At 42.1% G+C, this 144,179-nt stretch overlaps 4 protein-coding genes and 1 long non-coding RNA gene across 7 annotated transcripts in view; 3 read left to right on the forward strand and 2 right to left on the reverse strand.

The window, feature by feature from the left end:
• The first annotated feature begins 14,618 nt into the window (after positions 1-14,618).
• LOC148119519 (uncharacterized) lies at positions 14,619-16,429 on the forward strand. Its single transcript, XR_015735072.1, has 2 exons — positions 14,619-15,516; positions 15,980-16,429. It is a non-coding gene; the product is annotated as an uncharacterized LOC148119519 (long non-coding RNA).
• Positions 16,430-30,268: 13,839 nt separating this feature from the next.
• Osgin2 (oxidative stress induced growth inhibitor family member 2) lies at positions 30,269-47,220 on the forward strand. Of its 3 annotated transcripts, none has more exons than XM_048420151.3 (6): positions 30,269-30,375; positions 36,291-36,445; positions 38,387-38,523; positions 39,330-39,521; positions 42,704-42,795; positions 45,441-47,220. In XM_048420151.3, the coding sequence occupies exons 1-6, from the start codon at positions 30,356-30,358 to the stop codon at positions 46,471-46,473; spliced, it is 1,629 nt and encodes a 542-aa protein (XP_048276108.2). In that variant the 5' UTR covers positions 30,269-30,355; the 3' UTR covers positions 46,474-47,220. The 3 variants fall into 3 exon arrangements, with proteins under 3 accessions (XP_048276108.2, XP_048276109.2, XP_085533106.1); XM_048420152.2 differs by lacking the exon at positions 30,269-30,375 and adding an exon at positions 30,625-30,777; XM_085676980.1 differs by lacking the exons at positions 30,269-30,375; positions 36,291-36,445; positions 38,387-38,523 and adding an exon at positions 41,924-41,996 and having other exon boundaries at positions 39,383-39,521.
• A 3,057-nt stretch (positions 47,221-50,277) lies between these two features.
• Nbn (nibrin) lies at positions 50,278-79,284 on the reverse strand. The gene is made up of 16 exons (XM_048420085.3): positions 79,127-79,284; positions 75,550-75,683; positions 74,226-74,374; positions 73,743-73,902; positions 72,950-73,053; positions 69,627-69,744; positions 68,711-68,904; positions 66,899-66,996; positions 63,985-64,114; positions 60,853-61,125; positions 59,352-59,793; positions 57,557-57,631; positions 55,156-55,308; positions 54,429-54,542; positions 51,259-51,308; positions 50,278-50,445 (listed from the first exon to the last, which is right to left on the reverse strand). The coding sequence occupies exons 1-16, from the start codon at positions 79,161-79,163 to the stop codon at positions 50,418-50,420; spliced, it is 2,259 nt and encodes a 752-aa protein (XP_048276042.2). The 5' UTR covers positions 79,164-79,284; the 3' UTR covers positions 50,278-50,417.
• Positions 79,285-86,205: 6,921 nt separating this feature from the next.
• On the forward strand, positions 86,206-112,725 carry Decr1 (2,4-dienoyl-CoA reductase 1). Its single transcript, XM_048420080.3, has 10 exons — positions 86,206-86,364; positions 98,953-99,155; positions 100,983-101,040; positions 101,166-101,252; positions 102,595-102,742; positions 108,103-108,202; positions 109,797-109,869; positions 111,619-111,765; positions 112,188-112,250; positions 112,345-112,725. The coding sequence occupies exons 1-10, from the start codon at positions 86,296-86,298 to the stop codon at positions 112,402-112,404; spliced, it is 1,008 nt and encodes a 335-aa protein (XP_048276037.2). The 5' UTR covers positions 86,206-86,295; the 3' UTR covers positions 112,405-112,725.
• Positions 112,726-125,378: 12,653 nt separating this feature from the next.
• Calb1 (calbindin 1) overlaps positions 125,379-144,179 on the reverse strand; it is a 23,761-nt gene continuing 4,960 nt past the window's right edge. The window contains exons 4-11 of the mRNA XM_048420451.3: positions 135,626-135,709; positions 135,465-135,521; positions 132,145-132,222; positions 130,075-130,130; positions 129,945-129,984; positions 129,766-129,819; positions 126,654-126,725; positions 125,379-126,314 (exon numbers count right to left, since the gene is read on the reverse strand). Coding sequence (XP_048276408.1) covers positions 126,201-126,314; positions 126,654-126,725; positions 129,766-129,819; positions 129,945-129,984; positions 130,075-130,130; positions 132,145-132,222; positions 135,465-135,521; positions 135,626-135,709 — 555 coding nt within the window. The 3' untranslated portion in view covers positions 125,379-126,200. The remainder of the gene's footprint in view (positions 126,315-126,653; positions 126,726-129,765; positions 129,820-129,944; positions 129,985-130,074; positions 130,131-132,144; positions 132,223-135,464; positions 135,522-135,625; positions 135,710-144,179) is intronic.

Here is a 144,179-nt window from a genome sequence, read left to right on the forward strand (position 1 = left end):
TCTTTAAATAATACTATGTCCTGTGAGCCTTTTATCTGCCGTAACCGCCCGCCTGACTCCCCCGGCCGCATGGCACTACCACCCTGGAGATCTTGCAGGGACCCACAGCCACTAGCAGCTGCTCTGCAAGCTGCCAGGGGCATCCCATCATCATATTCTTTTTAAAAGAACAATACATACCTAGCAACATCCTGATCCTGAGCCAGAATTTACTAATAATAAATATTCTTTAATTTGAGGTATATGTAGGAATATTTCAATCAAAACATACTTTAAAATATTTTTAGTCTTTTTTTTTGTCTCACTCAACAAGAATCCTGCTCAAAGAGAAAAATCTCTGTCAAACTACAGTTTTCGCAAAACACTAAGCTTCGTTTGCTTTCTGCGAACTGAACTCAATGCAGCTTTCTCACAGTCCGAAAGGGTCTGTGCCGCGGTCACTCAGTTCCGCCCTGGAATGGAATGCCCACTTGCTGCTTGTTCAACTGATGATGCCAACAATTCTTTGTTGCTGGCCTAAAACCAGACTCTAAAGCTTGCCCGGCCTCTCAGATCTGACTGCCAACATTGGCAGCACCGTTTTCCAGATAATTGACCTTGGTTCTGCTGACTGTGAAAGTCAACCCCCAGAGTCAAACAGGACTCCTATTTAGATAGGATTTATGTTGTTTAACCTCTGGGGAGTGGTGTGGGGAAAGGTAGTCACAACGCTGAAACGAAGGAATTCATGTGAATCCTGAAGCCAATGTCCGGAAACTTAAAACAAGATTCAAAGATTAAAACAATTTGCAAGCCCATTTACTTTCCCTTGGTCTCTTCTAAAATACTTTCTCCTGGGAATAAACTAAGGTGGTACAGCTGCGTCTGATGGGAATAGCATTAAGTCATAAAGCCAACACAGCTGCTTGACAGAGATCCCACAAAGCTGAGCCACGTGATGGCCACCTTTGGTTTTCACCTCCGCCTGCTGCATACTTGGGAGACTTTTAATATTTGTGCAATTTTGGAATATTGGAGTGTTGGAAAATTTCTTATGAATCATTTATGCCTTCTCCCAGGAACGCTATTCCTAAGCTTTTCCAAGACAGTCCTGAACATACTATCCCCCTTCCCCTTTAGGGAGATAGCCTTATCTATTTGAAGGTTTTCCTTACGCCTTGGAGGTTGTGACACACGTAAAGAAGTCAGAGGTCTCTTTCTTTATGGAGGTTACAAGACATTTTTGAAACATCTGTCCCTGTACTTACTCAGAAACAAGATAATCAAAACAAAGGGAACTTAAAAAGGTCAACAAGATTCGGTGGACTGGAGGAGTTGGCCACAGTTCAGATCACAAGCCTCCTTCCACTACACACCCAGACAATTACGTGGCATAGACAACAAGGTTAGATGAGCTGAAGTCACCTCTGCCCTACCCAGAGATTTACGTTGATGGGCAAAGAATAATGTAGAAAGATGACAAAAGTATTCTATAAAGAGATGAAATATAAACATTGTGTTATGCCAGTATTTGAATAATAACTGCTTTGGTCTGAGGGTATTTCTTGGGCACTCTGAACATTAAGAGTTAATAATACACAGGTTGGGACATGGCAGCATGCCTGGAATGTCTTGAAGATTGTTTGGATCAAATGTCCTTGTAGCCAAAGAAGCAGCCGGCCCAAGAACAACTTGTCACTGGCCCCTGGATTCTTAAAAATTGGGTTATGGTGGTAATGAGTAAAAATGATAACTTTGTTTATCAATGATGTCAAAACTTGAGGGAAAATGATTGGAAATGATAACTCTGTTCTGTCGTAGTTTACTAAGGATGACTATAAGATGAACAAAAGGAAATGAAACATGTTGAAAACCAAAACTGATGTGATCTATGTTTTGGAGCAAGAGGAATGTACCTCTATTTACTAAAGTCTGTGTAAATAAAGAAGAACTCTGGCTATCAGTCAACCAGGCTGCAAGAGTCTCCCTACCATCATGGCCTGGCTCCCTCCCTCGCTAACTCTTTGCATCTGCTGGGATCTATCCATTGTCAAGGGTGGCTTCGGGTACTAAGGTTAGGCTTTCAATGGAGTGTTGATGGTCCTTATAACAAACACATTGATCACCACTAGCTTCTTCAAAACATTAGTCCATTTGGGAGAAGTTTGTATTCCCACCAAAAGCAAGCTCAAGAAGAGATGAAAAGCATTGAATTGGGAACTTTGTACAATAGCAAGATCCATTGCAAAAATCCCATGATAATACAGCTTTATTCCCATGAGCCAACCTTGAAAGCTGCCATGAATTTGATGCAGTTCAATTAAAATGTAAACTGTTGAGGAGTTACGCCCTCTTCTCAGGCGTGACAGTCAGGCAGCGTGCTGTGAATTACAGAACTGCTCTGGTAAAGACAGTGCGCTGCTCACCCACTCCCTAACGTTTCTGAGTTTGCCTTGCCTGCAACTCTGCACAGCACACACAAGTGTGCTTCCTTTGAAAAACTAGTTTAGGAGCCTTTTTCTTCCCCATAAGCCTCCCTGTCCCCTTTTGTAACAAAGCACTCTGAAAAGAGCTGCAAGTCTAAGGAGAGCACCCAGAAGACTGTGCTGCTAGAAAGACAGGGAATTTTAACAAGCTTGTGTTCGCTGTTGACAACTGAGAAAACCAAGTTTTAGAGAATTCCAGCAACTTCTGTCACATCACCTAGCGGAGACAGAAAACAAACGCAGCCATATGACTCCACACTCTAGTGAGCTGTGAGCTACATACTTAAGATAACAGGAGTATGTGCACCGCAGATTTTATCATTTTCCCTATCAGTGACTGCTAAATTTAAAGTCCTTAGAGCTAAGCAGAGTTCCGAAATCGGGACTGTGGGAACTACGTGGATACTGCTTTTGTAAAACATAATTTGGCGATGTTCACAAGAAAGGTAGTACTGTTGAGAGAGAAACTATTACAATGATGTAATTGAAAATTCCAGGGGGAAATTCAATGCAAATTGCTTTTGGATACGTCTGTACTCATGCATTCCCAGGACTAGACAAGAAGCACTTTAGTTACAACGTGTCCTGCTAATTCTAGACCGTTGAAGGAATGGAAAAAGTGCTTGGAACGACAGAGGCAGCTGAACTAATCTGCAGGGTGCTTTCAGGCTGGAATGTTGTATCTTCACAGTCCAAAAGCTATCCGGGAAAAGATAGACATATTAAACACCGACAAATATTTTCTGTCCACAGTATTTTTGAATCATAAAAATGCCTGTAGCGTGTGATAATGGAAACCCAAATAATTAAAACATTTACACAACACAAAGTTGCTGCTTTTATTAAATATCATAAAACATTGAAATACTAAGATATGCTCACAGGAAATCTTTAAAAGTTAATATACTGAAAAGTAAACAGAAAAAAATTCCCTGTAATAATATTTTAATGCATTTTCTTCCTACCTTTTTTCTAAGTAAAACATAAAGCAGTTTTATCTATATAAAATTAAAGTACTATGTATCTGTTTTGTTTCCTGTTTGGATTTATTCTTTGATTTAACAATTCCCATATAGCCAGAAATAGAGAGCATTTCAACTCTTGTGAATATAAATAACCTTGTTGTGAACATTTTCACACACAAATTTCTGTGTTTATTCTGTGCCAGGAAAGAGTCCTAGCAACTAGATTGCCATTTAAATTTCATCTAGAATGCAGGTCATCAAACACCCCTAAAACAATACAGGACATTGTCATTGCTCTTAGTTGCTTACCAGAACTTAATGATGTCTGCTGCTGACCTTACCACACGCTCTTGTCACAGGGCATGAAGAAATCAATTTAATACTGACCAAGGAGATTCCTCCTTGGTGGCCAGTGCTCTTCATACCAGACAGTGTCACGCAGACTACTGGGGGCAGGGGTGGAGGGGTGGGGGATCATCAACAGTCTTAGCCAGCAGTGAACTCCTGTGAGTTACAATAATGACAGCTTAAGGAGATACATCCATGGGCCCAGCAGGGGCACAGAGGTCAGGACAACAATGAGCTACTTTCTGATCGGAATCAAAGCCCATTCCACAAAAAGAAATACTTGCCTGGTATTGTAAACCTGTCTAAAAACTCATGGTTGGGGAGCTCATAGCTCAGGGATGAACCTACTTCCACTATTTTGATAAATGGACACAGTATCAAATTGCCTTCTAAATGTGTATTTCTCTACCCACGGATTACTGCCGTTCCTCAAATCGCCTTGCGTTTCTTTGTGCAGTGGATGGCAGTTAATGAAGAAACTCACAACTCATCAAAGCACAGAGAATAAGTTACTATGGGATGCTCAACCACAAACCAGACATCACATTATGCTCCTTCCCCCATAATGTTCCTGGACATTACAGAGTAGGAAGTGTATAGATTGTAGGAGTCAGAGGTTTCTGAGGACCAGAGTGAAAACAGAGCCTTCTGGACAGAGAGGATTGCCGCACTCATCATCTCTAGCAGCTGTGGTTGCCCGGACAAGACTTGAAGAAAACCAGTCTAATAAACAACCCAGCTTGGAGGTCAGAGAGACTAGAGAGTTCTCACTCCTAGCTGAGGAGCTATTGACAGTTGATGGCTACTTGGGGAGAGAGAATCCGTTTTCTTTAAGGGTAGGGCGTCTGGTAGGTCAACCACGCTCCAGTGTGCCACACTCATGAAATGGGGCAGCACATTGGACTCAGTGGGTTATTAAAAGAAAAAAAAGGAGCAAGTAAAGCAGGGAGTTGGGGAGTGGGAAGTGGGTCTGGGAGGAGTTAGGGGAGGAGGAGGAATGGATCTGATCAAAATATGTGTGTGTTGCCGGGAGGGGATGGCACACGTCCTTAATCTCAGCACTCAGGAGGCAGAGGCAGGCAGATCTCTGTGAGATTGAGGCCAGCTTGATCTATAAGAGCTAGTTCCAGGACAGACTCTAAAACTACAGTGAAACCCTGTCTCGAAAAACTAAAAAAAAAAAAAAAAAAAAAAAAGAAAAGAAAAAAGTATGTGCGTGTGAATCCTCAAAGGCCCACTTGTTCTTAGGGCACATTTTCACTCTGACACAAATCTACTCATATGATCTACACCTAAAGAACAGAACCCTTTTCTTTCTTCTTTTTTTTATTTTTTGTTGTGTTCTGTTGTTTGTTTTTTGAGGCAGGGTCTTTTTATTCAGTAGCTCTGGCTGTCTAAGACCTTGCTATACAGACCACACCGGCCTCCAATTCACAGAAACCCACCATGCCTGGCCTTCCTTTTTACTTCGTAACACTTTTTTACTTAGAAAAATTATAGAATATAGTTTGATTGTAGTATTCCCCTCCCCCAAGGTCTCTCAGATCCTCCCACCTCTACTCACCCAACTTCATGTTCTTTCTCTCAAAAGAACAGACAGACATAAGATAAGAAAATAAAACAGAACCTAAAAAGACAAGAAACATCATACCATAACAAAAGAAAGTAGACAAAAAACTACAGAGTTCATTTTGTGTTGGCCTGCCCTGGAGCGTGGTTCATGATCCCAGTGACACTCCACTGGAGAAAACTGGTTTTCCTCTCCCAGCAAACAGCTGCAAACAGCTTCTTGGTCAGGGTGGGACTTGGTGCCTAATTCCCCTTCTCTGAGCTGGGATACTTTTGTCTTCAATTCGAGCAGGTCATGTACGTGGGGTACGACTCTAAGTTACGTGTTAGAACTACTTTGGTAACAACATTTTATACCAGGACAAACCCCCATTAGTACTCTTGAGAGCAAGATAAAAATAAACACAAGTCACTCGAGTCCCCATAAACCGCCAGGTTCTAGAAAAGTCAGCAACTCCCTGGAGCACCATCTCCTGCCTGTTTATTCCACCCTTGTTGGGCACGCCAGTTCTCTGCGCTCCAGAACCACAGCTAGAGGAGCCAGTTTCAGGCTGCTCTGGGGTCCCTTTAATTCTTACCAACCTCTGACCTCTGCTGTCGTGGTGCTTTCCTGGTGCCTTCCACAGTGCTTGCTTTGTCCTCTTCACTGGCACCTGCAATGGTCTGTCCTGGTTCTTAAAGAGACAAGCCCTGCCCACTCCCTCTCCTGTCCACTGTCTACTGCCGAGGCAGGCAGATCTTCCTTCCAACCTGTAGCCAGAGTCTTTCCCTTTCCCCCTTTCTCTCTCCCAAAGAGGCAGCTTCTGCCTCCTTCCCTTCTCCCCACTTCTCCCCTTACCACCCTCCTCCCTCTGCCTCTCAGCTCTTTTCCCTTCTCCCTTGCCCCTTTCCCTTCCATCACCCAGTAAATAAATATCCAACCTCACTCTTCATGGTGTGCCTATCCGTCTAGGTCTCTCACCCTCCACAGGCTCCCTGCCTGGGAACAGCTTCTTTCAGAGACCTGTAGTGTGATCTCGCGGCATGCCTATCCATCTGTCTCTCACTAGCTGTGGCTGCAGCTTCTTGTGGAACTTGCTGCTCTCAGTCTCACACCTGGGACTCACTGGGCCTCATGGCCCGTGGGCTACTCTAGGGCCCTCTGCCTGGGACGGCTGACTCTGTGGCCTGCCGTGGTCTAGGGACCTGCTGCCCACTGCAGCCACTCTGGAACAGTACTGTTTTATTTTTACCATAACAGCACTTACATCTCTGAGTTTGAGGTTAGCCTGGTCTACAAGAGTTAGTTCCACGACAGACTCCAAAGCTACAGAGAAACCCTGTCTCAGAAAAAAAAAATGTAGATTATCCTAATGAATGAGTAGCAATTGATTTTCCAGCTGTCTACTTTCATCAGAACTGAAGACTTAACTTGTCAACTCACATATACTTAAACACAATCTTCAATAAAAATTATAAAGAGGTTAGTGTAAAACTAGGAAAGACCTCAGAATGACATTGATACAAACTTTATATTTGTATCTCTTTATCTAAGCAGTTTCTCATCACTGAAAAGAAAATGGCATGGGAGTGGGGCTGGAGAAACTGCTCGGAAGTTAAGAGCAATGGCAGCTCCTCTTGACCTGGGTACAATTCCCAGCACCCACATGGTAGCTAATAACCAGCTGTGATCCAGTTTCCAGGGAACCTCATGTCTTCTTCTGACCATTTGCTAGCTTCCATGGGTATGACATGCATGTGACTCACAGATATACACAGATATAGACACCCATACAATAAAGTGAATCTCAAAAATATATAAAAAACAGGGTCTGGGGGAATTGACACAGTGATCAAGAGCACTTGTTGCTCTTGCAGGGGACCCAGGTTTATCCCAGGACTCACATGATTGCTCTCAACCCTCTGTAACCTTAGTACCGAAGGATCTGATGCCCTCTGCACCAGCATCGAACATACTCACTTGAAAGGTAAGATAAATCGGATCTACCCATCCCCTCATACAAAATCTAGCCTTTGTGTTGTTGACATGTACTTCTTTCAAAAAACATTTATATACTATGTATTATGCATGTGTGTGTCTGTGTGTATGTGTGTGTGTGTGTATGGTGTGGACTTGTGCACTTGTGGATGTCAGAGGTCAATTTGGGTCTAGGGATTGAATTCAGGTTGTCTGGCTTTTCAGGCAAACACTTTTCCTCTTGGCCAGCCATCCTGTTTCATCCCCACTGCTTTTCTTTTTATGTACCAAACACAATTGTGCTAAAATATCTTCACAAAAAGTCTGTCAGAGCTTTATGGTAACAGAAAATAGTCTTTTGCTTAAATAATATTAAAGTTGGTTTGATAGCATGATCAAACCTAAAGATAAGACTTCCAAGCATTGAGGGGCTCAGGTGATTAGCTCAGTGGCTGAATTCCCAGCATTCTCCGCGGTATAAAGCACATTTTAAAAAACATAGAAGAACTATTAAATGTAAATCTGGATTTTTTAAAAAATGAAATTATATTTTGAATAAAAATGGAACCTGTAACATGAAGGCCAGCTTGTTGGGGTATCTGTCCCGCCCAGTACCCCACAGTCCGCAAGCCCCCAAAAAAATTACACACAGGACTCCATAAGATTATAAACTGATTGGCCCATTAGTTCAGGCTACTTATTAGCTCTTATAACTTATGTTACCCCATTATCTTTGTCTATATTAGCCACATGACTCAGTACCTTTCTCAGCTGGGCAAGTTACATGCTGCCTCTTCGGTGGTCTGCACAGGAGTGGCAGAGGGAGCTTCTGCTTCCAGAATACTCCCAGTCTCTTTGCTCCACCCCTACTTCCTGTCTGGCTTTCCCACCTATACTGCCTGCCTGGCCAATCAGCGTTTTATTAAAATATGATTGACAGAATACAGACAATTCTCCCACACCATTTCCCTCTTTTTTTAAAAAAACAAAGGAAAATACCTATAGTCCATTTGTTGGGAATGTGGGCGTAGTATTTTAGGCTACTTCCTGCTGGTTGGGGGCGCTGATAATCTTATAGGGACCTAAAGAAAATTTAGAGTTATAATCAAGTCCTGACTGGAGTATCCTGTGAGTCTTGATCATCTCAGGCAGCAGTCTTGAATCAGTTCTGGATCTAGAACTCAGCCATCTGGGCTGTCTGTTTCTACCGGAAATTTCTCGGGTGGTCTTCCTTTATGGAACCTGATTTTTCTTAACTCAGAATGAATCCACAGCCTCTCATTTTCTGTGGAAACAAAAGCAAAATCTCTTCTCCAAAGTAACATACCTTTTGACTTCAGTTTTGAAGCCAAGGTATTTTCAAAATACCTATCTTGGGTTAGTTCAGCAGCATTTATAAACAAAAGTCTTTTAGCAGCTGTTGCTCCTTCCTCAGCATTCAAACAATTCAAAGAGAGCATAATAGCATACAGTATTGAGATTCTCTGTGTATTTTCCATCTTTATGCGGCTTTACTTTAACCTCTATTTCTTTTATTTTTACTTTTACTTTTTGAAACAGGTTCTCCAAATATCTTTGTCCTGGAATAACTCTGTAGACCAGGCTGTCCTTGAACTCACAGAGATTCCTCTGTCTCTGCCTCCCCAGTGCTGGGCTCAAAGGTATATGCTACCACACCTTGAACTCAGAGATCTGTCTGTCTCTGCCTCCCAGGCATTGGGATTAAAGGTGTGTGCTACCACACCTTGAAGTCACAGAGGTCAACTACCTCTGCCCCTTAAAGTCTCAGAGTTCAATTTACCTCTGCCTCTGTAGTGTTGGGATTAAAGATGTGTACCACCACATCCAACTACTCTCTTTCTTTTTACTTTAAGAACTTTAACTTTTATCCTGCATATATTTTTAACACACTGTAAACCATTTAGAGGTTTTCTTCCTCTTTGAATCTCTCTTTACTGTATATCTCTCTTTTTCTGACCACATGAGTCTTTAATGGGTAGGACTAAAGCCCTGGCTTTGACAGTTAGATCCAGCCTATTCCTTAGCTTTCCAGCCTCATGGCTGAGATACTAGCCAGAGCTGTGTTCACTGCCACAACTCTATGGCGTTTTAAGGTCCTTGCCAGCAAGCAAGCTGCAGCATTCTGCTCACAGACCACACTCAGTCGGACTGCCTGCCTGAAAGAGTCAGAGATTGCTCTGGCAGGACAGCCCAGAAAGTTGGCATTTTAAAACAGCGCAGCTTTTTTCCTGTTACGGCTAAAACCCCGAAAAGCATGCATTCAGCTTTTCACCAACACCGTTTAAGTGTTTTGTGGCAGGACCTCCTAAAAGAGCTGCAAGGTTTTGCAGCTAAAGCTGAGTCAGGAAGCCTCTCTTAGATGAGAGCCTTGCTTGCCTCTAGCAAGCAGAGCAGACCCAAGAAATTGCTGCTGCCAAGAAGCCATGCTTTACTCTATTCTTTCCCAAGATTTCTCAAGCTTTTTGTGGATTCAGTTACCCACGTTGGGAGCCATATGTAACATGAGGGGCTGGCTTGTTGGGGTATCTGTCCTGCCCAGTACCCCACAGCTAGCAAGTCCCAGAGAAAATCAATCACACAGAGATCCCTGTAAGTTATAAAGCTGATTGGCCCATTAGCTCAGGCTTCTTGTTAACTCTTATAGCTTATATTAACCCATTATTCTCATCTATGTTAGCCATATGGCTTGGTACCTTTTCCAGTGGGGCAGCTTACATCTTTCCTCTCCAGTGGTCTGGGCAGAACTGGCAGAGGGAGCTTCCTAGAATACTCCCAGTCTCTTTGCTCCACCTCTTCCTGTTTGGCTTTCCCGCCTATACTGCCTGCCTGGCCAATCAGCATTTTATTAAAATATGATTGACAGAATACAGATAATTCTCCCGCACCAGGAAACTTGTACATTTCTATTAAAAAATCTTTATTTTGGAAAGTTTAAAACATGCAGAAATAGAGGACCAAGTACCATCATTTAATTTAGATAATTACTAATATATGCAATCTTATTTTCACTCCCCCCATCATCCTTTTGGCCCTATAGCTTTAAAAGCAATTCACAGCTACCATTTCATAAGACACAAATTTGGGAAGTGGATAGTGATCAGTATTAATATTTTGCTAAGAGTTGATTGGAAATAATGAAAAGTGGGCACATTATGTCAGATTCTTAAATGTCAACATTTATAATGAATAGGAAATCATTGTAATTTATTGATTCTAGGATACAGATTTCTGAAAAATATGGTGTTATTTCTTTCCCTTTTGTGGTGATTTGAATAAGAATGCCCCCCAATATACTTAAATGCTTGGTCATGAGGGAGTGGCATCACTTGCAAAGGATTAGGAGATGTGGCCTTGTTGGAGTAGGTGTAGTTTTGTTGGAGGAAGTGTGTCACAGGGAGTGGGGCTTTGGAGGTTCAAAAGCTCAAGCCAGGCCCAGTGTCTCTCTCTTCCTGCAGCCTGCAGATTGGAATGCAGAATTCTCAGCTGCATCTCTTATACCATGTGTGCCTGCACACTCCCACTCTTCCTGCCAAGAGGACAATGGACTAAACCTCTGTAGCTGTAAACAAGTCCCCATTAAATGCTCTTCTTTATAAGAGTTGCTGTGGTTGTGGTGTCTCTTTGCAGCAATAGGACACCAAAACAGCACCCTTTTAAATAGTTTGGATTGTTAACATTAGGTCTTTCAATTGCATTTTGTTTTATGTGAGTGAGTGTGGGTGTAGAGGGAAGTTTCTGTCCCATCTGGCCCCACAACCATTCATTCCCAAATAAATACACAGAGGCTTATATTAATTATGAATTTGTTGGTCTATAGCTCAGGCTTATTACTAACTACCTCTTACAACTTAAATTAACCCATACTTCTTGTCTATGTTTAGCCAAGTGGCTTGGTACCTTTTCTCTGTAAGCCATGCTCATCTTGCTTCCTCTGCTTCTGGATGACAACTGCATCTCTGCCTTTTCTCTTCCCAGAATTCTCCTGGTCTGGTCACCCCACCTATGCTTCCTGTCTGGCTCCTGAACAATCAGCATTTTATTAAACCAATGCAGGCCAGAAGACAACTTTCAGGAGTTGCTTCTCTCCTTCAAACATATGAGTCCCGGGGACGGAATGCAGTTTAACTGGATGCACTTTTACCCTCTGAGCCATTTTTTTTAAGACAGGTCTTACTTAATATGCAGCCCTTACTGGTTTAGAACCCACACAGTAGAGTTCTGGAACTCATTGTGATCTACTTGTCTCATTTTCCCAACTGCTGGGATGAAAGGTGGGTGCCGCCACACCCTAGATGATTTGGCTTTGGAAAACACTACCTTTTTAAAAACAGTTTTATTTTCTGGAGAAAAAATATGAATAATATTGAAAGAAAATGCACTCTACAGTTCTTATAGCATGATAGTCAGCCAGCTGCATTGTATTTTTATGAGTGAATAAAATTCAGTTATGAGTTAGACCATATTTTTATTATCCATTTATCAGATTATTGCTCTAGACAGCTTCGCTGCCAACTTGGCAGAGTTTGAAGTTCTCTGAGAAGAGATTCTCAGTTGAGATAGTGTGGATATATCTGTGGTGGCCTGTCTTGATGTTTCACGTAGGAGGGCCCAGTTTACTGTGGGTTGCAGCATTTGCTGGCAGTGGTCTGGGGCTGGTTAAGAAACCCTGTGAAGAAGCCAGCTCAAAGTCCTGACTTTGCTCAATGATAAACTGCAACCTCGAGCCGGAATTAAGCCTCCCGTGAGTTGCTTTTAGGTCATGATGTTTGTCTCGGCAGTAGTGAGAAAGCTAGACCCTGACAGACACGGGCACCTTTCGCATCTTCACGACAGCACTCGTAGGGATGCGGGCGTCCTTCCGCAGGCTTGCTGCCTTACTTTGGATATGTGTCCAGAGACAAGATGGCTGCACATTTCTACAAAACAAAAAGATTCCCTTTCCTTATTATTGTCAATCTTGCTATCTTCTATCTGGGTAATAAGCCTTCTAATGTAAGCTTGATGTCTCTCACAGTTTTGATTGACATTTTCATGGTGATTTGTGATATTGAACATTTTTCCATACACCTATTGGGTGTTTGTATGCCTTTCACTGGGAAATGTCTTCTTGATGTTATTGCCCACTTGTAAAATAGGCAATTTGGTTTTGCCAGTGAATTCTTTGAGCATTTCACAAAATTATGTGGTTATTAATCTTTCCTAAGATGTATAGTTCACAGTTACAGTTACATGTTGTTTCTTTTTTTGCTGTAAAGATTTTTCATTTTGTTGAAAACATCTCATTTGTCTATTTTTTGTTTTGTTTCCTGTGCTTGACTATTCTAATGTTGTAACACATTTCTTTTATGTGTTTTAGTAATTTTTATAATTTTATGCTTTACATTTAACTTGAAACTATTGAGATACTGGTGTCTAATTTCACTCTTATGTATGTGTATATCCGATTTTCCAGACATTTTATGTTTTTAATTTCCTTGTTGTATCACTCACTTTGCAGTTGAGGGTCTGCTCTCTGTCAACAGAATATGCTATAAAGCAACTGGGGGCAACATTCATGTCCTACGCACCATGGCAAGTAAAGTTACAAGTGTAACTTTATCTTGAAAAGGACAGAGCTTTTAAATAGAACTCAGCTAACACATGGCAACCTCCCCCTCCTTGGGAATTATACTTGTTTTCTCCAAAATAGAACCAAATGCTAAGAGCTTTCACTTATTATTAGACACATTTATATCTGGAAACAACACTGCTTGGTGAAATAACTAAACTAACTCCACAGAGGATGCTGTAATCATTTTGCTTGCTTTGCACTCTCTCCATGACTTCATCTCCCATAATACTTCCCCAAGTCCTATAACCCTCATCCCTTACATATAAATGGGGATATTTATCATTAAAGTCTTTTAGAAAAAGACAACACACTCTATGGAATTTTCTGAAGTATAAACAGGTGTTCCTTACATTTTAACTTTTACGTTCTATGTATACAATCCTAAACACTTATCTAAGGCTAGATAGATGGTTTCAGAAAATCAAAGTTCAGTTCCCACCTTTAACTCTAGCTCTGGGGTGATGTAATGCTTCTGGCCTCTGTGAAAGCCTGCACACACACATACACACACACACACACACACACAGAGAGAGAGAGAGAGAGAGAGAGAGAGAGAGAGAGAGAGAGAGAGAGAGACAGAAAGACAGAGACAGAGACAGAGAGAAAGAGAAATAATTTTAAAAGTCTCAGTAGTCTAAACTACTGTTTAACAGTTGACAATAGGCAGAGCCATATGGCACATCAAAAATACAGATCCTGTTGGCCATGGTTGTGCACACCTGAATATCTCAACATCCAAGAGGCTGAGGCAGGGGATCTTAAATTCAATGCCAGATTGAACTATGTAACATGAAAGACCCAATGTCCAAAGAAAGGGCATCAAAATAACTCAGCAGGTAAAGACAGTTGTCCCCAAGCATGGCAACTTGAGTTTGATCCCTGAGACCTATATGGTAGAAGAGGGAGCCAATTCGCCAGATTGTCCTCTTAGCTCTAAATACGTGCGGTGGCTCATCTATGCCCATATACACATGCACACAAAATAAGTATACGAAAGTGCATTTTAAAACCACAGAAATAAGCCTATGAAGCTGGGCAGAGTTGGCGCACGCCATGAATCCCAGCATTTGGGAGACAGAGGCAGGTGAATCTCTGAGTTTGAGGCCAGCCTGGTCTGCAGAGCGAGTTCCAGGAGAGTCAGGGCTACACAGAGAAACCCTCTCTCAAGAAACCAAAAGGCAAAACAAAACAAGAAACAAATAAAACAAAAAAACAAGAGAGAGAGAGAGAACAAAGGAAAGAAAGAAGTATATGAATACTATTCTCATCAAAATATTTAAAATTTCAGTAATCTCATCTTCAGAAAAATATGTTAGATCGTAGTAACAAGGAAAACCATGGATTCGAGCTGACGTGTAGCTCAGCTGGTGGAGTTCCTGCAAAGCACACACAGGTCTGCCCTTGTGACCTCTCTTTTCACTCATGTTTGCCTTGAGGTTCAAGTCTAATGTCAGGCAGCACCACTGCTTGGGCTTTGGGGGGAGGCAGTTGGGGTGGTTTGAATGTAATTGGCCCCCATAAGCTCACAGGGTGTGGACTTGTTGGAGGAAGCACGTCACTGTGGGGGTGGTGTAATGATCGGTGTGTCTCTTTAAGAGACAAGCCACACTCACTCCCTCCCCCATCCGCTAAGGCAGGCTGATCTTCATCTTCCGGCCTGAGCTCACTCCCTTTCCTGTCTTTCTCTTGGAGAGGCAGCTTCGCTTCTGCCTCTTTCCCCACTTCTGCGCTTCCCCGCTTCTTTGTCTCTCTCTTCTCTTCTCTCTCTCTCTCTCCCTCTCTCTTTCTTTCCCTTCTCCCTTCCCCCTCCATAACCCCCTGAATAAATATTCAACTTCACTCTGCATGTTGTGTCTATCCATGTCTCTGTCTCCTGCCCACCCGCCTCGTGTCTCCCTGCCCAGGACCACTGGCTGCTCCCAGGGCCCACTTCGACCATTCGGGGACCTACAGCATTTCTGCTGCCTACTGCTGTGGGGGGATCCTGCAGCATTTTTAATTTTTCCATTACAGGCGGACTTTGAGATCTCTTTTGCTTAAGCTTTGCACAGTGCCCCCGTCCACTGCCTGTTGCCTTCGAATCAAGACATAGCCTGTGCCAGGTCTGACTGCAGCCTCCTTGCTTCCTGCAGTGATGATTGTTATTCTTTGCTGTCACTTTAAGAGCTAGCCACGCCCACTCCAGCCACTTCTGACCTCATCGCCATCTTGGCTCTTTCTTTCCTGTCCATCTCTTACTGTCTGCACATGTGTTTTCCCTCTCTCTCTGTGTTTGTCTATATCTCCCCTTCTTTAAGTAATAAATGTTTAGCTTTATGTATAGCCTTATGTTCATTTACTCTGCCATCCACCGCATCCAGCCGCGTGACTTTGCCGCTCGCCCGGGGACCCTGATTCCCCCAGTCGCATGGCACTGCCACCCTGGAGATCTTGCCGGGACCCACAGCCACTAGCAGCTGCTCCGCGAGCTGCCCAGGACATCCCATCATCATAATAGTTTTAAAAGAACAATATTTGGTGCTGTGACTCGGATTCGAATCGAGGTTGTTGGAATCAACAGTCTAGCTGCCCAGGGTCAAGGTAGGCCTGTCTTCCTAAAGATTTCTTAGTCCACAGGGTCTTCTAAAGCTTGGCAGGCTCTACATTAAACAACAAAGGTCAAATACAACCTTCAACAACCAGGGAGAACCCAAAAAGAGTATCTCTGGGTGCCAACCAAGTAAGTTCTCTATCATTGTTTAATCAATAACTCAAGTAAAATCTTATCCTTCTCAAAGATCTCTGACAGTCTGATAGCTAAGAGGTTTTGCCAGGTTATCTCACCAAATAAAAATACTTTTCATTATAATTTCTGTTTTTACAAACCCAAGGAGTTCTTAATACAATGTATATATCTAAAACTTCTGTTTTTCTTATAAGTTCCAGGGAGCCAAATTAAAAAACCCATCATAAACAGGTCAGATACAAACCCCTCAATTCTCTGGTCCTAAATTTTTTTTTCTCAATTTAACTTTGTCCTCTGTTCTGCCAACACCTTAACCAGGTACAAGGGACACCAGACATTTCCATGCCACAGACACCTGTCCTGTCGGGAGCAGAGACCAACTATGCCAGGATGTGACCAGCACCCAGCTTCTCTCGGATCCCCCACACCTCCCCCCCAAAGACGACGCCCACAAATCAGCTGGAAGCAGTCTTGGGAATTCGCTGCCCCAATTCCTTCAACCTGTAATGTCTAACCTTCTACTTTTTATTATAAAAAGGATCCGGGAATGTTAGTCTTCTGCTGCCACTTTAAGAACTAACCACACCCACCCCAGCCACTTCTGACCTCCCACTTCGCCATCTTTCTCTCTCTTGTGTGGTTGTCTCCTGTCGTGTGCACACGTTTCTCTCTGTCTCTGTGTCTTTATGTCTTTATATTTGTCTATCTCTGTCTTTCTGTTTTTCTATTTCTTTTTAAGTAATAAATGTTTATCCTTATGTTTATTTACTATGTCTTGTGAGCCTTTTATCCGCCGTAACTGCCCGCCTGACTCCCCCGGCCGCATGGCGCTGCCACCCTGGAGACTAGAAGCTGCTCCACGAGCCGCCCGGGGCCATCCCACCATCATTATTTTTAAAAAGAACAATAATGATGACGGACTGAACCTCTGAACTGTGAGCGGTCACATCAGTGACATGTTTTCCTTTGTAAGAGTTGCTGTGGCCATGGTGTCTCTCAGAGCAATAGAAACCCTAACTAGGACAGCAGCACATAGGAAAGGAATACATGTCTGACCAGGATGTCACATATTAATTCAGAAAAGAGAGAAGGGGAGAAGACGGTGAGTGGAGGGGCGGGGCAGGAAGGGCAGGTCTGCTCTTGAGGGGTACACGCCCAATGACCTAACGTCCTTCCCATAGATACTAACTCCTGAGGTCCCATAGCTCCTCTTGGTGCTCCACTTGCTGAGGTTTGGGAAGGTTTGGGATATTCTTCTAAATCTTCCTTTCATCCCATGCAATTCTTCAGAATTTTCATTTACTTGTAACCTAACTTGTGTGGCCAAGCCCTGTCTTATCACAGTTACAATACAGCTTTATTCAAAGAGATAAAGAAGATACAGTTGTTAAATATTTAATTTCTTCAGTTCGTGCTTCTGTATCTACACTGTCATTTCATGCTTTCTTAACATATCCCCTACAGAAAATAGAATGACATCTTCTTTCCAAGTTCTCGGTTCATTTCACAATCATGTGATTACAGATAAAGAATTTGGTGTTCTGGGAAGGAAGCCATGCACCTACCATGAACCCCATATTTAGGCAGCAACCAGCTGATGTGGCATAGGATTTGTGCAAGTGGCACCTGTAAGAACATAACATGATTTTCTGTCCAAAAGCATGCATGTATGTGCATATGTGGTCATATAATTACATGGATACATATGTTTACCATAAAACAAAGTAGAAAACCCATTTAAAATGGCTGTATCCCACCATATGCCCATCACACCTTTCCTTTAAGCACTGGTCTCACAGCCTCACAGAATATGACACTGTTTTTATTGCTCCAAGGAATACTGAATTTATTATTGGAATTATTGATTATGAATTATGATTGGAACTGTTGAATGAACATTTATGTAGGGGATCTCTTTCTGATAAAGAATTTACATTGCAATATAAAAGAGCTCTTACAACTCAGAAGAAAACAGGTAAGGGCTAGAGAGATGGTTCAGTCGTTGGGAGTTCTGGCTGCTCTTCCAGAGAACCCAAGTTCTATTCTCAGCACCCACATGGCAGCGCACAACAACCTGTAACTCTAGTTCCAGAGGATCCAGTGCCCTCTTCTGGACTCAGCGGGCACCAGGCATGCACATGGTGCACAAACATACTTGTGGATGAAGCAGTCATACACATAACATTTAAATTAATTTTTAAACAAACAAACAAAAAACCAAGAAAATAATGGGCCAAAGGTACCAACCGGTACTTTACTAAAGGAGGCAGATCAGGGCTGGTAAGATTACTCAGTGGGTACAGGTGTTTGCTGCCAAGTCTCACCCACTGCATTGGACCCACATTGTAGAAGGCAGTAAAAGACCTCTGACTTCCACACACGTCACAGTGAAAAAAGATAACATGCTCTCAAAATTTACCCTCTGACAACCTGTGTATGTGGCAGTGTACATTAAAATTTTCTAAGATATTACTTAATGCTACATGCAATTGAATCATAAATATGTTTTTATGGAACTCTGTGTGCTTGCATGAAATGGAGTTTCTCTTTCATTGTTCTGAAGACCATGTTAATCGAAGCGTTATGTCCTTAAAATGGTGTGTTTGTGGACTGTTGTGGACTATTAGCTGAAGATGTCGCATCTGTTTATGCCTTGGAACATTTGTTTAATGATGCAAGGGTGTGTTGCATTCTTTTTTGTTGTATTTGTGAAGCTGTGTTACTTTGCCTGTCTAAAACACCTGATGGGGCTGGTAAAGAGCTGAGTGGCCAATAGCAAGGCAGGAGAAAGGATAGGCGGGGCTGCCAGACAGAGAGAATAAATAGAAGGAGAAATCTGGGAGAAGATCATGGAGCGAGAAAAGGAGGAGAGAGGATCTCAGGGGCCAGCCACCCAGCTACATGACAAGCCACAGAGCAAGAAGTAAGAGAAACAGAAAATAATTTAAGCCCAGAGGCAAAAGGTAGATGGAATAATTTGAATTAAGAAAAGCTGGCTAGCGACAAGCTAAGCTAAGGCTGGGCATTCATAAGAAAGATTAAGCCTCTGTGTATTTATGTGGGAGCTGGGTGAACCCCCAAAAAGTAATCAGTAAAAATACAACAGGGGACAGATGTGCAAGAGATAGGATTGTTGTTTACCATTACTACCAAGTCAATGAGTATCCCTGTGAGCATGTTTCTAGAGAGGTTTCATTGAGGAGGGATGATCCCCCAACTGGGGTAGCACCATCCCATGGTGATGAAAAAGATATTTGAATGGTACTGGAGACAAGGCTCAGAGGTCAAGAGCACTGGCTGCTCTTCCAGAGGACCTCAGTTCAGTTCCCAGCAACCACATGGTGGCTCACAATCATCTGTAATGAGATCTGGTTCCCTCTTCTGGCGTACAGGTAGACCATCATATATACATATACATAATAAATAAAATCTTTTTAAAAATATTTGAGTAATGTAAAAAAATTAAAATTTTGACTATAAAGAATATTTTCATAAGCAGCTAAGAAATTTGATGCCTAAACTAATTACAGAGTTTACAGGCCATCCATTACTTTCAAGGTGAGAACCTGATTGTTTTTTCCTCATAGAAACACAAGCAGGGAGAAGCTGGATCATTGTCCTAATTCCCAGGCACCTAAGTTACCACAATCGTGGCTAGTTGCCAACTGGATGCTTTTTCCACCAAGTCTTCCCATGGTGGTCCTTGGTGTGCTCTGGGCCTGAGGCCTGAGGAAACTGAAGGACCTATTGGAAGAAAAGGTACACAGATAAAGGTATCAACAACAAACAGAGAGGAAGGAATATGTGCTAGCAAAGACGTTGGTCCCAGGAAGATAACTTCTTCTCTATAAGCTTATAACCCACTTGGACCCATTCAGCCTGTGGCTGTGCCCAGTGTCTAAACTCAGCACATCTGAACATGTTTTCTGATTCGCTCAGCCTGCCCATTTTTTTATCCCAACTCTGGCTTTAGGATTCTGTTGCAAGACAAAACTCTAGGGCCCAACTGGACTCGATTCCGATTTTTTAAGAGCCTACTTTGGACCGTGTGTTAATGTCATTTCCTAGTAGTCTTCTTGGCCCTAAGTCGATGGGAACATTGGGAACAAGCTCAGCGTTGTTCTTGTCTCATGGCTTATGGACTCCTGACTTTAAGTAATAAAAATTACATGTAAATTATGCCAAAGTAGTTTTACTGGGTATAATTACATGCCAAATAACAACAGCAACAACAATAATAATGTACTAAGTACTGTGTATTTCAGTAGGAAATCCAAAGAATTGTATTATACCTCAGGAATGATGAACACTCAGAAACTACATAACATCGATCAGATCTGTCAGTTTTTTCAAGGTGAAAAGTGGGGGAAAACCCTACTTACTGTCTTTGAATCTGATAAAAGTAAATATAATGTCTACAAAGAAACCCATTCCTTTGTATAGTAACTTAAAGTTAACAGAAAGCTAAATGTTTGCTTTTTCAAAAAACAGTCATTAGTAGATCTAATTAGAATTCACAAGAATCAACAGGATAGTAAAGGTTTATGACAACTTTTATGCATTAAAGGAACCCACACATGTTTAGGTTAACACATCAAATATCAGCTGATACTAGAAATACCCACCCTGTGATACAAATATGTAAATCAATCTAAATCACAATGGAAAGTCTGATAGACAGTTAAGTTAAAAATGGCTAGAAAATTTTCTAGATGTTAGGAATAAAGGTTGAGTAGAAAATGGGAGGCAGAGACTGGTGAGGGTGAACAAGTTTAAAAACCATGATGGTAACCTCAGCATTGAGAAGACAAGAGGCAGATATCTGTGTTCTAGGCAAGCTTGCTGATCTATGCATTGAGTTCAAGGTCAGGCAGGTCTACATAGTGTGTCACTGTGGCAAAAAGCAAACCAAAACAAAATTTGTAACCCTACAGTGACCATACACATGATGGTTTACCAGGGCTAAGACTTTTTCCTACCAGCTTCTCCAGAGCAATTAATACTAATATAAAATTCAATTTCCAAAGCACTGACTTTAATAATTTGCTATCAGCTCTTGCTAGCTCAAGAGATAGTTTGAAATCTGATACTATGCTCATGAATGTGATGTTGGGACACATACAAGCAAACTCTAAGAGCACCCTGACCAAAGTGTGACTAAGTTGGTTGCATAGACGCAGGAGTTTCAAGGGGATGACTAGTCTGTGATATGGAATATGGGATACGGATATGAGATATGGGAAAATCTCTGTCCTTGACCACGCTTATGAATCAGCAAGAGTTTATTCTCCATTGAGGCTCTAAAACGGAACAAAGTCATAGCAAGCCAGCACTTCAGCCTATGGTTAGCTGTGGAGTACAAATTCGTTCTGTGTGCTTGCCTCAAATGATCATAAGCAGATGTCTGAATGGTAATCAATCAGGATATAACAAAATCCACTCAATCTAAGCAAATGTAAAACTGCTTAGATTGAGTGGATAAGATTGTATGTCCTAAGCACACACCAGCCAACTGCGCTTTGTTGGAGATGAATTTACAGTTTGAAGAAATGAGCCACTCCAAGGAAGCATCGGTAGAGATGACAAATAGAATTTGTACAGCAAGGACTAGAGAAGGGACACAGTCTTCTCATGAAGACACCGTGAAGTCACGAAGGAATATAACCGCAGTGAAAGATGAAGAGAGGATTGTTAGTAAGAGCAGGAAGATCTGTAGGAAAGCCAAGCAGAACTGCCTTGCAAATAAAATACATACTCAAAAAAATAATAAAACATGAAAACAGCAGACGGAAAGTTCTAATCGTTTTTCTTTCATGAGTTTATCGAAAGCATTGGTAGTTTGAGATGCTGTGGTCTGGAAATTAACTCTTGAATACAGAGGAATTCTAGATTAGTTTTTCCTCATTGGAAACGCATGTAGAAGGTAAATGTGTTTTACATTTTAGTTGTTGTTTGTTTCAATTTACTTCAAACTCTAATTTTAAGTTCAGGATACCACACTACACTTATTGCACACTTGGCAGCTTTTATTGAATTTCCCATGGTAGTAAATTGACATTAAAGTTTGGTGCCTTGACAGTCCTGTAAAGGAATCCCTTGGCTAAACCATGCAGTGTAATAGGCCATTGGTTAATCTAATGATCATGTTAACTATGTTGGACCAGTACATAACCCAAAGCAAAATAACTACTTATGATGGAAAGTTTTATTTATTGGACTTACAAAGATCTGTTATTAGACTGAGAACCAAGATGAGAATATAGTTATTTCAGTAATACTAAACATCTCATAATATCACCATTACATAAACAAAGTGATCTTATTATAAAAGTTCAATATTTCAAGTTAGACTTTAAGGCACTTAATATATTAATAATTTCTACCTTAAGACAAAATGTGTTAAGCATAAATTATATAATAATGGAACTAAATGCCTTAAAGTGTTAACAACTTTACCAAAAAAAAAAATACTAAAAACAAATAAATAGTGGTGGGCATTAATTTGTTCCCTGGTATTTGACAGTGTACTGCTTAGGTGCAGTTTTTTGTTTTGTTTTGTTTTGTTTTTAGGAAATAACTAGAAAGCAGTAGTGAACAAAGTGGGCCTAGAGGAATTTGCCAATACTCACAGCTCTTGGGAGGCTGATGTAGTAAGACCGCAAGCTTAAGGCAGGTCAGAGAAACTCAGCCCTGCTCTCTCTCCCTTGCTTCCGGCTCCGCTTCCGGCTACTAGACTCCTTTCCTGGTCATGCAGAGGGCTGATGTCTAGGACGGTTGTAAGATTTTTCCTTTGAATAAATAACCCCTTTATTAATCATAATTCCAAACTGGTGTGGGATTGTTTTGTGACTGATGCCTCCATAGTTAGACCTGACGTAACGCGAAAAGCTAAACAGTTTTGGGGGCCTCAAGAGATAACTTAGTCAATACGGTGTCTGCTGGATAAGCATGAGGACCAGGACCCACATTTGAGCTGGGCATGGTGGTCCATATGTATAACCCAGAACTACAGAGGTGGAGATGCTGGATCTCGACCTCCTCAGACAGCTAGCCTTGGCCAACAGGTTAGCTGCAGGTTTAGCAAGAGACTGTCTCAAAACTTGAAAAGAGGGGTGACAGAAGACACCTGACAACATACATCCTCTGGCCTCCAAACACACGTACAAACATGTAAATACATAGCCACATGCCCACACTCACACAAGAACACACAGACTCAAGCACACATGCATTCACACACAGGCATGAACACACACGAACACACACACACATCCTTTGATTTCTCTCTGGACGAGGGTAGTATGCCCACCCACGCACTCTCTGTAGCTGAGGTAGGTTTTGAGTTCCAGATCCTTCTGTTTCAACTTCTGGAGTTCTGAGATTACACACAGGTCCAACTAGAGCTGTTAGAAAGGGTTGAGATGTAAATCCGTTGTAGAGTGCTTGCCTAGCAGACAGGAAACCCTGAGTTTAATCACAGTAAAACACTCTCTCCCTGCTCCTCACTCTTTCTCCAAAGCAGTGGATGTTCAAAAGTAGTGTCCTTGTTAGGTGTCCCATATGGAGCTGAAATCAAAAATCATTGCACTGCTGAGCTGGAGAGTCCTGTCAGGGACTGGGGTGCTTGACCTTTTAAACCTAAACGGGAAGAGCAGAATAGAAAAATACACTTGGAAGGGGAAAAATAGCATCAGCGTCCTCTTAAATGACCCTATTTGGTGGCATCTATTTGAATTCTGAAGCTTATAGATTGAAAGATAGGATAGGGATCCCTTTCCAAATATACCTTGCTCTACAATGCTGAGTTTGTGTTCAACCTGAACAACATAGTGAGATCCTGTATCAAAACCAAAAGCAATCAATAAAAGGAAAATTCAATATTAACAGTTTTTTTCAAGCTCACAACTGATAAGAAAATACTATGTAATAGAAAAGCAAGTTAAATTAGAATTTGTTTATGTTAATCTTGTTCTTTTATATATTATGTAACTGAAGTTCACAGTGGTAAAATAACTTGACTAAACTTTTGTAGAGACTTAACAGACAAAAGGAGATCAAAGGCCAGATCTCCTGACTGCCATCCAGGCTTCACTGGGATACAGAACACTTGCCTGGGGAGATTTGAAACTCACAAAGATTTTATGTAACCATGTAATGTTAGTACATTCTAAACACATATTATATAACATGACTAAACACATTTTTTTTTAGGAAGAAAATGAGCCAAATGCTATTTAAGAGGTCACTGAAGTTCAACAAATACTTACTGAGGGTTCATTAGTGTTGAGTGTTTCAGACATTTAAGGTTTATTAATGAACAAAATGAAGAAGACCCATCATTTTACTGGTTTATATTCTAAGGGGCTTAAACATATTGAGCATAATAGATCTAAGTATGGAAATTATATTACAAATGGTACAATAAAAATGGGCAGAATGGCTGAGACGAGGGTGCAATGGGGGGTGTTTTTGAGGCAGGGTCTCTGTGCAGCTCTGGTTAACCTGAAACTCAGTGTATAGACCATTAGGCTGTCCTGGAACTTGTAGAGACCCTCCTGCCTCTGCCTCCTGAGTTCTAGGATTACAGGTGAGCACTACCATGCCCGACATGGTGGGTGCCATTTTTAACAAAGAGGGAAGGATTTCTTTTTAAGCAGGGTGATGGGATCAGCCTCATTGAGATGATAGGAGATTTAGGTATGTGTAAAACGGGTGAGTGTTGAAGTGGGATTCCCCTCTGTATGCTATGAATATATTTCATTACCATTGGTTATTAAAGAGGCTGTTTCGGTCAATGGCTTAGTAGAGTAAAGCGAGGCAGGAAATCTGAACAGGGATACAGAGAGAAAATAGGCAGAGTCAGGGAAAGACCATGTAGCTGGCAGAGGAGGAAGCTGCCAGCCGCCAGCCAGAACCTTCCCAGTAGGCCACAGCCTCGTGGTGATTCATAGATTGGTAGAAATGGGTTACTTTTTACTTTAAGTTAGTCAGAAACAGGCAGCACAGAACTTTTGGTTTTTTTTTGATTTTTTTGAGACAGGGTTTCTCTGTAGCTTTGAAGCCTGTCCTGGAACTAGCTCAGGTTGGCCTATAAGTCACAAAGATCTACCTTCTCTGCCTCCCTAGTGCTGGGATTAAAGGCGTGCACCACCACCGCCCGGCTGCTGCAGCACAGAATTCTAGGAGCTTGCTTGGTGAGAACTGAGGGAGGCGTGAGAGGAATGAGAGACTATGGAAAACAGCTGATGTCTGCTATCCTAAATCAGGGAAAGGCACATTGGGAGGAGAGATCTTAAACAGAAGTAACTTTGTCAATAAAACAAAAGCTACACATTTTCTATTTAGGCCATAACTATGAAAAGCTAAAAAAAATGTGCATAGAGACTGGGCATACAGCTCATTTGTTAGAATGCTTGGATGTGCATACATCTAGCACGTAGAATGCTCTGGGTGGGATCACTAACCCATGTCAATCAGGAGTGTCAATCAGGAGTGGTGGCATATGTGTATAATCCCAGCACTGGGGAAGCGAAGGCAGAGGACCAGAAGTTTAACATCTTTAGCTATGTAGTAAGTTTAGTGAGTTGAGTGCCAACCTAAAATACACAAAAACCCTGCCTCAAAAAGCAACAAAACAAAACAACAACAAGAAGATAAGTCTGGGGGGGGGGGAGGAAAGAGTAAAGTTCTTTTTCAGATTTTTTACTCAATTCAAATATTAGAATGAAAATGTTTGAACAAAGGGAAGTTGAGGTAGGAATGACGGCTTGGTCCTGTCATCCCAGGACTCGGGACACAGAGGAATGGGGAGTGCTGTAAATTTGAGGCCAACCCCATTAACAAAGTGACTCTCAGTCTAGTCAGGATGATTTAGAGGTACTCCCCCTCCCCTCAAAGAGAGAGGGCCAGTTTGACAGTTTTTTCAACTCATTGCTGACGGTTCCGTAATTGTGTGGTTTGAATGATGGGCCTGAGGTTGCACCCATGGAAACTTTTAAACTTCATTGGCAGTGGAGGAGGCAGAGTAGGGGAAGAGCTCCAGCCCAACCATAAGAGCGTGTTAGCAACGCTCTGGTGTTCTAATGTGCAGCCGTGGTTAAGAAACACTGCTCTGCTCCAAGAGCAAACCTGGTTCCTCCCATTCCTGCCCCCAACAACTGCTCACTTCTAATCAGAACTACTCCTTTCCCTGCTACCCAGAGCTCCAGAATCACAAATCCTACCCGCAGAAGTCCTGGGAACTCTATTCCACTAGACGTCGTGAGGGGCTTTCTGCCCCTCTGTGAGGTCCTGCCAGCAACACACAGCACCACGTGTACAGAGGCATTGTGATAATGGAAGAGGAAGGGAGGAGGGTACCAGCACAGCTGGCAGCAGGTGCTCACCAAACCTGGAGAACAGAGCTGTCCAGTACCCACTCATACGGTTTGGTATTGTTATGATAGAAAAGTATTCTGTCTCAATCCTCAAAAAAGCCCATTTCCTACACGTGCCTGGATAAATGTGTGACATGGATGAAGTGAGCTGACTGGAATAAAACAAAACAAGAGGCTCCCCAACCCAACCTTCTCCAACCTTCCAATCTTGCTACCTAGGGACAACCACTGTTTAAAACCCTCATACCTGTAAACATATGCTCATGATGCTAATTCTTGATTATTGTTAGTGCCTAAACCTCACGACACAGATTTAACACATTAAACTATCAAAATTTCTCCACCCACAACACCTAATTCTATCACTGTTGTTAGTTTTCCCACTGATTACATTTGTGACTTTAAAACCTGTTTCAATTCATATTTATTTCAACTATAGGCAGTTTATCCTCACCTCACAAGACAGCTTTGTACCACAAACTCCTAATTTTCCATGCTTTTTTTATATTACAGTGTTTATCACTTGCAACCAGCTCGGTGAGGATAAGGAAGAGCTCCTTATTTAAAGAATTGTAAATCTGAAAATGGGCGGGTGTTTACTTTGTCTCTATGCAAACATCATTCCCTGTCCGTTTCTGTCACAAAGCCACCTCAGCTGGTTTTAAATGCAGTTTTACTTCTGTCTTTAAAGGCTACTTTTATGGCAGCATTATCAGGGCAGATTCTTCAAATATTTCCAGGGCGCTAACATACCGAGGAACTCCTCTTTATTATAGACAATCACCCTTACATCCTTGTAGTCTTTTGATCTAGATAGAAGGCCTCCAAGCTCAAGCCATTACCTGGAACTTTGAAAGAGTTCCCTTCTAAGACTCTGTCCTATTGATTACAAGTTGTCTGCTAGTCTGGTTTTCACTCCCTTGTAGAGCTTGTCGATGCTTGCTTATTCTGCTCTTCCTGAATCCCACAATATACCTTAATGCATGGATTTGTCTGCTCAGTGCACAATAATAGGCTACCTGCTTCTTCAGACTGTATCCCCTTTTTCTTTTCTTTTGTTGTTGCTTTTTTGAGACAGGGTCTCTCTATATGAAACCCTGACATACTGGAACTGTCTATGGACCAGCTGGCATCAAACTCTCAGAGATCCACCGGCCTCTGCCTCCCAAGTGCTGGGATCAAAAGCATATGCCACTACCTGCTTTTTACTTTTTATACATTTTCTTACCATGCATTTCATCCAAAATCTTCTACTCTCATTTTCTGAAAAAATTACATAAAACCTGTTATCTTTTGCTGCATGAGGTGTCTCAGTTTTTGTTTTCTCTTATCTTATAGTAATGCATACAGCACCCATATAGAGTTCACAAGCTATAAAATACGTATCTCTCCTAACTTCTGTTCATCCCTTCCATTCAGTTCAAAAGACATCCAACCTCAGCCCTTCTGAGGTCACTTGGCTGCTATCTGTGTGTTCTACCACAAGTCAGATTCTGCTGCACAACAGTGAACAAAGAAATGAAGGTCTGACCTACAACACTAACTTTGTATCAGAGAAAGGAATAAAACATATTAAAATAACACATGTCAGGCATAGCTGTAGACTGTCTGCAACTGCAGCTTTCTGATTGGGCACACAGCTTTTCATTCAGACGGCGATGGGATCTTCCAGTGTAACTTGGGGATTTTTCTGAATCCAACCCACATTAGGGTCTCTGCTCTCTTATGATTCTCTAGAGAAACCTGTATGAAACATAATGCATCAAATTATTTTTCTTCTGTAAATTCTCTGCAGCTGAACTGGACTGTTGCAAAATTAACAAAATATCTTAAAGGGAAGCCTCTGTGAGATTTCTGTCCCCCAAAATCAAACTGCAGGGCCAAACCTCACCTGGTCTTCAGCACAGCTTCTATCCTTGTTTTGTATGGAATCATGGATGTTCTCTCAATGCTTGCTACCTAGGGTGGAAGGCCGAGAAGATGACAATTCCTGCATCATCAGATGCTGACCAAGGTTTCCTGTCCCGCCCTGTCCGGCAGTCGTTAAGTCCCAAAGAATCACACAGAAGTCTACATTAATTATAAACGGCTTGGCCCCTTAGCTCAGGCTTCTTATTAACTGATTCTTATATCTTACATTAGCCCACAATTCTTGTCTGAGTTAGCCACGTGGCTTGGTACCTTTTTTTGGCGGGGCAGTCACATCTTGCTTCCTCTGAGATTGGGTCACGACTGGAGACTGAAACATCCTCTTCCCAGAATTCTTGTTGCCATGCCTCTACTTCCTGCCTGGCTACTGGCCAATCAGTACTTTATTAAAAATAATACAAGTGACAGGATGAAAGACCATTGTCCCACAGCAATCAGAGGTAGGCACAGCTGCTTCTGGTACCAAGAAGAATCAATGCCCTAGATGACAGCAAATTTGAAAGCCATCTCCGGCTTTAAGTTAATAAAAGAATACCCTTTCTAGAATCTTCCCTGGAACTCTCTGAGTATTCTGTGGTCAAATTACTGGCTTTTCTGAAATGGTCCACTGCCAGTTGTCCAGAGTCTACAGAACACAACTGTGTGTTTTGAATGATTAAAATACTTGTTTGTAGAAAGTGCAAAAACGTACTATCTTGGCTCCCACTGGCATTCTATAATACCACACATTAAAAGGCATAAACAATAGGAATTTGTTTTCTCACAATTCTGACACATTCAGAACGATAGGGGCTGGAGAGATGGCTCAGTCATTAAGAACTTTAGGGCAGGAGTTGGGCTCTCAGCATGGACTGGACTGGCCAGCTCCCAAATGCCAATCACTTCGACTTTAGTGGAGTTCCACACTCTTTTATGGCTTCTGTATGCTCCTGAACTCATGAACTCATTCCTTACCCACATATCCTGTACAGCCATGATTAAAAATATTCGTTAAAAATACATTAAATACAAACCAAAGTAAACTTGAAATCTGATGTATCCACTTTATTTTTTCTGCAACTATTGAAAAACAAAAAATGCTACAATTTAAAAACGAAGCCATAAAGGAAAAATGTATAAAAAGACAATGGCATGAATATTAGAAGTGTAATCTTATGTGTCACACTTTTGATGCAAAAAACACAGCTGTCCTCTTAAAGGGCACACGAGGAATTATTCTGGAGCTACTATGAGTGACCATGGCCTGGGAACACAGATTTAAACGCCCTCAAGTTTCATGGTTCAACATGAAACAGTTTCATGATGTTTTACAGAACAAAGAAATCAAGGCACGTTTAAAATACATTGGCATATTTTACTAAAGTACATCAGACCGACAGGCAGGCTGGCCAAGATGCAGGAAGCTTTACTGTAGTCTCAGGATGCTATCTAACCGCATTCTTAGCTTTGGACTGGTGAAAGTCAGTGGTCTGCTATGTTTATAGGTTCCGAAAGGTACTTTATCTCCTAGTTACAAGGTTTTTAGTACACACCCAAAGGCGTCAAGTCAATGGCTATTCTGCTACGCTAGAACTAGCCCAAGATCAGGTGATGAGCCTCTGGCCCTGCAGCACTCCCAGCTTTCCACTCTATAGCAGTTATAGTCAGTCTCTGCAGACACAGCTAGCTTCCTTCCAGAAATCCTCCTTCACCACTGGCAATACATTAAAAATAAAATGAACTGCCATATTGCTATTATTTCAAAGAGAAGAACATAGTTCAAAAAAACTGGTGAATACACTGCAGGCTGAGTTCTTTCTTTTTCTTTTATGAGGCAGGGTCTCTCATAAAGCCCTGGCTGCCCTGTGTAGACCACGCTAGACTTGAACTCACGGAGATTCACCTGCCTCTGCCTCCCCAGTGCTGGGATTAAAGGTGTGGGTCACTGCATCCTGCCAGGTTGATTTGCTTAAAAAAAACCAGACTCCAACATTTTGAAAAACTTAAAAGAGTGCTTCTTTCAAAGACAGAAACACGGGCGTGTTTTATTTGTCCCAAACAATCAGGACTTCCTGGGAGGAGGACCGGCCTCTGTGTGTAGAATAGCAGGTAGTCAATTGCTTCTACGGTGTCCACCCCCACCTCTCAACTTTGGAGAAATACCAAACAGAATGCAAGCCCGATCCAGAATTTTCCTGCCTGCCAATAGAATCGCAGACACCTGGGAGAACTCAAAACACTTCCTGGCCCTGCCCCTTTCCCCAAACATCTCTGCAGGGCCGAGGCCTTCCCCACCCTGATCGTGGGGGCCGCGCTCTTTAAGGAGGGAGGCTGAACGCGGCCAGGAGTAGCGCCGGGCGAGCGGCCGGCTGGAGCACCCGTGGTTGGCTCGGCTTTCGGGGTGCCCGCGATGCGAGGCCGTGGGCTCAGGTGGGTGTTCGTGGCGGGGCTTTCGCCGGCTGCAGCCGGAGGGAGAAGCCCCCAGGGCGCGGATACCCAGCGCCCGCTCTAGTCCAGGTGCGAGCATAGGCCTCGCGCTGACCCGGACCGCAGCGCCACGGCCCTGCGCGTCTCCCTCCGTGGGCCCGCCCCTCGCCGCGGCTCCACCAATCGGCGTTCTCGCCCTGTTGGGCGGACCCGCGCGTCGCCGACGCGCGCCCGGCCCCGCCCCTCCCCGCTGCGCCGCCCCTGCCGCCGGCCGGGAGGAGCGGAAGCGGCCGTGCGGGGACGGACTTCCCGCGCCGCTGAGCCGCGGTGCAGGACGCCCGGAGGACCGCCGCCGCTCTCCATGCCCGTGTGGTGCTGCCGCTGCTCCCTGGCTGGGCATCTCAGGTGACTTCCTTTCCCCAGCCCCGGACGCCCCGGGACGGGTCGGAGCCCGCTCCGTCGCCCGCGTGTGCTTCTCGGCCGCCGCCCGCTGGGCCGGCGCTGCTCGGAGCTCCGGGGACCCCACTCTTTTCTTGTCCCCTCTCTTCTTGTCCCCGGACCGCGGGAGTGGCTAGGCCCGTGACGAGTCGGTTACATGAAGATGGTAAATGTGAAAATCCGTGGGGAGCCTCTTTTACGTTTTTATCTTTTAAAAATTGAGGAACCATAAAAGTTACTGGCTCGAAGGGAAGTGGAGAAGGATGTGTCATGTAGTGACAAGGGATTGTGGCTAAGATGTAACCGTGTTAGGGTGGAGACAACTAGAAAGTGACAGTTTTATATTCAAATTATGATGAAAGTTTCTCAAGGTGAGAAGAATAGTTTTAAATATGAATGAACGTGTGTGTGTGTGTGTGTGTGTGTGTGTGTGTGTGTGTGTGTGTGTGTTCTAGATCCGGTACAATTGAACAACACGTCAGAGAATTACAAAAAAGATCAAAAGTACTAGAAACTCTGTATTAACAGTGGGGGGAAAATGTTATGTTTAGTAAGGACTTTAAGACCCGGTTTTACATGTATGGATGGATGTAACAGAATAAGGACGTGTAACACTTGGGTTTTGTTTGTTTTGCAAAAAAACTGATTAAGAGTTCTTTAATAATACTGGGTGGTGGTAGCACATGCCTTTAATCCCAGCACTCGGAACATAGAGTCAGGCGGATCTCTGTGAGTTTGAGGCCAGCCAGGTTTACAAGAGCTAGTTCCAGGACAGGCTCTAAACCCTGTCTCGAAAAACCAAAAAAAAAAAAAAAAAAAAAAAAAAGAGTTGTTTAATAGAAGCTCATAGAATTTAGGTGAACCATTAACTTGGGTGGAAAGGATATTAATATCAGTAACCTCTAAGAATACTAACTTTTCCTTCTTTACAAATATGAGCCACAAGTCACAGTATTTGTGTCTGTCATCAACACAAATCACAGAGATTATTATTTAATATAGATACATGCAGTGTGTATTTAATAGCATTCATAGACGAGGTTGCAAAAGGGCAGTGAGGGGCAGAGAAAGCACAGACACCTGCTATAAATGCAGCAAGCTAGGCCTGCCCAACTTAGTTTGTGTTGAGACTTTAAATTCTGGATCCTAGAAGTCTCTTGTCACAGGCTGCTGGATGGATAACGTCTAGACAGATTGTAACAACGGATTCACTCTGAGTGTTGTAGAAAGAGGCTGGAGTGAAGATTTGAAACCCCTTGGGAAACTGCATTCTTTTTAGAACATACCCCTCTGAAAGCCTGCTGGCACCTTTGGCATACTGTTGAACTGTAGGGAGAAAGCTTGGAATTCACACTCTTGTTGCTATGTGGTAAATACCATATGCTTTTCTCTGTGAAAAGAAACTTAGGTGAGGGAGTGAAAAGTCTTTGCTACATTTTGGTGTTGAGAGAGAAGAAAGCATGCCCAGTACATTATCACTGATAAATGTATCCTTTTAAAAATACTTCAGCTAGGGCCAGGATTGTTTTTTTTTGTTTTTGTTTTTGTTTTTGTTTTTTTGTTTTTGTTTTTTTTATTGGTTGCCAGGTCCTTCAGGAAGGTTTCTAGTCTTGTGTATTTCATTCATTTATTTTTGTGTTGATAGGGATGAAATGCAGGGCCTTACTAGTGAAGTAAGGGTTGGGTTAACATCTGCAGCACAGATGCTGTCTTTGATGCAGCTTTTTGAACCATTTTTTGATTACAATTACATTTGGGGTTTCTCCAGAGTCTGCATTAATAGGCCTTGTGATAGAATGTCATGTGAATTTTTCAAGGGGAAAAGCTTCACATTTCTATTCTGGAAAATAAAATGTGAGATTACTTTTATTTGGCACGTGAGAACCTTTTTTTAGTCTGGTAGTGTCAGTTTGATAAAACTTAAGACGAGTGATTCCAATTCCCTTAGAATTGAGGCGCAAAGGCGTTTCATTTGTATTTGGTTGTTTAGAAAAGCATTGCTGTGATTGAGTAAAAGTCTTTTTATTACCAAATATTATACCTATACTATCTCGTTTAGAAACTTTGGACCGAAGTGTTTCAAAAGCTAAAAGTAGAAGGCTTCCAAAGTTATAGCAAATGATCTTTAATGTCCGACAGTGTGGTAACATTTTTGCATGCATGCAAGATGCTGTTCTTTACTGGTTCCTAAATGTAATTTTACAAAATTTGCAATTTTATTGGTGTCCTGAATAAAGGAACAGTGAATTAAAAAAACAGAACAAAACAAAAAAACCTCAAAATAGTTTGCCTTCAATAGACTATTCATCAAGTTGGAAATCCAAGTACAGATGAACAGTGTTCATAGTCCTGAACTTGAGCACACATGTCCTGTAAAACAAGCAGCAACAGCCTCCACTAACCTAGAGAACTTAGTAGGTTACACATTGTCTTCCATCACTTGCCTCAGACTTGATAGGGCCCTCAATGTTGACGTGACAGAATTCTGTAACAACCTGGTTACTTACCCTCCAATCCACATCCCTCTGGCCACCTATTCTGTCATCTGCCTGCTGTGCCGTGGTGCTGTCTCAAAGATGCCAGTGCTGTCATGGCCCTCATCAGAACCAAGCGTACCGTTTAGTGTGTGGACTGGTACCCCTCTGGCTTCAGGGTGGGCATTAACTACCACCCTCCCTCTGCGGTGCCCGGTGGAGACCTTTTAAGTCCAGAGAGCTGTGTGCATGCTGAGCAACACCACAGCCATCACTGAGGCATGCCTGAATCACAGGTTTACTCTGATGTGTGCCAAGCATGTCTCTGTGCACTGGTATGTACGTGAGGGCATGGAGGATGTGGAGTTCTCTGAGGCCTGTGAAGACGTGGCTGCCTTAGAGAAAGATTATGAGGAAGTTGGTGTGGATTCTGCTGAAGGAGAGGTTGAAGAAGAGAATAATGCTAAATTAAATGTCACAAAGGTGCAGCTTTACAGGGACATTTGTTCTGATCCGACATAGAAAGCTGTGGTCTGGTTAGTTAATTTTGTTTGTGGCAATGTGCGCTTTCGTATAGTTACTGATTTATGCTTTAGACATGAGTAACAGTTTGTCATAGACCCAAGCCGTCTGTTTCACTGATGGGTTTTCAGTAAAATATTCTCAGTCTTTAAAAAAGAGGACTATAAGTGTTTAGGGGCAGCCTTTTCTTTTTAGAACTCAGGGAAGCTTATTATATTTAATAATTTGTACTAACCTGGGCAAATTCTGAAGGGACAGAACTGGTGGAATGGGAATATTAAAGGGTACTTAGTAGATTGACTTACATGGTCCAGGAAGTCAACCGTGGCTGTTTCAGACTGGTTGGGATCAGTGGAGAATCTGGTAGCTGCTGAGGCCATGAGGCTGGATGACTCAGCAGTCTCATTGTGGCACTTCAGTCCTGGAGGACTCCTGAGAGCTACTGTATTGGACCCCCAAAGAGCTGGTTCTAACATCAGTGGAGGAATGCTGTGGCACCCAGATAGTAGGTGAACTTGCCAAGCAGGCTGAAAAGCAGGTTTCCTTCCCGTCCATTTATCTGGACTCCAACTAGAAGGTGTGGCCCACATTTACGTGGGTCTTCATGCTTCAAATAATCTGATCAAGAAAAATTGCTGAGATCCAGTCAGAGTCACAATAGAGATTAGGTACCACAGTTAGGGTGTAGTCCCTGAAGGTCATAGGGGAGGTGAAAAGTCCTGCCTGGAATCCTCTCCGTTTATCAGCCTTCTAGTTCTCAGGGAGGGGAAAGGCTTCCCCAGTGCCAGTGTTCCAGCTCTGAAGGAAAAGGAATCCTGGCTGTCAGGAGCCAAGGAATACCCACAGAGTCACATGACACAACAAACCTCACACAGGACATTTATTGGGAGGGAAAACACAGAAGTGTGCCTGAGTTTATACAGGGTTGGTGGGCAACACACCAACTTCCAGGATGGCCTGGGATTAGAGGAGTTTTTTGATTTGTTCTTGCTTCTCCCTCCCCCCAGCTGTGCCTGACCACTGTCCTGCCATGAGGGGCTGGGAACACAGCTAGTTGAGAGGTGGGATTGACCTTTGGAGCTCCTCAGACAGAGGCCTGACCACTCTAGTTGGTAGGCCCCTCAAGGGATGAGGCAGGGAGGCCAGAGTAGTGTTAGGATGGAGCCTGAGCTTATTGGCTGGAAGACTCCAGGGGCAGGGCTTACAAGGAGTCTCTAAGTGGGCAAGTAGAACCATCCTGCTGCCTAAGTTGGTGTGTAGCCAGGCTAGGGTCTAGGATGAACAATTTCACCTTAGTCCTGCGAAATAACATCCATCATTTAGAAAGTCATAATGACACAGATAGTGTGTATTAACCCTTCCAGACATAATTGTTGCTAAGTATGGAAAGTAATTTGATGATTCTACTGTGAAGTAACCTAAAAAACTGAGTTTATTTATTGAATGAACATGTCAGAATATTAAAACTAGTTTCTAGAGAGGCAGTTGGAAAATAGGGATTAGAAGACAACGTTAAGGTCTTTCCTACTTGAAAATGTGTAGACCTCACTTCTTTTGCCAAAAGGCCCACTTTTGTGTAATAATCTTTCCTTAAAGCATCCGTGACTAGGGCTGGAGTGGTAACTCAGCTGCTAAGAGAACTGGCTGCTCTTCCAGAGGACCCGGGTTCAGTTCTCAGCACCACATTGCAGCCCACAACTGTCTGTACCTCCAGTTCAGGGGATCTGACACCCTCACACAGACACAAATGCAGGCAAAACACCAATGCACACGAAATAAAAATAATTTTTAAAAAAATCTATGACTAGTTCTGCCTTACAGGTTTATCTGTGTAACCTTGGCTGTCCTGGAACTTGCTCAGTAGACCAGTCTGGCCTTAAATTCAGAAATTTTCTTGCCTCTGCCTCCCAAGGTTTGAATTAAAGTTGTGTGCCTGGCTGAGGAAAAAAAAGTAGAGGGCAAGCTAGCCCCTCCTCGGCATCCCCCAAAATGGCAAAATCTCAGATATAATTCTGTGTGGTTGGTAGAAGCTCTCGCTCCCCCTCCCTCTCCCTCTCTGTGTGTCTGTGTCTGTCTATCTGTCTGTCTGTCTGTCTGAAACAATTAATTTTTTTCTCAATGGGCTCATCCACTGGCCTGGCGCTGTCCAACCGGACTAGACTGGCTGGCCAGTGAGCCCCAGGCACTGGACACAGTGGTTAGCCTTTTTATGTGGTTTCTGGTGACTGAACTCAGGGCCTGGTGCAGCCAGGTGCTTTAAACTAAGCTATTTCCCTAGCGTGGAGAAAAGCTTACTCAGTAGTTAACTTGCTTCAAGATATTAATATGAGCTAAATGGCTACTTCAGACTCGTGAACCTGAAATGTTGTACTATGGAAAGCATTATGTAACTGATGGATATTTTATTGTCTAAGTAAACTATGAGAAAAAATTGGATTTTATAAAACTTAAATTAACTATAATTTTACTTTTTTTTTTTTAAAGAGACTATAGTGATACTGAAACTGAAGGAGAGATTTACAATTCCTTAGTGCAATATTTTGGTGATAATTTGGGGCCAAAAGCTAAAGGGATGCCATTGGTTGAAGAAACTTCTTTACTCGAAGATTCATCAGTGACTTTACCTGTGGTTATAGTTGGTAAGTTACTGTATTTCATTTCTTAAAGCTAGTTACTACTTTTATGGCTTGTAGAATTCTAAGGTGTGTATGTTCTAACATTGTAGTGAAGAAGCTCCCCGCCTTGACATAGTAGAGGTTTGCATATTCCTGCCATAAACAGTGGTGTACGTCTGAAGTGATGTGTTAGTCTGATCTACATTGTAGACATGCATTAAAACGCTACACTGTGCCTCACAAATACGTACAACCAACATGTGGCAATTAATAAATATCTTAAAAGAACAAAAATATAAGGAGATGCTTCTGTGAAATGGAGACAGATAATTGAGTACAGGATTATAAAGTATTAAACTGCCTGATTTGTTAAAATAACCATCACCAAGTCTTTGGAGAAGCATTGACTTATATGATAGAATCCATGCTGGAACGCAGTAGCTTTCTGTTGAGTTACCGGTAGTAGCAGTTAATGGTGACCAGTGTTACTAGAGTTCCGTGGAGGGGTTCAGCCGTGTAGCTCTGTGGTACGGGTCAGACACCTGTGGACGTGAACTGAACGGCAGCTGTTAGTCCGGAAGTCGTGCTGTTTGCAGTGACTGTCGTGCTCTGCGGCGACATTTATGATTACCTAAAGTATTCACTCCTGACCTCAACGGATAGGACCTACGACTATTACAGTTAAGGTGTTCAATAATTCAGACTTTTGAAACTTTGATTATTATATTCATTTAATTACCTGCTATTTATATTTTCATCTAGTGCTCAAACTTGAGGAAGTCAGACAAGACTTACCTCAAGATAGCATTGTGGTGGCTATTCTGAACCATTGCCTTTCTAAAGTGTTTTAGAATACATATTTAAGTAAGTTTATCGTTAATGAGTTGTTTATTGAAATTGCATTGAGTCTACAGATCAGGTTAACAATATACAGTAATTTTGAGGCTTCCTTTCTATGAACATAGAATAACTTATCATCTATTTAGGCCCTTTTAAAATTATTATTTCTTTAGTCAAAATTTTGTGGCGTTCTTTATGTAGCTCTTACGCATATTTTGTTACAATTATGCTAAAATGGTTCTCTTTTGATGTAGTTGTAAGCGATAGTTTTTTTTTTTATTTCAAATTCCGTTCTTCATTGGTGTAAGAGTGTTTGACTTTTGTGTATTGACTTGTGTTCTTCAGTCATGGCTGTAACTTGTTCTGGGGTCTTGAGAGGTCAGTTCCTGGGATTTTCTATATAGATAATCATGTCATTTGCAAACAGTATTTTCAGTATTTTGTTTTTACTTCTTTTCCCCAGTCTTTGTATCTTTTATTTCATCCCTTCAACACCATCAATTATGGTGATGAGTATCTGGTTTTTTTAAGTTTTGTTTTAACAAGATCTGTGTCACGTTGAAGTTTGCCTCTTTCAAATTTACTATATTTTTTCAACTCCCAAATGCAATGCTATGTTTAGTCAAATGGCTTTTCTTGTATTTGTGGGTATTACCTGATGAATTTTCCTGATTTTTTTTAAATGTCTTCCATCTCTCTTTTTAAATGTATGTGTGCCTGCATATCCTGCATGTATGCCCACAGTACAACTTACAAGAATTGATTTTTCCTTCCACTGTGTGAGTTCCAGAGATTTAATTAAGATTGTTAAGGGTGGCAAGAGCCTTACCCTGCTGAGCCGTCTCTCCTGCCCATAGACCAATTCCACATCAGTTGTAATAAAGAAGTAGCCTATAAAATGTATATTTCTCAAGAACAGGTCATCCAAGAGAACTAATTTTGGAAGTCAGTAACACAGAGTTGAAGCCTTAAGTAGACGAGATACTGAAAGACAGACAGACAGAAGACAGAGGTCAGAAGTGTGTGAGTGCCTGGTTTTAGTTGATTGGAGAAGGAGGAACAGGTGAGGGGAGACGCCAGGCAATAAGAGGATCAACTTATGTCATTTTCCTTTTTTTAAAACAGGAAATGGACCTTCAGGAATATGCCTGTCATATATGTTGTCAGGGTACAGACCGTATTTATCACCGGAAGCGATGCATCCAAACTCAATCTTACACAGTAAGCTAGAGGAAGCAAGGCATCTCTCCATTGTTGACCAGGTATTGTTTGCTGCATCAGTTCTAAAAGATGTTTAATGCTGAAAGATTAGCTTTATTTATGTATATTTCTTTGTTGTAAATCCTTCATTCTAAATAATGCTATTTATTTTAGCTTTATAAATATATTCTGATGTCATATCTAAATTATATTGAATATTTGAGCAAAAATTTCCAAATTATTTCCTAGTGGAATTTTTAAAAATTTTATGTGACTTGTGGCTGCAGGTTTATGTGAGAGAGTGAGCGCGTGCCCTCATGTAGGCCACAAATTAACTTTGCGTGTTAATTCTCCGACTGCCCACCATATTTTTCGAAGTGAGGTCTCTCGTAGGCCTTAATCTCACCTAGTAGGCCTTAATCTCACCTAGTAGGCTAGGCTGCATAGCCAGTGAGTGAGAGAAGTCTTCCATGGCCCCTCCACTGTGCTGTAATTAGGAGCATGGTCCACCATGCCTGACTTTCAAATGTGGGTTCTAGTGAAAGGACTCAGGCCCGAAGAAGTGCTTTCCTGACTGAGCCATCTTTGTAGCCTGCTGGTGAGGGTCTGACACGTTCTCCGCGCTGAAATCAGTCGGGGAAGCGCTGCCTTTCTCATCCTACCGACAATTCCTACGCCATGGTGTCCTCAGCTCTTACAAGGCTTTTTTTAAAGTTTCGTTTTAAATCTAAATGTTGCCTACATTTATTTTGCCAAGCAATCTATTATGAATGCGCTCTCTCTCTGGAAACTGTTGAGTTGAAGTCCTTATTAACATAACGGTCCTGGCTTTCTCGGCTCCCCTTTCTCTCTTCCCATTCCCATTTAGGACTTAGAGTACCTATCTGAGGGTCTGGAGGGCCGGTCGTCCAATCCCGTGGCAGTGCTTTTTGACACACTTCTTCACCCAGATGCTGACTTTGGGTATGATTACCCATCTGTTCTACACTGGAAACTGGAGCAGCATCAGTATATCCCTCACTTAGTTCTTGGGAAGGGCCCGCCTGGTGGGGCGTGGCATGTAAGTATGACATTCACCTGTTAGTGTAGGGTGAAGTATTTGTTATATTTTGCCTTAATAAAACCAACTTGGTTTTTGTTTGTTTTGGTTTTTTTCCAAGACAGGGTTTCTGTGAATATCCCAGACTGTCCTAGAACTCACTCTGTAGATTAGGCTAGTCTCAAATTTAGAGTCTACCTGCCTCTGCCTCCCAATTGCTGGAATTAAAGGTGCGCACCATCATATCAGGCATCCAACTTGAGTCTTTAGCATATACTAATTATAGGTAGTTAAGCCAGGTTTTTCTTAATGATATAGTCTTAGAGTGTATCTATATACTACCTTGTATAAATCGTATAGAAAAAAATTAGCCAGTTGGTGGTGGTGTTCGCCTTTAATCCCTACACTTGGGAGGCAGAGGCTACTGATCTCTGTGAGTTTTGAGGATAGCCTGGTCTATAGAACTAGTTAGAGGACAGCTAGGGCTGTTATACAGAGAATCCCTGTCTTGAATAACCACCCTCCCACACCAAAACATAAGAGGACACTTTTCATAATAAAGTAAATTTCTTTTAATTTAGAGCTTAGAAAAACTTCGCAGGGTTTTTGAAAACCAGTGTCTATTACTTCCATGTATTTTTTTTTTCTTAAAAAGATACAATTTATTTTATTAGTGTGAGTGTTTTGTCTGCATGTATGTCCTTGTACAACCATGAAGGTGCTGGATGCCCACGGAAGTTAGAAGAGGATGTCTGAGCCTCTGGAACTGGAGTTACAGATGGTTGGGAGCTGCCTTGTGGGTGCTGGGAATCACACCTTGGTCCTCTGGAAGAACAACCTGTGTTTTTAACCACTGAGCTGTGTCCCCAGCAACTATTTCCATGTATTTTCAAGATTTAAATGAAAAATACTGTAAATGAAGGTTTAATTAGAACAAGACATTTCTCACAGGTCCATAACCTGTAAAGCCTGGCTTGAAGCCCATTTCGTGATTTAGTGTTCCACTGCTGTGAAGAGACGAATGACCAAGGCAACTCTTATAGAAGAAAACACTTAACTGAGGACTTGCTTACAGTTTCAGTACTTTGGTACATTATGATCACGGGGAGCGTGGCAGCATTCGGGGTGGCATAATGCTGGAGAAATAGCTGAGAGCTTCATCGGTATCCACAGGTAGCAGGCAGCGAGAGTAACATTGGGCCCAGCAGGTGCTTGTGAAGCCTCCTCCAACAGGGCCACACCCAATCCTTCCAAATGATTAAGCCAGCGGGCTAGTAAGCATGCACACGTATGAGCCAGTAGAGGCCATTTTCATTCAGACCCCCACAGGGACACCAGTTCTCCTTCACCTTCACCATTCGTCCTGTGCTGCTGCTCTGGCTCCTGAAATGTTGCTGTTTGCTGAAGATGTGTTGAAATCTCCAAGTCAGTCATGTGTGAAAATCTGCCCGCAAGCTGCCAGGCAGGGAAACTTGTTCATGCTTGGTATCCGCAGATAAATAGATATGTCAGGCGAGGCTGGCCTTAAACTCCCAGGGACGCAAAGACGACTTTGAACGTCTTCTTTTTCTACCTTAACTCCCAAGTGTTGGAATTCCAGGTGTGTCCCAGCATGCCCAGTTCATGAGGGGCCGGGACAGCACAGCTGTGTGTATGCTGAGCAAGGACTGTCAGCTGGGCTGAAGCCTCAGTCCGTATGTACATTTGTGTTGACCCCTGTGTCAGGGCACTAGTGATCGCCATAAGTCACAGTCAGGATAGACTAACATGGTTAGAGGCACAGCATTACCCGGGGCGGCTATGCAGGTACACATGCACTAAGTAGAAGATACCACAAGCATCGAGCTCATCTAAGAGGCTGTGCAGGGACCGACTTTTTTTAGAAATGTAAAACTGTGACTCAGCCTGGCAGAGTCCAACGCTTCTCACACAGGGCTCAGTTTCTTGAAGGAATTGGTGGTCCTTTTCATTATTAGGCTTCATCTCCTTTTCTCACGTACACTCCCCAGAATGCATTGCATCTTTGAAGAAGAACCAGTGCTTCTGTCACTTCTGCCTCATGAGAACACTGTCATCCCGGTGGCAGCAGGTGTATACATTACATAGGATTCAAGGCCAGACGGGTGTATATGAGACCATGCATAGATAGGGGCTGGAGAAGTAGCTCAGTGGCTGAGAAGAGCACTGGCTGCTCTCTTAGAGGTCCTATCACCCACATGGTGGCTCACTACCATCTGTAGTGGGATCTGGTGCCCTCTTCTGGTGTGTGTGGACAGGTCACTCATCACATAAATACAAACCATTATATGTATTATTGTCTTTCTAAAAAATACATAAATAAACCAGATACGTGAGACCCTGTGTCAAAAATTATACATGTGACTGAATAAAATGTATTATAATGTGCCCATTCTCCATGTTAGACTGTGTAGAAATGGGAAGTTGTGAGAACGGAGCCTCTGTCCCCAAGAGCTGAAGGGGCCTAATGGTGACTGGGTAGGTATCTTGGCCCTTGGCTTTTCTGCTTTGTTTCGAGCAAAGCAGAAGTAGGTGGAGGAAGCTTGAGAGGTTTACTTCTTGATGATGACTAACCCAGTGCTGAGTTGAGGCTGTTTCTTAGGCAACCACTGATTATTTTTCTATTTTTAGAGTGATTATATTATATCCAGCTTAGTTCAGATTTCAAAATTATAATTGATAGAGAAAAGCGGTCTAATTAAAAAGAAAAAAAATCTATAAAAAATTCCAAAATGAAAAAATAAAATTTTGGAAATTAGTGAACATTTTTTTTGTTTAAAAAATAAAAACGCTGATTTATTCTTTAACACATATATCTTAATTATTCTGATCATAGACCAAAGCTAGTGCTGTTATTTCATAAATATATGCTACAAGTAGTACCAAATGGTGAGAATATATGAAGGTCTTATTAGAGTGAAAGTTTAGAGGAAGTATAAATGTGAAAACATAAGGTGCTTTTATTTCTGAAAATGATTAATTCCGTTAATAGGATTAACTCGAGGTGTGCCTGCTTTTCTATCATTGACTGTTATTGTTTATGTCTGGAAGCAATAGTGCTTGTTTGCCACTCTTCCTTTGGACTCTTGGGAACACACTTTACATGGCCTGAATTTGTGTATAAATAAGATATATTTGTTTTCAGAAGGTAATATTGCTTTTCTTTATCTGTACTTTCAAACTAGAATATGGAAGGGTCTATGCTGACAATCAGCTTTGGAAGTTGGATGGAGCTACCTGGACTTAAATTTAAAGATTGGATGTCAAGCAAACGAAGGTAAAGATCGAGCTATACTAGAGTTCCTTGATGTGTGAGGAAAAGGGGACGCACTATCTGCATCCTGTGTTAGATAAGTCAGAATATCCTTGTTCAGTAAAAGTCCTTTTGTGATGCTGAGCTAGGAGGATGCTATAAGCCATGTGTACGTAAAGAACTGTTTACAAGGGCTTTCCTGTCACCTTGCTCATCAGAATTTATCTTTCTTATTTAATCACTGTTATTTTCTACCTACAGACTATTTCTGCCTATGCATCTACTTATGTATTATTTCCCAAACTTGTGTCAGGTTTTTAATGAATATCTGTTTATTTATATTTAATGTGTACATAAGGTAAAGTGCTTTTGTTTTGTTTTGGTTTAGTGTTTTGAGACAGAGACTCTCTATATAGCCTTGACTGTCTTGGAACTCACCATGTAGACCAGACTAGCCTAGAACTCACAGAGAGAGATCTGTCTGCCTCTGCCAGGATGAAATCCTCAGCAGGGTGTTTGTTTCTGAAGAGTAAAGAGTAGTGTATGACTGATCATTTAGAATGATAAACTAAAACATGGTGTGGTTGGCTACTAGAACATGAAGGTAAATATTTAATTATAAATACTTTTAAGGAGGACTGAGAAATTTCTTCATAAAAGAATACAAGTCTTATTCATTTGGGGGGAAAGAACATAAAATTCAAAAGAAGAAAGTAGAAAGCTCTATCATTTCCAGGTACATGGATAAACCAGATATGAACTACGAATGCAGAGAATCTAATTTTACTAATTGAAGTATGTTAAAGTGGGAATTTACTTGATGTTTGTTAGAATAGAGATGTAAAGTTTGAGGACCTGACTTCCTGTTAGGTACCCAACATGTTTAACTTGTAGAAATTTTCCTTAATTTTAAAAGATTTAAGATCTAGATAATGATGAATTTAATGAAGACTAAATCATCAGGGACTGGAGAGGTGGCTCAGTGATTGAGAGCATTTGCTGTTTTTACGGAGGACCCAGGTCCAGTTCCCAACGCATGGTGGCTCACAGCCATCTGTTACTCCAGTTACTGGGAATCTGAGGCCCTCCTGACACTCATGTGCACCAGGCATATATTTGGTGCACATAGATACACGAAGGAGAAACACAGAGAAGATCAATAAATGGAGCAAAAGTTAAATCTTTAAACATTCACTTTAGGCTGTTTAAAGTGGAAGTATGTAAAGGGTGAAAACTTAAAGTCAGTCAAGTTTGAATTCATTTGATAAGCAAGTGAAATTGATCAATGTACTCTTAGATTGGTTAAAATGAGTAGCAAAAGGGAAAGGTATTTGCTTTTTTTCTAACCAGAAGCACTTATCAATCTGAATTACACAGAGGACTGAAGTGTGTGCACTGTACCCAGCTTTGTGCTGGTTCCTAACCAGGCACTGTTAGCTGCTACGTCATCTGTCTGGCTCCCTGCACAGTGATTTGTTAATAATGCAGTTGTAAGATAAAATAGGCTAGCTTTTCAAATATCTACATGTTAATCCGTTTATTACCTGAAAGTTTGTCAAGCAGCCCGCTCCTCACTTGCTTCCTTTGATCTCTAGACAGTTGGCTTATTTCCTCGTCATAGACACATGCGTGTATGGTCTATGTACTATGTAGAATCTAGGAACCACAAATGAGAGAACACACTTGCACTTCTGAGATTAGCCTAATCCACCTATCTCTATTGTGTCTATCTATTTTCCTGTTGTCTGACTACCCTTTTATGTCGGGGGCAGGGGTAAGCCATTGGTCTTATGTGCTGTTTCCTTTACCTGGTTTCTGTGCTGGACTCTTAGGTTGGTTCCAAAGCTTTGGGCTGTGACTAGTGATGCAATCAGTGCTGATGGGAAAATACCTCTGTGCTGTGTTGACGTGAAGCCCTGTGGGTACATACATACCCAGGGGTGGTGTAACAGTGTCATGAACAATCTCCATACAGATTTCCCTAGACTAGTGACTAGACTGGTCTGTGTCCTTCCCCAGCAGTGATCCCTTTACCCATCTCCTTATTCGCATTTGTTATGTGTTTTGTTGATGACTGTAGTGTGTCATTTTATTCTTTTGACTTTTTGGGGGTCCGCCACCCAGCTCCCAAATAAATCACACATGGAGGCTTATTCTTAGCTATAAACTCACTGGCTCAGTTCGGCTTGTTTCTGGCCAGCTTTTCTTAACTTAAATGATGCCGTCTACCTTTTCCCTCCGGGCTGTTGTCTTTCTTTGTGGCTTGTTGTATGGAGCTGGGTGGCCGCCCTGATGCTCTCCTTTCAGATTTCTCCTTCAGTTTATTCTCTCTGTCTGCCAGCCCCGCCCATCCTTTTCCTGCCTTCCTATTGGCCGTTCAGCTCTTTATCAGACCATCAGGTGTTTTAGACAGGCAGAGAACCACAGCTTCACAGAGTTAAACAAATGCAGCATAAACAAAAGTCACACACCTGAAAATAATATTCCCGAACAAATGACTGCCCTTCTGACTAGGGTAAGAAAATGAGAGCAGTGTTCTATAAAGCATGAGGGAAATTATCAGCTAGTGCAAGGTTGGAAGAACGAAGATGTAGAAGCTTCCTAGCTCAGACGGTAACCTGAAGCAGAAAGTGCTCTCCTCATAGGTCATTTCTCCTTTTCTTCTACAGGAACTTAAAGGGGGACCGTGTTATGCCAGAGGAAATAGCTCGCTACTATAAACACTATGTGAACGTCATGGGTCTTCAGAAGAATTTCAGAGAGAATACTTACATAACCTCTGTATCGAGACTCTACAGAGACCAAGGAGATAATGGTAGTCAAGACAGAGATATTTCAACAAAGCGTTTACAGAACCAGAAGTCAAAATTTATCAAGAGAAACTGGGAAATCAGAGGCTATCAGCGAATAGCAGGTGGTTCTCATGTTCCCTTTTGCCTCTTCGCTGAGAATGTAGCTCTTGCAACTGGAACCTTGGATTCTCCTGCCCACCTGGAAGTCGAGGGGGAAGAGCTTCCCTTTGTGTTCCACTCACTGCCCGAGTTCGGAGCTGCTGTGAACAGAGGGGAGCTGTGCGGCAGAGTGGACCCGGTGCTGATTGTGGGCTCCGGCCTCACCGCGGCTGACGCGGTGCTGTGTGCCTACAACAACAACATCCCTGTGATCCACGTCTTCCGCAGACGAGTAACTGACCCAAGCTTAATTTTCAAACAGCTTCCCCAGAAGCTGTATCCTGAGTACCACAAAGTCTACGACATGATGTGCACTCAGACACACTCCGCAGACTCGGATGCCGTGTCTGAGTACACCAGCTTTCCTGAGCACCGTGTGCTCTCCTTTAAGTCAGACATGAAGTGCGTTCTTCAGAGCGACTCGGGACTGAAGAGAATATTTAAGCTGTCCGCAGCTGTAGTCTTGATCGGTTCCCATCCTAACCTGTCCTTTCTGAAGGAACAAGGGTGTTACCTAGGCCGCCACTCCAGCCGGCCAATAACGTGCAAGGGGAACCCTGTGGAGGTCGACGCATACACCTATGAATGTGTGAAAGAGGCCAACCTTTTTGCTTTGGGCCCTTTGGTTGGAGACAATTTTGTTCGATTTTTAAAGGGAGGGGCACTGGCTGTTACACGCTGTTTGGCTACGAGACAGAAGAAAAAGCAGCATCTGTTTGTTGAAAGAGGAGGAGGAGATGGGATAGCTTAAAGAACGTTCACAGTACTTTATATGGACACTTAACCATTAAAGATTTTTAACAGTGGTTTGCAGTGTATTGGCTTGAATTAACCGGGAGAGCCTCCAGCTGCTAGTCTCTAAAGTTAACAAAGCTGGGTGTCCCAAGTTGTACTGAAGTGTATCAAGGCGTCACTCAGGCAGATCCAAACACTGCCAGCTGGTATCCTGCACGCTTTCATTGAACTAGGATGCTCTTTTCTAACTTGGCATTTAGAAAGCCAGTCATTAAGACAGAAATCATATTTAGTTCATATTGGGTCACCTTACTCCTCAAGGGATGATCCAAGGGCCAGCAGCATCAGCTTCCTCTGTATCTCATTAGGAATTTAGGCTGACTGCATTCTGCAAGATCCCCAAGGGTTATCTCTGTAGTCACTGGATGAAGTGTGAAGTACACCGGCCTAGGTGAAAATGGCTATAGAGTGTGTGCTGGGGCAGGATACGAGGAAGCATTTCCAACTCAGGTTTTATTTATTTTGAAATTAGCAGCTATATAAACCTAATTTATTACCAAATATGATGGTCTTTAAAAATATTTTTACTGTTAAAACTTAGGTAGGTATTTGATATCCTTACTTTCTCATAATTTAACACTTCAATAATGCTGACATCCAAGAATCCACCAAGATCCTTTTTACAGACTTATTCTCTGTTTAGTCACCATAACATCTAATGAATCTGATTTTCAATTCAATAAATTGTGGACGGAACTACTTACCCTTGTGTGAACACTGAGTTAATTTCTATTAATGAAATGAAGGTTTGGGGGCATGGTAAGTGCTGGAATTAGAATACTGTGGGTTTGCTAGAATTATTAGGTTAATGTGGGAAATAAGATTGTGTCTTTTCCATTCTCAGAGATCTCTAACAATGTTCACTTCGAAGAAATGACAGCAGCTCACACTGGTTATTAGATTTATTGCCTCTAATAGTCTCAATTACATTTTCATACAAACAGTGAAATGTGTTAGTGCTAACAAAAGATCTTCCAGAGTTCTTAGGAAACTGAAGTTTTCAAAGTCGCCCCCCCCCACGTTGGGGGGATATAGTTCTATCTGTGATGCCCACTGAATTTGTTTTCAGCTTCTTAAAATAGGGAATCCCCTACCATTGTGCTTTCTGCTGACTGCAGCGTTGAGTGCTCAGCTTGCTGACGTAACTCGCTCTCAGTGTGGTCCATATTAGTTTGTTTCTAACAACTAATTGCTTCAGATGAGGTTTTGAGTCCTGAGAACCTAACTGTTTTATAATTGTAAAGTCTACTTCTAGCCCCTTATTGAGATATAACTATTTTCAGAGCAACTTCACACCTTTTTAAAATGATACATCTGACTGTACTTCAGCAGACTCTTCCTTGCCGGTGTTTGAGCTCTGCTTTGGATTGGATATTTTTCTTTAATGTTTATTGCAAATTGAAAATGACAGTATTATAAATGTAATTTCTGGGGAAACGTAAGACCAATTGGCATTCCCTTCCATCTCTGGAGACTGTTTTAAACTGACCAGTAGCAATTGTTTATGTGTGTGTGTGAACTTACACATTTTAAGAATAAGATGCCAGAGGAATTTAGTAAACAAACTTGGTATATGAACTTCACTTAGAAGCAAACCCCAGCTTCCCACATGCCGTCAGTACTAGCCGTCCTGAACAGAGTACCACATTCAAGCATTAACTCCAGTGTACTATCCTCCTGTGCTCTTAACAGTTAATTTCTTTGCTAGAATCCCATTTACCTTTTAGTATTAGTTTACTAGTATTTTAGTTCATCCTTTATAATGAACTAAGTAAGGACCTGACCATTCTAGCATGTGAGCAACTTCTTATTTTATGTGCGAAATAGACCATACTTAAACTTGTTCAAAGAATCCTCAAAAAGTAATCTGGTGGGGACACGGGGGTGGCACAGCCAGGGGAAATGCCTCGGAACCCCTAAGATGCACACTGGTAGTACTTTTTTTTTTCTAGTACGTTTCTATGAATAAACATGAGAACAGTAGTATTGTGAAAAAGATTTTAAAATCTGGATGTCTTAGTTATATTACCACTCTTGCTGTGCTTACACACGGCAGAAGCAGGACTGGGACTTGGGGTTACAGTCCAGAGGGACGAGCCCCTCATCATCTCGGTGGGGAACGTGGCAGCAGACACCAGAGCAACAACTGAGCCACACACGGAAAGCAGAGAGAGCTAAGTGAGAACACTAGTCATACTACAGAGCCACACTTACTAATTTCCCCAGACAGCCACCAGCTGGGGATCAGGCATTCAAATACCCACAACTTATATGGGGTGGGAAGAATCTCATCAAACCACCATGATGGAACAGTCTCTAGGAAGTGATGGAACTTTCTAATTCACTTTTAAAAGGTAAGTTCTGGTAACTCGTTTGTGAGATAGGAGTGACTCAGACTGAAGAGAAAATTAGACTGGTTTTAAACCTCTTCCCATTGACGGAGCATGAACCCCATGCCAGATGCCAGAGTTACAGAGTCAGTGAGGTTCCCTAAAAGTGTTTAAAATCCGATTGTTGGGAGGCAAATGTTTGAAATCAAAACTTGACATTCAAGATGTAAGAAAGAAGTAAAATACAAGTGAGAGCACAAAGCCTAGGAAGATGGGTGGGGTGTACGTCATAAGGTACACACAGGTTTTTACAGCAACTAAGAACTGAAAAAGCTTCAAAACCAACTCTGGAGATAAAATGAATTCTAAGAGGCTGACAAGCAGGTAGAAAGTGGGGGGAGCAGGAGGGGAGGGAGAGGGAACTGGGGTTGGAATGTAAAATGAGAAAAGATTGGTTTGTTTTTAAAAAAGAGAATTGCTGTGGTCATGGCATCTCTTCAGAGCAACAGAAACCCTAACGCACGCACGCACGCACGCACGCACGCACGCACGCACGCACGCACCTTAATTGCTTCTATGTTATAATCTAACTAAAAAAGGTAAGATTGCTAGAGAGGCAGAATTTCCATGGACCAGAAAGCTTTCAGTTTGTAGAAAGATTGGTTATACTTTCTAGAATATAATGTACAATATACAGAGTTGAGATCCACTTCTCTATATTAAAATATTTGAAAAACAATCCATTTCCTGTTATCATTTTATGTTTTAGGTAAAAGACAACCTCACTGCCTCTACTTTACAGACTTGAGTCTTTAAGAAGAAAAGACAATCACTATGCTCAGGAAACCCACCAAAACCAGGTCCGTCCCTCTCTGGTGGGACCTAACCACAGAATGAAGTTTGCACATCACCTCAGTGATATGGGAGATGTTCTCACCACTGAAGTATTTCATTTTGGTCCCATCAGTTTAGTAAAGCTTACAGGATAACAGAAAAAAGGTTCCACTGACATGTCTACCATCTTCTAATGTAACATGAAAATCAACACGGCAGAGTAATTACACATGTTAATTTCTGAAAATGTTATGCAAGGAATTTGAATTAGAATGTTTCAAAAGAAGTAAGTACCACATATAGACATAGATACAGATATGTCCCCACCCTGGGGAACCAAGTAGCTAGTAAAACAGAACTCTGTTCATCCTTGATGCAGTTTCAGAACCTTAGAAACTATGACTGTTGTAATAACTTATTAAGTAAGAAACACATTTAAATTGTAATACATATGTATGTATATGTGTATTTGTCTGTCCTATCTATCTATCTATCTATCTATCTATCTATCTATCTATCTATCTATCTATCTATCTATCTATAATGAAAGACAAGATCACAAAGACCCCAGAGACAATATTACCACACAAAAGGAATGGAGTTTGTTTGCTTTATTTAGTAAGCTGAAACCTTAAAACATCTGTAATTTCTGTGTATTACATTCATGTATCCCAGCTGGCCTGAAATAAATGTTTGCTAAGAAATGTGTTTCTACAGCTTCCTTTACAAAGTTCAATTATCTTCTTTTTACATTAGGATTATATCTGCAAAGAAAAAAAATGGGTTAAAGGTCATTTCACCTAGGAATTCCATTAAAGGGTTTCAATTTAACAATCACATGAGATTACCAATGTTGTCCTTCAAGTTGGACGATAAACAGTTTTCTTTTTGTTTATCTCTTGGTGTTGCTTAAATGAATATATGGTAAAACATCAACAAAAATCTTATGATGCATTAAAATTGGAACAATAGCATACATACAAGGAGTAAATGTGTAAAAAACAAACAAACAAAACCCAAGAGATTAAAACATCCTTTGCTTAAGCTGGAAAAAATATTACTCTGTGTCTACCTGTTATGGGACTTCATTTGTATTGGAAAGGTTTAGAATGTTTATTGGGTTTCCAGAAATGTTCAAAATATATAAATTATAATCACTCTTAACAATTCTTCTAAAATCTGCCACAAAGCAAACAAAAAACAAACAAATCCAGTTGAGGATCTCATCCACCCTTTCATTTTTATCCATTTGTCAAATTAAAACTCGAAAAATGGTCTGGATCCTTATTGGTCTGATTCAAAATCTGTTCATTTAATTCTATTGTAACAAAACCTCACATATACTTTAGGCACCTTCCTTTGCCTGGACGATACCATGCACAAGTAAAACCTGACAGGAGGAAATTCAGTGAAAATATGTTCAAATAATAAAACTGCATGAGTTCAAAACCAAACTTCTTCATACGAGGAGATTGGGCATCTCTTGAAGAACAGACGAAACAAGTATCTGACTGGCAGGAACATAACTGCAGTGTGTGTGCACTTCTCAACAGCGCGGAGAGAAAGTCAAATCTTACCTGAACAGATCGTCGGCGAGAGCCTCTTCTTTCGCTTGTTGCCTCTGCACCTGTCAGAGTTAACATGACGTGAATCATTTGCTCCAGATTTCCATAGCCAAGATGTCACTGGGCAGTTTTCCTTCTGCAGTTTCTCCCATTAGCTGACTCCTGACCCCTCTATTTCAGCTTTGTACTAAGATGACCACAGAACTGCGGCAATGGCAGAACTGTCTAGGTGATTTCTAAGACAACCAAGACAACATCGCTAGCTTACTGAGTTTGTAAACATTCCTTTTGGCAGAGAGTTCAGTGCTCAGGGGTCAAAAATGACGACGGCACACAGGTTTCATTAGAACTGGGGATTTGGGAAGCATGATGGCCCGGGAGTGAGGGTGTGTGCCAACCAGCCAGATGGCCACCCAGGATTCGTACGACAGAGAGAGAGAAGAGGCTCCAAAAACCTGTTTTCTGGCCTCCACGTGCATGCAATAGTATGGAAGCACATGCGTGTGCACGCACATGTGTACACACTCTCCACAAATAAGATCTGAGTTGAAGATTTAAAGAGAGGCCTAGTCACATGTGTTTAAATCTATCCTGTCTAACTTGCTGAGTCATAGCCACTGTCTACCCGAGAGTGCAGTAAACATGTCACCTTCAAACAAGGCAGCAGTATCAGCAAAAGGTCTCGCCCTGCTCTTCTAAATCAGGACAGATTTTTTTTTTTTTTTTTTTTTTTTTTGCCACAACCATTTTCAAGAGACTTCAGCAAACTCCTAAAGCACCTTATAGAGTTAGAATCAGGGAAAAGCTCCCAATGCAAGCTCCTTTCTCAAGTCCTGTGTGATCCTGGCACATGGTATTCAATATGCCTCCATGACTTCTGTCTACCAAAGGCAAAACAACTCTTGAGTCTGACCCTTAAAATATGCAAATCTTAAACCTGGCTTCTCCCAATCACTTTATGCCTCTTCACGGATAGTGTGCTTGTTTTGTTAATATGAACAGAGCCACAAGAAGAATCATCCCCAACATATATAATTCCTTCTGCTTTTATTCTCTCTCTGCCCAGAAAGACACCCCGATTTCTTTTCCTACATCTAGTGTTTTCAGTTTATTCAATATTTATTTAGTGCCTTCTTCACAACGAGAACCCAGCCTTAACTTCACTGATGACAGCTTGGATCTCCTTTACTGAAATAGAACACCTGTAACAAATCAGCCCATTACCTGAGGCAGAACTTCTATAATACACACCAACTTCTGGTCTTATAATTACCTATGTATGCATTCTGTGAGTGACCCTGGGCCACACGGAAGAAGAACTAATTCCTATGAGTTATCCTCTGACCTGTATTTGAGCTGAAGCACAGCACATGTGTGAGAACACAAATGCACATGCGCGCGCGCACACACACACAGGCAAAATACATGTAATAAAAATACCCCAAACAAATGTAGAATAGTGACCTGCTGGGATTTAATCTTACACAGATTTGTTTGATCCATATTGTAAAATGATAAAATGAAATTCCATCTTTTCTTTTTACATTTTCTACTACAGCAGCAGAGCATAAATAGGAAGACACAAAGCATGCATAACAAATTGTTAAAAAAAAAAAGCTTCTTATGTCATTTTCTGCAAAAAAAAAAAAAAATCTCAAAGCCTCAGGACAAAAAACACTAAATTTTTGTTTGTTTGTTTTTTCAAGACAGGGTTTCTCTGTATAATAGCTCTGGCTGTCCTGAAACTCACAGAGATCCGCCTGCCTCTGCCTTCTGAGTGCTGGGATTAAAGGTGTGCACTGCCATGACCAGCTAAAGATTATGTTTCATCTACAACATTCAAAATTCACAGAAACTTTAAGAACTGGCCTACTATAAGAATTATGATGGGTTCGCTGAATGTTGAAAAAAGAACAACAAAAAAAAATACTGATTGCAGAAGGAAAGTAGTGGGGGTAAACCCAGGGCAAGATGCCAACACGTGGTACCTTTAGGTGTGTAGTTTACCGAGTGCTCACATCGCTCTGGAGTGGCCATGGTGTGAACCTAGCATACATAAAGCCCCTCTCTTTATCTCCTACTAAAATACACGGAAGACGGAGAGAGCTGGTAGCTGCACCACCATGTTAAACTCTCCCAAGCAAGTGCAAACAATGAAGGTGGTGCGTGGGCGCGGCTCCCTTCGGCCCTCGCCTCTCACCCTCCTCAACAAAGAGCATATGGACCATGATCCACTTATGTTCCAACAGGTAATTTTCGGGCTTTGGGTTTATTATTATTTTATGTACTGTCATAAAAAGTTGTATTCATGAAACATTTTGCAGTGGGATGTCCTTCTGTACACTGTGAGTAAGTGTTGCTCTCATTGGTTGATAAATAAAGCTGCTTTGGCCTATGGCAGAGCAGGATAGAGCCAGATGTAAACAATCAGTGTTGAAGAGAGAAACAAAGAAATAACCAAAATTATTCCAAAGAAAAATTTAACTTGATAAAACGTTACTGGACATCCCAGAAGTCAAGTCCAGAGAAAGAGGACAATGACAGCGTTCAGAGAAGGGTCCGAACTGCTGGAGGGTAGCCAACCCTGCGACCAGACCACAGCCGTCCTGTTCTGGGCACGCTTTCTCACCTGCATTTCGGTGGCTTCAGGATTCCTTTCTCTTTACATTAGGATTTAGCTTATTCTATTTTGGTTCGGCTTGCTTTATTTTAATCTGTAATTCTCTTAAAATAAGTAAGGAAAAGTACAGACCAATCTTAATGTTCTGGAATGGAATAATTTCCTAAATGAATGAGCTCAAGTCACTTAAGTTTGCTGTTAAGAATTTAGTCGGCGCTAGGGAGACGGTGCTGTGGATAAAGGGATGTTGTGCACGTATGTCCACCTGAACTCAGGGCTCTAGAACCCTATACAAGCTAGGCACACACAAGCTACCTCTGCAGGAGGGGGCAGAAGACAGGCAGAGTGAGAGCTCACCAGCCAGCATGGTCAGCGAGAGACCCTATTTCTCAAATGAATAAATAGAAATAAAGACTTCTGAAACCAGTCTCTGACCTCCACACGTGCAGGCACAGGCAGGCACACCCACGCACACTCTTACACATGCATACACACCACCCACACTAAAAACAGTCGGCAGAGCTAAAGAACAAGTCGAAGGTGAGCCCTGCCCGCCACTGACCTCCATCTCGTGTCTCAGCCACTCCTCTAACTCCGTATTCTTGCGAGTGTGGTGAGCGACCAGATCTGATCCTCCAATGATGTGTGGAAGCCTCCCTGCTCCAGGAAACAAGACCTGGAAGACAAGAAGTAGTGAGGTTAGGCATATTAAAATGCCGATGTAACTATTATTTAAAAGCCTTAAAATGCAAACAGTGTCAGTCATGCACAAATATCAACAGAGCGTATATTGTAATAGTACAAACGAGACGCAGAGCTGCACCAGACCCATCTGATTCCAGCCTTTTCTAGCTATGACTGCGTGTGGATTCAGATATGCAACCAGGACTTACACACTAAGAAAAACTTCGGAGTTTTAGTTTGTAGGTTTCATTTAAAAATCGATGTAGTGTGTTATCTAGCAATCAAAGTTAACTCCTGGGAAGCAAACTATAGTTTAAACTACTATTTCTTATTCTAAGATTTTCAAACATAACCCATAATCCCAGCACTTGAGAGGCCACGCAGGAAGATTACAGAATTCAAAGCAATCCCTTTATTGAAATAGAACATCTGTAACAAATCAGCCCAAACCACCTGCGAAAGAACTTCTATAATACACACCAACTTCTGGTCTTATGTAAAACAAAACCTAGACGTTAAATACTCCTTTTATTAAATTTAGTGCCAGTGCTGTGTTTCTGACCTGAACCCTGCCCTCTGGAAACACAGTTCATGAAGACACTTACCTTCTTGAATTTCTTAAAATTCTTCAGCTGGCCACAATCACTGAGCACGGACAGATTTCGGGAAGTGGAGTTATTAACCACCAGCGACCTAAATTCCGTCAGCAGCACGTTTTTCGGAAGCAGCTCACTGCTGTCTGGAAGTTTATCACTGTTCTTAAGTGGGGAGTAAATGGTTAGAGAGGGAGAAGGAAAGGGAAAGAACTTGACATTTAGATCTACAGGAAAGGTCCAAGTACCCAAGGAAAACAGAGTTGTTCCTGGCATCTGAACTCTGCATTTGGGATCAAAACCAGAAAATGACTCGGAGCGCTCCAGCACGCACAGCGTTTCCACACAGCGGCTTGGGCAGCACTCCACAGCAAGCTTCCTCCTTTAGAGTCTCCGACATACCTCATCACTATCTGCTAGCTTCCCATGGGCACCATGAATCATGATTATGAACTATTCCACTCTACCAGTCCCCACCTACTGTATTTATATTTTCATGACATCTAGAAACCAATTCTGAACGAGCACCTGTGGTCATTAACTAATAACCTGTTCACTGATACTCTCTGCTTATGTCATTTGCTATTACTACATTGGTAATAAGTGCAGTTTGCCCTGTTAAAACCTGCCGCTTGACACTGGAATACATTCTCAACAAATGTAACGCACATTTCCAGCTTTACGTTTTTTCTTACTACTTCCTGCTTACTTTATATTTACTTTACACTATAAAAATGATGCTGAGTGAGTTCAAAATGGCTCACAAGGCAGCAGACACAACATACAACACACTCGACCAGGAACTGCTCACGAACACATGATGGCCAGTGATGGTTCAGGAGGCTTAGCAAGAGGCCAGAGCCTTGAAAATGAGGAGCGTGGTGGGCAGCCATCAGGGAGCATGGCCAACTCAGAGCAGTCAGTGAAGAAGCTCTTACAACTACAAGGAAAACTGTTGAAGAATCATTAGGGGCCATTCAATAATTGCTCAGCGTCTGCAGCAAACTGGAAAGGTGAAAAAGCCGCACACGTGGGTGCCCAGAAACTGAGCAGTATAATAATGTGTCAGCTCAAATAGCATCCTCTTCATCTACAGAGCAAGCCACTTCTCAACCAACACTGTGATATGCAACACAAAGTGTGCTGTATACAACAACAGTGATGGCTACCTCACTGGATGGACTGACAGTCTCCAAACGTGCATCTGAAAACGGTCGCAGTCACTGGTTGCTGGCTGCTGGCCTGACCCAGGACAGCTTTTTAATTCCTAGTGAGACCACTGCGTCCGAGAGGCGTGTACGGCAAACTGATGGGATGCACCCAACGCTGCAACGGCCACAGTTACCAGACAGACAGAAAGGTCTCAATTTTCCACCACCCCATCTACCTGCACATCTGTCAACACCCCAGAGCGGAGGATGCTGAGCTGTGAGGTTCTGCCTTATCCACCATGTCCTACCTACCAACTGACTACTACGTCATCAGGAATCTCACTGACTTTTTACAGGGCAACAGTACCATGAGCAGAAAATGCTTTCAAGAGCTCCTTAAATCTGGAAACATGGGCTTTTATGGTATAGAAATAAACTTATTTCTCACTGGCAAAAATGTACTGACTCTCATAGTTCCTATTAATAGTTTTGACTATAATGACTTAAAATGCACAGCCTGGATCTGCAATTCCTTTTACTTCTAATCCAATCCAATCGAACATCAAGGCACATCGAGGTTTTTTTTTTTTTTTTTCCCTCGAGAAAGGGTCTCACTAACCTGGCTAATCTGAAACTTGCTATACAGACCAGGCTTGCTTAGAATTCAGAGTTCATCTCTGCCTTAGTAGTGCTCGGATTAAAAGCAAAGGCCACACCTAGCTATTTTCCAATTATGAACTACATAATGTATATGTAAGGTATGTGCACTCAAAAAGAACAAAAAGGTTCACCTGATAACAACAGAATGCAATCTGAACCTTAAGTAAACCTGGCCTGATTCTTTTGTAATTTACAGGTATCATAGATCCATTACCGTATTTGATATAAACAGTTCTGCTAGAAAAGCTTCATCTTATGCACAAATGACTTTCTTAAAAAATGATTTAAAAAATCCTTAAAAAAATGATTAATCTAAAAGACTGCGGATCTGTGTGGTTCAGAGAAAAGAGTTAGACCTAAGGTTCTCTACACTAATCTAAAAGACTGCGGATCTGTGTGGTCCAGAGAAAAGAGTTAGACCTAAGGTTCTCTACACTCCTGTCTCATGACCATAACATAATCTATTTCCAGAAAGGGGAAAATCACAAAATGAACCAGAATTATACAAGGAAATATTAAACAAGGATGCATCTGACAGAAATTTGCATGAGAATAATCTTTTATGTCTAACGTTTCTAAGAAAAAAATAAGAATCTCCTTACGGCTGTTTCGTCTTTTGTCGACCACAGTAATTCCTTCTTGACTTCAACTTTCTTTTCTGGTTCATCATCTTCTTGCTAAAAGTAAAAAATACTGTTTATAGATCATGTTTTTAAAAACCTTAAAAACAATTATTCTGTGCCCTTGGAAGCACATAAATTACACACTTAGAGACCAGCCAACACAGTATGGACACAACGAAAGCTATAAAATCATGGCCAGAAAACTGCATGAACAGTTGATCTGTATCGCAAAAAGAAAAGGTTTTATCAAGAAGATACTATTTCTGAGATGGCAGATTATCAATAAATTGTTGGTCCACCTTCCTCTATAAGCATTTACAAAGATAAACTCTCAAAATCGTGTAAGAAAATCAAATGAAAACTAATCTCATACTGAGTCAGGTTGGTTAGCGACACCGTGATTCCTAAGTGTGATGCTGTATCTTATCTTATCAAGCTGTCCAAGCACAGGAAAATCAGCTGAGGGCACACGCATGCTCTCTATACTACTTCTCTCACATAAAGAGAATCAGCAATTATCGTAAAATAAAAAGGGTTGGTTTGTTTGTTTTGAGTCAGGATCTTATTGTATAGGCCTGGCTGGCTAGGAACCTGGTCTCAAACTCACAGATATCTGTCTACCTCTGACTCCTGAGTGCTAGAAAAATAAAATGTTCCTTAATGATGTACAAACAAAAACTTCTCTGCAAGGATTCTTACTAAAAACAAGTTAGCACCTGAATATAGTGGCTGCCTACTCTCTTAACTCCCACACTTGTTTTTCCATTGATAATGTCATTCTTAGGTCGAAGGGAACCAATACCATCCTCCACCCTGCCTGAGGCAGAGACATCTCAAGATGGAACTGTTGGCTCAGGCTGGACTGTATCACAGGCAGCATTCCTCAGGGGCCTGAGAAGCGGATTTCTCTCTGCCAGGAAAAGCCATTTACTTCTCATATCTCTTCCTACTGGAGTAGGACAAACGGGCAGCTGGCTACACATCAAAGCCCCGTGCTCACCTTCAGGCTGCTCTGGTCCCTACTAAATTGTACCTTTTATGCGTACCAAAGCCCCCACACTAGTGTCCTGGCTTTTCACAACCCCCCTTCTTCCCTAAACTCCCAGACTATTACAGTTTTCAGACTTATCTCCCCCCAATTTCTCTCTGTTTCAGAGAGCTAGTCCCGTGTGCTAGGCTCCTCTCTGTCCCAGGGAGAGACTCATGGCTGCTTTGGACTCCCACAAACGCCTTTGGCTATTCTCTCTCTCAAAGATACAAGGATCTTTTCCCATCTACAGAGTAGTCAGGCCGTCGATGATCTCACTGCACCCTTGCTTATTTCGGCCTGTCCTAAGATTTAAAACAGTAGAGTAAGAACAAAAGAACTATGCTATAGAACCATGTAGTACAGGAAAATAATATTGTCTAATACTGTTATCATAAACCCTTAAATATTAAATGAAAGGCTTTGGCTGTTTTACAAAATACTAGTGGTGTCCACGGGTATACGGTGCTCAATTCTTGTCTGCTCCTGTCTGGATTCCAAAGACGTGAGTGACAGGAGCCATGAACGAGTGTGTAACAACAGTAGATATTGAGGATGTGCAGGAAAGGCAGAGAGCACAGACTTCTGTGACTCAAACTAGAACTACTTTTCTGTAGCTCTGCACACACTGTGGGCAGTGGATCAATGAGGAACAGAATTGAAGGGAAAGAAGCAAAGGCTATGCATCAAATCTGAGACCAGCCTGGGTACAACAGATCCTGACTCATAAAACAAACTGTTACTTACACTCACTCTGCTGCTTCCTGGCACCGTGTCACCACTAAGGTGACTACCCCTTCCTACATCCATCCTTGGCTTTTTTCTGACACCGATGTCTGCCTCTTGTTTCTCAACTTTCACTTGAACTTCCAGCCCCAGCTCCGCAGGCTTGAGTAGCTCTTCCAATACTTCCTCTTCTATGGCCGAATCAACTTCTTTCCTTTTGTTTGGTCTAAGATACTCTGTGGAAAATGATTTAGTGGCAGGACTCGTCCCATTGGGTTTCACGTCTCTGTCACCCACAAGTGAGCTCCCTGCTTCCTTGTCCACAAGCTCACTCTGAGAAGGATGCTCCTTGCTTTTCCACAGTGAGGGTGCAGCAGGTTGCGTTTGTTCTAAAAGAGAACAAGACAGTTCCATTCTTGACGATTTGGATGAAGACATTTCTGGATTTTCTTCATCCCTTTCCCTTAGGTTTGAAAAGAAAGCAAAATCAGAGACAAGAATTTTGTTTAATTTCTCAGTCCTTGCTACTCACTCCTGACTACCAACAGTATTACTGGAAATCAAATCTTTAGAACGCTATGTGCGTCATGATTTCTACTCTGCTGAAAGGACTGATGCAGCCTATGGTTAGAGCGTATGGAGAGCCCTGTCCTCTGCTAATGTATCATCAGAGATAAATCAGTGTGAAGGAAAAGAGAACTACACAGACACACCCAGGACCCACTGGGCAGAAGGCAGCAGCTTATTTAGCAGTGTAGGAAATTCATAGGCAATTAAAATTATACCTGGGACTGTAATCTGATGGGCTAATGAGAGCTGGTATCAAAAAATTAAGCCAAACAGGCTAAATCTAGAAGCTACCACCAACTGAATACTGTAAACACGTGTGCCAGGTCAGAAGCACTAAATGCTTCTGTTTATGCGATTGTACCACAGCCCAGAGGACTCGCATTGGGTCCTTGGCTGACTAGGTTGCCAAAGACCTGAGTGCAGAGCTGGCTGCAAATGGATGGTAGGGGAGATACAGATCTGAGGAGGCACGGAGGGAGTAACTGACGATTATAATCCACTCTTTTTACCTTGCAAGATAGGTTATTAAAGAGAGAGAGAGAGAGAGATCTAAAGATGCAAGCACCCAGAAACAAAAGCTAAAGTAGGAGGACATGAAGAAAAACGAAGTGCAGTCTGTATAATGGGCCTAGTGGCTCAGAAATAAAACCACGGGGCCAGCGAGGGAGCTCAGCCTAGGGCCCCAACCCTGACAGTCTGCAGCTGGTTCAAGGGATCCACACGGTGCAAAGAAAACTGATTCCTACATGTTATCTTCTGAACTTTCTCTTCCTCTCTCTCTCTCTCTTCCTCTCTCTCTCTCCCTCTCTCTCTCACACACACACACACAGAATATAATCTTTAATACAGAAAGACGAGCTTTCCACAGAAACAGCTAAAGAAAACACCACTGTACATTATCTATCTGAACACTTCTTTCACAGACACAGTTGGGGAATTATTGACAACATACCTTTTTTTGGTGCATGGCTGGAAGTAGTTTTTGATGGAGTTCTGCTGCAGCTGAGAAGTCCAATCTTTGCTTTTATTAGCAGCAGGGACTTTCACTGGTGAAAGCTGATAGTTTGGGTTCTTTTCCCTAACCAGGGAATTTGGTGCCACATGATTAGTGCTGGAGCTGGATTGGGGGGCCTCCTTCATACTACAAGTTCCCTGTGAAAGTGGTCTAACATTCTGTTCCACTCCACGGATCTTTACTTCTTTTGGTTTTTCACTCAAAGACATGCTACGGGAAAAGGAAGGAAAGAGAACAATTAGCAGCATTTTCTGAGAAACACAACTTCAGAAGATTAGACACTAATTCAACTGTGTCTTCCCAGTCCAAGAATGGGAAGACCGACCTAAGGTCTCAAGGACAACATTGCATTCTCCCTGCGGTAGCATACTTCTTCAGACACACTCCTAGAAATAACTGCCAAGCACACTCACAGCCTTAACCAAGTATCCTACTGGAGACTAAACTAGGCGCTAGCCTATTGCATTTAAACACTATAAAATTGTTTTCATGTAAGACTGTTATAATGAAATACAGAAAGTCAGGAAAACTCCTATTATTCCAGTATCACACATACCGGTACATTTAAATTGCTGTACAGACTGCAGAGTCTCTCTAACCAGATGGTGGTCTCTGCTATACAACTCCAGACTACTACTAGGAAAATATTTTAAAGACATGCATTGTCTTGTAAAATATGATTGAACAGACTGAAAAACAAATAAAGCTGTCTTTCAAGCAACTACTAAAAATTAACTGTTTCTTTTACAAGTTCTGCCCAATTAATATAATAGTAAAGTTAAAAAAAACTAACATAGTGTTATTAAATATCTCAATAGGGAACATGCTTTTGTGTAATATTGGAAACAAGACTTTGAAAACTTTCACAGAATACAAATTGGTAGCCTTTTCTGGGAAACAACAAAATAAAAAGAAACAGAGTTCTTCTAACAAGAGAAACCACTGAAAAACTACACGTAGGGATGAACACGAACTACTTGGATATCCAGGCCAACCTAATATAGCACCTCCCAAATTATCTAACAGGGCAACCCATCTTGTGTTCCTGCTGAAGCCATTCAGGTTGAACTAGAATTTGATCTTCCTGATAAAGAAATGTGGCAAATTCCTCAACTCCTCAATTCTAGGATCCAAGGCCAAGATGTCCTAGCTTTCTTATCTTAGTTTGTTAAACTGCTTAATGGTGCAAACCTCCTCCTGTAGCTGCTGAGTGAGACACCAGAATGTGGTTTTTGCCTTTAAAAGCCCCTTGGTGTAAATGCTCAGGGCCACACTTGGGTGGGAATACTTAATACTTTACAGCTGCCTGGAAAAACGGCTTTCAATTGGCTCTAAGTTTGGTCTGACTGGTGATCTCTGGTGGGCTCCCTGTAACAGTTATACAGACTATATGCATATTTATAATACTGTCCCCATATTCATAAGGGTGCATTCTAAGACCATCGAGACCCGAGGCCTGAAACTAAAGACAGTGCTGAATCCTATAAATACGTTTTGTATGTATTTATACCATTACTCTAGGCATTAGGCACAAATTAGAGACTAACAGTAGGAACTAACGAAGCAGAGTAATTATGGAGGCTGGAGAGATGGCTCAGTACTTAAGAAAGCACTGGCTGCTCTTCCAGAGGACCCAGGTTCAATTGCCAGCAACCATATGGGAGCTCACAACTGTCTACAATTACAATTCCAGTGATCTGACACACTCTCAGACATAATGTAGGCAAAACTGTCAATGCACATAAAAATAAACTTTAAAAAAGAAAAAATATAAAGAATTAAAAAAGATAGAACACTACATACTACAATAAAGTTCCATGAATGTGGTGTCTCCAAAGAGTCTGACTGCACTGTACCCACCCTTCTTATGAGACAACACAAAATAACCACCACGTGGATACGATGAGGAGTGTGATATGGTTTGGGCACTGTGATACAGCATCAGACTGCAATGTGAGAATTCCATGAACGTACGCACTGAAACACTAAGACACTTAATCCAGTAACTACGGCAGCTAGTACGGGCAAACCGTGTGTAGCACACACAGTGCGGACCCGCTGCACAAACGAATAATGTGTATCTAAGTAAGATAACTTGGTACCAGTTCTCGACCTGGGTGTCAGGTGACCCTTTCACATGGGTCACCTAAGACCATCAGAACACAAGTATTTACACTACAATTCACAACAGTAGAAAATTACAGTTATGAAGTAGCAGGAAAATAATTTTCTGGTTGGCGGTCACCACACGTGAGGAACTGTATCAAAGAGTCACAGGGTTAGGAAGGCTGAGAGCAACTAATTTAAGAGACTTCATCACGCTATTCAGAAGCATGAGCTAAACTTAGGAATTTCTAATTCCAGTGATTTTTCAGTCGATGGTTTACTATGGGTAATTAGAAGTACATGTAAGGAGGGGCTACTATAGTTCAAATTAATTTCAAAGTCACAAATTCGTTCTCTTTTTCAAACACATTTGAAGGAATAATAAAAATTACCCTAAGGAAAGAAAAGTACAGTCAGCAGATTCAATTGGATCGGCCTCAGCACGCCACTCAGTCACAGGCCGTCTACAGCGACTGCGATTCTGCATCAGTGGAGTTACGTAATTACAACAGACCGACAGCTCACAGCTCCGTAAGATTTCCTTGCTGAAAGAACTACAGACAACCAAGTGCTAACGATCGGATGTCTCAGGGTGTTAAAGCGATTGAGCATTGAGTTATCCTTTGGATCATGTTAATAAAAATCTTTTGTTACTTTTTCTCCTCATCTGTAATGGGTATAAAGCTATGGAAAAATAAACTGGAACGCCCTCCCACACTCCTCTGTGGTTTCTGTCTTATTATTTTTCACGAGTCTTCATAGTCTTTATTAATGTTTCTAAATTCTCACACCCCTACTCTGGCAAGAGGTATTTTTGTTAAGGCTGGTCAACTAGTTTTCTCTCGCATTCCCTTTTCCCAAGCTTTATCTCTAAAATGATGACTTGAGAGGGAGCAACTTCTTCTTGGATACGCTATTAATTGGTACAAAAACGACAGTAACATGATGAGAAGGGTACTTTACCATGTATCTGCTTGCTCTGACTCTGTGTCAGTTACATATGCGGTCATATTCACCGGAGCACTCGGCGTTATTTTTCCATTGACTGACAAGCCTTGGGAAAGGCTTGGTCCCGGAGCAGTTGTTTTCAATTCTGTACATCATGCAAGTGGAAAGAAAAAAAACAGTCACAATCATTCCATGTAACATGGAAACAATTATAAAACCCCAAGCTGTCTTAGGGGCAAAATAAACTGCTCACTGGACAACAAGAGTGGAAGAGAGAAGTCAGCCGGACTATGACTGCTGCCGTCACCTTGACCGGCTCACACACTCACTTCCTCACGCCTCGTGGGTAACACGATGGCAGGTATGTATACAACTACTGATAAATGCTTAGTAATTGCAAATCAATTCATGAACATGAAGAGAAAAAGACAACGGGAAGGAAGAGACTCTCCAGCTCTACTGGCACGAATCCATTTACACCAGAGCCAAGGCTACCCTGAGACTGTGCAGACTGTCACTACCGTCCATGGCCTGGTTTCTGTATGAAATCACACCCTAGAGAAGGTCCTGCTCTGCCCGTCAAAAGCCAAATGCAGGACCAGTTTGGCCCCGACTGTTGTAAAATCTCCAGTTTTCTCAGCTTTGCCATCTGCTCCTCTCCCTTGGAGACAGGGTCTCATAAGGCCCATGCTCCTCTCATAAGGCCCTGAACTCCTCCTGCCTCTGCCTGGGAAAGCTGCAATTTCAGACTTGAACACCTTACTTGGTGGCTTCTTAAACCTTACGATGAGCATTAATTTTAGTAATTTCAGAGTTATAAAAGAGCTGGGCCATCAGTTCAGGTTCCTCACACGCCCAGGATCGCTTACTGTCAGCCTCTTCTATTCACGTAACACAGGGACTCAACCCGTGGGTCATGACCCCTCTGGGAGTAGAGTGGCCCTTTCACGGGGACCACATATCAGATGTTTACATTATGATTCATAACAGCAGTAAAATCACAGCTATGAGGTAGCAATGAAAATAATTTTATGGTTGGGGTCACCATACATGGACAGCTGCTGAAATGAATGAACCAACACTAATAATACTTAACACCATTCCTAATAAAGCTTCTGGATTATGTCTAATGTTTATTTACTCTCCCTTTTCTACTACAGGACACCTGCTCTGTTTACCTGCCGGCTTTAACAGTGTCTGTATTTACTCACTGTTGAGGGCGGAGCCCGGTACCTTATACCTGCTAGGAAGCACCCGACCTCTGAGCTACAGTACCAGCTCTACCTTCTGCCTTTCAATACAAAGAGTCAATGACCGCTAAGGCCTTTTCACACATAAACTGCAGACGAAAAGTCTTGTTGGCTCACACTGCCAAGATAACCTTGTAAACTAGTAACCTAAGCTTTTTAAAACAGGCGTTAGGTGTTTTGTAGAGGCGTCAGGAAGTGGGAAGAGCTGAAGGAGAGCGGCTGCGGCTAGATTGTCCAGGAGTCAGACTGAGTTTAGATGAGGCTTCTGTTCACAGTGAGAGGTAGGTGAGGATTCAGAAAAACCAGAGTGGTGATGGATGCTATTCGGGCAGTGAGGCAGGAGCCACCAGGAACCACCACAGACCCCCAGAGGTCTGTGCAGATGTAAACAGGGCTGTGGCTGCAGACAGGAAGGAGGAGGGTGAGTTTCTGATCTGAGAAGTGAGACGTGGGATGAAAATGAGGTTGACGGAAGCTTGCAGGCCAAGCGTCTCCTCATACACAGTTCTAGACCAGCTCTTCTCCAGACACTCACACCCAGTGGCTCGAGGTCTGTATAGAAATGCAAGTTTACAACCAAACAAAGCACCCAGCTGCCTCGGCCACTTCCCAGAACACTGTGAGCTAAGGAAGTTGACTTTACAGAAGAAACTACTTCTATAGTGTATATATAGTTGAGAATCTGTGCTCTGAAAAGAAACAAAAGACTAGGAGCTAGGATAGGAGAGGCTACTGACTTAGATGCAGCTCTGTTTCCATGTTTATTGTTCAGGGCTTCGATTATTGACAAGTTTGGTCCCCGCCCTCATAACAGCAACAAAACAAACAGCATGTGCTATTTCTAAAATGTTGGACAGAGTTTTTTAAATCTTATTTTTTATTTTATGGGCATTGGTGTTTGACTTGTATGTGTGTGTATATGAGGGTGCTGGATCCCTGGAACTGGAGTTATAGACAGTTGTGAGCTGCCATGTGGGTGCTAGGAATTGAACCTGGGTCCTCTGGAAGAGCAGCCAGTGTTCTTTACAGCTGAGCATCATTCCAGCTCCCACCATTCTAAGCGTGAGGAAGGGACAGCCTCTCCATAAACGTAGTGATATTTAGCATCTACGCTAGTTTTCTTGTTAACAGGATGAAGAGTAGTCTCTAGGTTCTAATCTAAGGATAAACTCCAGGAATTTTAGTCACAAACTTTGGGAAAATATTATTCATAACACAACTTCAGCAGCAGAAATCATGTGACATATTTAAAACTTCCCAAGCACTTCAAACTCTGTGTTTTGGAAGCAAACCTACTTCCCTGACACGTCAGAAACAAGCAGTGCAGGAGAAAACCACCCAGCAGCGACCTAAGAGTCGGTCGGCGCGGACTGGACTGTGTGGTGCGAACTCGTACATCAGCGCCTGTTCAGTTTCTGAACTGTGTGTGCACTGTGCGTGTTCACTGTTCAAATCCAGATCGTGCTCACGTTACTCACTAATGAATCAGCAACTGTAGCAGCACCCAGTATTATGGCAGAACTATGTATTAACTGAGTAAATGAACGAATGCATAAATAGGTGAGTTTTGAAAGAAGGAATGGTTACACCTCACAAGTATAATAGTAAAGTACATATATAAACAAATAAATACATACATTCATAGATTTTCTAAACAATCAATAAAATGCCTTATTTACCTGTACAAGGCTGGCCCTGAGGATTACAGTAATTTTCTGTAGTCATAAAAATAACAGCCAATCCAATTTCTGCTTCAGGAATAGGCCTAAGACCATGTCTATGAGAAGAAAATAGTTTAAATATAGTAATATACTAAAACTAACAACTTTCATTAATAGAATATCAAGCTTGACAAATCTATTTTTCTCCCCAAAGAGATGCTAAAATTCTACAATATGGAGAGACTTGAAAAGTAGAAAGTATTTTTAAATTCCTCACTAGGGCAGTACTGTGGACAATCCCTCACCCTCCAGCAACTCAGCCATCTCTGCAGGAACTGTGAGGACAGAGTCTGGCTGTGCTGCACTGACCAGCCTCACTCAGCGACTCCAGTCATCCTCCCTCCCACTGAGAGTCCTGGGCTGGCACAGACTACTTCACGCAGGAGTCTTATGGGGACTCTATCTGCTACATTCTGCAGTATGAATGATTTTATGAAACAGAATACTTAGTATAATTTTAAAAAATGTTATATAGACACTGTAGCTTAAGTCTTAAGCTACAAAGCACCTTTTAAAACTCAATGGACAGTTGTTTCAAATTTGTGGTAGTTTGAATTATGTGACATGTTTTATGTTTTCTGAATTTAGAGTTCTACTGCATGTATGATTATAACAATATTGCAGTAAAAATAAGATTTTAGGGCCCCAAGAGATGTATCAGCAATTAAGACTGTCCTTCCCTCTGCTCTCTCCATGCAATTAGTGCAGGATTAGCTACGACTGCTGGAGGAAGCTACTCAGTCAGAGGCCAGCCTGCTCTACACAGTGAGTTCTGGGGCAGCCAGAGCCACACCACGAGACCTCATTTCCCTCACCCACCCCCACTCCCCCTAAGAGAAAGGAAAAAAAAGTCAGCTATGATGGTATTTTTGACTGGCTCAATCAGGCTCTTGAATTTGGCAGCAGTTTGGCTCTGAGGAGAGTCCTGCTCATGGGGATGGAGAGGAGCCCATCCGGCAGAGTGTCTAGTGATAACAAACAAAACCCTATGTATGCCTGATCCTTAGCATGAGGTCAGCATGCTGGGTTAGATTTATAATATAATTCCGGGGGTAGAGACAAGAAGATCAGAAATACAAAGTCCTCCTTGATTACACATCAAGTTTGAGTCAAGCTCTGTCTCCAAACATCAACAAGCAAACAAATCCAAAACAAAATAAAACAACAACAACAACAAAATCAGCTGACATTTCCCCTACTAGTCCATATAAGTATATGTATACTTTCCCATAAACACACATATATATGGAATTACATATATGTGATATGCAAAGTACAAGTAATTATGAAGGAAAGCTTCTAAATTCTATGTACTTTTAGAAAGTATTTTACCTTTCGGGTTTTAATCAGCTTCTATACACTGTGCATAAAAACTACTCATTCATTAAGTTTAAGAAATTGCTGAACATGGTAGCATACACCTTTAATCCCAGCACTCGGGAGGCTGAGGCAGATGGATCTCTGTGAGTTCAAAACCAGCTTGGTCTACATAGTGAGTTCTAAGATAGCCAGAGCTACATAGTGAGAACCTGTCTCAAAATAAAACAAAATGCAAGAAAAATAAAAGAAGAAAGAAAGAAAAAAGGAAAAAAAAGAAGTAAATTCTATAAATTTTATTCAAGGAGTAAACGGCAGAAAATACCTACATAAGATTATAAAGATATTCCACCCTCTAGGCCCCCAAATGATACACCTTGTAGACACAGTTACATTAGCTGGACTGCACATAAATGTACCTGCATTCCTAACCAGTGAGGAATGATGACGTACCTTTGAAGCACATCCATTACCGAATGAACCCATTTTTTCTGGGAGTCAGGAATTATGATCTGTGTATTTGTTATTCCGATGTCGACAACACAAGTCCCAGGAGCCGAAAAGAAACTATCTTCCTCTTTATTTTCTTCTGCCATCAGCCTGGCTTCCCCGCCTCCAAAAACAACTGCTGAGCTTAATTTCTTATGCTGGAAAAAGAAGCATTGAACCAAGCCAAGCATCAGCTGCAGTGAGGCTTCGGACAACACGCTCACTAGGTACAAACTGGACTTGGGAATTCAAAGACAGGAATTCATCCTACTTCCCAGAGGCAATCTGAGCTTCCACCCTGGAAAGCCCGGCTCAGCAGCCCGTCTGTAGCCCACACCTCACGCAGCTCACCGAGGGCTGGCTCACCTGCATCATAAACTCCTGAAATCCACTTTTTGGAACACAAAAGACATTGCACACATGTTCTCTTAGCTAAACCAGCAAGGACTTACACGTTTTCTGTCCTTCCCACTATGGCACTCACGCAAACTACACGGGCCAATTAGGCAGTGTTTGGAGACACCCAAATCAGATACACGCACAAGCAGGTCACGGTACACACGCAGCTCTTTGTCTTACTCACACATCTACATAAAACCACCAAAAAAAGCCCTAATAGCTGCCAATAAAAACACTAATGTGGCGGCTGGACCGACGCCAGAGTGACTCACTGGATGCTCTTGCGGAGGACCTGGGTTCAGTTTACAGTACCCATACGATGGTAACTATAACTGTCTAACTCTAGTCTCAGGGCATGACAGCCTCGTCTGACCTCCAAGGGTACAAGGCATGCACGAGATACACATGCAGACAAAATACACATACACAAAAAATGAATACACTTAAAAAAAAAACTAATGTATCCAAGCTTTAAAATTACCTGTTTGGCATTTAAAAATACAAATGTCTTCCCTTTGAAGATTTGTTTTCTTTCCTGTCGTCCTGACAGATCAACACTTTTACTTCCGATAGCTGGTTCATCAATGGGTGGGTAAAAACTGTAAGGATAATTAAAATATACTCTAATTATATGCTTTTCTATGTTTACTATTAAATTTGTGAATCAGGTGACGACCTGGTACCAAAAAGGTTTAATTTCACTATGACTTGAGCCAGGCACAACGATCGGTGTCTGTATCCCCAGGAGGCAGAAGGAGAGGATCTGTGCACACTCAGGGCTAGCCTGGTCTACATGATGGGCTAGAGTAACTGAGAGAACACAGTACAACATGAGTGACCTGCCAGGGCAACACAGTGAGATCCTGTCATTTAAAAAAAAGCAAAAAAAAACCAAGAAGAAGCAAACAAAAACCACTATTTTGAGGGTTTTTGTTTTATTTTGTATTTTCTCGGTAAAGCTTTATCTGAAACAAAAGTAGCAAAGGTATCTAAATGCCTTTTCCTAAAATCAGATATGGTTGCATGCATTCTAGCAAAATGCCTCTGTATTTTCTTAACTACACCGAGGGCAATGACCGCAACAAGACACATGTTAAGCAAGAATGAAGCTACAGGTTGTTTGTGGCCGATCTGTTCTCATCCACGGCCTGGAGACTGTCGAGTAGGCACAAGGCCTTGTGTGCTCAGGGTAAGGAGGGGTGCATGTGTGAACCCATAGCTAGCTGTCAGCAAGCACGCTCCACCTCACCTCCCACGCTCTCACTGCAAACACACACAGAAAAGGCTGTGTAAAGGGCTGGCGAAGCTTTACAGTCTCTGCACAGCCAGCAAATTACATGTGAATGTCAGAGAGCTGTGGAGACTCTCCCCACAGTGAGAGGCTTGTTTGAAATAAAATAATCGAGACAACATGTTACAACATGAGAGCTCTGTACACACGGAACGGAAACTCCCTCCTCTTTTTCTTATGTTCAGACACACAATGTAGACTCTCCTGTTTGAATATGCACGATACAGTTCAACAGTCTTTACAGCACCAAGTCTTCTAGAAATGACTTCATCTGTCCCAGCACATCAGGTACACGTGGTGGTGACTGTCCTACCCTGTTTCGGGATGACCTACACCCGGGGTGTAACTGCACCAAACAGGACAGCACTTTAGGCGTAATAACACCACAGCATGCCCTGATGTAAATTCAGAGCGAGTCACACTTTTCCAGAACTAAAAGAAGCATTTATGACATAAAGAGTCACTACAGTTTATTATCTCTTTTATATTCATTTCTATTAATAGCGAGTTTTTAAAAAATTTATGTTTATGAGAGTTTGCTTGCATATGTATACGTTGGTATACTATGTGTAGACCTCAACTAGAGTTACAGACAGTTGTGAATTCACTATCTAGGTGCTGGAACGAAACCCAGGGTCTTCAGAAAGAGTAGCCAGGACTATAGAATAAGACCCTGCCTCAAGAAAAAAAAAAGGAGTATTTGGTCTTACGTAGGTGCAGACAGGTATGAGAATCGACCACTTGGTGAATAACTACATACTTTTTAATTCTGTTTGCTGTTTTTCTAAGCCAGGTGTAGTGAGGGCTGCGGGCAGGCCTGCTTTTCGCCTCACCCGGCTCCCGCACGGCTAGCTTAGTCCCAGAAATAACAACACACAAGTTGTATTCATTTAAGCACTGCCTGGCCCATTATCTCTAGAGAGTTAGTTACTGACTAACTCTCATATCTTGATATTAACCCATTTCTAATAATCTGTATCATACCATGAGGTGTGGCTTACCGGGAAAGATTCAGCATGTCTGACCTGGTGGCTGACTCCATGGCTTCTGCCTCACTTCCCTTCTTCCCAGCATTCTATTTTGTTTACTCCGCCTACCTAATTTTCTGTCCTATCAAAGGGCCAAGGCAGTCTCTTTATTGACCAATGAAAATAACACAATAGACAGATAACCCTCCTCCATCATTTCCCTTTTTTCTGTTTAAACAAAAAAGAAAGGCTTTCATTTTAACATAGTAAAATTACATATAACAAAACAGTTATCAAGGAAGAATTACAGTCACAATATTTATAACTATATCTTTATCATAATAATGGAAAACTATAACTATGACTATCCATTCTTTAACTCCATCAAAGACTCCAGAAGGATATAATATTACCTAAGTAAACAAGAAGTAAGCAACTTTCAAAACTCTAGAAATGACAGAGACATCTTGCTGCCTGGACAGTCACCCAAAGTTCCTCTGTATCGTTGGGGCACCCATCTTCGGCCTTCAGGCCCATAATATCCAGAGACATTTCCATGAAGCAGGAAATTTCAAAGGCAGTTCAGTCACTATCTGCTATGTTCTGCAGAATAGACAGATAACCCTCCTCCATCAGCCAGGGTCTTGCTTTACAGCGCAGGCTGGACTCACCTTGCTGCATAGGCCTCCTTAGTGCTAGGATTACAGGATTGTACCAACATGCCTAGCTCTTGACAGGAAACATTTGTCAGTAGTGAAAACACTGACCACAAGAAGATGCTAAGTTAGGAGCTATTCACAGAGTGGGACTTTTGAGAACTGCAGTAAAGCTGCGTCACTGTGGTCATGGTGTTAATGGTCAGGAATCTGAACAGGAGGAGGATTCAACAGCTAACTCTATAAGCTTCAAACAATAGGGCATCAGACAACAGGAAACATTTACCAGGCCCTCCCCCTAAATCATGCTTTTAGTCAGAGTTGTTGTTTACAGGACTTCCCAGAGGTAAAGAGATGGTGTCTGAGGGAGAAAATACGATTTGGAAGAGAGACCCAGCAGGTATGGAAGGGATAGTTCCTGAAGCTGTTCTCACAGGGCCATAGGACTCAAGGTTAAGAACCATCCACTGCTGACTAGAATCCAAAATACTGTGCTACCTGTTAAACAGATTATAAAATAAACTTCTAGATGAAAATGATATATATGAAAAACCTAAACCAACCAACACCCCCCCCCCAAAAAAAACCAGAAAAATCCAATTTTTGGTTACTGTTAAACACAGACAACAGGGGTGTAAATGGTATGTAAGTATATTGGAGTCAGGTGTGGCGGCACATTCCTTTAATTTCAACACTCAGGAGGTAGAGGTAGAGGCAGGTGGATCTCTCTGAGTTCCAGACCAGTCAGGGATAGACACACACACACAAATCTGTGCTGGGAAAAATGGCCTGAATCAGTTAAAAATATTTGATATGGAATTAATATAAATAAAAGCAATGCCTACTTATTTTTATGGTATATTTTATCAAATTTAACATAGTTATATACCTTGCAACTTCTGGAGGCTGTTTCTTGGACTCAACTGCTTTGAGAAATTCAGAAAAGTATTCTGGCTTTACAATTGGACATCCACATATGAGGGCACATATAGTCTAAAACAGAAAAATCACATGTAACTATAAATACACATATTCACTCAATAGCTTATTTAAAAGGAAGCTGTAGGTTATAAAACTACAAAGAGGAGGTTCTACGTTTTTGTAGAGCCACCTTTTCCTATCAAAGTCCTGAATGTATAAAGGAGACACCATCTAAAGCAGAAGTCAGACCTTGGTCGCACCTTAGGTTAGGACGTAATAAGCAGGCACAGTTACGAAGCCCTCTATCACTGCTGTAACTCTGTGCTGGCGGGACTCACTGAGGTAATACTGAACTATGCGAACTCTCTAGTCTTTGTGAGCAGACGCTTCCGTAAGAGCAGTGTGAGTCATGAGGTGGCGAGGGCAGGGGGAAGGGAACCTGACGGAGGAGAAGAGAGATGCTGACCTTCGAGAGTGGCAAGCACGTCAGTCTCTGTTTTAGACTACATGTGGTATCTATGCAATCAAATGAATTTCATGGCAAAGGATAACATAAAAACCTTTCTAAAATACCAAACCAAACTCTAAAATATTATTCAGTGTGCTTCTGCTTCTGAGACAACAAACAGTGAAAAGCCAAGTGAGCCTAAATATGAACAACGGGGAGGTCGTACACGAGTCTGTAGCTGTTCTGACAGGAGTACGTCACTACCGTGAACTCGAGCCGACAGAGATGACCTCACACAGAGACCCCAACCTACTTTAATGGTGACTTTAACTGACGCCATGACGAGGTGAGTGCATTCTTCTGTCCAGCTATTTGTAGTGAGCCCTCCGAGCTGTAATACAGCTTGATTTAAATCCGTTTTCCCAGCGATGTCTAAACAAGAAGAGCAAACAACCAAAGGCTCGTACTCCACTCTGCAAATGAAAATAAGTGACGTAAGGTTAGATCGTGATTCTGGGGACAGCACCTTACAGGATTCAAAAATTCAGTCATTTCAATTTTAATGCAGTTTTTCCTAAGAAACTATCATTTCTTGAGTCTCGAATCCTAATGAAGAAAATGCAGTGACCACAAATTAGCATTACATGTCACCCGTGAGACTCAAGCAATCGACCCACCCTATGACTCTGAGCCCACACCAGCTCATCCAGCTATGCGGTTTAATTCATCACCCAGAAAACCTCTCCTAGAATTTCAAATAAAGCCATGGCTTTAAATCAGCTTTGGAAGTTCTTACCTGAATTTGCTTTCAAACACCCCAAAGGTAACTCTGTCTCCTGTCTTCAAAGTGCAGGGAAGGCCATTCTGCATTTTTTCCTCATTAACAAAAGTTCCATACTTGGAATTATCTTTTATTGTTAATGTAGGAATTTCATCTGTTTGACTCTGGAAAAAAAATCAACAAATGATTTAAAGTCTTCAACTACTTCGTAATTACAGGGCAGAGTTCACAAGATCTGTAACTTTCTGGGTAAGCAAAAACTAAGTAGATGGGGCTGTCTTCCGGGGATGATCACTCAACTAGCAATTCTTATTTTCCCTAAGATTGCTTCTTAAAGCCAAGAAGTACTAACAGTGTGGATTTCCATAGCCACTCAGTTCATTCTTCTGAGGCTTTGTTTGTTTGGTACAGTCTGTTTTGTGTTTAAAAGACGAGGTATATCCTCTCCTATACTTTTTTTTTAATACTATCAAAATTGTACCATTAAAAACTAACCCAACGAGAACATAAGGTTAAAAGCTAGAGTTTCTGGCTGAATGCAAGTGTTTTACTTTTTTCTAGAGGAATTTCAATAATAAATATCTTCTCCATTCCTAAAAGAACAGACTTAAAACCTGAATTTCTGAGCAGCTGGCATTTACACATATGCAGGCTGCACAAAACAGTGGCTTTTCTTACGCTACAAACACTAACATAAGTCCCGACAGTCAGGTAAACTCACGTCCACACCTGTGGGTGTGATAAAACACACCCAGAGCACAAGTCAGTTATTTTCTCCAGTAAAATATATCAATCCCCACCCTGAGATGCATGAAGTCCTTATGGCTGTATTCCCAGAACTGGCACATGACCAAGGCGAACCACTTGGTAAAGGTCCTACAGTTGGATCTGAGCGTCTTCCAAAGACCCATGTGCTAAAGGCCTTGCTGCCACTGGTGGGACCGGGGAAGGAAGCTGGGTCTGTGAAAGTGTGCGCTGGACAGAGTTCTCGGACTCCACCTCTGCCCAGCTTGCTTCTTGGCTGCCAGCAGGGAAGCAACCTCTATTGTGTGTTCCATGAAGTACGGCATGGACCACAGATCAAATACGACGCGGCGAAGAGATCACTGATGGAAATCCTGAGTCAAAGTTTACCTTTGGCATTTCATCACCATGAGAAAAGACAAACCCAATGTTTTCTAACGCCTTTTCTGAATTTCAAAATCACCTAAAGAAAAGGAAACTATTCAAACAGAATCACTGCTAATTATGTGTGGGTTCTTCTGATGTTTTCATTTTACACAGACAGACAGGATTTCTAATCTGCTTACAAGACAGTTAAATAAAGCCAGCAGCATACCAAGCTGGCTGCAGGGAAGTTTACTCTTAGCACAGCATGGCTCCGACTGATTGACTGATCGTTCTCTATTAGGATGGCACAGTTTTTCCTTCCAACGATGTACTCTACGCCAGCCAAAAGTCTGCATGGTTCTCCTGAAGGAAAACAAAAATCAACAAATTTAAGGTACACATACATTTTCAAGGTATGTGACAAAATGTATAATAGGTATTACAAATAAATCACACTTCTGCTATATAAATGCTAAGCAACTTAGCGTACATATATGCATACACATCAAATTGGTTTTTTAAAATTTTTTTTCCTGGGTTTATTTCATGCGTTTTGCCTGTCTAAACGGGTGGACATCATGTACTGGGGCCCCTGCAAGTTTTGCAGCTGGAAGCAGAGCATCCACAGAGAGTCAAGGATAAAACTCAGTGCAGATGACTTAGTTACCCAGTGCTGGCTCAAACTTCTGGAGCCTGACACCAGGCAGTTTATTTTACCCATATTTAGGCACAGCACAATTTTAGAAAAATGTCTCCTGATAACAAATTAGTCCAGTGTATACAACAAAGCTTAAGACAAGCTTACTACTGAAACTCTTTACAAAGTGCATATGGCTTCTTCCACAAAGATGGGCTCACTTAACTCAGAGACTGTTCAAGGTAAGGGTCTATCTAGGGAGAACGACTAAGGTAACCGTAACATTTGGGGGAGTCGGGACTGGCCCTAAGATAACAGAGACGTCACACAGGCCGTACACGGGACATCTCCCATAAGGGTTGTTTGATGGACTGGAAAACAATGCTTAACATTGGGGAAAATTCTGAGATAAACAAATGTGATAGTCTGGGGGGCTTGGGTGAAGCCTGACCCTGCAAAGGGCGAAAGATCACCAGTGGTGACTATATCCTTTCCCAACATTCCAGGTGGCAGACAGGCAAACATCTCCTTTCTCTGAAGAGACAAGCCCGTGTGTTTAACGTCCCCGATTTCCCTAGTGCGTGTCTGTGTGTACAAGGACCTCTTACCCTCTTAATCACATGTGTGCTTGATGCTTCTGTCAATCATAAGAGGGCATCAGATCCTCAGGATCCAGAGTTAGAGATGGTCGTGAGCCACCATGTGGATGCTGGGAACTGAACCTGGGTTCTTTGCAAGAGCAACGAAAGGTCTTAGGGGCAGGGTCATCTCTCTAGCCCCATGTGATTTTTTTCCTAATAAATCTTCACTGAAGGATACATAATGTTATCTAAACACACGGAACCCTTTACCATTTTGCAAATGAAAAAAAATACTGAATCAATACTCCCTCCAACATAACATAAATTTAATGTACTATAAAACAAATTCACACCATTGATTTTGGAGTTGATTAAATGATCTCAAAACTTCACTAGGAAAATATCTTAAAAATAAAGCAGGACATAGACAAGTCAGTTCGACTTTAAACCTAGCACAAAGGGGGCAGAGCCAGACAGATCTCTGTGCGTTCAAAGTCAGCCAGCTGATATAGTTGAGACCCTTTCCTAATTGAAAAAAAAGGGATGGTAACAAAAAAGATTATCAAAAATACTTTTTATTTATTTGATTACATGTATGAGCATTCGCCTGAATGTCTATCTGTGTAGCATGTGTATGTATTACTTACAGAGGCCATGGGATGGTGTCAGACTGTTCAATCGAACACAGATCCTCAGGAAGGGCAGGAGAAATTTAATCTTATTAAAAGAATCTTTTCTACCACATAGCAAAATATGCGAAAAAGCTATAGTAATTAAAAGATGTTTCAATGGACGAGGGAAAACAAAAACCCAACAGATTGATACAATTAAGATCAGACTAGATGCAACTACACATTTAGGAGATTTTGCTTTACTATTAGCAGTAGTATTTCAAATCAGTGTGAGTTCGAGGCCAGCCTGATCTACAAAGTGAGGTCCAAGACAGCCAGGGCTGTCACACAGAGAAACCCTATCTGGGAAAAACTAAAAAACCAACCAACAAACAAAACAGTTGTAATCTCTAAATGCTGGAGTAATAACATGTGTTGGAGGCTTGTGGGAATTGGGATCATGGGCTTCTATTCGAGAATTGTGGCATATTATCACAAATAAATGGTGTCCATTAGGACCCTGGTGTCCATTCTAAACAGCCTAAGTTATAACTTGTCAATGAGATATGGGTTCGCTTTATTTTGTTTTGGGGAGGAAGTCTCAGTATGTTGACCAGGCTGTTCTCAAACTCAATCTATTCCAGCCCTAGCTTCCTGGGAACTGGGATTACAGGCGGGTACCATTACACTCATTTTACGAGAGATTAACCTGGACAGAAAACGTTCTGCTAGTTTATGAAACAACACAAAGGTGACCAACTGATTTGGAAACTAATCCCTTAGCTCCCATCAGATGCTGAGATGCACCTCTGCCAATGCTTCTAAAAGCATATTTATTCAGATATCCTGTTAATAAAGGGTTAAGACTGCCTGGGTGGATACTGAACTACAGCCCACAAGTGCATTGTTCTAACAGATGGCGAGGTATCAGCCAGTCACATTAACCTATCAGATGGCAACCTTCGACTGTAAATGCCTCCTTGTCCACCCAAGTAGGGCGACTGCTGAAGTCAAATTCAGTGAAGGTGTTTTTCTAAGTTATGTCCATTTTCTGTCTACAAACTATTGCTTGACCAAGGTGCTGTGTGGAGTTCCGTGAAGCTCTGGGAGTCAAGGCCTCAAACTTGAATGTGTCGGGTTGTTTATCCGTTTTGAGACGCGATCTCTTGCAGCTCAGCGGGCCTCTAACTCTGTAGCTGACGACAGAGAACCTTTAACTCCCGATCCTCCTTCCTCCACCTCCAAGTGTGGAATTGCAGGCCTGCGTCACCGCGTCCTGAAAATTCCTGTCATCTCACAGAAACTCATAGACCCAGCTGGGCTCAGGCTAAACTACTCAGAGTCCTGCTCGTTCACCCACATAAACTTGTGTTCTATCTTTGCAAAGCGGCCAACGCACAGGGATTATCCTTCTGCCTGTATATTTCCCTTTATGCTGTCAGCAAACTTCTTCCTCACTAACTTCCCTGTTAATAAAATCCAACCGCGGGCAAGCGCTCACCAACTAATAATGACTATATATGGCGACAACGACTTAGCACGGGACAACATTTTCGCTGCGCAAAAATGGGCGGATGGGGGGCTTTTTTCCATAGTTCTTAGAGTCTGGGGTGCAATGACGAAGTAAAACTTTAAAGCGGTCCTGGGGCGTCACGTGATTCTCTACAAGCGTGCACCCGACGGGGTCTTCGGTCCCCACCCTTGCGTTTCCCGTCGGGGCTTCCGTTCCGCCCCTGGTTCGCAGCCGAACTAGAGTGGATCTCACCGGGCAGCGCATAATGCACTGTCCGGTCCACTCGGGGCGCCCGGCTCGGATCTCAGAGCCCGGCTCTCAGCAGCCGGCTGGGCTCCCCGAGTCTCCCGGAGTCTCGCTGCCACCGGAAGACGAGCCGGTCGGACCGGAAGTGCGCCACGGCGCGACTCCGCGCCCCCACCTCCCTGCAGCAGCTCCCGGGAAGAGCTTCCCCCGCCGCCTACCTGCAGCCGCGCTAGCGGCGGGGAGCAGCTTCCACATGGCTCCGGCGCCTCGGAGTCCCGCCACGCGCCACGCCAACCGCGGCTGTCCGGCGTGCGCGGCCACCGAGCTGCAGCGGCGCGGGCTCCGGGACGTGCGCGCTCCCAGGACTCCGCCAAGTTCCTCGGAAGCGCGGGAAGGAGGCGCGAGGGCTCCGCCCGCGCCGCGCGCCACCTGCTGGTCGCCGGGAGCAGTGCAGCGCGGAAAATGTACCGTTAAAAGGGTGTGACTGTAATGCCCTAATCCACAAACTATACAATGTTTTAAAATCTCCGAAGTAACGCGAATTTTAAGTTAGCGTCATTAAAGTGCTGGTTGGTTATATTATTTCTCTGCATTTAAAATGTCTTGATTTACATCATTGTGACAGGATCGTTTAAAAGGCAGACCAAAGCCAACTTTTTGTTTAATCTTTTCCAGTGTGTCCTCAGTACATTATGCCAGAAACATGTGTTTGTGGCTTTACACAATGTCAGAATTTACTGAATAACAACAAATCAACAAGCTACACTGGTATCTTTGGCAGCGATTTGCCTAGTAGTCCCAGTTTTCCTTAATAGCTGGTCATTGGCAAACAGTTTTTTTCTTCTTACCCCAGTTGTAATTTGTAGTGGCATTTCAATTGTATCTTAATAAATAAAGACTGCCTGAAGATTGAGAGTAAAGCAGTCCCACTGGTCAGCCTTACAGACCAGGTTATGGTAACACAACCTTTAGTTGCCATAGAAATCGGGTGGTGCAAGCCTTTAACCCCAGTGGTGCACGCCGTTAATCCCAGCCCTAGAGACAAATATAAGATGGGGGAGACAGCTCTCAGACAGTCTCCCTCTGAGATTCCTGGAGGCGGGATCGCCATTTTCCAACTGAGGTCAAGGTAAGAGCCAGTGACTGACTGCTTTACTTTGGGTCTCCAGGTTGAACCGCAATTTCTGACCCTGAACTTTTATTAATCGTGCTTCAGTAATTGCTAATAATAACTTTGTGATCACACATTGTACATCATATAGTAAGTCTCTCTCTCTCTCTCTCTCTCTCTCTCTCTCTCTCTCTCTCTCTCTGTGTATGTGTGTGTGTGTGTGTGTGTGTGTGTATACATTAAAGGATGTTTGTAAAGAGGCTGCAGCAGAGAGGTCAAGGGATTTTGAAATCAAAGTACAGGGCTGATACAGACACAAGCAGAGTAGACACAGTACTTGCCCAGTACGCACAAAGCTTGGTTGGGATCTTCAGCACCAATAAATATATAAATAGAACAGTAATCTTCCCATATAGTGTAACTGACTTTTAGATTACATATGACATATAACAAAATGTAAATGCTGTTTCCACAGTTGTACAGTACTATTATTTTAGAAAATAAGAATATAAATCTCTACATATTCAGCAGAAAAACCTTTTTAAAAAGGTGTTTTAGTCTGTGGCTCTTAGACTCTGAAAACCCAGAACCCTCAGAATCTAAGGCTTCGACAGAGAGTCTACTGTTTGCTCTAAGGAACAAGGGAAGAAAGGGTGATGTGGGACAATTCTGTATTCTGTCAATTATATTTTAAATAAACACTGATTGGCCAGTAGCCAGGATGTATAGGTGGGACAACCAGACAGGAAGTAGAGGTGGAGCAACGAGAATAGGAGTATTCTGGAAAGAAGGAAGCTCTTTCCAGAGCTCTTTCCCCGAGTCCTGCCCAGATCACCAAAGAAGCAGGATATGACCTGCCACACTGAAAAAGGTACTGAGCCATGTGGCTAACATATACTAGAATAATGGGTTAATATAAGTTATAAGAGCTAATACAAAGCCTGAGCTAATGAGCCAATCAGTTTACAATTTATGGAGACCTCTGTGTGATTTTCTTTGGGACCTAACGACTGTGGGAACCCAATAAGTAAGCCCTCATGTTACAAAAGGGGAAGGCTTGGCTCACAACAAAGATAATTCAGCTTGGAAATTAAGCTTCTTTTTCTTTATCTCTCTCTCTTTCTTTCTTTCTTTCTTTCTTTCTCTCTTTCTTTCTTTCTTTTGAAACAGTCTCACTATGTAGTTCTGACTTGCCTGGAACTCTCTAAATAGATCAGGCTGACCCCAAACTAACAGAGATGCCTGCCTCTGCTTCCTAAGCACTGGGATTAAAGTTGTGTGCCCCCATGCCCAGTTAAATTGCTAAGCATTTTTTCTTAATTGTGAGTATACTGAAAAGCTAGGAGGGACTGATTACTCTTTTCAAACTCTTTCCCTACCCCAGAAGCTATGAGCTGTAGGTACACAGGTCTTTTTCCCTTCTTCCTGGCAATTGCAGGGCCATTTGACCTCTGGCTCCCTGGAGATTCTGCACTAGCACTGGCTTGAGGGTATAGTTTAGGAAGAATTTGGCTCTCTTTTGTTATGGTGATTCCACCTGTAATCAAGGTTCTAGCAGTGGGCCCCATACGCCTGCCTCCCCCAGCTGATTCTGCCTGAGGCTCCGGACACCTGTAATCTCTACCACTGCTCCTGATGGGAGGGGGCTGTGCCCTTTTGAACCCTCTTGCCCACTGGTATAAATACCCGACTTGAATTTAATAAAGTGGCCATTTACTCTTTGGTAAGTGAGCAGGTCTCTTTTGTGTGTGTTTGTTTAAACCCTTAGGACAATCATCCATTCTCGTGGGCCCGAGTTCGGGAAAGCACGCGCCTGGATCGGGTGTGGGTATCCACAGGAAAGTGCGGAGGCTTACAATGAGCCTTAACTTCATCCAAACTAAATGTCATAATTTTACATAAGGCTCTGAATATAAGGTTTTTATAAAACTAACAAACACACTAGCCAGTACTTTAGTAACAACTAGACAGCATTTTGATCAGGACAGCTGAAGATCCACCTCAACTTGCTGCTCCTTTTGATTCCCCGCGAGGTAGTTCGCTTTCTTGTTCACCTGCTAAATAATTACCACATGGGCGGCCATGAGAAAAGGAATGATATTATGAGCACAGTGTCAGTTCCTGTCACATCACTCTGACTTAGCAAGCATTTTTCTTTTAATTAATTTATTTTGCATCCTGACCACCACCTCCCCTCCCTCCTCTCCTCCCATTCCTTCCCCTACCTCCACTCACCCCACCCATCCACCCCTCTCCTGTGTTTGCCTAGAAAGGGGCAAGCGTCCACGGACATCAGCAAAGAATGACATATGAAACTGCCTTAAGACCAAGCAGCTCCCTTTGTATTCAGGCTGGGAAAGGCTATCCAGTATGAGTAACAGATTCCCAAGAACCAGCCAAAGCACCAGAGACAGTCCTGCTCCCGTTGCCCGTAGCCCCACAAATAGACCAAATTACACACTGCACATACATGTAGAGGGCCAAATTACACACTGTACATATATGTAGAGGGCCTAAATTGCTATCATTCAGGATACTTGGTTATTGGTTCAGACTCTGTGAGTTCCCAGCCTGAATATAAAGGGAGTGGGGGAGTTTTGCCTTTCAAAAGGACAGGGTACTGTTTGCCATGCATGTAGGCATGACGCAGGGATGTACATTCTGTCAGGTCCTCAAGAGGTGGGGCCAGGTTTGCCTGGATGCTAACAGCACCGTTTCTGCTTCTGGTCTTGTGGGCCACCCATTTTCCTGCCTTGAGTTCCTGACTTGGCGTCTGTGGTGGTTTGAATGAAAACGGCCCCCATAGACTCACAGGGAGTAGCCCTGTTAGGAGGTGTGGTCTTGTTGGAGTAGCTGTGACCACTTTAGAAGAAGGGTGTCACAGAATGTGGCCTTTGAGATCTCAGATGCTCAAGCCAGGCCCACATTCTCTTCCTGTTTGTTGCCTTCGGATCTGGATGCAGAACTCTGAACTACCTCTCCAGCACCATGCCTGCCTGCATGCCACCATGTTTCCCACCATGATAGTGCACTAAACTTCTGAACTATCAGCTAGCCCTAGTTGTTATAATTTCAGCCACAATAAGGCTGACACTTCTGGGTCCTAGGGTCATGCATGTGCAGACAAGCCCTCAGGCAGAAGTGCCTAATGGCCCCCGGGGATGTTAAAGGGCCAGCATGATCCGTGTGGTGTGGACTACATCATCCATGTATGATTCAGCTAAGCCCTTGTGTGTGTGTGAGCCTCGTCATCTGCGTATGATGTAGTCACATCAATCCCCTGAGAACATGTGCTAGGCAGCTTTTAAAAGCCGGATGCACCATCCCTCTATCTCTCTCTGCACACTGACTTCCCCAGGCCTGTGCATGCCCCCTCTAATAAACTCCTAAGCAGGTTTGTTTCATGTTCCGTGTTTCCTTCTCACTTGCGCCAGGTAATTTCATTAGTTAAATCTTTTCTTTTACAAGTGTTGCCATGGTCATGGTGTGGAGTAGGTGGGCCTTCTGTCTATGTGCTACTTTCATTGGTTAAATAAAGAAGCTGCCTTGGCCTTTTGATAGGCCAGCCCTTAGGTGGGTGAAGTAGACAGAACAGGATGCTGGGAGAAAGAAAGCAGAGTCACGCAGATGCCATGATTCCCCTTCCTGAGACGGACACTAGCTAGACTCATACCGGTAAGCCACGACCTCGTGGTGACATACAGATTATTAGAAATGGGTTGAAATCAAGATGTGAGAGTTAGCCAATAAGAGGCTGGAGATAATGGGCCAGGCAGTGTTTAAATGAATACAGTTTCAGTGTAATTATTTCGGGGGTAAGCTAGCCGGGATCTGTGCGGGAACACAGCCCGCCCTACCTTATCACTACAATGGTGTCTCTTTACAGTAATAGAAACTGTAACTAAGATAGATTCTTTCCATGATGGATTGCAACCTGTAAGCCAAATAAACCCTGTCTTCCACATGTTGCCTGTGGTTATAGTGTTTACCATAGCAACGGAAAGTAAATTAGGACACCAAAGGAATTTTAGTGGACTGTGGCCCAGAAATATATCTTCCAACATGGTCACATGATCTGGTTCAACAGATTGTTCTTCATTGACATGGTCCTTAGAGAGAGGCTCAGGCGACCTAAAGATAAAGAGGATGGAAGATAGAGAAGACAGAAAATGTTTGGAATCAGGAGGCCTCGTACAGGCAATGAATTATGCCAAGGAAGTTTATTAAGAAGTCCATCATCTTAAATTATTTCTGGGACATCAATGTGACAAAGTCAGCAGAATCCATCATACAAATGGGACAGAATTAACAGGAGGCTATGTTACAAGTTACATCATTTTACACAAGGAGAACACAAGATATCTAGAGAGCATTGCACACTGAGTATACCCTGGCCTTGGTTCTGATAAATGTGGCCCTTCAGCTTGCCAAGAGTTGGGTTCTCAGGATCTGAAGCCGTAGCTCCCCTAAGACGCTGGCCCCAGGCTAGGACGGGCTCTGAAGCAGACTTCTGGTTTTAGAGAAGGAGCTGTTTCTTTACACATCAAGGCCTCAGGGAAAAAGTTCTCAAGCTACAGCCTCAGACTCTTACCCGCCCTGTCAAGTGTGTTCCTCGTTTTGAGGGAATGAGTTGTGTTACTTAGACAAACATCAGGGCCTCAAAGAAAACATCGGTCGATCAGTCCTGCTCTTGACAGTCACACTTTGATGAAATTCTTATCGATACAGAATGAGACAAAGGTACCAACGAAAGCACTTTCCCAAGGCATTGGTAGAAATGTCTGCCAGGGGCACCAGAACACAGCGGGGAACCGTCAGGGCCAGCAGGCATCAGAAGCTGGGTGACGAGTCTTTTGGGCTGGTGGAAAGGCTGTCTGTTCATATATCCCTTAACATTCCACATTGTTATCATGAGGATGCTGGATCAGAGATAGAGCTATGGTCTCTTGTTTCTGCCCAGGTTAGCCTGTCCCCAAGCTTCCAGGAGGCCTCCTGTCTTTGTTTCTCACCTCACCATAAACATACTTGGAATAAAAATGCATGCCACTATATTCATTCTTTCTGATGAGTCTGAGGAATTGAGTACGGGTTGTTGGGCTTTTGCACTAATCACCTTTACCCACTCGTCCTTCTTGCTGCCTCCCCCAATACATTCATTTTTGGGGGGAAGGGAAAACATCATAACTGATTCCTTAGAATTTAAAATACCAAAGGAAAGAGAGAGAGTGGAGGTGGTGGGGTTTTTGCTGAAGTCCTCTGGGGAGAAGCAGTTTCTCTCTGGCGAAGCATGTTGAATTATGTGTGTGCATGTAAATCTGAATGGGTGCGTGCGCATGATTGCTGGTGCCTGCAGAGGATAGTGGGTCCCCTGGAGCCAGAGTTACAGGTGGTTTTGAGCTCACACGGGTACCACAAACCAAACTCTGCCCTTGGTAAAGGTAGTACATGACTTTAATTACGGAGTCATCCCTCCGTGCCAAGTTTGCACATTCTTAGGCTCTGTGTGGAGACCCATATTCTAAACTTCCCAGAAGATAATGACGCAATCATTTCATTGAGAGTTTCTGGTCAAAAATTAAGATGGACAATTGTCCCCTTCATTAATAGTTATTCCAAATGGGGCTGTCAATCATCTGGCCAGGGCTGCCCTTCTCCCCCTGAAAGATGACTTTTTAGAGACTTTGGAAAGTACTATATAGCCTACTTTAAAATGTCAGTACGGCGGTCTTTTTTTTTTTTTTAACACTGTTTATTTTCATCCATGAGCATCTCTTTAGACATGGGAACGCAGCTAACTGGTAACAGTGGTGGGGTCATTGCTGAGATAAACCTGACTATGTGGCCACTGGAACTGTTTCAGGCCTGAAATACGGGAGACTTGCAGCTTGAATTCTGCAAACAGAATTTACCATTCTGAGGGGGACCTTGGAAGACAAGAATGTTGAAAGAAATGTGGGTAGTGGAGGCTAGCTCAGGAGATTTCAGAGGTGAGCATTGAAGAAGAGACATTCATTTGATTTGGGGTGTGTGTGGAAAGAATATGGGTTCATTCTACCTATGCGCTTAGCACTTGAGGGGCTGGCTGGTCCTGAGCCCATTCCCGGGTGGACAAAATTCTCTAGTTGGAGAGAACAGGACAAAGCACGGAGCAGAGCCCTGACGCCCCAGCGAACTGCCCTCTCTGGCCACACCGCCTGTGGTTGCAGCCCGGTCCCCGCCCCGACCGATACTTCCGGACCGGGCGGGCCCTGCGGCGGGGGCAATTTTGCTGGAGACATGGCGCTGCTGGGCCGTGCGGTCTTCGCTCGGGTGTCCTTCCTACCCCGCGATCCCGGTCCTCTGAGGGTAAGGCAGGGCGGGGTGGGTGAGGGCCAGGTTCGCTTCCACAGGCGAAGGGTCCCGGGTGCTAGAAAGTGAGAAGAGCGGGGTTCCCGGGAACCGGGAGTTGGAAAGAACGTGGGTGCCCCAGGGCAGGGAAGTGGGGAAAGTCAGGGTTCCCCGGACACAGGCAGATGAAACAGGGCTGGGGCCTTGGGGTGCAGGGAGGTGAGAGGTGCCAAGGAGAGCTGTGCGGGGACAGGGGGTTCCAGGACGTGGGGGCGATGTGAGGAGAGAAGAGAGGGCTCTAGGGACGCAGCAAAGGGAAAGGAGAGAAGCCCCGGGGTCCCTGGACACAGGAAGATGAGGGGGTGAAGAAACAAAAACCAAACAGACAGAGACAGGAACCTCCCAAAAAGGAACTTTGATTTGTAAATAAGCCGGGAATGGGACAGAAGTAGGCTGGGTGATCTCTGGTTTGTCCAGTGTTAGGAGGGACAAATCGGAGGTGATTTTCGAAGGAGTCCTTTGACCTTTTACCCAGTTGGCAAGCCTTTCGTGAAAGCTAGCCTGAAGGGCCTAGCTGTCAGTGCGGTGGGTAGGGAGGAGAGTAGGTTAGCCGGTTGGTTCCCTTGCTGAAGAAGCTTCCCCTGAGTGGTGTTAGCCTTTCACAAGCCCCCGATCCCCACCGCAGTGCCTTGTTTTTGTGGGTTGTGATAGGAATAACTTCATTTGTATAATGAATTTCACAAAGCAAATGCACATAAAAGATGAAATAAAAGTCAAAACCTTGTGGAGGTTGGTTCTCACCCTCTACCATTGAATCCCAGGATCTATTTGTCAGGTTTAGGCCCTTTCCCCCCAAATAAACCAGCATAATTTGAAAAACTCAAAACCTAAGCCACGTTCAGAATCACTTTCTAGCCGTGTGGAATCCACTTCTGTTTCGCTCGTCAACGTTTTCCCACCAAGTCTGCAAGGCAAATAAAATAAAAGTGAAGAAACTGTGGAGGAAAAGGACGAGGAAGAAAAAAAAAAATAAGCAGAATTTCAAGGCAATCCTTGCCTTTAACTAGGTTAAAAATCAAGCTAAAAAGCAGAATTTCCTTATCCACGTACAAAAGTCAGGCCGCCGCTTGTTAACCTCATACTCCCTTTGAGAGCGACAGACTGACCTGTAGTGTTCGCTTTAGAAAATTGTGGGGTGGTGTGAAAGACCAGAGTACTGGGGGGCAGCAAGGTGGGGACGGCCAGGAGCCCCAGGGGTGCAGAGAAGCAAGGAGGGAGAGTGGGGGGGAGAATTAGGCGGGAAGAGGCTCCAAAAGTGAAGAGGGAGTAGGTGTGCTGATTTCTTCAACTCCGGGAACCATCTGGAAAATGGTCTGTGCGCTGCTAGCGTTGTGTTTAAAGACAACACAGTATTATAAAGATCAACAGAACCCCAGCATTCCCTTCCCGAGAACACGATCCTTTTTGTTCCCTCAGTGATATTGTTAGGATTTCAGCACCCGGAGTCACAGACCAGAAGTCCAGCAAGTGGGAGGCAGAATCAAGCGGATCTCTGTGAGTTTGAGGCCAATCTGGTTCACACAGTGAGAGACAGCTAGTGCTGCAGAAAACAAAAAAACAAAAAAAACCCTGTCTCAAAACAAAGCAAAGCAAGCAAGCACCCCCCCAGGTTCTGAGTTAATAGAGGTGCCTGTCTCCTCGACACATGAAGGCTGAAGTTTGAAAGTTTGAATCCTGTGGGAAAGGAATGACAACATCTGTGGATTGGCAGCTGCCAAGAAACATCATGCTTTTGAGAGTAAAACCAAGATATTATATCGCTCCAACCTTTTGTGTGAGAGAAATGTTTCCATTGCCACAAGCACTATCTGTGAACACTATTTTAGACTGAACCTTGACCTAGGTGGGCCTCAATTCAGTCCGATGAATAGCTTGGCTTAGGGCTGTGTCTTTGAGATCAAAAAAGAAAAAAAAAAGGGGGGGCCTTGCTCTTAGTTTTTGTTTCATTCTCCAGAGAAAACATTTAATTTAATCATTTGTTTACCATGAAATGTCATTGTTGGACTCTCCTTGGAGAGACTTGAAAGGCAAGCATACATTCAGTATGGAAATAGATTCATTTATGTTTATGGAGTTTCATTTATGTTTATGGAGAACATAGATTCATTTATGTTTATGTTTATGGAGTGATGGTTAGTAACTCATAATCAGGCTTTGAAATATGTTTGGTGCAAGGAGAGTGGGTGTAACAAAGAATTAGAAGAAGGCAGTGCCGTTGTGTCTTGTAGTAAGGTTAAATTTCCTCAGTGAAAGTGTAAAAATTGTTCATGGTTGTAGACTCCTGTTCATTGGTGCTGACTGCATGGCCTTTAGCTTTCAGAGTGAACACAGTAGGAGCATGTAACCCAAGTGATTGTGCACAGCACAGGGCCTGGCACAGAGTGAACACGGGAGGAGCATGCAACCCAAGTGATTGTGCACAGCACAGGGCCTGGCACAGAGTGAACACGGGAGGAGCATGCAACCCGAGTGATTGTGCACAGCACAGGGCCTGGCACAGAGTGGACACGGGAGGAGCATGTAACCTGAGTGATTGTGCACAGCACAGGGCCTGGCACAGAGTGAACATGGGAGGAGCATGCAACCCGAGTGATTGTGCACAGCACAGGGCCCGGCACAGAGTGGACATGGGAGGAGCATGCAACCTGAGTGATTGTGCACAGCACAGGGCCCGGCACAGAGTGAACACGGGAGGGGCATGTAACCCGAGTGATTGTGCACAGCACAGGGCCCGGCACAGAGTGAACACGGGAGGAGCATGTAACCCGAGTGATTGTGTACAGCATGTAGTGGAACTGGAAAATGTGTCATGTGGTTCACACCAAACATGTGTGAGAAGTGATAATGAGTTACCAGCAGCTCCAAGAGACTGAAAACCAGGTGTATTACAATGCATGGATGAACAAAACTGCACACAGGCAGAGAAGGCTGCCTGGAGGAGGAGGGACCTGGAACTGGCTTTTGAATCAGAAGTCAGATTGTTTCAGGCCAGTGATTTCAACCTCGGGCTGGAGTGGCGGCTCAGGGGTGGAGAGTGCTTGCTCCTTGGAGGACTGGTTTGTTTTCCCAGCACTGACACTGGTGGTCAGAACCACCTGTAAGTACAGCTCCAGGGGACCTGACACCCGCTTCTGTCTTTGGTGGGAACCTGTCCTGTCTTAGTTACTGTTCTCCTGCTGTGAAGAGACACCATGACCAAGCCAGCTCATAAAAGAAAGCGTTTAATTGGGGGCTTGCTGACAGTTTTAGAGGTTAATCCATTATTATCATGGCAGGCATGGTGCTGGAGAGGTAGATGAGAGTTCTTCATCTGGGCCCACAGTCAGAGAGAGAGAGAGAGAGAGAGAGAGAGAGAGAGAGAGAGAGAGAACTTGTCATTGGCTTTTGAAACCACACTAACTCTGACAAAGGCCACACCTCCTAATCCTTACACTCCTTTCAAATAGTTAGTGATGATTAAGCATTCAAATATCTGAGCCTGTAGGTGCCATTCTTAGTCTAACGACCACAGCACCTGAACAAATTTATGTGTTGTGTGAGGTTTCTGTCCCGCCCAGTTCCCGCAGTCGTTAAGTCCCAAAGACATCGCACAGAGGTCTACATAGTTATAAACTGATTGGCCCATTATCTCAGGCTCTTCTTATTAACTCATTCTTATAACTTGTATTAGCCCATTATTCTTGTTTATGTTAGCCATGTGGCTCTGTTGCTTTTTCGGCAAGGTAGTCACATCTTGCTTCCTCTGCGGCTGGGTAGACTCCAGACTGAGACTTCCTTATTCCCCAAATTCTTATTGCCCCACCTCTATTTCCTGCGTCCCACCTATATTTCCTGCCTGGCTACTGGCCAATCAGTGTTTATTTAAAATATAATTGACAGGGTACAGACTGTTGTCCTACCGCATGTACATATAAACACATACTTAAATAAAAAAACGTAAGAAGGTAGTTTCAGCCTGAAGAATAGTATGCATCAACAAGGGAAAGGTTTTTGACCATTCCTGCAAATTCAGATGATCTGATGTGGTGCAGTTTGTGCCGTAGGATGTGGAAAGAGGTACAGGAAGGTCCTGATCTTGGTCTACGGACATAGTGGTAAGATCCAGACCCTGTTAGAGATCAGTGTCCTTGATGTTGGGGAGCTTCAGAAGAAATAACTGCTTGGCCCATTAGCTCTAACTTCTTATTGGCTAACTCTTACATCTGAATTGAACCCATCTATTAATCTATGCATCACCACGAGGTGGTGGCCTACCAGCAAAGTTTCAGCATGTCTGTCTCCAGAGAGTCCATGGTGTCTCTCTGACTCTGCTCTTCTCTCTCCCAGCATTCAGTTCTGTCTTCCCCGCTTACCTAAGTTGTGCCCTATCAACAGGCCAAGGCAGTTTCTTTATTCATTAATGGTAATCACAGCACACAGAGGGACTCCCACATCTCCTGTGTTAGTTCACTTGAGGGAGGTGCCAGCACTCTGGGGCTGGGCTAGAACGATGGTAGGAAGCAATTCATGAAAGAACGGGAGGCAGTGAGCTGTCGTTTTTTTTGGGGGGGTGGGAAGCTCAGCCCTTCTTTTCCTGAGAGTCAGTTTAAAGGGTGATATTGCGGGGTGAGGGCCCAGAGGACTGACGGTGCTGTGTGAAGCTGGTTCCTCTTCACTTTGTGTAGCTCGGAAAGCCATTGGAGCAGCCAAGGAGAAAAGGATTGTGGTCCTTTCCTGAGACCCCAGGAGAGCCACACTGAGAGGACTGGGGTGAGCAGATGCTGGAGGCTGGAGTCTGTAAAAAGATAGCACAGAGACAGCCGCCAGCATCTGAACAACGTGGGATATGAGCAGTAGATGGAGGAGAGGCAGTGTGAGCCCAGACACATTCCCCATTGCTGGTAGGAGGAAACAGCGCTGCCCTTTCCTTTCGACCTGACTTTATTTCTCCCATTGTAAACACATGCTAAGCCTTAGGTATCCCCACCACAGATCCACAGGCACGCTGGATGCAGCCCTGACCCCTCCTACCGATAGCAATATCCTACCTGCATTCTATGCCATCCTGTAACATACACCAAGGTTTAATATACTGTATATGTTTCTCTTAATTTGTTCATCCCTTTCCCCAAAATTTAATCTCACCAAGGATAGAATAGTGCATCTTTTCTTTTTTTTGGCCACTGCTATGTTGTCATTGCCTAGAATAGTTTAGGCCAGGGGTTCTGATTGTTGGTTCAATAATGAGAGCCATGTTACTCTTGGCTGAAGTAATAAGGAGTCAAGAACAGATGTCTCAAGGGAAGGCAGGAATGAATGACTCCAGTGGAGCATGCTCCCTAATTCGTCTCTGTTTCATCTTCCTTCTGTATGCGGCACCGGGAAACATCTTGGTCTGCCTGTAACTGCAGGCAGATAAGAGCTGTAATAACGGCGGAAGCACACCCTGGTGTACGGAGTAATGGCTTTCCCCAGGACTTTGGTTCGTTGCTATGAGATGTCTCATTACTCAGAAATGAAATTTCTGCTTTGCTCCTGGCAATTGCATGATTCAGCCTAACCTTTGGAGCCTGGAGTCCAGCAATGCATTTTCTTGTATGTCCAGGCTAGTTGCTGTGGCAACAAAATCTGAGCTCCCCAGAAGCTCAGCCTCCTGGCACTCCGTTATAAATGATAGAATGGGTAGGGATGCTCAGGTGATGCACACAGTTACAGAGTGTGCTTCACCTAGCCTGTGCAGAGCTGGCAGGGGGGTCACAGAGTTTGGGTCATTTTGTTCTTTACGTTTGTAGGGTCATGGTTGGCATTCGGGGTGCTGGGGCAGTTCTTACTCTCTAAGAACCTTGCTTTCTACATCGGAACATGCAGAAGAGCGGCCCTTCCTGCTAAGAACTGTAGGTGCTTTACTGAAAAGGTTGTCTGGACACTAAAAGGACGTGTGGCTGGCACAGACAAGCATGTTTTAGCAACAGGACAGAAATTGCAAGCATTGGTGAAGGTATCATTATATACAGACAATACAGGGAAGCATAAAGTGCTTTGGAAGCATAAAGTTACACATTTTCACATCTTTTGAAATATAACGTTGGTCAGTTTTACCAAACTGATGTTATATGACAGTGAGCAATCTGTACAAACTCCTACTTCGGTGTGAATCTGAGTAAGAGTAAATTGCCTCTAAAATTACTAACCTGATACAAATGAGCAGACACTCAGCCCCTGCCCCTCTCCCTGAATAAACCATGGCAGAAGTTCATTGTCTACCATGGAACTCATAGCCAAGTGGTAAGGATAGAGTACTTCAAATAAGGTGGCATCTTTACGAACTGTTTCTGTGTTGCTTGTTTTAGCATGACTTCCAGCTCAGACCTTCCTGTATTGTGTGCTTGCACGCATGATTCAATTGTTTGTTAGATACTTGAATGAAATACCATCTAATGAGTGTGGAATGCTCAAGCAGTATTACCCTGTGTTCTTGTTAGTTAGTCTACGTCTGAGAGTTGACTACAATGAATAGTTCCTTGTGGATTGGCCCAGAAGCTTTTGGGTTAGGGTCAACATAGGAAGATAGCCTCTAATGAAAAATACAGAGGAGATTCTGCATCGCTGTCTTTGCGCCCTTCTCTTAACACAGGATGCTTTAACCTGTTGGTATTCAACAGGCGTTGCTGAGCAATTGGACAAACTTTGGCAATGTTTGCCTTCAGCGTGTCTTTGTATCCTTCTTTCAGGGGGTAGTAGGTCCATGCTTTATGAATGGCTTTGGCTATTTTGAGCCTGCTGTAGTTCCATATCAATTTTAAGAACGTCTCATCAACTTTTGTAGAAAGTAAAATAGGATATAATTTGCTTTCAATGCTGGCACTAGAACTCAAGACCTTGAGCATGCTAGGCAAATGCTCTACCACTGAACTACACCTTTTGCTCCTTAATGCTTGTCTTTGAACAGAATGCCCCTTCTTCACTATCTACCTAAAAAGTGGATAAAATTTTGCAAGTCAAGTAACTCCATCTAAGGGTATTACATGTAACATTGTGATCTGTGTTGCCAAATTGTTCTCCAGAGAAGCAGGCACCAGTGGGGAGGGAAATGTTGACACTTTCACCTGGTTTTGACTGGCGATTCTACTAAGTTGAAAGAGTAGTTCAGGTTATAGAGAAAGTAGAGCAAAGGCTAGGCGGTGAAAGTTCTTGGAAAGCTTCAGCAATAGTAAGGATGGATTTTATTGTTGGAGCTGGAATGAAATAGTTTCACAAAAGCAAGCTGGCTTCAAAGACCTGAGTACAGTCCCCAGAACCCATGTAAAACTGGGTCAGGTAACCCATACAATCCCAGTGTTGGGGAGGCTGGGGTGGGAGAACTCCTAGGATATGCTGGCCATCCAATCTAGCCCAAGCAACAATTTACAGGTCAATGATGGACCCTGTTCCAAAGAACATAGTGGACAGCAACTGAGGAATGATATTCAGAGCTGATCTCTAGCACGCATGTGTACATTCTCCCTCAAATTCATACACACACACACACACACACACACACACACACACACACACACGAGAGAGAGGCAAAATTGAAGTGTGTCATTTTGTCTTTTTGATTCTAGATGTGTCAATGCTTGTAAGGTATGCAGCTTGATTGTGGAGGCTTAAACAACAGCCGTGATGTTGGCGGCGAAATAGCCGATAATTAAATATCGAGCCATTCAGTCTCACAACTTCCCTGTGAAAATCTACTGCTTGATGAATTTTACAGATTTGAAACTGAGTTTTTCTGAAGTAATCTAACATGTTTAAATATTATTTTTAAAAGATATTTTACATCGATTGCCAGAAGCTTATTTGTGGTGCAAAAAGTAAAACAGCACCAATAACGTCCTCTACAAAAATCTCAAATTTGTCTCACTCTTTCTTGTATTGATGCTAAGGTTTTGTTTAGACAAGGGGTCATCTCTCAAATGCCCCAGAGCCTTGAAGGCCCTGTAAATGAAAACAGCCACCCAGTGAAAGGGACACACTTAGCCTGTAAGACTGGAGTCTGGACAGACAGCAAAACTTACCACAGGTAGGCGTGGATCAGGGTTGTACCTACTCATGTCGTCTTTGTATGACTTCTGAGTTCTACGTGAATTCATCTTGATGTTGACTCAAAGTTTCGAGACTTGATGCTAGCTTCATTTGGCCTAAGATTACCAACACATGTCTATTTTAGTTAACCTACTTACTTTAGGCTAGCAAAAATCATTAAACAATTTAGGTATGAATCTCATCCATGGTTTTTAATTCCTTAGGGAAAGGACAAAGACAATACTTTTTCAGAATTGCTGCTTGAGGATAAGTGTGATCAGCCCTGGTGTACACACTGGGTGTGATCAGCCCTGGTGTACCCACTGGGTGTGATCAGCCCTGGTGTACACACTGGGTGTGATGCCCTGGTGTACACACTGGGTGTGATGCCCTGGTGTACACACTGGGTGTGATGCCCTGGTGTACACACTGGGTGTGATCAGCCCTGGTGTACACACTGGGTGTGATCAGCCCTGGTGTACACACTGGGTGTGATCAGCCCTGGTGTACCCACTGGGTGTGATCAGCCCTGGTGTACCCACTGGGTGTGATCAGCCCTGGTGTACCCACTGGGTGTGATCAGCCCTGGTGTACACACTGGGTGTGATGCCCTGGTGTATACACTGGGTGTGATGCCCTGGTGTACACACTGGGTGTGATCAGCCCTGGTGTACACACTGGGTGTGATCAGCCCTGGTGTACACACTGGGTGTGATGCCCTGGTGTACACACTGGGTGTGATCAGCCCTGGTGTACACACTGGGTGTGATCAGCCCTGGTGTACACACTGGGTGTGATCAGCCCTGGTGTACACACTGGGTGTGATCAGCCCTGGTGTACCCATTGGGTGTGATACGGGAGGCTGATGAGTACAGCAGTGGGAGGAGGTGAGAACCGATCTCCCTAAGACAGATTTAGAGCTCAAACTAATAAGTTGGCATTTCTGAAATATGAAGACTTTAGGAAGTTTTTAAAAGTTCAAGACACCAAAGATCTACAAGGAAACCAATGCTGATGAGAAAGGTATTATTTGTAAGTTAAGAAAAAAACACTTCAATTCTAAATAAGTCACATGTAGAAAAATCACAATGCAAGATTTGAAGATCATTCAAGGCCTATTTATGTCCCATCCATTTTTCATAATTCAGAAGGAAGTGGCCAGATGCAGGTTTGAGTTCTTTAGGGCTTTGCCTTGTAGAAAGGCACGGTCACACCGTGGTCCTGTGAGACCCAGTCCCCTTGTGAGTCTCAATAGACAACTTGTGGTCAGGCCAAGAGGTGGCCGACTTCATGCTGATACCATGCTGTCAGTCATCAGAGGATGGTGTCAATTACAATAGCAAGTCAGTGTTTTCCCTCACAGTGGTGGGAAAGGAATTCATAAGATTATTATCAATCAGGTCATGTGATTTACTAAGACACGCTTCATTAACACAGTAGGATGACTGTGATCAAACAAAACCCTTTTGCCTCTGTATGCTTGCTTTGCCAGTTAGAAGGCTGATCAAATGCTTCTAAATATATTTTAGGTGCTTTTATAAAAATAATTAATTATCCTTCACAAAGCTTAAAATTTCCTCTACAAATTAATCCCCAAATAAATAAAAATTCATGGGAGAGCCTTTCGAACACTGCAGTACATTTTCTCATTATTCCCAGATAGTGACAAATTTGCCAGCCCACTTGTGCCGATTTCCTGATGCGTCATCTTAATGGGGTTATTGTGGAGGTGGATGGAAGTCTTAAGCAAATGTGCCATTTAGGAAGAGAAAGATAACTGCAGGTTGCTTGGATCGTTCTGTCACAGCAGAAAGATCCAGCGGGGAAAAGCGAACATTGTCAATGTGATGATAGAATTATGATGAAGAAGATGAGACATCACCAGATTTGCAGACGTTGATGTTGGGTGATGATTTTCCCTGATTATGAAATAAGATCATACTTGCTCAGTAGATTTTAGAAAAGAAAAGTTATTCATAACCCCATCCCTTAGTGATAATAACCAACTACAAGGGTACTCTGAAGCTAGACATATCTTGGGTTTGAGTTGTTTTTACTTCCTCTTATTTTATTTATTATAGACTTATTACTTTTTATCTAAGTTTTATTTATGCATTGTGTGACTGTATGCCATGTTTTAGGGGTGCTCATGAGGAGACAATTGCTTGGAGTTGGGGTTACAGACAGTTATGAGCCGAAGGATGTTGGGTGCTGGAACTGAACTTAGGGTCTTTGGGAGTCCAGTAAAGGAACTTAACTACTGAGTAATCTCTCAAGCTCCCTTACTATTATTTTAAAAAGTAGATCATTTGGCCTTTTAGAGTATCAGCCTCTTAATCTGCAAAATGAGTAAGACAGCAGAATCTACACGGTAGCTGTTGTCTATATTACACGGTAACTGTTGTCTACAGAATCTACATGGTAGCTGTTGTCTACAGAATCTACACGGTAGCTGTTGTCTACAGAATCTACATGGTAGCTGTTGTCTACAGAATCTACACGGTAGCTGTTGTCTACAGAATCTACACGGTAGCTCTTGTCTACAGAATCTACATGGTGGCTCTTGTCTACAGAATCTACACGGTAGTTCTTGTCTACAGAATCTACACGGTAGCTCTTGTCTACAGAATCTACACGGTAGCTCTTGTCTACAGAATCTACACTGTAGCTGTTGTCTGTGTCCTAATCGCATTTTTATGGCGACTAGGAGGCTTCAGACTTGCTATGTATTTGAAGATGACCCTGAACTTTTAATTCTTAAGCCTCCACCTCTGTGATACCACCAGTGTGCACTATCAAACCCAGTGTTTTGTATAGTGCTGGGCATTGAATCCAGGGATTTACACAAACAAGGCAGTGCTCTGATAACGGAGCTACCTACATCCTCACCCCCAAACACTGATTCTTATTTGTAATTAAGAAAATTATAAATATTAATACAAGATATATTAATATAATAGCATATCGACTTAATATCACATCGTAAGTGCTGTCCTGTATAAATTCAGTTGAATTTACTTTAGTCTGCTCACAATTCTGAATTATTTCTTTGGAGGTAAATCTGTAGATACCGTGGGTCAACTGATTGCAGCTGTTTCGTGCAGAAAGACGCCAGCAGGCAACGATAGATCTAGAATTTTGGTCTTGCCAACAAGGCCTGTCTGATGGAGAAATATCATATCCCTCTCTGGTGTATTAGTGAATCCTAAGAGAAACTTAGAGGGAAGCCAGAGGAGTGTGCCAGGGTGTTATAGAAGCAGGCTCCAGAGCCTGCCAGCCTGTGTTTGAGTTTGGTCCTGCAACTTTGCCAATGTTTATAGCCTCTGTGAGTCTTTGCTAGGCAATGGGGTAAAAGTAATACCCATTTCAAGTCCAGTGTTTACATGGTTTGTAATCTAACTGTAGACCATAGTAATCACTAAATGATGCTTGATTTTTCTGTATGTGTTTTTTAAAAATTTGTTTTTATTTTCTGTTCATTAACGTTTTGCCTGCATGTATGTCTGTGTGAGGGTGTCAGAAACCATGGAATTAGAGTTACAGACAGATGTAAGACGGGAATTAAACCCGGGTCCTTTGGAAGAGAAACCAGTGCTCTTAACCACTCGAGCCAAACTTAAAGTTTGTTTTTATAGTTGCAATGTGTGAGACTAGCAGTATTTTTCACAAGTATTTGGTTTTTAAACTGTGAAATATAAAACTAAGCAAAAGAAATATGTTTTGAGTTAATTTGAATTATTTATTTACCCTTCCTTTTAAATATAACTGAAGTAGGAATTTGAAAATAACCGTCTTTAGTAATTCAAAGACAGACTGTGTCTTGCATCTAAATTCTTTTCTTTTGGTTAATGGGTTGTTCTTGAACTTGTGATCCCCCTGCCTCAGCCTCCTAAATGGTCATGATTACAGGTGTGTACTACTTACCTGGCTCTTTTTGTTTTTCAAGACAGGGTTTTTCTGTGTAGTCCTGGCTGGCTTGGAACTCAGAGATCAGCCTGCCTCTGTCTCCTGAGTGCTGGGATTACAGATGTGTGCCACCCCTGCCTGGCAAGCTATCTGACTTTTATACTTGAATGTAAACATCACATCTGCAAAGATAATGCCACCACTTACTCCGGAGCACTGTGCACTGTCTACTGCGACTTCCTTTCTCTAAGTCCTGCTGTGCTTATTTCCCTTGTGAGGACTAGTGACATCCTAACAATGTTCCATGGAAACGCTTTAGTCGGCCTCATTTTATGAATGAAGAAACGGAGACCAAAGGAAGTTTAAAAACTTGCTTATGGTTATATGACTAAGGAATAATTTCTTTTATGTGTTGTTTCTGCCCTGGAGTCCATGATTTTTAAATCACCTTGTTATAGTACTTAATAATTATATTCACAAAGTATATTTATTCAGAAAACTTGTTTAAATGCAATAATGATGGAGAGTTAGAAGATTTCATCTCTTGTAAATATACAGGTATCAACTCACTTTTTTTTTTTTTTTTTTTTTTTTTAGTTTTTCAGTTATGGAACAAAAACACTGTATCAAAGTATTGATGCTCCCCAGTCTAAATTCTTCCAGCCCCGTTTAAAGCCCATGCTACCACCTAATACCTTTCAAGGAAAAGTGGCTTTCATTACCGGAGGAGGCACTGGCCTTGGGAAGGCAATGACAACTTTTCTGTCCAGCCTAGGTGCCCAGTGTGTGATAGCCAGCAGGTAAGTGTCACTTGAGGGTCTGTGAAGGAACCATCTGTGTCACAGTATTAAAAACAGTATTCCAGGGCTATTTGATTTCATCTTCTATAAAATATTCTGTAGATTGATTGAAAACATCTTCCTGAAAAAATCCAGTTGCAATTTGAGATGTAAAAATAGTAACAATTGGGAGACTGCTGTTTGCAGTTTTTGTTTTCTGAATATAAAGGCAAAGTTCAAAAGGACTACGTTGAGGTGGTTTTGATTTCTGTTGGGTTTCTTATCTTTCTTACTAATTCAGTTGGTGACTAACATCATACCAGAATAACGGATACAACCCTTAGGGTTGCTTTAACTTGCTTTAAATTTTAACAAGAATTTAATGCATATTATGGTGAACATAAAACCACACAGGCACAAGTTCTTATGCAGTTATATCCAGGTGCCATCTTTCTATGGACTCTTTGTTTAACTAGGCAAGGATGTGTTTCATTTGTTTAAGTTGTGGAATATTGCTATGTGAAAGTGTATTTCATCTGTTTATGCCGTTTTTGTTAAAAATGTAAAGATGTGTTTCATTTGTTTATGCTGCATTTGTTTAATTATGTAAATATGTATTATGCTTTCACCTGGCCTACCTAAGGCATCTGATTGGTTTAATAAAGAGCTGAATGGTCAGTAGCTAAGCCGAGAAAGGATAGGTGGGGATGGCAGGCAGAGATAACAGTAGGTGGAGAAATCTAGACTTGAGAGAAAAAGAAGAAGGAGAGAATGAGGGAGAGAGAGACGGACATGTCCTGGGCCAGAAGCCAGGAAGTCGACAGCCAGCCAACCATGGAGACAGCAGGAAAGTAAGCTATAAAGACAGAAAAGGAAAGAAGAAAAGAGAGAAAGAAAGAAGGAAGGAAGGTTAAAAGCCCCGAGGCAAAATGTACATGAAGAGAATGAAGAGAAACAGGTTCAGTTATAAGAGCTAGCTAGAAACTAGCCTAACCTAAGGCTGAGCATTCATAGCTAGTAATAAGTCTCCATGTCATGATTTGGGAGCTGGGTGGTGGCCCCAAAGAAAAAGTCTAGTATACCAGCTTAGTATGAAATATGACCCTTTAAGAACTTTGCCCAAGTAGTCACCTAAGTGACTTTTAGTATTTCATTCACAGATGTAAATTGGCTAGGACATTCATTATGTTCTTAAGGTAATATTTCTGAGAGTTTTAAAATACCTATTTAACTTTAATGATAAACAGTTCACATTCATGGTTTGTGTTTTGTGTTTCTTTCAAGGATATAAGATTGAACACAGGGTTATCAAAACTCATAAAATTAATCTGAAAACTGTGTGGACGATAACAGCAATAAAGTTCTTTGGTTGAAGAATGAACATAATGATTGTAATCAAGGAAACAATTTAAATGAATAAGTAAGCAGGTGTGACTGCACATACCTTAACCCTAGCCCACGGGAGGTCAAGGCAGGAGGATGAGGAATTCAAGGTCACTGTCTAGTGCGCAGAGAATTGGAGACTGGTCTGGACTTCCTGAGTTCCTGTTTCCAAACCAAACCAAAACAAACCAAAACAAAACCCTCCACATAATTCTAAATATAAATATGCTAAAGTTAGAACTAATTCTGTGAATTAGTTTCAGATATATGAAAATTATTTCAATTTAATTTTAAAAAGTGAAATCAACTTGATTTTCCTGTAAGTACAATTTTCACACTTTAACAGAAATGCTTTTTTATTAGAACTGCCACTTCTCTGTGTTCTTTAACTTAGGAACTTAAAAAGGAATGCATACTATGAGAGCTTTTTAGAACTCATGAGATGTTTCCTGTGTTTATTTCTAGGAATATTGATGTTTTGAAAGCTACTGCAGAAGAGATTTCTTCTCAAACTGGGAATAAGGTAGATGGAAAAGCAGCTCTTTAAATTTGATGTGCAGATGATAACATTTACAGTTTCTTTGTAGTTCTGGTTTAGGAAGCCTGGAAATGTCTGAGTTCTTTCTTCTGCTCTCATTCATTGTGCAGGTGCACGCAATCCGGTGTGATGTACGGGATCCTGAGATGGTGCACAACACCGTGCTGGAGCTGATCCAAGTGGCAGGGCTTCCTGATGTAAGCATCCAGGACAGAAGCTTTCCATAGCCCCTGAGAACACCACCAGGACACACAGAGGGAACGAGCTGTTCATGTCAGTGAGCCAGGGCGGGAAATGCCCGGACTTAAAGCAGAGCTAAGATTAAGAAGTGGACTGCTTTCCCTTCACCCTACAGGACTACCTAGAGAACACATTTATAATTGTAGAACAAACTTAATTTCACTTTATTTAATGAGAGTATGCAATAACGAGAGTGGAGTCATAGCTGATTAATTGGGCTTGCTTTACCCGATAACAATCAGTGTCCCTCAGTGGAGGAGATTGGCACAAGATGGGGAAGTCATGAGGAATCCCACATTTTTGCTATCTAGACCTTAGAGGTAATGACTACTTTGCTATTACTTGATTAGAGAAAAGCTTTTTCCTCCGATCATCTCAAAGAGAACACTTTTCTCTGATGAAAGCTACGCCAGAGAGCCCTGTAGTCCTGAAGCTACTGCAGAGCCCAGCAGACTGCTCCCTTGGAGAGAGGGAGTGACCACCAGCGAAGAAGTCCACTACTGGAAATTAGAGGACAGCGCAACTTAAAAGGCTTCGTTTTGGGGATTTCGTATGTGGTTGGAGGTTGGGATAGGAATTTCCTCTCCAGGAAGCCCACGCCGGCTTGAACTCCGTGTGTATCCCAGGCTGGCTTTTCATTTTCTCAGTACTCTTGTCTCATCTTTCCTAATGCTGTCTTTACCAGTCCGTACCAACACAGCCGCCTCAAAGGCCTCCTATGATTAGTGAAGCAAAGTGTAGTGTCTCTAGAGACTATGCTAATTTAAAGATAGGACTCAGGGATTCTGAGATTAGGAAATTACAGGTCGTTTCTACAGACTCAAGAAACATAAAACCACGTGAATCTCATGGGATTGCTTCGTCGCTGACTGGGATGTTCAGATATACTTCCTAATGCTTTGCTGTAGTCGGAGGCCACTTGTTCATTTCCTGGCTGCCCAGACCCAAAACAACCACACAGAAACTATGCTAACTGAAACACTGCTCAGCTTATTAGCGCAGGATTCTTATTAACTAACTCTTACATCTTAAATTAACCCATTCCTATTGTTTTGTATTTTACCATGAGGCTCGTGGCTTACCGGTAAGGTTTCAGGGAGGGTGTCTTTCTCCTTAGGCAGCTCCATGGCATGTCTGACTCTGCCTTCTTTTCTCCTCTATCTCTGCTTGGAATTCCTGTCTGGCTCTACTCTGTGCTGCCATAGGCCCAAAGCAGCTTCTTTACTAGCCAATGATAATAAAATATATTCACAGCACACAGAGGGAAATCCCACATCATTTTTGCTTTATTTATTTTAGGTGGTGATAAACAACGCAGCAGGAAACTTTGTCTCTCCCAGTGAAAGACTGTCTCCTAATGCTTGGAAGACCATAACTGACATTGTTCTCAATGGCACAGCCTATGTGACTCTAGAAATTGGGAAGCAGCTCATTAAAGCACAGAAAGGTATGTCTATCTATTCCTCCTGTGTTTATTGAGCACATTCTCAGCCGAGTCTGGGCTAAGCCCTGGCATCCCTGAAGGTGTAAACAGCCAGTCTGAACTTGCACACCTCACAGTTGCTAAGATCCATGTTTACCAGAGGTTGTGGTGTCAGTCATAGTGAATGCGGATTTCGAGGGATCCGGAAACTCCTAGATGGGAGTGATGGCTTCTTTCTGTAGCCAGTGGTTTTAGATCCAGAAATAAGATGCATTTCAGATTGGTTTTTAAATATGTACAAACAGAGAAAGAGGACCAAGAGTCAGGATCATTCCTGGATAGAGGCCTGGTGGAGGGGAAGGGCAGATGTGTTTAGAGACTAACAGAGAGTTCGGTGTGGACAGAGAAGAGGAGAGAGGAGAGAGGAAAGAGTTGTGGGAAGTGGCTTGACGCGTAACTGGGAAGGCTAGATGTCTGTCAGAGTTGTCTTGTGAAGAACAGTGATGTAATGAAAAATGGCACTGACTCCATTGTGGGCCGGGAGGTTTGGCGTATGGGAAGATGCTGTGGGTGGGAAGGCAGATGACGTCTCAAAACCGAGAGCAGCATGACTTACTAGAGGATGGGTGTTGACTGGGCTCAGCAGTTTTGATGAAGGTGACATCTTTGAGAATACAAACACTGGAGAGACCTAGAACACTGCCTAGAACACTGGATTTAAATGGATGTTATTAGAACATTTTTCTCATAACCGTGAACCAGCTCCTTTATTAAAATTTATAACTATATAATAGAACATGTGTAATGCCTGTATATATAAACAAACACAAACTTGGGGCAGGGGGAGGAAATTGCTAGAGGTAGACAGGGTGCTTTGTTTACTAGGTTCTTACCATGACTTCATGTAGCCGGCCTTGGACGATACGCCCTCTGAAGCAGAGGTGTACAGGATTGTGCCGCTGAATAATTTGGCCTCAGAACTTGAAGCTTGAGGCTTCTTCTCAGAGTAGGTAGAACACACGACCAAGGCCCAGGGCTGTAATGGCTGGAGTGGTGGAGGGGATGAGAATGTTATATCTGACCTCTGTCCCCTCTCTGGTTTGGAAATTTTTGTTTTGTCTATGAGGTTCAATTTCTTCTCCCTAGTGTGGGTAATTTGCAAACTGGCTTGAGCAGGGGTGAGCAAAGAAACAGAACAGTGAACAGGATTATAGAAAGGCCCAGCTTTTTAGAAGATGCTAATATGCTCCATCCTTTCCCCAGCAGCCAGCGCAACCCTCACTCCGCATTTCTTTTGTAGCAAAGTGGACGCGGTTTGGATGAGGAATTTTGGGACTCTATTATTTTATTTACTGATTTATTTTTTCCCCGAGAGAGACTTGAGAGGAGAGATGGGGTTGTGGACTGACTGCGTGCCTGCTCTTACTTTTTTTCTCCCCTGTCTTGTTGACTCTGTGTGTTTCTTTTCTCTCTACTTCCTGATCCTCTCCCTCTTCTCCTTCTGTAGGTCCTCCATGTTTGACTCTCTCTGTTTCTTTCTGTCCCCACGATCACGTTCTTTCTCTGCTTCATGATCTTTTATCTCTTCCCTTGCTCATCTTTGGGATCCTTAGTTTTCTGACTGACTCAGTCCTCATCATTGTCTTTCATTTTAACACAGACTTCCGTCTATTTTTACCCATCACGCTGGATTAAAATTCTATGGGCTTCATTATAAATGTATTAGGTGAGACTTTTTAAAAGATGGAAGCCCATTTCTGTCTTTCCAAGACTCCTGTCAGTTGAGGCAGTGTGCTAAAGCTTGGTACTGTGGGTCTAACCTGGTACTGAATGAGCAGTTGAAGCTCCCAAGAGCTCATGATCTCAAGCATAGCAATTTGGGTAAGCCTGGATGTCGGTTCAGGAGGGAAGCAATGCATATAATCCTCCACCAAAAGTATGTAGGCAATCCAACACCTAGGAAGACAACCTAGGGATGTCATGGGGTAGTTGTCTACTGATGAAGAAGGCACTAGCTTTGGGTGTGCTGTGGCTTCCTAAGGGGCAGAAGGGGGCACAGCAGGTGGTTGAGGGTCAAGACCAGAGTAGCTGGAGTTGGCAGAACAGCTGGTGGTAATGCCAAGTTTACAACTATGAATAAAACAAACAAACAAAAAAACCGAAAACTGCACCTAGCGTGTCTTATCCCCATATTGTACCTGCGCCATTAGATCTCCCCCCTCTTTGTCTTTCCCACAAGGAGATTTTGGAGACAAGCTTATTTTCAGAGATCTGAGAGACCGAGTTTGATTTGTCAGAACTGTGAGAGTGGCTGACATAACCCTGCTTTTTCACATGCTGGGTGGGACACTCCATCACCCTCCTCCACCCCGTGCTCTCTGAGCTGAGCTGCATGTTGTTTCTGTTCTCACATATGTTGACAGAAAGAAACTTTGTGTGGAGGAGAACTGACAGAAGTGTGCTTCAAAATGATTTCTTTGTGGTCCTTCAATTTTAAACCCCCTTCCCTCTTTCCTCCCGGAGTTTGGAGACACTGTCTTATTAGGTAGCCCAGGCTATCCTGCAACTCTTGCTCAACTTGAAAGTGTGGGGATTACAGGTGTGCACCCCCATACCCCACTTATAAATACAGAGAGTAATTTGTAAGAATATTTGTAAGAATAATTGAAATGTTTTGTAAAACATTCAAGTATATTTTATTCATTTATAATACTAAACTTACATCTTCTTCCTATCTAGTGTTCTATGTAAGTAGAAAATCTGTTTCCTCTTGCAACTTTCTGTTCCCTCATGTTACTGAGACTCTACTATGCCCCAGATGCAGTTACTACTTATGTGTATGGTGTCATTTTCACTCTTAAGTTTATACAGTCAATTTAAGAAATAACCCTGCACACTTACCATTTCTGGTATGTAATTCTTTAGACCGTCTGGATTTCTGTCTAATATTAATTTTATTTAGCCTCAAGGCTTTCTTTAAATTCCTTCTGATTCCAAATAGGGGCTATGAATCCTCTCTGCATTGGTGTATCAGAAGACAGCACCTTCAGTTCAAGGATAAGATTTTTGATTCAGAATCTTAAAGGTGTCACTGTCTTTCGTGTGGTCCCTGACGAGGGCTGGGTGAGGACAGTTACCTTTGTGGCCTTCCTTGCCCTCTCCTAGGAGTTTGTTGGTTCCTGTTATAGTTTCTGCCTTCAATTTATCCCTCTTGGCATTTGTTTGCCTCCTCGGAATTCCACTTTCTAGTTTTTACAAAATTTGATTATTTCAGTCTACGATCTTTCTTTCAGAACTCCGGTTGCACGTACGTCATGCTAGAGGGTCCCACAGCCACCTGACATTCTGGTCTTTTGTCTGTTTTCAGCTGTTCCCCTGTGACCTTCATATTGCATAGTTTTTATTGCCTTGTTTTCACGGACGATCTTCTACAGCTGAGTACACTGATTTAATTTTAACATTTCAGATATTACACGTTTTCTATAGATGTTGTTCCTATTTTTATATTTTAAATTACTTTTAGAATTTCATTTATTTATTTGTGTTTGAGTATACATGTTGTAGGAGAGGCCACTTGTTTATTTCCTGGCTGCCCAGATTTCCAAAATAATCACACAGAAACTATATTAATTAAATCACTGCCTGGCCCATTAGCACTAGCTTCTTATTGGCTAATTCTTACATCTTAATTTAACCTATTTCTATTAATCTGTGTATTGCCAAGAGGCTGTGGCTTATGAGGTAAAGTTCCGATGTCTGTCTCTGGTGGGGGCTACATGGCTTCTTTCTGATTCCACCCTCTTCCTCCCAGCATTCAGTTTAGTTTTCCCTGCCTAGCTCTAGTCTACCCTATTACAGGCTTAAGACAGTTTCTTTATTAACCAATGGTATTCACAGCATCCACATCATATACACATGTTTTTACATGTGGTGGACGTGGTCTGTAATGAGTACATGGGGTCAGAGGCCAACGTTCAGAACCAGTTTTTCTCTCTTTCTTTGGTGTGGTTTGCAGGGCTTGAACTCTCGTTCTCAGGTTTGGCAACAGACTCCTTTACCCAAAGGCCCATGTTTAGTCTTCTTTACACTCCTTTAACATGCTTTCTTTTAAATCTTGTATCAAGTTAGTAACACTGTTATAAAGGTGCTTGTGCGCTGTTTGTATCTTCTGGTAATTTTTGTGCTCCTTCCATTGTTTTTCCTCACATTTCTAACCTGGTGTAAGTTTTAAGCTTTTCTTTGGAGAATGTTGAGCCTTCCTTTAGGAAGCAGTCGCTCCATGTACACGATCATTCTACAACTCATCTTTGAAGTTCATGTGGGTGGATGTGATTCCTCTTCCTTTGGGGCTAACTTGGTCCTTAGGTGTGATTTCCCTGAGCTGACTGCAGAAAGTCTTGGCTGTTCATTAGGTTGCCTATCACCCCCGTGTCTCCCAACTCTCTGTGAGGTCTCCAGACACCGTTCCACTCACAGCTGCACTGGCAGTGGCTCTTGGCCAGATTCCATGGCTGCTTCCCCTCAGTACACACCCCGAGGAGCATCAGTGCACTCTCAGGGAGACTCTAGGAAAAGCAACTGGGCCCTGTTCCCCTGTACATTCCTTCTCAGAGTTGCTTCTTACTCCGGAATTCTGAGCTGATGCTAGGCTTATCACGTTGGGACAACAGTCCTTCTCTACTGCCGTAAGGTGTCTGGCAATGACAGTACCAGTATCAGTCTCTTGAATAGTTTTTAGGATGTTTATATGAGTCTGCTGTAGCTAGAGGCAGAAGTCCTTGATAACTTTATTTTAGTTCTGATCTCCTCATATTGAAGTAGTGCTTGGCTATGGGATGAGTCTCTTGAATTTGGGTCTCTGATTGACATGCCAGGCACATGTGAGTGTAGACCAGCCACCCCAAAGCCAGTCAGATCAGGAGCAAGATGTCACACTTCTCTGAGGCTACTCTTTCAAGGAGAAGGACTAGTGACTTAAAGACAAGAATAAGCCTTCTGACTTTTGTGACACCTTTTTGCGCAGAACCTGGTTTTGGTCCGCTGTGGGTCTTTGATAGGGACTGATGTAGCTGCATTGTTGGTAACGTGATAGGGACTGATGTAGCTGCATTGTTGGTAACATGAAAGGGACTGATGTAGCTGCATTGTTGGTAACGTGATAGGGACTGATGTAGCTGCATTGTTGGTAACATGTTAGGGACCGATGTAGCTGCATTGTTGGTAACATGAAAGGGACTGATGTAGCTGCATTGTTGGTGACGTGATAGGGACTGATGTAGCTGCATTGTTGGTGACGTGATAGGGACTGATATAGCTGCATTGTTGGTGACGTGATAGGGACTGATGTAGCTGCATTGTTGGTAACGTGCCCTTTCACTCCCCAGGAGCCGCATTTCTTGCTATCACTACCATCTATGCTGAGAGCGGATCAGGCTTCGTAATGCCAAGTTCTTCAGCTAAATCAGGCGTGGAAGCCATGAATAAGTGAGCATTACTGTGTTAATTGTGTTGCTGAAAATAGCTCAAAGTTCTCAGGTCTCCGTCCGGAAAAAGGTAAAAGAGGCTGATTTGGAGCAGACCGTGTTTGACCACATGTTCCCGTGCCACAGAACTGGTTTTCCTGACCTGGATTCTAACCGATGCTCTCGGACTATCTTAATAGGCATCCTGTAGTTTTATGAAGCTCACCGACTTTTATCTGTTGCAAAGTTACAGTGTCTTAAAGTCGTTAAAATGTTACACACATTTTCCTTTTATAAACTTCTCAGGAGGGAATGTTTTCCTGAGTTTTCTACCAAAACCAGCTGCACTTCTGAGCAATCAATATATTGTGCTCACGGGCACTGCAAACTCCATGACTGACGAGGCTTCTCATTTTCACAGGGTCATGGTAAGAGGATGCAAATTTGCCATTATATGAAACACATCGAGGGGTTGTGTGTTGAAACTGGGTTTCTTTACACAGCCCCCTGTGCTGGAACTCACTCTGTAGACCAGGCTGGCATCACAGAGATCCACCTGCCTCCCGAGTGCTGAGAGTAAAGGTGTGCACCACCACTGCCTGTCCACATAAAACATCTTAACGTGTAGTTCTTAGCTACATTTTGGCTCTATTATGTGTCCTTGTCTGCTTTGGCCCATCCCCCTTCTTTCCTTCTGTCTTCCCTTCCTTGTCTGCATTATTTCTATCTTTTAAGGTAACTTAAATCTTCTTTTGCAACCATGTTAAGTACATATACGTACAAATATACACTCAAAACATACCATCTATCAAATATGATCATGTTAAACAGTAGACTGTTAAGTGTATATCTAAACAGGCCACCACAAGGTCCCATGTTTGCTCTTGGGATTGCGTTTTGGTTTAAGGCATTCAAGGTTTTGTTTGAGTCTTATTTCCTTTGAGGTTCGGTAACAGTTATGGTAAAGCCTAGTTAAACAAGGCTGTGTTAATCCTTTAAACCTGAGTAATCTATGTCTTCCTCAGGTGATAAACCTGTGATGCCACCTGCAGACACTGTGATCCAGTGCATAAGCTGTAAAGAAAAGCAATGGCTTTTGTAAATGTAAATACTGCAGACAGTGGTGAGAATGAGCCCAAAGCTCTCATGTAAACCCAACAGACTTTGAACTCATAGAAATCCACCTACCTGTGTCTCCCAAGTGCTGGGATTAAAGGCCTGTGTCACTATGCCTGGCTTATTAGATCTCTTGTTGTAATCTGCAGATGGTAGGTGTAGCGACTAAGGACATTAAGACGTTAAGTGTTAAGTTGTGTAGTAGAGAAGGTAAGGATGCAGCCATGGCCTAGACTCCCAGAGGCCGACAGGTTACCAGGGTGACGCCGAGGAAAGGTTCAGTCTTTCTGGGCCTCAGTTTCCTGCCTATTTGTGACATTCTTCCCTGTGGGTGTGCGATTCCTGGCCAGCAGTGAAGGTGCGGTGTAGTCCTGGGTAGTCTTGTTTGAACACACAACACAGTAGTTTACAGTGTACTTTGTTTGACTTTTAGGAGTCTTGGAGCTCCATGGGGGTAAATATGAAATGCAACTTACTATTTCATCTCCTTTGGTTTTTAGGTCTCTTGCAGCTGAGTGGGGGAGATATGGGATGCGATTCAATATAATTCAGCCGGGGCCCATAAAAACCAAAGTAAGTTTTATTTGACATATTATAACACTGTGATTGATTAAAGAGTCTAACAGTGGTGGATGCATTCTGACTGCTGTGTGGGGACTTTCCAGGGATGCCTGGGTCAGAAGCTCTTGTAGGGAAGGAGTGAGTGGGAAGTGGGACTGGAATGTATATAATATAATATAGTATTAATATTAACATATACTATTTTATATTATATACATAATGTATAATTTATATGTTATATACTATTATATATTACATATAATATATATATATGTCTAATAAGACTAATGGGAAAATAACTGAAAGACAAAGCACACAGTTCACATTGCCTCTGCTGCACACGATCCCAGAAGAACTAGAATCCTAAAGTCACAGAGGCCTCTCTGCTGCAGTCCAGTGACAAGGAGACTTCATCTGCTTCATGCATTTATTTGCCTTGTATTTCTTGATTATTTTTTAATTTTTGGATTTATTCAGTTTTACTTTGTGTGTGTCTGCCTGCGTGTACATCTGTGTACCACTCACATGCTTGGTGCCATAGAGGTCAGAAGAGGGTAGTTAAGTCCCTGGGGCTGTAGTTAGGGGTAACTGTGAACCTGTAGGAGCTTCATTGAGCCGGGTCCTCTGTAGGAGCAGCAAGAGCGCTTAACTGCTGAGCCATCTCTTCGGCCCCTACATTGAATTTTTTGCTCCCCCCCCCCCCCCCCCCCCCCGTATACAAAGGTATTGTGAGAGCTTTTGTGTCAGAGCGCTTCCCAAGAAGAGAAGTTTGGAGTGGAGACATGGGGATAGGGGTTACACCCTATGTTAAAGAGAGAAAAAGCTGAAGCCCAGAACTTTCCTGGTGAGATAGGATGGAATGTGCGTTGCCTTAGTTGGTGCTAGTCTCTGCTGCTTTGCCTTGGGAGACCTGCAGGCTCACCGGGTCCCTCTAGGGGGAGCCCTCCCATCTGTGTTAGGAGGAAATCCATCGCGTAGATGCAGGTCTAGAAGAGAAGGAACTGTCATTTTTATGAGTCTGTGAACACCAAGCTCACCTTTCCGAGTTCCATACCTCAGACACAGAGTAGAGGCTCGCTAATGTAATTACCACTTCCTTTTTCTCAGATGGAGTTGGGGTTAGTAGCTTTTGTTTTACCTATTCTATTAGAGAAGAAAGGAAGTTCTATTTGAACATTTTGTATTTGAATCACTTTTTTTGAATTTACTCAATGAAATAACAATCCCACTCACTCCACCGCACAGAGTAATCTCAGAGTTCTTTTGGGTGTATTGTTTGGTCACTTGATTTTTTTAAAAAATAATAAATTTATTTTTATGTGCATTTGTGTGAAGGTGTCAGATCCCCTGGAACTGGAGTTACAGTTGTGAGCTGCCATGTGAGTGTTGGGAATTGATCCAGGGTCATCTGAAAGACCAGTCAGTGCTCTTAACTGCTGAGCCATCTCTCCAGGCCCTGCTCATTTGATTTTTAGGAATGACTTGCTGAGATAGGAGAAATGAAAAACTCACATAATGCATTCTTGATAGATATTTTTCTTTTAAAGGGTACATTCAGGTAAAATGACCAGTTTTGACAGACAGTAACTGTGGAAGACCTTGGTGACATTCTTTTTACAGCGTCTAAGGTGTGAATAACACGCTATAGTACAAGCTGTATTTTATATAAAATTGAGAAATTAAAGACATCTACACACACGCACACACACAAACACACACTTGCAGACACACACTAACTTTTCTTTCTTTTTTATTGCTCAGGGTGCCTTTAGTCGTTTGGACCCAACTGGGAGATTTGAGAAAGAAATGATCGAAAGAATTCCCTGTGGTCGGCTGGGGACTGTGGAGGAACTTGCAAACCTAGCCACTTTCCTGTGCAGTGATTATGCATCTTGGATTAATGGGGCAGTAAGCATTGTTGTGTGTCTTTACTTTTGGGGGTGTGTCGGGAGCCCTATTTTGGAATCAGACTTAATAATGCTAAATATAAATATGATTTAAAAATATCTAGTTAGCTATAAATCAGATAAAATATTTATGCATTATTCATCTTAAACATTCCTTCCTTCCTTCCTTGATATATTAATTTTATTAAGTTCAAGTTGCCTCAGGGGATATTGTTTAAAGATGATGTTTAAATTAGGTCAAATTTTGTGGACAGAGCATTCTAGTCAGAACAAATAGATTGAGATTATACTTCAGATTTTTCATTTGAAATTTGAGCTTTGATTGAAGCTACCCAAGAGACTTCATTAATTTAGGGTTTGAGGGTGGATGATGGCTGGGAGATTTCTCAAAAGGCATGAAAGGGTTTGTGGTATCTCTTTCAGGTCATTAGATTTGATGGTGGAGAGGAAGTATTCCTGTCAGGTGAATTCAACTCTCTCAAGAAGGTAATGCATTTGGTTCATATATGACTACAAGCCAGGATACCGGGCTTTACATTGTGTGTAGAGCCGATGAAATTAACATCTTTCCCTCCCTCAGGTCACCAAGGAGGAGTGGGACATGATTGAAGGGCTCATCAGGAAGACAAAAGGCTCCTAGGATGGTTTCGCCTTCACCTGGGACAAGAGGAACATGAAGACGAGGCAGAAGGACCACTTGTTTTCAGGGTTCATAAATGTTCACTTAGATGATTTGTGTAGTTCCAGGGATCAAACTCAGGGAGTCTGGTATGCGCGAGTGTTACCTCTGAGCTGCACCTGAGCGCTCATAAGTGGTTGGACAGTCATTGAGTACACGCGATGTGCCAGATCAGGGGTGGCCACTGTGTACTGAAGGATAACATGGGCAGGGTTTCTTTTCTTTGAAACAAAATGATAGAAACAAAAAGGAGAAGGAGTAAAGATTTCTTTTCTAAAATTATTCTTGTGTCAGTGAGGTGGCTCTGTAGGTAAAGCACTTGCTGCTAAGCCTGATGATCTCGGTTCAATCTCAAAGACCAACATGGTAGGAGAGCACCAGCTCCCCAGAATTACCATCTGACTGCTACTTGTGAACTGAGCATTCCTGAGCACGTGCGCATGTGTGCACACGCATACACACACACACACACACACACACACGCATGTGCACACACACACACAATGCGAAATAATTTTTCACAGCTTCATCCATATGCATGAATGGTTTGGTTATATTCACCCTCTCCCATTATTCTCTCCCACGGAACCTTTTCTTCCTACCTGTCCACTCGTAATTTCAGGGTTGTTTTCATTGGCGTGGGTGGGAGATTATTTCCTTGAACAAGGGGGACTTACCAATGGCCGTATCCCTGAGGAATTTGACCTCCTCTCCCCATCAGCCATTAACTGCAATGAACTGACTGGATTTGAGTCAACTTGACACAAGCTAAAATCATCTGAGAGGAAGGAGCCTCAGCTGATAGGAAATGATGCCCCTATGAGATCCAGCTGTAAGGCATTTTCTCAATAAGTGACCAAGGCGGGGAGGGCCCAGCCCCTGCGGGGTGGTACCATCCAAGGGCTGGTGATCCTGGGTTCTATAAGAAAGCAGGCTGAGCAAGCCAGTGGAAGCAAGACAGTAAGCAGCACCCTGCCGTGGCCACAGCTTCTGCATCAGCACCTGCCTCCAGGATCCTGTCCCATTTGGGTTCCTGTCCTGAGTTCCATTAATATGGAAGTGTAAGCCAAATAAACCCTTTTCTTCCCATCTTGCTTTTTGGTCATGGTGTTCCATTGCAGCAATAGAAACCCTAACTAGGACACTGTCTATAGCAAATTGGGTGTGTATGTTGTAGAAGCTTTGGCAGTACTGAAGTGCGTACATGTGGAGATGCAGAGAACAGAGAAAGGAACAGGCTTCTGCGATCTGGTAGAGCAGAAGAAACTAGTGGATGTAGTTTGTGAGGTTCCCAGCACATTGTCTATGGCAGTGAGGCCTGGAAGTGAGAGGAGCTGCCCTGATTTCAAAGGACCCCACTTTTCAGTATATTCTGTCCTCATTAGACCTGGGGATTCTCTTCTTCAAAGCTCTGTAGAAACCCAACCCTCAGTATGTTAGGAGGTTGTTCATTATACCAGATGTTTTACTGATACAGCTGATAGTCCTTGGCTCTTGAAACTTTAGCTAGCAGGAATGAGAGACCTCTAAATGAATTATGTCTGATACATTGATAAATTATGTGGGATTTAGATGAGGGGTAATAAATAATTCACATTGCTTTCAAAGTTAGCAAATGTAATAATTAGTAATATGGCATAAAATTCAAAGATTTCTGTAGATAGAGAAAAATGAAGGCTATAAAACATTTTCGTAAAAACAAACAAGCAAACAGCAAGGCCAGGTGTGGTGGCCGATGGCTTTAATCTCATTCCCAGGGTAGCAGAGGCAGGTGGATCTCTGTGAGGTCAAGGCCAGCTTGGTCTACAGAATGAGTTCCTGGACAGCCAGGGCTGCACAGAGAAACCCTGTTTCAAAACAAAACAAAACAAAAAAATCTTATTAATATAGTTTTTTATTTGGGTTGAATGACTTGTAATCCTCAGAATCAAATAAGAAAGAAGGCTGCAGTCTTAAGCATACAGAGTTAGAATTTTGAACCTGTGTTTTTAGAAAGTTAATTCTGCTTTTATAGCAACTTCTTGTAGCATGCTCACTAGACTGACTGCCCCCTTTGTCCTCCTTGCTTAAGAAGGAAGCTGGTTTTATTTTACTTCATGAATAGATCTGTGGAAGTATCCAGAATTTCTGTTATGTGTAAGACCTGTATGGGAACTGTGAGCATTGATAGTTGGTTTAGTGAATCTATCCACAGGATCCTCGTTTGGTTTGGAGGAAGACCCTGCACAGTTGCTGCTACATTGTCATCCACTGGGCTTGCGCAAGATGCTAGTATTTTTCCTACACATGCCCGTAGTGGCCACAACTAGCGCTCCCTCCTCTAACGTGAGACTCTGCTTTTTTTTTCTCACCCCCTCTTCTGCTTTAGAATTGTCAATGCTTCTTAAAGCATTAAAGTTTTGCTAGCTTAGGCCAGTGAGGATACAACAACAACTCTGTTCCATGCCTGTGGCTGAGGCTGGTGGGATTCAACCAGGAGTCAGTTGCACTGGCTGGCTGGGCACCACTCTGGTGAGCAAGTACAGGGTGGAGAGGTGGAAGAGAGGCAGAACGGTTCATGGGCTGGGGAGAGGCAGATCTGAAGAGGTTGAGGGTGAGGAGGAACAAGCTGATGTGAATAACTTTCTAGCCACCTGAGGCCGAGGTGATCTCCATGCCTGGGCTATTGCCAGGGACCAAGCCTTGATCAGAAGCCCTGAAACGTGCCAGGACACCCGAATTGGCGCCTGTAGCTTCTGTCGCCCTTGAGGTTCTTGCAGAGGTCTGTAGCCTGGGCCATGTTGGTATCCGAGGGTCACACCACTCTGGGGAGGGGGGTAGGGTGGCGACATGCCCATCTGAATGACCTATGCTGCCTTCTGGAGCCACGGTGACATTTGAGCCTGGGCTGCTGCCATGGACCATGTCTGTATCTGTGATCCTAACACACCCACTGAGTTGTCTGGTGACTCATGTTTCCACCAAAGGCTACACGGATGTCCAGGGTCTAGGACGCAGTCTGTGGCCACATGGATGTCCGAGGACCGTGCGGCAGCCAGGGTCATGCCTATCTGACTGGCCTGTGCTGTTACCTGGGGCTAAGGTGTCATTGCTGCCGAGAACCATATCTGGGTCCATGGCCCTACAGCAGCCAGGGTCTGAGTTGATGTTCACCAAGGGCCGTGTAGATGGCCTGGGGTCTGGTCAATTACCTAAGACCGTACTGGTGTGTGCGGGCCATGCCATTTCCGGGGCCATACTGATCCGGGTGACTTGTGCTGCCACTGGGGCCATGATGATGTCTGGGTCCAAGCTGCTGCCAAGGACCATTCACGTCAGGGTCTGTGGTCCTGCTGCAACTGGGGTCTGTGCTGCTGTCTATGGCCTGTGTTACCACAAGCCTTCATAGGAACGATGCAGATTGAAATCTGAGGGCTGCACTGAGCTGGTCCCGCCCATCATTGGCCCAGGGATATCTGACCCTGCCCTTTGCTGAATACTGTAGCAGGAGAACTAGACCTCCACGCACAGTAATGGTGGCTCCACCCCTCACCATGGGCTCGCACCTCACCTGGGCAGCACACTAGAATTGACCCTGTTGTCAGTGAAGCAGGCAAAAACAGCAGAGCTGACTCTACCACTCTCTCATCCGCCATGTGGTAGGGAAAGATGCTCTCCCCCTCCACCCTCCCCCTGCAGCAGGTGAAAGAGCTGGACTCCGGATCACAAGGGTTGGAGAACTAGCCGAGGAAAGCCGACCCTGCTCCAACGCCAGGGCAGCACACTAGAGCTAACCTTGTGTGAGCCACCCTGAGGGCATGAGAGCAGGAGAGTTCACCACCATTGCCCCCACTCCGTATGCCCCCCTGCAGCCATCAGGAGAGAGGGTCCTTCACCTTCCCTGGTTAAGACAACGGAGCTGGCCCTGGCCGAGTGAGTGTGGGTGAAGCTGGGCCTGAGGGCCTGAGAGCAGGCGAATTGGTCCAGTTCCTTGCCGTGGGCTGCCTTGGATGGCCACAAGCAGTGTTTCAGAATGCGCGTTTACTAAGGGGAAAAACTGGCAGACTGACCAGCCCAGCTACCACCCAGGCCCAGAACCAGGCCTACGAGTTAGCCGACTCCAACATCCCCCTGCTTGTCTGTGAACTGTTGGAACATATGATGGGGACGAACATGCAGATTCAAAACTGCAGGATCTCCACGACACAGGACAACAGGATTTCCAAAAGGGGACCCAGTGAGAGCCCATTATCCGTGGCGTAGCAGAGGCCAGAGGCCCGGAAGGGTAAAGTTTGTGTGTGTGTGACCCACTGGGCCACCACATGTAGCTTCCACAACAGGATTCCTTTTTTTCCCCTTTTGGTTTGTTTTGCTTTGTTTAATTTTTTTTTTAATTTTGTTTTGTTTTTTGTGGGAGGTTGCAGTGGTGGAGGTTGGATATTGGGGGCAAGATGGGTAGGATCAGGATGTGTGATAGAAATCCGCAAAGAATCAAAAAAAAAGTTAATATAACCTTGTTAAGATTTCATCATTTCTTTCCTTTCCTTTTTAAAAAAGATGCATTTTATTTATGTATGTGTATCTGTAATGTGCGGGTATATGCAGAAGCTAGAAGAGGCCTCCAGTCTCCCAGAGTTATTACGTTATAGGTGGTTGACAGCTACCCACTTCCCATGTGGGTGAACTGGCTATTGTTGAGCCATTTCTTTAGCCCCTGTTTCCTTCATCAAAATACTAGGCTGTGATGTCTTCTTCATGGGGTTATTATGAAGTAAGATGAAATAAAATTGTTTTCAAAATACAAAGCTCAGGAATGAGAAATTGACCTCTCCAACTTTTTCTTTTTTTCTTTTACTTTCCCTTTCTTTGTTATTTTACTTTAAAATTATATCTTAATTTTTCTTATTTAAGACTATTTTTAAATTTAGATATATTTTGATTATATTCTTCCCCTCCAAGTCCTTTCCAGATCCCCTTCCCTTCCCCCCTTAAAGAACTTTAAGTTCTTTTTCAATAAGAAACCCCCCAAAACCCAATACAACAACACCCTCCTGATGGGGAACCTCCTTCAGCCAATGGCCTTTAAGAGGCTGGACCAGGTTGGGGCGTGACTTAGGGTACCAAGAAGCCGAAGTCCTGCCCAGCTTGCTCTCTCTCCTCTGGACTACACCTGGATGTCGGTCGTATTTTCTTGCTGTAATCCGTGAGTTCCCTTTTAATAAAGAAAACCTTAGAATACTCTATACGGAGTTAGCTTGGGATTATTTGATTCACGTTGGCTCCATTTGATACATTCTGCATCACCCGCCTCCCCCCCCCCCAAAAAAAAAAAACCAAGAACACACCCACCGCAAGAAAAACCCAAATAAAAACACACCAAATAAAATAGCACACTAAAAAACTGTGGAGTTCGTTATATGTTTGGCAGCTACGGAATGAGAGGCTTGTCCTCGGTTGGTTGATACACCCAGTGTCGCTCTATTGGAGAAACTGATTGATTGTTTCACTCCCAGCAGGTATCAGTGAAGCTTCAGTTGTTATAATTAGATAAAACAAAAATTATCACACCAAAGCTGGACAAGACAACCAACAGACAGTAAAGAACCTAAGAGAAGGCACAAGAATTAGAGACCCGTTCTTTTGGCTCACTCGGAAATCACATAAAAACACTAAACCGGAAGCCATACTGTTTATGCAGAGGACCTGGTGCAGACCCGTGTAAGCCCTGTCTATGGTGCTCCAGTCTCTGTGAGTTCATTTGTGTGTTGCTCATGTTGATTGAGGGGTCTTGTTTTCTTGGCATCCTCCATCCCCTCTGACTCTCACACTCTTTCCACCTCCTGTTCTTTGGGGTTCCCTGAGATCTGAGGGGAGGGATTTGATGGAGACATTCTCTTTAGGGACGCGTGTTCCAAGGTCTCACAGCATACAGAGGGGATTCCCACGTCAGTGATCTGAATGAAATCAGCAAATAATGGGGGGTGGGGTGGGGGACAGAGTCCCAAGTGGACATCTGTCACCATATGAAGCTTCTGATACTGAGACTGGGTTACACTGAATTGAGTTGCTGGCCAAAGTGTCCCCATGGGAATCCCCAAACAGCCTAGGCTGCTGCGAAGACTATAGGTTGTTCTCCACAGACTTACCACAAGGCCCCATTGCTGAACACAGCACCTACACAACCCATTGAAGATGGAGATGTTGATCAGGTGCCTATTTAGATCCTTTACTCCTATGCCAGCATCTTTGGTACAAGAAAGTACTTGTTTTAAAGATGTGGTTATCATAGACAGACTAAGAATACCGAAGAATAGAGAAAGAAAACTTGATAATCTCTTAAAAAGCATCGTAATATCTGAGATTATTTGAACTGGCCCTTTCCTTTTCAATTAGTTGCTTTTATAAAAGCATATGTAATGTACCCAAAAAGTCTACTTCAGTCCCTATTCTGCAGCTAACTTTCCCGAGTGATTATCTTTAATAGTTTCCTTTTTTCCCTAGTATATATTTTTGATTTTTAAAGCACCATACTTTGTTATTTTTTTTTGGGGCGGGGGGGATAGGTGAGGTCTCCCAGTTTTTCCAGATACGTTGGCTTTCTTCTGTTGGTCATAACCTAGCTTGAATCTGTACCATATCCTCCTTCGTCCTCCCAGCGTTAACCAGATACATAGATAGATCCCCCTCCTCAATTCCATTAAGTCTATCAGTACAGTCTCAACCCTCTTTTTTTGTTAAATGGATATTGTATTTCCCTTTTTATGATTTACAAAATATAAGGTTCCAATGTTTTCTTAATTACCTCCCTTTCTTTTAAAAATTCATATTATATTATAACCAAGAAAAAACTTAAATTCTAGTTTTACTTGGCTTCTTTTTGACTTTAAAAGTCACTGAAATAGGGGGATGGTGAGTTGGTTCAGGTAGTCGAGTGCCTGTCACATGACTGTGAAGGCCTGAGTTTGGCCCTCCAGTGCCCATCCCTCAAAGTTAGACATAACGGTGTGTGTCTGTAATCACAGCCCTGAGCAGTGGAGCCCAGAGGGTGCCTGGGGGTTTCTCCCCAGCCAGACTAGTCAATTGGTGAACTCCAGGTTCATCGAGAGACCATGGCTCAGAAAACAGGGTTAAGAACAACTGAGAAAGGCACCCAGCATCAACTTCTCCCTTTCACAAACACAGCCACACATACACATTTGCACACACAACAATCACTCTCTTTGGAGGTCACCCAGCTGATCAACCTGTTTCTAAGTTAACTTTTGGGTAATATTTCCACTTAATTCTGTAGGTAGTCCTGTTAATCATTTATGAAATTTTGTCTGAGACATTAATAAGAGATTGACTTCTTCCGTAGTGACCTGATTCTTTTCTTTTTCCAAGACTGAAGTCATCAAAATGATAAGATATGTTCAGGAATGAGAGGGACATTATGATCTACAGATCACCAGCTAGTAGGCTCCACTGGTCTTCTTCCAGACCATCAAGGCAGTGCCTGGACACATTTAGCCATCAGTTCTTCCTTAACCTAAGCCCGCCTTCTTCCTTTATGTGGGGTACAAAGAGCTTGAAGCTGCAGCTGAATGAAGAAGGACTTTGTTGACCGAAGCCTTCCATTTTCTTTGGGTTGCCGGTTTTCTTTTGTAGGCAGAGCCCAGGGTGGCTTCAAACTTGCTATGCAGCCAAAGAAGACTCCAGACTTCTGATCCTCCTTCCCTCCACCTCCCTAGTGCAGGGGTTCTCCATGTTTACCATGCTGGGATCGAACCCAGGGCTTCTTGTCCGTTAGACAAGCTCTCTACCCAGTTATATTCCTAGTCCCCAATCAGTCTTTTCTCCCTGTTCCAACAACTTGTTCTCAAGTCTGTCTGTCTGTCTGTCTGTCTGTCTTTCTTTCTTTCTTTCTTTCTTTCTTTCTTTCTTTCTTTCTTTCTTTCTTTCTTCTTTCTTCCTTCCTTCCTTCCTTCCTTTCTTTCTTTTTTTTATGAGACAAGGTCTTACTATATAGCTCCGGCTGTCTTGGAACTCACTATAATGATCAGGTTGGCCTCGAGGGCTGGCATTAAAAGTATGCACCACCACACCTAGCTGTTTTAGGTGGTAAGGTGTTAAACCTAACCAGGGACAGCCAATAAATCAGATTCTTCTTTTTAAAAATATAAATATGATATGTATTCTGATATAATATGTATCAATTTTTCATTCTTAGAACTAGTTTCTTTTTTAATTAAAACATTACCCCCCTCTCAGGATACTTGATGGTCCTTCCTTATCAGGTGGATTTTAAATCAATATTTTTATTGATTCAAACTGTAATTGGGTATGTTTAAGGGGGGATAATTTGATATCTTGATATATTTGCACAATTTGGAATTGTTTAAACTCAGTAAATAAACATCTATGGTCTGGTTGACTCATCTAATTTTATGGTAAGACTTCTGAAATCTACTTTCTTGTTTTGAGATGTGATATCCATTATGATTGGCTGTAGTTATTTTGCTGTGTAGTAGATCTTAAAATATTTTCCCTGTCCATCTGAAATCCTACGGTCAACTCTACCTCTCCCTGTACCCTGTCCAAACATCTGGAAATCAACATTTTACTCTCAACTTTGTGAGTTCAACTCTGATACGTTACATATATAACCATGATCATACATTACCTTTCTTTTCCAGTATTGTAAATGAAACTCAACCTTTTAAGTAGATACATTATCTTTAGACTTTGAAGTATTTCTCATGACGGACTTTTAGGAGTTGTGTGTGTGTGGTTATGTGCACAGGTGTGCGTGTACCTTGTGTACATATATGTGTTTGTGGAGTCCAGAAGGCAGCTTCAAACATCATTCCTCAAGAGTGATCCACCTTGGTTTTGGAACAGAGTCTCTCACATGTACCTGGTGTTTGCCTTTAATCTAGGCTGACTGGCTAGCAAGACCCAGGGAGTGTGCCTGACTCTGACTCCATTTGCCAGAGTTCAAGGGCACTTCATACCACATCATACTTTGCTTCTTACGTTCGTGCTGAGGATAGAACTCAGGTCCTTTGAATTTGGTGGTAACTGAGCCATCTCCTCAGCCTCTTCATATTGATCAAAGGTTAAGAAGCTTTAGCACTGGTAAAACACTTCCACATATTTGTTCTGAAAATGTATATGGATTTATAAGCCCTGAGCAGCGAAATGCCTGCTATCAATGAAAACTACCTATTTGATAAAGAAAAAAAATCAGAGTTCACTTAAGAATGTGTTTAGCTATTTGGCTCAGTGTTAGAGTTCGTAGCTAGCTAGCATATGAGTTTGATTAAATTTCTATTGAGAATTTTGTGTTTTACTTGTTGATATTGAAGTATTTAAAATTTTTGATGTGTATGAGTTTGTATACTTCTTAAAGTCATGGAGTTTTCTAATTATGACATGTGAGTATAAGAGATAGACAAAAGGATGACAGTTCTGAGTATGGCAGAGGTGATCCAATGATAGAACATGGAGATTTCCTACACTAAGATTTTTCTGTGTATGAAAGAGAGAGAACCTCCAAGATCAGATGAGATTGGGCATGTCAGAGCTCACTCACTCTGGACTGAGTGCATAGAACCAAACTAGGCCCACAGAATGTGAGTTTTCTGTGTGCCATTGGCAGTGGGACCAGGATTTACCTCTACTGTTTGAACTGGCCTCTATGAGTACATCCTCTTTGGACGGATATCTTGCTCATTCTATATAGAGGGATGAGGAGAGTGTTAGAGTTCATTGAACTCTGCCCAGGGGAAACCTAACCAGTTCTGAGGAGTGGATTTGGAATAGGATGGGGTAGAGGGAAAAGTGGAAGGGGAGAAGGGAAGAAGTGGTACCGGGGATAACTATGTAAAATGAAAAAAGATCGTTTTTAAAAATTCCTAATAAAAAAGATACATTTTTAAAAAAAGAAAGAAAGAGAGAAAACTGTTCATGGATAATCAGACAGGCTGCCCTTGGGTGGTAACTACATCCATTTTTTTACCTTAAGAATTCTTACAGTCAGTCTTCTTGGTTCTTTTGGTAAGAATCCTTTTATTGTACCAATAGAAATGGTAATACTGTCAGTTAAAGTAGGGTTATTGATAGAGGTATCACTCGTAATTGCCATTTGAAAAATCTCAGTAACCATCTCAAGATAGAGTGACAGTCACGGTTGGTTTCCTTATTGTTCCTGTGGAACCTGGGGCAGTAAGAGGGTAAGTGACTGAGAAGCAGAGCTGTGCAGCCCAAATCTCAGAAGACGGCCTTAGGTGTTTTACAGAGCAGGCTACTGCCAAAAGGCCCAGGCAAATTATGTGGCTTGTACCAGGTCACACAATCAAGCTCATACCTGCGATTCAGTTAGATTTCTCATGAGTTCATAACTTAAACAGAATAAACAGGATCTAAGCTGTACTTAAAATATTCTTAAGATGGAAAAGGCCCATTTGTATAAACTTTTTAATTTGAGAAGAATATGAACAAGGAGTCATCACAGAATCAACACATGCATATAACGTTCTGAGATAGAGTGTTGCCAAGAATCCAGAAACCCCACCTCTGTCCCTCATCAGGAATTGCTCCCTCCTCTTTTGGACTAACCACTATCTTGACATTTAGTACAATAGTTTCATGACTTCTCTTGAAACAGTGAATTTGTGCTGCCCTATTTCTGGCCTTATTCCTGTGTAGAAGCTGCTCAGGCACTCATGTTGGTTTATAACATTCCTTTGAGTGTATGGAGTGTGTATGGACCACAGTTTGTCAGTTCTGCCGTGGATGGATGGCCCAGTTGTTTCTAGTTTGAGTGCGTCCTCAGTGCCATGCTGTTGCCTACTGTCTCCAGTAGGTTGATACTGTGTAATTATAATTGCTAGGCTATGGGAATTTTGTGGAGAATGTTCAAATATAGTAGGTATGGTAAATGGTTTTCCAAAGGGTTTATACTTTAAGTTTCCATTACATAATGGTGGAATTTCCTCTATACGACAACCTCATCAACCCTCTCAGGAGCAGCTATTAGAATCCCATTTTTAAAGTTTGTGTTTCTCATCATTAACAACAAAGTTGCTTATCTTTTTGTTTATTGGACAATGAAATGTCCTCTTGTGAAATACCTACTCAGATAGCTTACCTGTTTCTCAACTGTGTTATATTTTAAAGCTAATATTTAGGAATAATTTGTGTTTCCTTTGCCACTTGTGTTATAATTTTCACACTCTTAGTAGTATGCATGTGTGGGTGTTCTCTTAATGTTTTTATAGGGTATGGCTTTCCAGTGTTTCTTCCAAATGGCTAAGAACTATTTCTTGGCCCAGAGTATTAAAGATACCTCAGTGTTATCCGTATACCATTTATATTTAGAGTGGGATTAAGCTGAAATGCACTTCCTTCAAGGTTTGAGGCAGATTTGTGCAAGTGGTCTTACAGCCACACATCTATGTTCATATCCTTTTTATTCTTCTTCCTGTTCTCTGCCCAGGAAAGAATCTGTCGCATATGTGTGAGCTGACTTACTACACAGTCAGCATTTTGACAGTTTTCAGGAACTTGAGTCCGCCATGATGGTCTTGCTACCAGATTTGTGACCACAGTTGCTGTCAGCTCTCTGAGGAGTCTTTTGCAAAATGCTACTATCAGTGTTGAGTATGAAGGCACACATCTGTAATTCTGTTATTAGGGTGATTAAATCAAGAGGATCAAGAGTTCAAGACCAGTATGCACTACATGGTGAGACCCTGCTTCAGAAAAATGAACAGATGAATGAAGAAACACAACCACAAGAAAACATAAAATCAACATCAGAAGAACTACTACAATTATATTTTTCTATCTACCATTATCGTAAGAATGCCAAACTTGGTGTCATTTTAATATTTTATGTTTGAACAGCCATTTTTTTATAAATGAAATTTACAAGATCTTTGCATGTTCCTGTTGCTTTCAAGATCTTTCATGAAAAAAAATATGTGGCTAAATCACTTGCGGAAAAAGAACTCTCAAAATATTTGGATCTTCTGGGATTTCTTTGTTCTCAAAAACTCCCCATACCTCTAAGCCTTGTATCCAGTCATTCACTGAGCAAAGTTTTTATTAGAGTCCTTAGGCTAAAATGATTCAAGATATCTACATTTCTACCCTAATTGATGATAGATTACATACAAATTAACACTTTGGGGGAGAAACAAACAGGAGAGAGTAATGCAATTTTCTTTATTCTTAGTAGTTAATCAGTGCAATGCCACTGCTTCCAAATGCATCCTACAGCAAAGCCAGTCTGTTGTTCCCTCCCTACATGGGATATGAAGTTCTTTTTGTTTGTTTGTTTGTTTTGTTTTGTTTTTAGTGGTAGATCCCCTTTTTATTCATTTTTGAGAGAAAAGGCCCACTTTTTTGTTGTTGTTATTTTTAGGAACTAGAAAAAAGTGCCTAATAGGGATATTCAAGCTGCCCCAGGCCTCCATTAACTCTTTAGTGGCAACTATGAACTTCATAGACTCTGTCACTGGTTTTCACTTTGCAATAAAGAATCTAAGGTCATTAGTCATTATTTGCAACCTATAACCAGTATAGGCTATACTAGCTAAAAATATATGAAATTGAGCTACATGTGGGCCCATGAGGGTTTTAGATTATCATTTTCTAGATAAGATAAATGATTACACTAGCATTTCTCTTCTGATTCTATCTTGAACTTGTCTGAAACTCTAGAGATAGAAATTGAACTATTTTGAATGCTGATCTCAATATGAAATATAGAATCCACAGGATACACAAAAATTTTGATGAAATAACATTCAATAATCAGGTTGCTATGAATCTTACATTAAAATCAATTACATAGTAAAAATAGAATAGTTATAGCTAAAAAAAATATTTTCAGAGCCAATAGATACCCTTGGTGGAGGTGAACATTTCTACATAGAAAATCCAGGAAGTATGCAAACTAGACACCAGGATACTCAGTACATTGAATTTAATCAGAGAGTACACAGCGAATATGACATAAAACAGCAGTTTACTAGAATAATTGTCATCTGGAAACACATGAAAATAATTTAGAAAATGGGCTAACGTCACATTCTCTGGCAGTAGACTTCTTTGAAATATAGACATAAAATCAGACAGATGTCTGTGTCATCTGGCTCCCTTTCCTTGTCGCCAAGCCATCTTGAATCAATAGTGTGGTTTCTATTCAAGCAGTAGACATGTCAATGATCGGTAAACTAAATCTCTAGGGAGAACGTTTTATAATAAAGCCATAATTAACTAACTAGGGATTGATGTTTGGTGCTTCAGATGCAGAAGCACCTCCCCTCCACTAGATGGAAACAACATAGAAGTGCTTGGTGGGACAGTCCTATGATCGTCTAAAATAAAAGTACTTGGCTTGTTATGTGTTATTGTTCTACTCGGTGACAGTTGTGCATTTGCACACCCAACACTAGATTTTTTTGACAAGAATGCTGGTAGAATTTTTAGGGAAATCCAAATATTCAGCTGCATTTATGAAAGCAAAACCATGTTAGATTCATTTCTTAATTGATTGTACCAGCTGGCCTAAGCATGGACTTCCTTCTTTTCAATTATCTGGTTACAAAAACTGTACATTACAAACAGTATAGAAACAAGCAGAAAAGAATGTGCCACCCATCCTGGATAATTCTCTCTATGCAGTAGGATTTACAGATATAAAAGAAAAGTACAGCCTACTCCTTTATAGTGCACAGTTATGTTTTTAGATACAATGTATCACTAGCAAGTGGTTGTGGCCACCAACTCTAGTTGTCCCCAGCAGAGAGAATAAGAGCAAGATCTGTTCGGTAGAGCTTCCCTCCATCCGACAAGGCCATTATGTTCTTCTTGTATGTAGTAATATTATTAACATCCAGTTCCTGTATAGAGCACAGACAGTATTGCGATCCAATGAGATACGGAAGTTTGTTAACCCCTGGCCAGTGATAAAATGTGAGAAACTGCTGGTGACATCAACATTAAGAAAAGATTGGGGTAAATTTTTTTTGATAAAAAAAATAATCACCAGGTTGTTTTTAGCCCAAATCTGTTTGTCACAACTTACTGATTTGGGCTGGACTCAGTTTGAGTTAAGAATTAATGTCTGCTCCCGTTTCTCTGCAAAGTCTTTGAGTAGATTCCCACAACAGATGTGTGGTAGCTTCTGGGTAATTCCCTAAAGTCTGCTTAGGAAATAAACTGCACGACAACCGATTTACCTGTTTGTTCTTCTCACACAGATCCTTCAGTAAAGCATCCAGCTCATTTTCATCTATGTATCCGTTGCCATCCTGAGGGAGGAGAAATACGATGGTATACATTAGAAGTTAACTGTGGCCCTCAAAAAATCCGTCTCGGGGAGTGTCCTAACCGGGTGCGTCTGGCCCTTAACACAACTTTACCACAGTTGCAAAAAAAGGTGGGCACTTATACTAGTGAAATTGATCAAAACTTTCAAATCACTTTTGCATTTAATATTTCACTCTATGTTAGAAGCTTTTTCAGTTGGAATAAGTAAATGAAGCTAGACACATTCTTGTGGCAGAGGAGAACATTGTGGCCGATGGGAGATGTGGCTGGCTTCCTGTCATATCAGCAGGCAGCGTTATATAGCGCCTAGGTCCAGGTATAGAGAAATTAGAAGCCAAGGCATGAATGAGCAAACTCATAAGCAACCTTTTCTCATGCATGAAGTCCCCCCCTTTTTAAATGTGAGAAACCTCTGTGGGATGTTTCCCCTTACTTAACATCCATTCAGCTCTTCCTGGGAATGCCATTCTTGGCTCCCGTTTACAAGCCAGTCGGTGGCTGAGAGGATTTGACTCTGATTTCAGAGTCCCATAGTGGAAAGGTCTTAGGCTAGCATCCGAATAAGGTCATGTGGTGTGAGATATGATATAGCAGGTTTTCTGTGGAATGAATGAATCGGTTGTGTAATTTGTTGGTCATGATTTCTTTTTAATTATGAACCTTTAGTTTGGGGCTTTTATTTTCTTTTGGCACTTTCCCGGTTCTCCTCATGGGTGGAATTATAGACCAGAAAAAAAAAAAACTGAGGAGGAAGAAGTAGTAATATGATTTTTAAATATAGAAAACTCTCAAGATAAAAACATGGTGGCATCATTATGTAAATTAAGTATAGGCATAAAATATAGAAATCTGTATTTAAAAATCAGTTCTATTTCTACACATTAACAATAAACTATATGAAAGGAAAATAAAATCCCTTTTGCAATACACTAAAAGTAGAATAAACTACTTAAGAGTAACCTTAGCAACGCAGTGGAAACTCATGTGCACTGGCAGCTGTAAAATGCTGATGAGAGAAATCAAAGGCACAAACCGATGGAGAAGCACCTGTGCTTGTGGGTTGGAAGACTTAATACTTTTACCGTTAAAGTGTTCATACTATTTAGTTCTAACGATCAATGTGATTCCTTCCCAAACACCTGGGGTATTTTAAGACGAAATATGAAAGACACAACTAAAATTTATAAACAACCACAAAAGACCTAAATCTGAAATAGTTTAGAGGAAGAAAAGGATGAAAATGGAGGTGTTGGGCTGGTAGGATGACTCAGGGGCTAAGACAGGCTGTGGCGTGCTTTTCCTCCCCCAAACAAGCAAGCAAGCGAACAAACACACAAATATGAAAAAAAAGCAGCAGTTTCTGATTTCAAAAATATAGTACTTAGTTACAGTAGCTAAGGCAGTGTGGTAATTACTTACATACTGGTTTAAAAACTAATGGAATAGGAGAGCTCTGGAACTGGTCCACAGTTACAGTAACTAAAACAGTATGGTAATTACTTAGACACTGGATTATAAACTAATGGAATAGGACAGAGAGCTCCGGAATTCGTCCACATGCAGAGAATCAGCTGACCTTTCACTAGGAAGCTGACTATAAGGACAAGGATATTATCTTCAACAAAAATTATGGGGAAACTGTATCCAACTGCAAAAGGGGGAGGAGCTGGATTCCTGTCTTTCATATGGACAAAACTTAACTCAATGCAAATATTTCAGTCTAGAAGATACAAAACTCCTAGAGGCAGGTGTGGCGGTACACATCTTTAATCTTAGCTCTTGGAGGGTATAAGCAATAGATCTCTATGAGTACAGGGTCAGTCTGGTTCATATAGTGAGCTCCAGGACAGCCAGTATGGGATGCAAAACCAAAACCAGATAACATCAACAGAAACTGTTTAAATATAAAATAGGTGAAAACTTTATGATGTTAGTCTTAGCATCAAGTTTGTGGGTTATGAGCCCAGGGCACAGACAACAGGAAGATGGTGGAGCTCAGCATAAAAGCTGCAAAAACCATTCAGAGTGAAACGTGACCTTCAGCCTAGGAGGAGAGAGTTGTAAGCCATGTGTCACATAAGGCACTAAGGTCTTCCCTAAAGGAAATGTAATATTAAAATATGTAAGGAATATCTACAATTCAGCAGCATAAAGCCAATCTGATGAAAGAATGGGTAAAATGTGACCAGCTACTCCTTGAAGGAAGATATAAATGTCTAATCATCTTGTGAAAAGGGGATCAGTGTTCCTGACCATCACAGAAATGCAAGTTAAATCAGTTCACAGAGGCAAAAGTCGCTATTATCAGACAAACAAAGCAAGGCAGTGTTGGTGAGGATATGAAGAAATTGGAAACATTTGTACACTGTTGATGGAATATCAAAATGATACAGCAGGATAGTGTGATGGTACCACAAAAATTTTTAAAATAGAACTAATATATGATATATAATAAAACATCACAATTCTGTTTTTTTCCAGAAAGACCAGGATCTGTCTTGATGAGATATTAGCATTCCATGTTCATTGTGGTGCTTTTGTAATAGCTAAGATGTAGCAGCAGCCTAATATCCATTGATGAATAAATAAAGAATATGTACAAGGAGATCATGTATATATGTGCATATATACATACAATACTATATTAACCCACCATTTAAAAATGACACTCTGTAACGTATTATAATATAGGTACCTTGAGGACATATAAGGTGAAATAAGCCTGTCAGAGGAGGGCAGCTCTGTGAATCCACTTATAAAATGTTTCTACAACAGTGAAACTCATGGAAACAGCAGAATGGCTGATGTCAGGGAAGGGGAAGGGTGGAAGCGCATGGTCATCCATAGGTGTAAATTCTCAATTGTGTGCGGTAAATCGGTCTTACAGAACTGCTATGCAGTCTGCTTCTATAATTAATAAATATGATATTTTATGGTTAAAATCTTAAGAGGGTAGATTTCATGTAAAATTATCTTTGCAATTTTTTTGTAAAAGAAAAAAAGGAAAGAAATTACTTTTACCTGATCATATAACTCAAAAGCCTTATTGAACTCTTTCCCACACATTTTGATTCCCTAGGAGACAGGAGAGAGGTTCAGTTAAAACATAATCTGTATTTCAGCTTGTTTTTCTTGACAAATTTCCCACATTTTGACTTTTTAAAGAAAAACACTATTTATTGTAGAGAAAAGTCTACTACCTGGAACTTAAGAAGGAAATTCTCCTGCACTGGTAGTAACCTTTTGGGAGAACAACATTATATTAGTCGCTTGGAGTTTTAGAGGAGGACCCGTTTCTTCTACTAACATCTACGCAACCTCGAATCTTACCTGGCCATCTCTGTCAGCTCCAGCTTCCCATCATTATTTGAATCAAAGAGTTTTAGCTGAAAGACATTGCCAACATTGGGGCCATTGAGTTACGAATTACTGAAGGAAGGGACAAGCATTCAAAAATCAAACATCTTGAGTGCACGCAGCATGAGCGCTTGAACACTAAATTACATCCCCAGACTGTTTCACTTTTAAAGCAAAAAATTCAACAAAAGCAGTAAGTGGATAACAAGTCTGAGGTTTTTTTCTGAATCATTTCAAGTTGTTTTATTTTCCATTGGGAAATTTAACGATACCTCCTAACTCGGTAGTGCACTTGCATATCACATCCCGGGGTGTCCCTACATGTAAATACTCACGTAGGAAACATTCACACTTTTAGAAAGCAGTAAATAGTGTCAGAATGAGGGTAATGCGAACACTAAACATGCCAAATGTCATGTGTGTATGGAAAGGGCTATGGTAAAGTCAGTGCGTAAAGGTTTAGAAAGGTGTTTCCATGGGAAAAAGAAAGTACACTCTATGGCTTGAGGAGGTCTAAGAATTCTCTGTTGGAAGGACATCAGTGTTCAGGGCTCTTTACTGACATCGCATTTTGTAATCCATTGACCGTAACTGACCTAATATTATTGCACTCTCTACCAAGATACTGGACAACTAGATCACAGAGTATTGTGTCCATAGGGAAATGTTTCTTCACCTATATATTCAAATTTTAATTAGTTCTTGATTAATTTGTTTCCTGGATTGGAACTGGTTTATGACATTTAATCAGTTCTACTGGGCCAGTCCAACAGGGGGAAGCTCCCATCTGAGCCGTTTCTGAAAGGTGGCTTCAGACTCCTACCTGGAAAGGCAGTTTTACTTTAAATAGAATCCCTTAAGATTGAGACAAACCAGAAAATTGATAAATGTGGGTTATTGTTCAGTTCCCCAAAAAAGGGCCAGAGGAAGTTTAGGCCTTGCCTTCAGGACACTGCAAGAGCATCCCACCGGCTTGTTGCTGCAGCTGGAGCTGTACCCAGGAGTGCCGAGATGGACCGTGAACCTCAGCGCTCCTGACTAGAACAGGAACTCAGAAGATTGTCCCTCAGAGAGAATCCAACAGTGTAGAAGTAACATTTAATGATGTGTTTATTTAACCTACAGGGTAAGAACTCAATAACTTTACACTATGTAGAGAAAATACAAGCATATGTATTGCTTGCTATCCTATAATGTCAATCCCATAATGTGTTAAGATTCACTAATGACCTACTTGAAACAAAGTACGAATATTTACTTTGTCTAGAACCTCACTAATTTATGTGCATTAGGCACTTATGTGTAAGGAAGTTTTGTGGCTATATTGTTCATATTTTATAACAAATCTTGTTTATACAGTTATCAAAACATCAGGCTTAAGGTGCTTTGGATCTCATTCGTAATACTGATACTATATCCCTAAATAATAAAAATCAAAGGAGAAGAAACTCACTTTAAGAAATTTAATGAATAAAGTAGTTAGCAGCTTTCATTAGATTCTAGAAAAGTCTAAGGTTTTTTATTTTTTAATTTTTAAAATTTTTTTATTTTTACTTTTATTTATTTATTTTTTTGAGACAGGGTTTTTCTGTGGCTTTGGAGCCCATCCTGGAACTAGCTCTTGTAGACCAGGTTGGCCTCAAACTCACAGAGATCTGCCTGCCTCTGCCTCCCAAGTGCTGGGATTAAAGGCGTGTGCCACCACCACCTGGTGCTCTATTTTTTTTACATTATATATTTCATTCTTTCTCTGTCGTACTCAGACACCAGAAATTTCTATGAACAAAAGGTGATGTCATTTGTGTTTTATATATAAGTATAATGTGTATAAACTATACAACTTAGTAATCTGATTACTCAGACTTTTAAAGAAAAGTCTTTTTTTGAGGTATAAATATGATGCAGCTTTATCAGAAATGCTCATCTGTGGTTATGTGATGTTCAAGTCGTGATTTATTTATTCCATCCTGGGTAGCAAGACTTAACAAGAACACAATGTGTTCAATGAACTCTTTGGCCAAACCTTTTCCAGTTCAGTCTTACCATGAGGTCTGTGTACTCAGCTAGTTTTGTATCATCCACGGTCTTGTTTGCTTTCTCTAGTAGGTCCTTTAGAAAGTTCTGTTGAGAAAAAGAACACACAGAAATTTTCATGCCATTGATGATATATAGTCTGCAACAGAGCATACCTGGATGAACGCAAAGAAAACCTCCATGGCAGAGCCAGGTGAGGAGAGGATTTTGTTAGTCTGGTGGACCTTGTGGCATCCCAATAATGAAACTACCTTTGCAGGCACAATACCTGCCTCTTACTGAGACCCAATTTGTCCCAGTCAGAGCTGTGTTGTGCTCTTGTGATTACAATTAAAGGAGGATGTGGTTTTTGTAATGTAAAAGGATCTGAATTAAAACTTAATCAGTCCAATGGATGCCTCTCTTCACCCGTATCCATGTGCTCTTCTTGTTACAAGTGTAAGGCCCCGTCTGTATCTCTCTAGCCTGTGTGAACAATGTTCAGCAAGCTAGATGGAAATATAGCAATAATTTAAAATGCATTTCCTGCTGCATCCCAGGCCATGTTTCCCTATTAGTTTGCTGCTAGTGTTATGCTGTTCTCCAGATGGGCTGGTGGCTAGCTTTCTGCATCCCAGGATCTATAGGATCTTTGTTCAAATGCTTCCGCTGACGGTACGAACTACACCAGTTGGTAATATCAAATCCTTGAGGGACAGATGAATCATATGAAGGCAGAAATTAAATATGGGAAGGGTGAAAACAATGATTATTAACTCAGCAGGGGGGAGTGAGTTTGATTTTTGTTTTACGGAGATAAAAGCTTTGCAAAGCCTTGCCGTGTAAATGCTGTGTGAATGCTGAGGGCTGCAATCGCCTTTCATTTTCTCCACTGTTGTTCCTTTGTAACTCTTTGATTTCCTCAGGAAATGAATTAACACAGCTATGGAAGCTGAGCAGAGCCGGTGCCCAGAGTCCTGGAGGGCCGAGTTCCTTTGGAGCCTTCACAGCGCTCTGTCTCCTTGAAAGAGAACGTGCCCTGTCAGGGGGAGCCGGCTTCACAGTTTTCAGGGAAAAGCCCCTTTCTTGATTTGATACATTTACTTGATACATTTATTTGATACATTTGTTTCCACGTTGACCACTCTGCTTTAGATCCAAAGTGAAGCATAGAAAATTCAAAGTTATCTGGTGGGGGTGAGTTTTATTTTTGAGCCTTCTGAGTTTTTCTTTTTGTCAGAGATTAATTGGGTTAAAAAGCCTCATCAGACACTGAAATGGTGGTCACAAAAATAGCCGTGGAGAAACCTTGGGACACTAGGATTCAAAGTCGTGCCTGAGAGCAAGCGATGTTTTACTCTATTATGGATCTTAAAATTAGCTTTCTTTCCTTAAAATTAGCTTTCTTGAAAGATCCATTAAAAAAGAATGCCAACTTATCTTCAAAATTCTCCAGGGAGGGACTTCTATTTAGAATTTCCTTTCTGAGAATAGAATTTAGAACAAAGAGAGAGACTCGGGGGATATTTTGAGGTCAGTACTGAAGTGAGCTAAGGTTTTCATTACATACTGGATGAGTTTTTAAAAAGCATTCTTTTTGTCTAAAAGAGCAAAACCATAGCAGCTTCCCTGTCACCTTGCGGGATCTAGAAGCAGAGCAGTTTCTGAAAGACACTGTTTTGAGGAACTTTACATCAAAAAATGTTGGCTGCTGCTGAGTCTTCTGGCCATTTCGCAGTGGCACACACGGACCAGTCCAATCTCCAAAGTTCTGTCCTTAAACCATGCTGAATTATGATTAGGAAAGCAACACATCCATTTCCCTACAAAGCAGCTGCAGAAGCAGCTCACAGCGAGTGAAACTTGAGGCACACAGTGCTGTAGTGCTGTAGGAAAAAAAGGCTATTGATACCAACAGACACTCTAGGGCCAAGCCTAGGTTCTCTTCCTAGGCAGGTGTGTAATTGTGAAAAGTTCCCCAGGCATTCTGAAATCCTGTCTCTCTATATATTAGGAGTCATAGTAAACTGCCTTGCAGATTTCCTGAAGAATAAATACTGAGATGCATTTCAAACTCAGTACTGTGTCTGTGACATAGAAAACACACATTTGGGCGCTGAACAAATATTAACTTAAGCTTCCCCTTTAAAAATTAAAAAAGGTTGTTTTGTGTGCATGCATGTGTGACAGTGTGAGGGTGCATAGATGCTAGGGCACACATGTGCAGATCAGGGAATATTTCTCCTGCCGTCATGTGGGGTCCAGAAAAGCAAACGCAAGCTGTCAGGCTTGCTAGTGGATGCCTTAACTGATGAAGCCAGCATGCTAGCCCTTGCTTCCATTCAATCACTCCGAATTCTGAACTTAGAGGAAATTGGTCCCTTCTGACTAAGAGGTCTTCTGGTTGACCGGAAGAAACAGGGTGGGCGACTGGTTCCCACTGCTGAATTGAGTGTTATACATTTGTTATGCTCTGCACTTGGCAGACCACTGGGCAGTATCCGAGACTCCACAGTATCATTGCCCCTGCTTTAAAGGTGAAGTGAGGTAGAATAACCCGGCAATTTGTCCTGAGGTTGTGTTTGATTCAGAGTCCTTTTCCTTATATTCCTCTTCAACAAGACTTCCTCAAGACTTCTGTGAGATATGAACTGGTAGGTTTATTTTCATAATTTCAATTTTCTACATAGTTTTCTAGCTGCGTAATTTATGTGGCCAAGAGGCAGTAGGTCATAGGCTATGTCTAAGACCTTGGATCTGGATGGGTCTGGGATTAAACCTCCCAGACCTCTGTCTTGTTTCTGTATGGCCTTCAGTAGGTCTCAACTTTTGGCAGTTTTTTTTTGTCACTAGAGCAATGCCTATTTCCTATAATATATGCAAAGATGAAATAAATATGCATAAGGTACAACACATGTCTCTGTCATTTGTTTTTGCAAAGAAAAATCTATGGATTTGATATATAAAATAAAATTTCAGATTTCACTGGAGAGTGGTCGCCTATTTGGTGGGCATAGTTATCTACCTCTCTCTCTCTCTCTCTCTCTCTGTGTGTGTGTGTGTGTATGTGTGTGTGCATATGTATGTATGTATGTCTTATCATCCATCTGTCTTATGTAACCGTTTAGGAACACCACAGAGAATGCTAATTTCCTGCAGAATCTCAAGAAGCACTTGAAGTCTGTCTTTCGATCTGGTGTTTCGGTAATGATGTGAAGAGTGGGCGCAAATGCGGCACTTCTCAGCGTAAGTGTCTTTGGTGGGAGGTTTTTAAAAAAGCTATGAATCCCTTGGCAGTTCATGGCTGCATCTGGAAGGAGCCTGCTTGGCCTCAGCCTTGAGTCACTCACCTTGAGTTCCTCGGTTTCTATGAAGCCGCTGTGGTCAGTGTCATACTTTCTCCAAGTCTGCAGGCATGTGGAGACAGAAAATGAGGGTTAAGTCAATCTATGGAGCCCATCAACTTCCTGATTTTCAGCACCTGTCTTCCAGGGCGTGTGATTTTTTTTACCTTCATGAATTCCTCACAGGACTTCAGTTGCTGGCATCGGAAGAGCAGTAGAAAATTCTCTTCTGTGGGTAAGACATGAGCCAGCTGGGAAAGATGGGAAAACAGAAATGAGGAGCCTGGCATGAGGCTGGGCCATCACCTGCTGCTTCAGGTTTGCCTTAGTGTGTTCTTTGAGCAGTGATAGTGACTGAGAAAGTAGGAGCCGGTAAGTGTCAGCTGACTAATAGACTAGACAGATGTAGTCCACTACTCCTTTCTAATGCTTTGCTTCTAAGGTGAAAACACTGAGGCATGCTCCAATACCTACACCGTGAGGACCTGGCTGCCCAGTTGAAGAGATGGCTATTGTGGACCCATTTCCATGGGCTGCACACACAAGCAGGTGCCTCCTGAGGAAGCTCTGTACCACTGATCAGGTCTTGGCTCTTTCAGCATGCACAGAGTGGCACACACTATGCCTCTAGAGTTCATGGGATATGAGAAATTGCGAGAGACATGAATATAGGTGAAAAGAAGGAAGAAAAAAATTATACATATTTAATTCGGGAGAGAAACACAATGGAGGCGGACCAAACGCAACAGCAGAACAGCAGAAAGAGATAGAAAGGCACATCACCATAAACAGGGGGACCTAGATGTAAACAAGGACACTTTTAAATTGTGTCCCCTGTCAGAGTACATGTGCTGCTTGAATCCAGGGCTTAGGGCAATTTTTGTTTTTCACTGTTTGATTCTGTGACATTTCCCCTGAGATCTCATTCCCTAGCTTCAACACATCTCCCTCCCTCTCTCTCTACCTCTCTCTCCCTCCTTCCCTCTTTTGAGGAATAAGGAGCCACAGATCCCATTTTAAGACTAATATAATCTATTGCATGTGGAGAAGGAGGGAGCTGGATTGATGGCCCCACTGCCAACGCGACTTCTATTTCTGGGTCTGCTGCTAATGAGCTGTGGTCCCTGACAACTTCCCCAGCTGCCCTGGCCCTTAGTATCATTACTAGGAGAAGGAGGTGAAGGAGAAATGAATGTCCCTGACTCAAAGTGTGTGCTGTTGGAATGACGGACTCTTCACCACTGAAGAATAAATCTTTGCATCCAACATTTGACTCCTTTTCAGCAGTGGCTGAGTTCCCTGAAGCACAGACACACACCCTTATCCCTGGTACATAGACTTTAAACCTGTCTAGAACAGAGTTACTTAAATTTCTCCCATATATAAGCCTCTTTTCTGCTGAGAAAGTTTTACGTGACCCCAGGCATTCATAATGCAAATTTGCAAACAAACATTTATGAATAAGAAAACATAACAATTTAGTTTAAAGTAATTATTTTATATAATTTTATCATTTATTAAAGATGAACTAAAATGCTTTTATATAAAGATTAAATCTTGGCTGGATGTTTGATACTGCAGGGTGCAGACCATCTTCAGTCTTTGGAACTGATCCATCTGTGACAATTCCAAGAAGTACGGTAAAAGTGTCTACTGTGAGCAGTATTTCCCATAAATATGAAATATAAAATGGCACCACCATGTTTTTACATCATTACAGAAATTGTTGAAAACCTTGTCCTTATCCCAAACTAGAATTATCTTAACAAATTTTTGTGAAATTCAATTTGACAACTCTAACAGAAATCTTTAAAATCAAAATACTGCAACGTCATACAAAGATGTAATAAATTTGTTGCAGGCTGAGGAACGGCAGTAGGAAAGTGTTAGAAGTCTCTGTTTTCCGTAATTAGGCTATTCTGCTTCTCTAAGAGCAGCAAAGTTTGTGTGCACAGCAAAAAAGACTACAATTCACAGCACATGGCAGTCCTGTGGGGGGTGTGCCTGGCAATGCTTGCCAGTGTTGCCAGTGCCAGCTGAACACGTGTGGTCGGCACCAAGGCTGCAGTGAAGTTGTGCAAGGTGGGTGCTTCCGGGAACACCTGGGGTCATTATGTTCTTAATGCTGAATTAATTTTTGTTTCTTGTGTTCTTAGAAACCTTGTACCGTTAGCACATTGATGGTGACCCCTGTAGGTCGCTATCTCTGGTTTAAGAAACCGGGGTTGAAATTAACATTAAGGTCAGAAAGTGTTCGAAATGCTCAACTAAATCACCTACTTAAAAGTTTTTCAAACTTTTGGTCCCATTGAGGTTTGGAGTTTAATGTAAATCATCACTTCACTCTATGTGCAAGCCACCTCATGTTCCTTATAGCGGTGCAACATGTGCTTTAAAGTGTTCTGCTTTCAGATCCTTGAAAAAAAATCTCACATTACAACAGTCCCATAGTCCTTACTTATGGGGGTGACAACAAGGTGAAAGACAAAATAAATAAACCTTGCTAGAATATTTAGTAGGATCCAGTCAGAAAACATCTTAACTAAAAACTAATGCCACTAGTGTGGGTAGATGATAATGTGCCTAAAATGCGAAAATAGAGCTTTAGAGTTTGCCAGTGATTTTAGAAATTAAATCAGGTTTTAGTCTATATATACACTTATATCACTGTAGTGTGCGATTACATAAATTATGTATATGTAATATAATATATGTATATTTCAAGTATCTTAGTACTATGTTCAAGTCTTATCTGATCTTCATAGTTGATCGCTTTACCCATAAAATTGCGCCTCTCAGAAATAATACAGTCCAATGTAATTCAAATCACAAACTTTTAAATTGAGGATGCTGAGATTGAGAGATTTACCCTAGTGACTTGGAGACTCTGGAACTCAGTTAAATTTGATGACTTAGTAAATTAAGTCTGCAAAAATATGGGTGGTGGTGCATGCTTTTAATTCTAGCTCTCAGGAGGCAGAGGCAGGTAGATCTCTATGAATTCGAGGCCAGTCTGGTCTACAGAATGAGTTCTAGGACAGGTTCCAAAGCTACACAGAAACCTTGTCTCAATAAAAATGAAGTCCACACCACACTCCTTGATTATAGTAGTTAGATGACTGTTGCTCCTTCTCTCTTGGAATGCAAAGGAAGCACTTATTGGTGATTGCTACCACTGGCTGTGAGAAGCCATGCTTCTTTATACTCAATGAAATCTAGAATTCATCTTCTTCATGAGTTTTTCTTTCCTTTGCATCTGTATGTGGACCCATAGTAGAAAGTTACTGTAAGTGATTTTCATTATTAAAGAATCATTAGCAGGTTTCCCCTAAAGCTAAGGGAGAAGAGAAGAAAGGAGAGAGAGAACTGGATACGGAGAGGGTCTCGAAAGAGAGGAGAAACAATCATGCTCCTTAAGCCCAGTATATAATACTAAGGCATTCTGGAGAAGGATTCTTTAGGACTTCAGAGGGTGTGAAAAGGGAAGGGAGGAAAGACTTATCCAGGAGAGATGAGGATGAAGTAAGAAAATAGAAATTCTAGGTCATAAAGGATGAGGAAACATGTCAGTGATGAGACAAGTTGATGGTAGCAGTATATGTTAGAAGATTTAGTGTCATTCTGAAAGTCTGTTTGTGAAATGTCACAGCTGTTTAGGACTGGAATAGCCAATCTCAACTCTTCCTTTGCTTATTAATATGCAACTTTTAATGTTTGGAGTGGATCTCTCCCAGGCCATTTCAGGAGCTCAGAGAGGCCCACTCAGAGTCAATGGAACCCAGCATATTGGGTGCCTAGAGCATATGCTTGTGATTTCTTTTAAACTTAGAAATACTTCATAGACAGGAAATAGAGTCAACAACCTTCACTTACATCGTTTTCTATGCTACTTGAATTTTATAAAATATCTGTTGCCTTAAACTAAGAAATAATGATTTCTCTTAAAAAGTATACTTCTGAAAATTCACCAACTATTTAAAAGCAGAAAAAGCAAAAGAATATACTAGTAAGTAATGTTTAGATGCAAGATTAGGAAAGTTTACCCATCTTTGCTTTGTGAAGTTCATGTGACTCACATAATGACCAGAGATTTTTAGAATGTCAAATATAAAGAGAGTCACAGTCTCACACGCCTACTCCTCTTTGTTTTTTTCAGTACAAAGTTTCTCTGTGTAGCTCAGGCTATCTTGGAATTCACTCTGTAGATCAGGCTGACTTCAACTCGGAGATCCACTTGCCTCTGCCTCCTGCGTACTTGGATTAAAGTTGGGCACCACCACTTCCGCTGTCCTTTATGGATATTATAGATGCATAATTTTTGTGCATACTGTTTTGATCTCAATTATAAAAATATTGATTTTTATCTATATGCAAAGTGTTCTCTTTAAATCTAATTAAACTGTTAAGGTACTCATTATAGTACTATCTTATTTAAAAAAACAAATGAACTTTACTCACACAAAATATCATTGTGGGACAAAAAAGGCCATTTCAAATGCAATGCCTGTGTTTTGCTGATGTGTGCCTGGGGCAAATAGAAAGACTTCCTTTCCAAGGCGAATTCTACAATATTGTGGTCCTGTGTTGTCTGATGATCCTTTTGCCAATGCATAGTAATCATTATTCAAATTATTATTCACATGGATGTGAAGATTCTCATGTGTAGCAATTAAGACAAAGAAGGTCTAGGATGTGCCAAAGGTCTTTCCCAGAAGATGCTAGGCAGGACTGCTTTATTCTTAGATTTGCTAAGTTACTGATGTCCACAGAAATTCCTAGTCCTGCTTTCAAGATTGTTGGTAACTTTTTAGCCTTTGAGTCACCTGATTGCCCTTTCTTGAAGTCCCCAATCTTTAATGTGAAAAAATTCAGAAAAAAGTGAAGTGAAACAAGGGGATGAATGGAAGGCAAGACAGACAGCTGTGAATGCAGACCGAACCCTTAGGTCTTTACTTGTGGAACTGGTTGCTTAGCATTGACAGTGGAGCAACAAACTTCTTTCTACTTACCTGTGTCCTTGAGAATTTTCTAGACTATTTCTTTGCCTAACAACTGCATCGGTAAATATTTTCCTGATGCAATGAGTGATGCTCACGTCTAGCATCAGCTGTAAACCCAGGGAAGTAAAGTTCCCTTGGATGTGGTTCAGCTGATGCCCGGGCTGTGGATAGAGGCTGGAGTGAACCTTGAGAGATGCTATCCGAAACTGCTCCTGCTTCCAGAAATATTGTGCACTCAGCTGTACCTCGGAGGAACTGTCTGGGCTGAAGATGCCTATGCCTTCAAGGAGACTGCAGCCCATGGTTAAATCTCACAAAAGCCCTATCCTCCTGGTCAAAACTTGGGATTTCTGAAGTAGCACCCCACTTCAGAGCTCATTACAGAGAAAGCCTCCATTGAGGGGTGCAGCACCCCTCAGGCCAGGTGCTGTCTTTACTTCTGTAGCAAGTGATACCCAAGTACTTCCTAAGGAAACTCAGATCTGCTTCCTGGGAACTCAACCCTAAAGGAGTTTCACTTGCATTCTTTGCCTTTTCCTTTCCCTCCCTAGTGTAATATGGGACCCCTGCCTTATGCTTTAGAAAGAGTTGAAATTCTGGCCATGCCTTATCTGGATGTTGATTTGTAGGCCACTGTGTGGATTGCTGGTGATTCGTAGTTACTCCCAGTCAGACTCTCACAGGAAGACAGATCCTTTCAAAAGATCTTTCCCCCTAACAACTTCTAAGCAAAAGCTAGGTACAAAAATAAAGCCAAACGCTACGTGTCGGAGGAGTACCCATGGAGGGTGACTTCACAGAGAAACAAATAGCTACAACAGACACGTCAACATCCACGAGAACAGACTTCATCATATTTAAAGGTAGCTATGGGACATGTCACCTTTCCTGAGCATGTAAGACAACGATTTCTTTTTACATTTGGAAGCTGAAGGAGCCTTTTTTTTCCCGCCAATGAGAAGTGAACCCAGGGGATGTGGAAGGTAAATAGTCATGAACTTAAAAGTATTTGAGTTTAATAACTTGAATTTAATAAATTATGTAAGAAGGAGAAAGAAGCTTTTGGCATTTAGAACAATAGAGTAGGATTTTTAGTAACTCATTTCTGTATTTGGTGATAATGCCAAATATGAATACTAGGTTTTTACCGTGGTCTGTTTGTTTGACACGAATTATCTCATTTGGTGCTTGTGCTTGTAATAGACACATGAAGTTAGAACATAGTCATGCTTGCTCATAGTCCAGGAAGCAGATGTCCTGAGACTATTTTTATGTAGCTTGTAGTTGGAGGCAGTTTTGAAGTCAGATGGTCTAATAGTTTTGATTTTGAGACATTGATCCCTTACCATCAGTACCCTTTACTTGAAACAGTGTTTCTATTAACTCACTTTAAAAAGTCTGTCCAGAACAAAATTTCAAACTCTATTTTTCCACTAACCAGTTTCTTCAATTCTAAAATAGATAAGTATTTTGCCTGCCCCCAATAACCTCCTTGGCAAAATGTGCACACTTAAATCCCACTGTGGAAGACAGGAGACAGCCAGAGAAGTGTCTGCTTCCCTTCAACTGTTGTTTCAGTTTTTAGGTTAAAATAGCCTTTAGATCTATTCTTTTTTTCTGTGCACCCACTGACCTGGACAGATAGAACACTAAGTCTAGAGAGGCTGATAGGTTCCTACACATTGCCCAACCGAGCAGAGGGAAATCTTCAAGATTTGACATCTAGCAGAAGGAGGCATCCGTGTGTACTTCATGTGAGACCTAGAGAAAGGAATTCCATGACCTGCTAAGCCATTCAGTCTCCCTCCTTAATTATTTTAATGGACCTTCTTTACAGCAGAACTATATTAGCCTGAATAAATATAGAACATTTCTGATTGCCATGGTAGTCATTAAGTTATCTCAAATTATCAATGCTCCACTTTGGAGTTCATATTAACAGTCTTGTTATTTCTGAGCCATCTTCATGTGCTTTTTAAAATCTTTTACGGTGATTAAATTAACACATTCAGGATATTAGACATATCAACATCTTTTTCCCTTGAATATGTGTAGGTAAAAATACACGTTATGGAAAGTGTCAGTTTATTGTATCAGGTCAGAATATTGAAAATTAGGTACTGAATTTCCTTTCTTTTAATTCAGTTGGGTAGTTCCCACAGGGAAGCAGATTACTGCTTGCTTATTAGTTTCCTTTGATTAGACTTCAATGAGCCCTGGAGTCTAACTATTAACAGAGTATAACATACAAGTCAATTCAACCCCTTTCTGTGAACACTAAGGCAGAGTGTACTGGCTAAGAAGGAGATTATGAGGTACTTGGGAAGGCTTTTTATACTGGAGTACCATGCAACATGCGGGATTTCTCAGCAGGGAAGATCGCGTATCAAGTTGGATATGGGATAAATTGCATTTAGCACAACCTTCTGGTGATACTAGAGGGCAAACCGTGAGGGCACACATTCCCCACGGTCTTCCTGTTTTCTGCAACATTTTACTTCTTTTTCCTAGGCGTACCTCAAAGACTTGTCTTTTTTCGTCTCTTACTTAGCTACCCGGGACATGCGTTAGGAACCACTGCAGCAAACTCCTTCCTATTCTTCCGTTTTTAAATTCTCTTCTCTTTAGAGAATCTCTTTCAGCTGCCTCCTCTAAAATCTTGGCCAATAACTGATGAGGGCTCACAACTGTACGGTGCACAGTGTCGTGAAGCTATGTTGTTTGGCAGGTTTGCTATTCTTTCTCTCTTTATTCATCTTCTTTTGCTTCCATTTTTTTTTATACACACAAACCCCTTCCTACCTAACAGTTCTTATCTCTAACTTGTGGAGACTGCATTTCACCATATCTTAAGACAGCACATCTGCTGAATGCTAACTTCTCATCCACATGAAAGTTGAAACATTATGTCTAAAAGGGTTCGACTGTATCACACACAGCATAATCTGTATCCATCTATTCTACCTATTTAAAAATGTAACACTTTGTGAATAGACCCCATTCTTCTACTACATAACCTTACAACACCCAATAAGTGACTTATAATAAATAATTGAGTCCATTGGAAGGCTTCAAGGTGGAATTGCTAAATATAAGATGGTAATCTTCCTTCAACTGGAATTATAAAGCACTCCAAATTCTGAAATTGCCAGTTTAGAAGAATCTTTTATATTAGACTTTCAAACTAGTTTTGAGTAATTATTTATCTCATTTCACTTACATTCTTAAGCATAATTTTATTATTCTTGTCTTGATTAGTCGGCCTCTGTGTCAGAAGTAAGTTCAATGACAGTTATCTATTTAGACAGTAATGAGCTGTGCACAGGCAAAAGGGGGAAGCATATACTCCAGGGAGAAGTTTTAATTACAAAGATAATAATAGTCTCCCCACCTCACTCTACTTGTAGTATGTGTTTAAAAATCTGTATATTTCACACTGGCACCACAAGTGTCCTAATAAGATCAATTATTTGGAAACCAGGTTAATTTTCTAAATAAAAAGTGAACCATCACAAACTTTTGAAGGCCAAGGCACTTCAGAACTGAAGAGACTGAGAAGGTTTTATGAATATAATCATGACTGTGATATTTCATATTTCAAAATATGTTCCTAGTTATTTTTCTAGATAAAGCTTTCTACCAAGATTTTGATAGGTGACGGAGCAACACAGAGCTGAGGTATCACCAACAGATGGAAGGGAAGCAGCAACTAGTTTGCAAG

Source organism: Myodes glareolus, chromosome 16 (genome assembly GCF_982192425.1).
Source record: "Myodes glareolus chromosome 16, mMyoGla1.1, whole genome shotgun sequence".
Classification (NCBI taxonomy): domain Eukaryota; kingdom Metazoa; phylum Chordata; class Mammalia; order Rodentia; family Cricetidae; genus Myodes; species Myodes glareolus.

Excerpts from the sequence above, each read along its gene's own strand:
- Osgin2 (XM_048420152.2), top strand. The coding sequence starts at position 30,734 with ATGCCCGTGTGGTGCTGCCGCTGCTCCCTGGCTGGGCATCTCAG. Across the intron at positions 36,446-38,386 it reads TTTACCTGTGGTTATAGTTG|GAAATGGACCTTCAGGAATA; the intron begins GTAAGTTACTGT and ends TTTTTAAAACAG. Across the intron at positions 39,522-42,703 it reads CGCCTGGTGGGGCGTGGCAT|AATATGGAAGGGTCTATGCT; the intron begins GTAAGTATGACA and ends CTTTCAAACTAG.
- Nbn (XM_048420085.3), bottom strand. The coding sequence starts at position 79,163 with ATGTGGAAGCTGCTCCCCGCCGCTAGCGCGGCTGCAG. Across the intron at positions 59,794-60,852 it reads CAGCCATGCACCAAAAAAAG|GGAAAGGGATGAAGAAAATC; the intron begins GTATGTTGTCAA and ends TTCAAACCTAAG. Across the intron at positions 57,632-59,351 it reads CAGGAAGCAGCAGAGTGAGT|CAAGAAGATGATGAACCAGA; the intron begins GTAAGTAACAGT and ends TTTTACTTTTAG.
- Decr1 (XM_048420080.3), top strand. The coding sequence starts at position 86,296 with ATGGCGCTGCTGGGCCGTGCGGTCTTCGCTCGGGTGTCCTTCCTACCC. Across the intron at positions 101,253-102,594 it reads AAGTGGCAGGGCTTCCTGAT|GTGGTGATAAACAACGCAGC; the intron begins GTAAGCATCCAG and ends TATTTATTTTAG. Across the intron at positions 109,870-111,618 it reads CGGGGCCCATAAAAACCAAA|GGTGCCTTTAGTCGTTTGGA; the intron begins GTAAGTTTTATT and ends TTTATTGCTCAG.